The sequence below is a fragment of the Pteronotus mesoamericanus genome, unplaced genomic scaffold (genome assembly GCF_021234165.1).
Source record: "Pteronotus mesoamericanus isolate MK-2021 breed Mesoamerican mustached bat unplaced genomic scaffold, CSHL_Meso_final contig_53, whole genome shotgun sequence".
In the NCBI taxonomy this organism is placed as follows: domain Eukaryota; kingdom Metazoa; phylum Chordata; class Mammalia; order Chiroptera; family Mormoopidae; genus Pteronotus; species Pteronotus mesoamericanus.
In genome coordinates, this window is record NW_026555195.1 from 6,727,711 (window position 1) to 6,849,606 (window position 121,896).

At 44.8% G+C, this 121,896-nt stretch overlaps 1 protein-coding gene and 1 pseudogene across 2 annotated transcripts; one reads left to right on the forward strand and one right to left on the reverse strand.

Annotated features, from left to right (window-relative positions):
• Positions 1-32,160: 32,160 nt before the first annotated feature.
• LOC129075397 (TIP41-like protein) lies at positions 32,161-32,970 on the reverse strand (annotated as a pseudogene).
• Positions 32,971-41,250: 8,280 nt separating this feature from the next.
• JAM3 (junctional adhesion molecule 3) lies at positions 41,251-121,217 on the forward strand. 2 transcript variants are annotated; one of them, XM_054579473.1, is made up of 9 exons: positions 41,251-41,388; positions 110,313-110,378; positions 110,853-110,966; positions 114,553-114,705; positions 115,179-115,381; positions 116,257-116,356; positions 118,018-118,147; positions 118,240-118,294; positions 118,663-121,217. In XM_054579473.1, exons 1-9 carry the CDS (start codon positions 41,310-41,312, stop codon positions 118,696-118,698), a joined length of 936 nt encoding a protein of 311 aa, XP_054435448.1. In that variant the 5' UTR covers positions 41,251-41,309; the 3' UTR covers positions 118,699-121,217. The 2 variants fall into 2 exon arrangements, with proteins under 2 accessions (XP_054435448.1, XP_054435449.1); XM_054579474.1 differs by having other exon boundaries at positions 110,880-110,966.
• The last annotated feature ends 679 nt before the right edge of the window (positions 121,218-121,896 follow it).

The window sequence follows — 121,896 nt, forward strand, 5'->3', positions numbered from 1 at the left end:
GCTTAGGAGGAGGTGGTCGGGGGGGCAAGGAGAGGGAAGGGCATGAGAAAGACGGAAGAGAACTGGGCCAGAAGAAGGGCCAGGCCCTGAAGATGCAGGGAAGACAGGCAGGTGACTCTAAGGGGGAAGGGAAAAGAAGAAAGAGAGAAGGAACCCTGAGGCCAGATGATAAATGGCAGAAACAGGAGACAGAAACAACAGGGGCTGGGGGGCTAACTCATTAACATGTGAGGACAAGACGACACAGTGTCCCGTCCCCACCGGCTGCCACAGTGGTCGTGGTAAAACCAGCGGGCACCGAGGAGATGACAGACGACACGCCGGCCCAGCCGCACTCCCCTTCTTCCCTGTTCTCCCTCTGTCGTCTCAGTTTCTCACCCCCTTATCCTTTATCCACACACACCACAGCTTTCGGGTCCTTTCTGGGCAGATACCTGCCACCGCCAAGGGCTGGAAGTCCCAAAGCCGGGACTGACTCAAGCTCTGTCCCTTGAACGCCGGGTGGTGCTGGCGCAGTGACTTCCAGTTGGAACACCACAGTTTATTCATTAATGAACCTCCCATGAGAATTGTATGGGGATAATAGCAGATATAAAATAATTGTAAAGGCACCAAAGGATCAGATAGTATAAATCCTAAGTTATTTCCAGGACTGAACTTCTCAGATCCCTGGAGGGCCGACCCTTGCCCCAGTACGGGCCCCTGACCGAGGCACTGCGGCCGGTCTGGCTGCTCCTACGCGCCTTACAGCTGCTTTGTTCCAAATCTGAGGAGGGGACATTGCGGAGAGTGAGCCATGTTTGAGTGGGAGGGTCGGCGGGTTCACCAACATTTTCTAGACAATTAATCCAGACTGAGGTCAGAGACAGAGACCTGGAGCTAGAGACTAAGGAGTATTCCTGAAGCAGATCTAGGCTTTTAGCACAGGGATCGATCTAGGATTTTCAAGGAGCCACAGAATATGTGAATAGGGAGGAAAACAGCAGAGAAGCAAGAAGAAGGATGGACAGAGACAACAGGCGGAAGAAGACCTCAGGGCCTGCGGTGTGAATGCGGTTGGAGAGAGACAGGGAGAAAGGAAAGGGAGAAACGGAGAGCAGGAAGGAGGCCTGTGAGAGAAATAAAGAGGCCGGGAGAGCTGAGCCAGGATCTGGCGGAGCAGCAGATGGAGCAACAGAGACAGAGAGCGCAGCCCGGGCGAGCAGCACGCGGCAAGGCCTGGCCGCCAAGCCCCGCGGGTTTCCGTGGGAAGCAGATGCTTACAGGGAGCACGTGGAGCCTCGTTGACTCCAGGCCCAGCGCAACCTCCTGGGCAGCTAGCCTGAGCCTGGAGGGGCAAACCGGCCCAGAGAGGCAGGTGAAGGACAGCCGGCCCTGGAGGGCCCCAGTTCTCCTCGCCCGTCTTCCTCCTGGCCGCGCCAGCCTCCCCGGGTCCAAGGCTGCCCTAAGCTGCCGCATCACGCCGGGAAGGAAGGGGGCCGCCTGGAGGGGTGGCGTGAGCCCTGGCATGGGTGTGCGTGTGTGTGCACGGATGTGCCAGCTGGTGAGAGGGGCAGGAGGGGCAGAGCCATGACTCCGGTGCCGGCCGGCCCACATCCGTGCTGCCCTGAGGTGGGGCTGGCGCCTTGCAGAGCTCTGCTGGGGAAGGGGCGGGCCTCCCTTGCCCCCTCGGAGTGACTGCGAGCACCCTGCAGCTTCTTGCTGCCGCCACTCTCTGTGTCCAAGCCACCAGCCTGCCACACTGAGGTTCAGAGTCAGCAGAACCTCGGGGCCTTCCTGGCCTCTTTCGCTCCTGCTGCCACTCACAGGTCAATTTCCTGTCACTGCTGTGGACAGAGAGAAGCATCTACAAAACTCTGGTTTCTGGGTACCCCCCACCGACCCCCAGCCCAAGAATGCCCTCTGGGAGGAAGAACGCTCAGAAGGGCCTGAAGAGGAGGTGCTTTTTAGCAGGACCTGGCCCTCCGCCAGGTGCAAAGGCCCCGCCCATGCTGCCCTCCACCGCCCATGTCAGCCCCCCACTGGCATCCCCAGGACACCGAAGTGACCCCGATGCCAGGGTGCCCGGCGTGCCTAGGCAGTTCCACAGGCTGGAGGAGTCCCCCACTGCACACCCAGGGTCAAGGGCGCCTGCCAGTGGCCTCAGAGTGGACGAGAGCCCTGCCCTGGGAGGGGAAGTGGTCGAGGGAGGGGATCAGGCAGGAGCCCAGAGGCGGAGAGGAAGCGCAGTGCAAGAAAGGCAGGTACCGCGAGCCAGATGGGCCAAGCAGAAACAGAAGTTAAGTAGGAAGAGACGGATAAACAGCAGACACCAAGCAACCAGCCAAGCATATGCTCCGCAAGCAGGCAACACAAGCACCCAGTAGGGTTTTGGGTGGGGGCGGGGCTGTGGGCCCACAGAGGGGGCCTTGGCTTCCCTGTGGGCTGACTGCTGCTAAATCAGAGCAAGGACCTTGGCCTTGTCCGGGGAGCCTCAGAACAATCGAGTGCAGCTAGTGCTGGCAAGGAAAAGACACATCGGGGGCTGGGTGGCGGGTGGGGGGAGGCAGGCCGTGCTTGGTGTCTGGTGGAAGAACCAGAGTCCCAGACCTGGAAGCCTAAACAGCCAGCTGCCACCTCCCAGACCCCAAAGCAGGGAGCCTCTGGAGCTGAACGGGATTCAGGAAAGGAGCAGAGAACCGCCGCAGGGCAAACCCGGGAAGTCCTTGAACGCTGCGGGTGCCGGCTTTTCCGCTATTGAAGCCCATCCAGGCTGAAGCCTCAGTCTGGGTGATGTCATCCCTTTGAGCTCCTGGCTGGGAAGGGGTGGAGTCAGACCCGAGCTTTGCGGGGTTTACAGGCTCCACCCCCCGACCAGCTCTGCTTCTGGGCCCTGTCTGCCCATCCCCCTCCCAGCGACGGCTCCCCGCACAGCCTGCTGGAAGCCCGGGGCTGCTGCAGAGCGGAGGAGGGGGAAGGTCATGCAGAATCACCCCGTGCAGAAGCAGGGCCTGGGCAGCGGATGGGCTTACCTAGGGCCTTCACCTACCATATCCGTGTTCCTTCCCAATTTCGCTTAGAGGAGCCCTGAGCTACCGAAGGCCCTGAGCCAGCTGGCCGGACCCCAGTTCCCTGGGACCCCAGCCTCAGCCCCACAGCACGACCTGCGATGCTCTTCTCCCCACTGAACTTGCCTGTCTGAATACTACCCCAGGCAGGAGTCACTGAGGGCGAGGGTCACTACCCTGGGTTCGTGCAGAGCTAAGGAAATAAAGCTGTGAGCTGAATCTGTGACTGTTCCAAGCCCCAAAGCCAGATAGCCCTCCCACAGAGAGGTCCCACAGACGGGTCCCTTCACCCCTCGCATGCTCATGCTGGGCACAAGCCAGCTTGGTGCCAGCTGCTGGCACCCTCCCAAAGCTGGCCCGGGCCCCCGCATCCTGCCTCCCCGCCCCCAGGCTACCCCAGTGGAGCCACTGTGGCTGCAAGCACCGAGGTCCCTGGGCCAGGCAAAACTCTGCCCCCCCCCCACCTTACATGTCAAGGCGCTACTGGGGGTCCCCACAGGCAGCCACATACGTTGCTAGGGTGGCACAGATGCAAGAACCGCCCTGACCTGCTCTGTGAAACTCGCCACACCACAGGGACTGTGGTTGCAGACTCGGTGGCTTGGCACAGCCTCAGCGGCTTGGCACAGCCTCGGGGCCCAGGAGCAGACAGGAGCTGCCCAGGTGCAGGCCTGGGAGCCAGGCCCACGCACACCCACACGCCCGAGGCAGGTGCTTGGCTCGGTGCCGCAGCCCTCGCAGCCCTTACTGAGCCGATGGCTCTGTGGCCACGCAGTGTTGGGGACAGACAGAAGTGAGGATGAGGGTGAAACTCACAGGAAGAAAGGAGGGTCTGGGAGTGGAGTTTTCACTTTGACTCATGGAGCCCTGGACCAGGGGCCCCTGGAAAGACCAGCACGAGGACCAGCTCACACCAGGAAAGCGCTGCCCTTTCCTTGCCAGCCCTCGGACCTCACGCGTGAAACCAGTTGCCCCGGTGGCCCGCAGGATCATGCGTATTGCTCTCTTCGGGTGCTTTCTTGTACATCAGGCCTGGTTCCCACTGCGCTGCCATGACTGAAGATAAAGCATGTGGTGTTTTCACCCATTTTACCAACAAGGTTGAACTTGAGCCTGTATTTATTAAAGGCTTCACAAGACATGTGAGATTTTGAGCAAAACAACTTCTTACGACCCTGGCTGAGCAGAGAGCCCGGGCTGCCGGACTCCAAGGGGCACAATCCCTCCTCTGCATGGCACTGCTTGGAGTGTTCACCTCCAAAGAAGAGGTGCCTGGAGGGACTAGGGGAGGGAATTCTCACCCACCGCTAGTTGCGTGAGGAAGGCGTAAGGTACGGAGCACAGCGCAGGGGGTGTGCAGTGTGTGCCCATGAGATGTGCCGTCCTGTCTTTGGGTATGGGCACACCTTGTATGTTTTAAAGGCTGACTTAGCCTTGACCAGTGCAGCTCGCTTGGCTGGGCACTGTCCCACAAAGCGAAAGTTCTCTGGTTCGATTCCCGGTCAGGGCACATGCCTGGGTTGCAGGTTTGATCCCCAGTAGGGACATGTGCAAGAGACAACCAGCTGATGTCTCTCTCACACATGGATGTTTCTCTCCCTCTCTTTATCCTCCCTTCCCTTCTAAGAATAAATAATAAATAAAATCTTTAAAAAAAATAAAGGCTGAATTAGGAAACAGTATACCCTGAGCTTGAAATAACTCACATTATAGTTATTACAGTAGCAGATAAACTGATGGCAAACGCACGTGCAGAACGAGAAGAATGTGTTTATGTGGAGGTTATGTGGAGGTGTTGGCGTCTCTGGGCCTCACTGGAGGAAGAGCTGTCTTGGGCCACAGGTTAAATACACAAACAATAACAAAAACAAAAAAAAATCTCACAATATTTTAAGTCAATTTACGATTTTGGGTTGGGCCGCAGGAGGGAAACGCCCAGGCTGCAGCCCACAGTAACCTGAGCAGACAGGCTGCTCTGCTCTGCCCTTCTCTACCTTTCCAAGCAGGTGCCTCAAGCAGAGAAGGGCAGGGAGGGGCCTCCTCTGTGCAGGACGCCCCTTTCCAAAAGTGTGCAATGAGTCCCTTGAACAGAAAGCCCCCCCCCATCCACCTCTGGGCGTCGGGGCTGCGCTGAGCCATTCCCCACGGAACAGTGATTTATGAGGCTGTAGCCTCTGCCGCAAGAGGCAGCCTCCGTTTCACTCCAGGAACAGGTGCTAAATACCAAATGCCAAAGGCCACAGCAGCCACCTGGCAGTCAGCTAGCTGCAGGGGGAGCAAGGGGAGAGGTCACCAAGGAGGAGGGCCTGAGGTCTGGGGGTGCCCAGAAGCACAGCTCAGTCCAGCAGCTGAGAGCTGTTCTCTACTGGGTTCTGGTCCCAGCCCCTCTGAGAACTGTAGCATCAGGAGGCCCTTTGTCCCACTTTTCCCTAAAGAGGACCCCTGTGTGACACCATGACAGAGACCAAGGCACATCAGAGCTGGAAGGAACCTCAGCTGTACTGTAGTGTCCCAGCCCCCCTTCATTTCACCAACAAGAAAGCTGAGCCCCCCAAATATAGAAAAGGACTTGACCAGCATCCAAAAGCTCATGGCGACTGCACCAAGATGATAGCTCAGTCAGTTTTTGCAAACGGGCTTTTCTTTCCTTTTTTTATTTTTTAAGTATATTTTATTGATGATGCTATTACAGTTGTTCCGTTTTTTCTCCGCTTTATCCTCATCTGCCCTGCACCCCTCCTGCAACCAGCACCCCCGCTCCACCAGTTCATGTCCGTGAGTCCCACATATAAGTTCTTTGGCTTCTCCATTCCCTATACTGTTCTTAACCTCCCCTTGTCTACTTGGTGCCTACCAGTTTTGCTTCTTATTCCCTATACCTTTTTCCCCCCATTCTCTCCCTTTCCCCTCCCCACTGATAAACCTCCATGTGATCTCCATATCTGTGATTCTGTTCCTGTTCTAGTCATTTGCTTAGTTTTGGGGGGGTTTTTTGTTTTTGAGGTTCAATTGTTAATAGTTGTGAGTTTGGTGTCATTTCACTGTTCATAGTTTTGATCTTCTTCATTTTCTTAGATAAGTCCCTTTAACATTTCATATAATAAGGGCATGGTGATGATGCACTCCTTTAACTTGACTTTATCTGGGAAGCACTTTATCTGCCCTTCCATTCTAAATGACAGCTTTGCTGGGTAGAGTAATCTTGGATGTAGGTCCTGGCTTTTCATGACTTTGAATACTTCTTTCTAGTCTCTTCTTGCCTGTAAGGTTTCTTTTGAGAAATCAGTTGATAATCTTATGGGAACTCCTTTGTAGGTAACTCTCCTTTTTCCTTGCTGCTTCTAAGATTCTCTCCTTATCTTTAATCTTGGGTAACTTAATTATGATGTGTCTTGGTATGTTCCTCCTTGGGTCCAAGTTCTTTAGGACTCTCTGAGCCTCATGGACTTGCATGTCTCTTTCCTTCACCAGATGGGGGGAGTTTTCCTTCATATTTTTTCAAATAAGTTTTCAATTTCTTGCTCTTCTCTTCTCCTTCTGGCACCCTTATAATTCAGATATTGAAACACTTAAAGTTCTCCCAGATGTTCCTAATCATCTCATTTTTTTTAAATCCTTATTTCTTCATTCTGTTCTTGTTGAATGTTTATTTCCTTTTGTTGGACATCGTTGATTTGAGTCCCAGTTTCCTTCCCTTCACTGTTGGAATTTTTTCTTTATTTCACTTTGTATAGTCTTCACCTTTTCCTTTATTTTGTGGCCATACTCAGTCATTTCTGTAAGCATCCTGATTACCAGTATTTTGAAGTCTGCATCTGATAGGTTGGTTATCTCCTCATTGCTTAATTCTTTTCCTGGCGTTTTGATCTGTTCTTTCATTTGGGCCATATTTCTTTGTCTCAGTGCACCTGTTACATTGGAAGGCACAGAGCCTTAGGTATTCCCCTAAGGCGTGGCAGCCCACTTTGCTGCATTGTGGCGCTGTGTGTGGGGGAGGGGTCCAAGAGGGAATGATACTGTTTGCTGGGCTCTCCACCCACTTTCAGTCACTTCCCCTGTTACCCAGAAGCAGACTGTGCTCTTTCAGGTGTTGCTCTGTGTTGGTTCCCGGGTGAGAGGGCCTGTGTACATTCTAGGACTCATTGTCCCCTCCAAAGGACTCTCCTGTGAGGCTGGGAGTTTCTCCTGCAAACGCAACCCCCGCAGATTTTTACAGCCAGAGGTTTTGAGGTCTTAATTTCTCATGCTGGCACCCTGGGTTGTGCGGTCTGTCTCAATGTCTAGTTGTTCCTCCTGGTTTATCTGCACAAGAATGTGGGACCGCCTGGTCCTCTACCCACCACCTTGCGACGAGTTCTCTCCACTTCAGCTGTCCATCTCCGCCCCTCCTACAAGTCTGGATGAATGTTTCTTTAACTGCTTGGTTGTCGGACTTCCCTACAGTTCAATTTTCTGGCAGCTCTGGTTGTTTTTTTTTAATTGGTTGTTATCATTTTGGTTGTGAAAGGAAGTGAAGCATATCTACCTATGCCTCCATCTTGGCCAAAAGCCTGCAAATGGGTTTTTCTATAGTTTGGTAGACTTTGGGCATTTTTCAGAAGACCAGTCTGTCTGGGCCAGCATCACCGAATCCACACTGCTAGAGCTCTGTAGTTAAAATTCAGCTGCATTCTTCTTGCTGGGAAAGGCAGTGACGGAGACATCAGTTCAGGCCAAGCAGCTGCATCCCACTGTTAAAACAGTAGCTCTGAACTCAAGGTCCATGCATTCAGCTGCCTGGGCTCCTAAGCCCCTCAAATTGCAGGAGTATTTTTGAGCATCTGTGCACTGGACATTTTTCTGCAGAGAAGTTCACAGTGTTAACCAATTTATGAACAGATGCATGACATGGAAAAGGTTGAGAATCCTTGCCTTAAAAGCACCAGGAATCCAGAGCTCAGGAGAAATCAGATTTTAGCCATCATTTGCTAGGCACCTTAGCAGCATCCACAGACATAAAAGTGTTGGACTATTGTTCCCTGGATTTATGAGTATATATTTTGTACTATGAAAGAGTTTCTAAGCTCTAGAATGTAAGTTTTTCAAGGGTAATAAGGTACTTGTCTATTTGTTCATCTAGTTAAGGTTTCCTTAGTGCCTGGATCAGGACCTGAGGCAAATAAAAATCTAATTAACTTACTAATTTGTACAGTACTTCTCATCCCATGCCCGCTCTTACTTGGTCTCCAAAAATCACAAGAATTACAAACTAGGGGAATCCTGATGCAAAACCTGCAGGAATTGTTTTAAACTTTGATGTTGAATTTAAGGACCTCTTTTTTGTCCACTATTAAGAGTCTAATTGCTGGGGAAGTCAAGGCAGTACAACCAAATCCTGCGTCCAGATCCCCTGACACCTCTCGTGTTGTCCCACAACCACTGGGAACCGTGAGGGGAGCTCGCTCCGTCGGACACTGCAGAAGCGCTTCTGGGAGTGGGGGTGGCTGTGCGCCTGGCCTACGCGATCTGAGTTCTCAGGTGTAAAAGGAGAAGATTTCTAAATGTGGCCAGGATCAGGGCAGCCCTCGGCCTGAGGACACGGGCTCCACTCCTCCTTCCTTCCTACCTGGCAGCCTCCACAGCTTGGCTGCCAAGCCCCCAGGGGTTAGGATGCAGGCGGCCTCCCGAGGACAGAGGGGAAAGAGCCGGGTTCTCGGCGCTCCCCTTCCTCATCTCGCCCAGGCAGGCTGGACGCTCCTGGGGAGAGAGGAGCTTCGAGAGGTGGCTGCACAGCTGCTGCTTCTGTCTGGAGCTAAAAATAGCCTTCTCTCCATGCCTGTCCGGCCCAGGGCCAGGCAGAGCTGTGGAGAAAACTCACAGGTGGGGGACCCAGGGAGATGGAAGGAGGGGCAAGACACACATGCCCCAAAACAAGCACAGGCCTGGGAGACAGGGGCCAGGAGGACCGGTCCCAGGCCCTGCACCTTAGCTCTGGTTTCCTCTGTGCCCTGGAACCTCCCTTGGGAAAGAGAGAAGGTTCCTCACAACTGCGCTTCTGGAAGCAAACTGAGGTGAGGAGAGGCTGGGAAGGCTGACCAGGTCAGGCACCAGCACCTAATAATATTTATGGCAGACTTAGAAGGTGCCTGTTTTACTGCCTTTGGCACCATAGACATAAAAGGTCTCTCCAATGATGAAGGGGCCTTTTGTTATTATTATTCCCTTTAACAGTCGCAGGAGCAAAGACACAGAGGCAAACTCACCAAACTCACAGAGCCAGAAAGGGCCAGTGGGGAGCGGATTTCCCATCAGGCAGCCCCGGCACAGAGCCGAAGTCCCCAGCCACAGAGGGTCCCAGCCCACCCAAGGCGCAGAAGGTGGAGGGAGGGTGCACCCACCTTCTGAAGAGCTCATTATAATCCTAGACACGTGATGTGGTCCTCAGCTCACCACTCAGTAGCCACATCCTCAGAGTCTCTTTGAATTTTTAGGTAAACCTTCTCTCTCTAGCTGTCCCTATTTTTGGCTGTCCCTCACAGGCTGCCACTTCCCGATTTATGAAAAGGCGCAGGGACACGATGTCCAACTAGCTCCCAAGCAGCAGGGATCCCAGACTCTCGGAGGGACGAAGCCACAGATGGTGGACCCAGCTCCCTGCAACAGGCGGGAGGGGCAGCTGAGGACCTGTCCCTCCTGAGTTACTTAGATGCTTAGAATAAAGCAGATCTGAGTTTCACAGACAGGGATGAAGGTGGAGAGAGGATGGAGGGGAGGATGTAAAGGAGAAAAGAGGGGGGAGAAAGGAGAGGGAGACAGAGGAAGAGGAAGAAAGAAGAGAGGGGAGAGGCAAAGAGTGACAGGGGGCGGGGTCTCGAAGGCGGGCTGCCTGTCCACAACGGCTGCCTTCCCGGGAGGCAGGGCTGGTGCTGCCCAGCTGGGAACAGCAGCCGTGGAGAGGGAACCAAGGGTGGCAAAGGGGGCAATGGCAGCCACCAGCCCTCAGGAGGCTCGTAAACACCGCTTTAGTCCCGTCTCCTCTCCGGATGCCTCGGTAGGACTTGCCTTGTTTAAGGCCAAAGCCCACACTATCCTCCCGCAGAGCCACTAATGCAATTAACAAAACGCATTCATAAATCTTGCATGGCGCGCTGTTTCCTCTCCCCGAGCACACGAGACCCTGCACGGGCCTCTGACCAGCCCAGCGTCAGGGCCTCCGGGAGAAAGCAGAGGAAGCCTTAATAGGACATGAAGACCCGGGTCCCTGCAGGGACGCCATTACAAGGGGAGGGGGCAGGAAATACAGAGAGGCCGGAAGAAGCAGGAGGGGCAGGTGAAAGTGATGTGTGTTTGCTGGGAACTGGGGAAGCGGTTCTTGCCTTCCAAGCGTCACATATGCGCACCCCCAAAGCCCCACAGAAGCACTCTTTTGGGGGTGATTTTACTCCAGGGGACAGCACGTGAGAGGGTATGAGACAGGGCATCTGTGCGGGGACGTGTGCCTGCCTCGGCGGCACGTCCAGGTGTTTGTGTTTTTGGGGGGGGCGGGTGTGTGAGTGTGAGTGTGAGTGAGTGTGCTCCCAGGCTGGAAACTGGTGACTCACTAAAAAGGGAGCTTGCTTATCTGAAGAGCCTATTTTCAGCTATTTTTATTTCCTCTTGTTCTTGGCCCTTTTTCCCCCTTGTCGCTTTCAAAATAGAGGAATTTGAGGTTGTGAAGGTTGTGTGGCCCTGAGCCTGGGCAGAGAGGTGGGAACCCCTGGGAATGCAGACAAACACACGCGTGGGCTCTGTGGACACAGCGGGACACTAACACGCAGAACATCCCTCTCTGGGGCGTCTGCACACGGGCGCACAAGAAAGTGTGAGTGAAGCAGGAAAGGTTGCTGGGTGTTTCCACACCATCTGCCTGCACTCTCTGATGGGGTTGGAGTGTAACTCCATGTGCTCATATCATTACCACCCAGCCCAGCCCGCACCACTGCCCACCGGCCGGGTGGCCACGCCCCCGTGGTGCACTGCCCCACGCCCACCGCACACTAACTAGGTGGGCACATTCCCATGAACACTTGGCCACAGGCAGAGTCCTGGGCCCCTATATTGGGGTGTGAGTCTGGTCCCTGCATCTTCTTTCTTTTCTGCATAGTCATCCTCACCCCCAAATATTGACATCTTATCAGGAGGCCTTTCTCTGCTCTGTCAGCTGGGAACCAGAAGCACCAGCTGCTCCACTGGTTTCTTGAAACCTAGCCCCAGCCATCCAGCTATCTGGGGCCCGCTTGAGCCTGGGCTGGTGGGCCTGGCAGCTGCTTAAAGAAACTGTTTTCCTGCAGCTCCAGAAAGCGGGAGGGAAGGGGAGGGAAAGCCAGGCTGCTCTGCCTCAGGACGGGCTGCTGCAGAGAGAGGCCAGTGAGGCCTCTACAGAAGGCGTCCCAGAATGTCCTTCCCTCTCTCAAAGGGGTGAGGCAGGGAGCCGATTACATTCTTTGGCTTCTAGAATGCCTGCGTGTCCCTTGGCCTAGATTCCATGTTGATATGACCACACGTGCACACGTGTGCTAGCATCAGTACAAAAATGCACATATGCTCAAAGAACCAGGCACAGCATGTGACAAATGCTCTCAACATCACTATGCACAGGAACAGGCCCCACTGCCTGTCTTCTCACACAGGCGTGCACGTTGACACACGCACCCCTGGGTCACACGCTTGCATGCCTGCACCTAGTAACCCCCATGAGAGCCACTGTGGGGACTCTAGTATGTTGGCCTCTAGCCCTTCCCTAAGGTTTCAGTTCATGCACGGCTCCCAGGCCCCCAGCCCAGGGGCCCAAAATCCAGCTGTGTGTGTCTCCCGGAGCCGGGCACCCTGCTGAGCGGCTGAGTCATTCCAGAGGAGGGTGCCTCCTCTTTGTTCAGTGGGCACTGGGTGTGAGCTGTTGGAGGAGCTGGCCAGCCGCCTGCCCGCCCACTTCATCCGCTGTGCTGCAGGAGCCTGCGAGGAGCCCGTGCACTGTGCAGGTCATCGCCACAAGGAGGGCTGGCCATCCAGAGCGCCAGAGCCTCCTGCCTGGCAGGGAAGACAAAGGCCCGCCCAGCTCTCCTGAGCAGATGTGCCCCGAGGCTGGGTCTGTGCATAAACCGCACAGGTGGGAGTCACTATTCCTTCCTGCTGGGGCCTGGGGCCTTCACAGCGAAGGGGACGAAGGGGACGGGAGGGGGTGTCACCTGGCCCTGAGGGACGAATACATTTCACCAGGTGGAGGAGGAACTTAGGTAGGGGAACGGGCTAAATGACGGTATGGGGTTGGGGCGTGAAGACAGCGGCTAGGAAAGGTGCCCACGAGAGTGGCAGAGAAGGAACACATGGGAAAAGACCAGACATCCCCCGGGGCGGCCTGGGTTCCCATCCTGCATTGGCTGGTCTGTGGCTCTGTGGTCTTGTCTAAGGGAGAAGAGATTTTGGATTGTCTCCTTCTCTCCTTACCCCACATGGAAGGAAAAAGCCTCCCCTTTCTTGACAGATCTGGGTACCTTCTAAGTGGGTGTCTTATAAGAATCTACGAAATGGGGACACTAGTAGGTGATGTTCTGAACGTTAAGCGAGAGACCCCACGGACCGCTGTCAGCGCAGAGCTTTGCAGAATGTCCTAACTTACTAGCCTGCATTCCGGTGGTTCTCGATGGGCGTTTATCAGCATCCGGAGACATCCTTGGTTGTTAGGACCTGGGGCCGGGGCGATGCCCCTGCACCGAGCTGGCAAGGCCCGGCCGCCGCTCACCACCCTGCAGCGGGCAGGACGGCCTCCGCACCACGGAGCAGGCCATCCGAAATGCTCAGTGCAGAGGCGAGAAAGCCCGGGCTGAGCAGTCTGCCTTTCCCTGCGCACAATGAGGTGATAATGATTTTTCAGCAGAGGGTGACATAATGAAATCTAAGTTTTGGAAAGAAAATTCCAGCAAAGATGTGACATGACTAGAGAGCTCAATTAGGCGGCCCCTGCAGATCCACAGATAATCAAGAGGCCGTGAGAGGGACATGGAGTGGCAGTGAGACCAGGAGAAGGGCACAAATTCAGGGCGTAGGAAGGAGAGCGCTGAGAGAACGGGCCTGGCAGCGGGGGGGTGGGGGGGGACAGGCGGGGCGGTGTCAGGGGGGCCCCAGTGCTTTCAGCTTGTAGGACTAGGTGATGCCATCTTGCAACAGCTTCTGCAGAGAAGACCCTGTTTGGCCCCAGGAGTGCTGGCTGGCACTGAAAGCATCTCCAGCGACCATCAGCTGTGTCCCCTCCATGCTACCTGCTCCCACTCTCCCCCAACCCCATGTGCAATGGACTGCCCTTTAAGAGGCCGCTTTGCCATGCTCTTTGGGGCCCCAGAGAGGTTCCTTTTCCCTTTCAGCCCCCCACCCTACGGCTGCCACAGGACCCCCAGGGCCCCTCAGCAGACAAGCCAAAGATCGAAGATGACCGCTCTGGACCCGTGATGCCCAGGACCTGTCTTTAGCATTCAAGTGACTGGAGTGCCTGCGGCCCATGGAGGGCAGGGTGAGGGGACCCCGTGGCCAGGGCAGAGTTGATCAGCACTGAGACCGAGCCGCCTTGCGTCCCAGTTCCCCCTGGCCCTTTGAATGAGCTCTGCAGACCACTCAGGGGGCCTCGGTGTGGTGTAAGGAGCGCTGGGTAGGGATTAGACCAGTTCTGCCCTGCTGCCCTAAGGCCCGAGGCAGGTCCCTGCACCTCATCCCTGTAGATTACTCCCAATTGTCTGGATTACGCTCGACGGCAGCCCTTCTGTCTGCAGCTGTGTTGAGAAGGATTCTGAGGTAGCATTCCAACCCAGCAGAAGTGCTATCGTTAATCAGTGATGCCCAAGGTGAATGCTAAAGGCGGCTGTGGCAAAGATTGCTACTTATTAACCATGCCAGATTAAGAGCAGTGACTGGGGTCATGGGTAAGGACCCTTCCAGCTCTCGCATTCTGTAACTCCATGATTTAAACGGTACATTTCAAGGCACCAGCTGGAACTGCACCACATCAGAGGAGGGAGAGATCTGGGTGGCTTTGAACCATCAGGGAAGGCTTTGGAAAGGAGGCGGCACTCCAGGTAGGCCTCGAAGTGGGGTGGGGGTGAGCAGCTGCAGCGGGGGGAGACATTTCTGTGCCTGTAAAGGGGGCCAAGCAGGGGCTGTGCTTGGTACAGGAAGGGGGAGGCCAGCGAGCGAGAATGCGCTGTCTTTGTTTGGGGCAGATGAGAATATGTACGCAAGGCTGGCCACTCGTAGAAACAAGGGCCAGCTTCACTGAGAGCTTACTCCGTGGTGGGCCACAGAGCAAAGATGAATTTCCCTGTAGTGTCTCGTCCAATCCCTACACCACGCCCTCCGTGTTGTCCTAGTTGCTAGCCTTCTCTTAGAGATGTGGGCACACAATCAGAGACGTGACATGAGTAGCTCAGGGTCACGCAGCTAGTGGTAGTTGAGTGGGATCTTTAGCGCATGCAATGCGCGACTGATGTTTGCAGGCGTCGCCTCTGCTCTGTAGCCTCCCCTCCTCTTAAAAGCAGGGTCGTGAGGGCACAGTGCCGCTGAGACAGCACGGCTGATCGTCTGAGGTCCAGAAGAGGGCAAAGAGCACTGTGTCCACGGGAGGAGGACCTAGAAGGTAGATCACATGAACAAACTCAAGCCAAGAGCAAGGCAACGTGGATACAGGTCACAGCAACCCCTAATGCCGAGGGTCCAAGCTCCTAGAGACTTTCCCCAAGCCCCAGCTAATCAATTGGACGCAGTCCCAGCACGGGGCGGGGGGCGGGGCGGGGGGGCGGCGCGGGGGATGGGGATGACAGTTCAGGGATTTGGGGCTCAGCGTGTGAGGGTAGAAATAGATCCTACCCTGCTTTTAGCACAAGCTCAGAAACAGAAGGCAGCAGCCTGAACAGAGACCTCATTTCGGAGGTCTTAGCTCTACCCAGGGCTGCCGCCTCGCCAGCTCCGCTCTGTCCCTGCCTGGCACCTGGCGGTGGGCCAGGGAACTGCTGCTCCTTCACCCTGTGTGTCTAGCCCTCTCTGGTTCCTTCTTTCTTCTCCGGGTTCAGGGACAGCCCCAGCCCCTCCCCAGCTTGGCTCTTAGTTCAGGAGGACTCAGGAACGTCTTGCTGTGCCTCGCTTACAGGCTTGTGGACAGAGTAGGGGGCTCACATCTGCTTGTTTTCCCACCAGCGCTAGTACTGCTTCCCTCCGCCCGGCAGCGGCGCCTGTGCTGGTAGGCGCGGCTCAGGAATCTGGTGATCAGCGTGAAGCCAGCTCGGGAACTCCCCACCCTCTCCACAACCTTCCTCTCTGCCACCTGACCCTGGCTCTGTTCGTCAGCTGGTCTCATTCAGTCTCAGGACCCCCTTGACGTCCTTTCTTCTGGTTTCCCCCTCTGGCTTCAGCGAGGCCTCCAGCCCCCACGGAGCCTCCTGGCGTGGAAGAAGAGGCACAGCCGTGGCGGCAGGCTGGCGGCTCCCACAAGCCACCTGCCACTCCCACCTTGCCACCCTCTCAGCAAAGCTCTCGCGCCTGCTGGCCAAGACATGCTCATTGACTACCAGCCCGATTCCGTGACTCTTTCCAGAACCTTCCTTCTTCCCAGGCCACTGAGCCAGAGTGGCCACCCTCACTGTCAAGAAATTCCTTCTTATTTCCCAGCTTCATTTCTTGAACGTGCCCATTCTTCCTTGTTCTGGGGGTACAGGGCTTGCCGCTGCCCTGATGGGGCTCCATAGAGCCCACCCCGTAAAAAACCAGTTCCCTCGCTCAGCCTCTTCAAAGCTTGCAGCCCCAGTTCCCCGGCTCTGAGGCACAGGAAAGAAAGCTTTCCTCCCGGCAAGGAGCAAAGCAGGGCAAACCTGGGGCTCCCCTGCAGCCCCGTGGAGGGCTCCGCGAGCCTCCGCAGATCGCTGAGCTTTGCTCTTTCTTCCTGGTGGACCCAAAGGCCAGCGCTCTTTGGCCAGCCTAGTCATCAGCATCCAAACCTCTCTTCTTTCTTCCTTCCTTCCCTTTGAAGGTATCTCCCTCTGTTTGGGTACACAGTCCTTTCAAGCCTTATCTGGAGCTGCCTCTGACAGGACTCATGTTGTGATAGGCAAATTGGCTCCAGTGTCAGAGCCAGGAACCCGATGCTGCCTCTCGCTCTCGCTGGGCCTGGAGATAAGAGAGCAGCAACAGGGCTGCCAGCAGCACCAGGGGGAGCGGGGCGCCGAGTGCAGCCAGGGAGTGGCAGCCAGCGCCCTGGGGATCACCTGCTGCTCAAGTTCACACGGAGGCCAGAGTCCTCCCATGCTGCGGGCCCAGATTCATTCTCCCCACCCCCAGGTGATGCTGGACTAATAGGGAGGAACAGAACGCCCCCGGCAGGCGCTGCGGTATTCCCAAGGGGCTCGTGAACAGGACTACGCCTTTTTCCAGTGATAACATGGCCGAAAGCCCTCAAAGTGCTACTTCCTGAGGGGAGGGCATGTCACCTGGGCCCGGGATTAGGAGGGGCTGGAAGAGGTAAGCGGTGCTGCAGAAAGAGCAGCAGCCACTCTGACCCCGTCATAGTCTTTTTGTCTCTGAAATAAAGGCACAGTTACATAAAACTCCAGCTGACTTGGTACAAGCTATGACTAAGAAAAGTTTCCAAAGACAGTTGGTGGTCCTCCACCCCTCACTGACTGGTGAGAACGGCCCCCACGGAGGGAGCTGAGCAGAGATTAAGGTTCTGAGCTCCGTGGCCTGAGTCATCACGCACGCAAACACTCCCCGACGCTCTTTCCCAGAACGGCTCCCTCCCACCCCTCCACCCTCCCACCCAGGCTGGGTGACAAAAATGAATGCCCCAGAGATCTTGCCAAGTTCTGAGCCAGGCTGAGACAGGGAACATGAAATTCCCCAAAGAATGGGGGCTGTGGGGGAAGCCAGATACCCCACAGAAACAAATAATGTCCATTCAAAGGAAAAGTACTACATGAGTCTACCATGATCACTGTGTTATTCCCCAAATAGCTCGGACTACTCCCCCACCCCACCCCCTGCAAAAAAAGCTCAAAGCTCCGTAATCATAAAATATTAGAGCTCAAAGGAATCTGAAAAATCATCCTTAACCTGTGCTCTCCTTCCCTATTTTCATGCAGCTATCCATCCATGCTTTTATTTTTCAATTTTATTTACTGACTGATTTTAGAGAGAGAGGAAGGAAGAAAGAGAGAGAGAGAAACATTGACCAGCTGCCTTGGGCACACGCCCCAACCAGGGATGGAACCCGAAACCTAAGCATGTGTCCTGACCAGGAATCCAACCCACAACCTTTCAACTCATGGAGCAATGCTCCAACCAACTGAGCCACGCAGCCAAGACTGCATCTGTGCATTTATCTGTCTATTCGTTCATTAGTTATTGAGTTCCTGCTCTTTGCCATGTACAGTCCACGTAAGAGGGACCGAGCACAGTCTTTACTCCTGGAGCTTATCAAAGAGGCACACCATGGGGTAGGGTGGGGGTTGTTCATAGACTTTACTGGGAGAAGTGATACCTCAGTTGAGATATAAAATAAAAGGAAATTTCATTTCATTTGGTAACAGGTTTGTTCAACAATTTAAATGGCCAAAGCAGTGTTTGGCACACTACATAAAGAACTAATATAGTATCTGCAAATAGAGTGTGTCACCCGGTAAGGAACACCACATAAAGGTGCAAATGACTAGAATAGACTAGGAAGCACCGCCGAGAAGACCCCATGGAGCCCTAGGGAGAGTTTCAGAGGGGTGAAGGAAAATACCCAATTGGAAAGATCAGGAAAAGCTCCCTGGAAGAACTGGACTTTGAGTTTATCTTGGGGATGGATAGAAATTAGAGACACAGATGAAGTGGGGAGGGCTTGTCAAGCAAGAATAAAAATATCAGCAAAGTCTAAGAACCGAACCAACGATGGGCCCTGGGTGGCTCGGTTGGTCGCAGAGTCATCCTGCACACCAAAAGGTCGTGGGTTCGGTCCAGGGTGGGTGCCTACGGGAAGCAACCCACTGATGTTTCTCTCTCTCTCTCTCTCTCTCTCTCCCCCCCCCCTCCTCTTTCCTTTCTCTTTCAAATCAGTAAAAACATATTCTCAGGTGAGGGTTTAAAAAAATGTTTTTAAAGGACCAGTGACATCTGTCTAAGGGAAGGAGAATATATCAGTTTGACTAAACACACAGAGGAAGTAATGGTAATAGAAATGCAGGTCTTCTGAATGCAACTTCAGTGCCTCCTCTGCAGGTGCCCGGCAGGCGGCTTCTCTGGGGCGCTTCATCCTCACTCCCGGGTAGAGCACGGTGGCCCGCTTTCCCCTCCTTCCGCTAGGGGGAGGTCTCTCTGCAAAGCAAGCCGACCCCACGCTACCAATTCTGGTAGAAGGGAACTTATGCATTTTCCGGGAATATGTAAATACTATTAAAAGTGGCTAGGCAAATAATTCTAATAGCCTGGGTTAGAGTCTCACCTTGGCTCTGGCCCAGCCCAGTTTGAAATAACTTGGAATTCCGATAGCTAGTCTCCTTTCTCTTTCCTCACCCTTACAAATACACTGACCTGTGACCTTCAGTGTTAAGGCTTGTTTCTTGTGCATGCCCAAGTCTGTGCTCAGGTCCGTGTGGGTGTCTCTGTTTACGACTGCAAACGCTTGAAATACTGGGACATTAAATAGGGACACCTGTAATAGCGTCAACAATAAATACAAAGTTAAAGAGAATACTGAGGCACTGTTCACAGAACTCCCTTTGAACAATCAAGCAAAGAACGACAAAACCTAAGCATTTAAAGCCCGCGTATGGCATTAAAGCGCTGAGTAGATCGGGGCTAAGGAATTGTAATGGTAAGAACCGGCCCTAAGGTGGCGCCGTGAGGCTGGCGAAAGGGTTTTCCCAGGCTGGCGGCGGAAACTCCCCCCTGGGAGGGGTCTCAAGCTTTCTCCTAAGACGGCCACAAATCAGGCTTGGGCGGGATCCTGGAACGCGGAAGGAGACTTCTAGGCGCAGCGTTTGCGCTTTGCTCTTCTCCTTTCATAAACCATCTGGCACCAGGAGCAGAACCGGTGGTTGGGGGGTCGGGAAGCGGGAGATAGGGGGGTGGATCTCCGCTCCTGGATCCCTCTAGACAAGCCACCCCTCAGAAGGGAGGGGCAGCAGCGCTGAAGAGCCTGGAGAAGGGCTGGAGGCTCCCTCACCACGAGAGGAAGTGCGTGTGCGTGTGGTGTCCTTGAGGTTTGAAAGACTTGGGGGCAGGGTCAAAGATGCTTTTTTCTTAGTCTGATGAGTTTCTTGGAAACAAAGTCATTTCTTGGGAGGAAGCCAAACCCTGGATATTTGCTACCGCCCCAGAATTGGACGTTTTGAGGGAGAGGGTTTGGATACTTCTTAGAAGTACAGGAGAGCTTCCTTTCTCCAGAATTTATCCTGCACAGAGACCACACAAATAAAAAATGTCTCCCACCTCAGTTCACGGCTGCTCTTAAATATGTATTTCTACCAATGTCATTTTCCAAACATCCCTCAGAAACACGTCTCTGCACCCACAGGTGCACGCATACCCGTCTTCATCCCACGTCCGCCCTCCCCGTCTTTCCTCACGTGAGGTCTCGCTCAGAGAGTCATGTGCATATCTAGCTCACGTGCATTTCTCCGCACAGAAAGATAGATGCAGGTCTGCGCACACGCCTGCAGCATCGCGCCCCACCCCCACCCCGCATCACCCGCCTCCAGGGCAGTAGGCACAGTGTATGCAGAGACAAGAACAGCAATTCCCTTGTATGATTAAGGGCCAAACTCCCTTTGGCCTCGCAGTGGGAAGTTTGTTTCCATCTTGCACACACTGGTTCTGAGCTCTGCTGGGGCGGTGCAGGTGGAGATGGAGGAGGGAGGAAAGCTCATCAGAGTCTGAATGCAGCCTTGCCTCAGCCTTGCAGGCAAAAAATACAGGAGAAGGGGCCTTTGATGTGCAGTTTTCTGGGAGGTTAGCAAAGGGTGAGGCAGACACACCCAGTCTCAGTAAGAGCCAGAAAGGGTGGCCTCAGAACGTTGAACTTGGCCTTTGCAGGTCAACCGAGGGGTCAGGGTATTTGCTGATGCAAAGAGAAGTTATATGTGCGTGGGTCTCTGTGCCTAAAGGTGCGTTTGGAAAAACAGGAGAGAGCAAAGCAGGGTGGAGGAAAGGACGAAACCACAGGGGTAAAAGCAAGCAACTGGGAAAAAGTAAATTAGAAAGCAGAAGCAAATGAATATAAACAAGGAATGTTCATCCAGACAGGAAAGGAACTGAATCGGGGACGTGAACGGAGAGAAAGGGATCAGAGGAAGAAAGCTTGGAGGCAGAGGGAACCGGGGAGGGCGGAGCGGGCTCCTCCGCCTGAGAGGCTCGGCCTGTCTGAGCACCTGCGGGGCCTCATCTGCTACTTACAAGCACAGCTTCCCTCAATCCTGATTAACAGGAACTAAGCGGCATATGGCTAATTCTCGCTGCCACAGTCCTTAATGCTTTTCAGCCCCCGCACAGGAAACCTGCCCGCCCCTTTCTGCAGTCAGGAGGCCTCCCCAGCCTCAGACCGTGGCCCCAGGGACCCTGGCGGCAGGAGCGGCTCTGGCAGCAGATTATCCAGCCCAGAGGACAAGGGGAGGGTGCAGCGGCTGAACAGCGTTCTCCACCTCCTTCTTGGAGGGAAGACCCATCTCCACCCGTTAGCTATTTGCTTTTCCCGCTTCCAAAATGGGTTCCTATCGTCTCGTTTAAATCATCACAGAAAACCTATGAGGGACAGGAGATATAGAATTCTCATGAAAAAAGTTGGAAAGCAAATCTGAGAGACTTGAAAGGATATGTACTCTGGCCAAGTAGTTCGGTTGGTTAGCGCATCATCCCACCATGCCAAGATTGTGGTTTCGATCCCTGGTCAGGGCACGTACAAGGAGCAACCAATGAACACATCAATAAGTGGAACAACAAATCAATGTTTCTCTCTTCCTTCCTCTCTCTCCCTCAAATCAATAAATTTTTTTAAAAAATTCTTTTTTTTGGCCCTGGCTGGTGTGGCTCAGTGGACTGAGTGCTGGCCTGTGAACCAAAGAGTCACTGGTTCGATTCCCAGTCAGGGCACACGCCTGGGTTGCAGGCCAGGCTCCCAGTTGGGGGTGTGTGAGAGGCAACCACACATTGATATTTCTCTCCCTCTCTTTCTCCTTCCCTTCCCCTCTCTCTAAAAAAGAATACATGAAATCTTTTAAAAAAATAAATGTAAAAAAATTTTAAAGAAAGGATTTGTAACCACAGAACCACAGAATGGTCCTATCCTTTTTGACAAGGGGCTGAGCTGTTTTTTAGAGACATCAGACCAAAACCACAAGTCAAGTAGCCAACACTTGCACGAAGGAGAGAACTTTGACCTCCAGGTGCACCTGGAACCAAATCTGATCTTCACCTGTGGAACCAAAGGACCAGGACATAACCTGAGCTTGAACGCAGGAACCCTTCAGAAGCCAAGGGTCCGTTGTCCAGGAAGACCTGATGTTGACCCCCATTAGCACAAATAGCCAAGTTCCAAGTTCCTTCGATTAAAATTTGCCCCGCCAGCACCTCCGCACACCTGTTCCTCCTGACCTCTGAGAAAATCCTTAACCTCGTCCAGCGAACAAGATGGATTTGAGGTACCACTAAGTATCCCATTTTCTCAATGGATGACTTCTTGATCAATAAACCTTTCCTTATTTCGAGCTCTGACGTGAGTTTTGGCAAGTGGACTTTGGTCCAGCAACAGAGTGAACCAAGGACTACTTCATAGCTTAGGTAGGGTGTCCTCCCTCAGAGCCCAGCCCCAAATGTGGAAGACAGCGGCTGATTTGCTCCATACCTATGGAAGAAAGAAAAGAAAGGAAAAAGAAAAGCAGAAAGGGAGAGAAAGACAAATACCATGTGATCTCACCTATAAGCAGAACCTAATCAACAAAACAAACAAGCAAGAAAAATGTAACCAGCAACATTGAAAGGAAAAACAAACTGACCATAACGAGAGGGGAGGAGGGGGGTGGGTAACAGGGAAAAGAAGGGGAAAAGAAAAGCAGAAAGAGAAGGAAGAGAGGGGGTTGGAAAAGGAAAAGGGAGAGAAGTAGAAAGTGGAGTGGAGGGGAGAAAAGGAGAAAGAACAGGAAAAAGTGAATTTGTGACAGTCACCAAGACAGAGCCAGGTGTACTACAAGCCCCGACCGATGCTTTGTAATTGAGGGCTTGCTTGGCTCTGCCTTAGGTGAGGCAGGAAGCTGCCCTGAGACGAGGAATAGTGTGGGAAAAAGTGCCCCCAGGGGACACTGGCAGGGGTGTGTGGGGAAGCAGGTCAGGGAAAGGGAGAAGCCATGTACAGATGCATCTGCAGGGACAGTCTCAACTCAGCCTATTCTCAGAGGTTTCCAGTCCTCTGGGTTTGTCCCAACTGGATGCAAGGGAGCAGCAGAACCCCCTCCTACCCTCCACCCCCATATCAGCCCCCAACTCCACCCCAAGCCCCACACCCAGGGGCATTTACTCCCAGGCGCCCCAGGCCCCGAGCACAATGGGCGCGTGGGCCAGGAGCACCCCGGGGGGGGGGGCCGCAGAGAGAGGGAAAGGAAACAGGCCCTGGGGGAGAAACAGAGCACCTGTTGCTGACGGAAGGCCAGCTGGTTTCAGACCCGCGCCCCTTCCCTGAAAGATTCTCAGCTCAGATTTCTAAAACGTTTCTTCACTTTAGAAACATTTAGAAACTGTCGAGAATAAAGATAGTTTCTAAATTTACAACCCATAGAGATGGTATGGGAGCATACCATCTACACACATACTGTACACATATGTACATGAAAAATGATATAATAACCCTGGTCCTGTGGCTTGACTAATTTGGAGTATCATCCCATACACGAAAATGTTGCAGGTTCAATTCCCGTTCAGGGCACATACCTAGGCCGGGGGTTTGATCCCTGATCAGGATGCATACAAGAAGCAACTGATCAATGTTTCTCCCCCACATCTCTCTCTCTCTCTCTCTCTCTCTCTCTCAAATCAATAAAAGCGTATCCTCCGGTAAGAATTTTTTTAAAGAAAGAATGATATGGTAGATGCTATTTCAGAGATACCTCTGTGGACAAAAAAGGGGCCACATACTAAACCTGGCAAACTCAGGGGAGGCCAGCATGGCAGCCTTACAAACTCAGAGACTGAAAGTAACCACATAGGATGGTCTGAACATAAAAATTCCCTGCTAAAAGTGAGTCAGGCAGGCAGTCGCGTCCTGGGCCTATAGCTTCCATGACAGAAAGAGCTGTCTATTGTTTTTTTTTGCATCTAAGATAAGAGAGCCTTGAAATATCAGAGAAATTTCCTTTTCCAGACCCCTCAGGGCACACCCATTCCACCAAAGCCCAAGACCACAGAACTCTTCATTGTTATCTTATTGCCCCCATACCATCTCTACGGGGTGTAAATGTTAATTGAGAACTGTCCCGTACCCACCAATGTAAAAGCAGCGTGTGCCTCACCGGTTTACTTTTTACCCAATATCAGAGACTTCTCCCCTTTGCCTTTTCCTGCCTTTCTAATCTACCACCAATACATTTCATGTAGCCTCCTTACACCTCCTCCTTTGACTGAAATGTATAAAGTAAGCTGTAAAACTGCCATTCTTTGGAGGAGTTTTACAATTCATTGATATTTTGCTTCCCAGCAGTTGTTGTCAGTTTGGCTCAAATAAACTCATAAAAGTTCTCTACAGGTTTGGACATTCCTTACACTGACACCTCCAAAATATTCTGGAACACAGAGTAAGTGATCAATTATGCTGCCGAGGTGGGTCAGGGGAGTATAAGCGGGAGTTAGCTGTTAGAATGCTTCCGATAGTTCTCGTCTCCTATAGAATAATTAGAAATAGCTTGTCCTAAAATTCAAAGCCCTTTCCTAAATACCCACTCACCTACTCTACTCATTTGCAGGTTGTATATTTCACTTCTATCCTTTTAAGAGTTACACTTAAATGTTTAAACTGAATGCTTTAAAAGTATAAATTTAATTTAAACCTTTATCATCTTCCCCATGCTCTTTTTCAAACTCTAGTTTTTTTTAAAATATAGTATTATTGTCTAATATGTTTTTAAAACCTCACAGAATAGGTTATTATTATTATCAATTTTTAGAGTCAATGCTTACTTAAATATGCCCACCTACTTACCACAATTTTTGCTCATCATTGCTTCTTTTTTATTGCATTGTTTTCTTCTGGATTCTGTTTTTTTCCTTTCTTTTTATGCTTTCCTTTTAAAACATCCATTGATATTTTTTTCAACAAATAAACAGGAACTCTGGCTGGTGTGGCTCAGTGGACTGAGCAGCGGCCTGGGAACCAAAGGGTCCCTGGTTTGATTCCCAGTCAGGCCACATGCCTGGGTTGCAGGCCAGGTCCTCAGGAGTGGGAGCTTAAGAGACAACCACATTTGCATTGGTTGTTTCTCTCCCTCTCTTTCTCCCTCCTTTCCCCTCTCTCTAAAAATAAATAAATAAAATCTTACAAAAGAACGACAAATAAACCATAGATATACTCTCTCGAATACTTTGCCCTAAATTTTTTTTTTAAGGTTCACTTTATTCTCCTTCAAGAGAGAGACACATCCCTGTGAGAGAGAAACATTGATTGGTTGCTCCCATATGTGCCCAACTAGGGATCAAACCTGCGACCTAGGCATGTGCCCTGACCAAGGATCAGCCTGGCAACCGTTCAGCTATGGATGACACTCCAACCAATGAACCACACCAGCCAGGGCTATTTTTTAAAGTTATATTTTATATGTTTTGCCCTTATTCTTGAGCCATAATTTAGCTGGATAGAGACTCCCAGACCAACTTCTTATTTCCCTCATCTCTTTGAAGTAATTATTTCATTTTTTCCAGCCTCTACCATTACTGCTGTTCGTTTGTAAATAGCCCATCTTTTTAAACCAACTAACTTTGAGATTTTTCTTTTAGTTTTCAGTTCTAATATTGCACTCTGCTATGTCTAAGAATGACCCACATGCCCAGGAGGGACTAAACAAAATGAGACAGTTCCTCACCCTGGGATATTGTGTTTGGAGTAGCTTCTTTAAACTAACAATTCATGTGTTAAAGAACACAAATTGACCCTGACAGGTGTGGCTCAGTTATTTGGGTGTAGTCCTGCAAAGCGAAAGGTTGCTGGTTCAACCCCTGGTCCAGGCACACACCTGGGTTGCAGGTTCTGTCTGTGGTTGAGATGCACACAAGCAGCAACTAATCAATGTTTCTCTCCCTTTTTCCCTCCCTTCCCACCTCTCTAAAAATAAATAAATAAAACTGTTTATGAAAAAATATGTAATTCAAATTCACTTGATTGAATTTATTTCAATTATATATTGGCTTTATTAAGTGGTTCGTGAATTAGGCAGCATCCCAACTAGCAATGACAAGAGTACTCTGAGGGGTTGTACCAAAATGGGCAGTTTTTCTAGAAAGAACGATGGGGCAAGGCGTTTATTTAGCAAAAGAAAAGAAAGGATGTTTCAGTCCAGGCATCTTGACTGTTTAAAGGTCACATTCTTGGGAGAGGTTGAATAACGCAACCAAGTTCCCGTTCACTTGCAGAGGGGCAAATGACTACATTTTGGACCTGCTTTTCCTTTCTTTTAAACATATGTTGTTCATCAATTCTGGGAAATTCTGAGCCATCACCTCTTCAATCACTAGTCTTTTCCTTGTTCTTATTTTATTCCTCTATGACTCTTTTTTTTTAAAGAAGACTTTATCCATTCATATTTTTTTAGAGAGAGGGGAAAGAAGGGAGAAAGAGAGGGAGAGAAACATCAATGTGTGGTTGCCTCTCGCGCGCCCCCCATCAGGGACCTGGCCCGCAACCCAGGCACGTGCCCTGACTGGGAACCGAACCGGCGACCCCTCGATTCTCAGGCCGGTGCTCAATCCACTGAGCCACACCAGCCAGGGCTATTCCTCTCTGACTCTTGTTCTATATTGCTGCACATCTCCTACCATCTTCTTTCACATTTTAGGGTGTGGATTCTTTTGTTACATATGCCAGCTCTGCCTTGTGGCAAGGCATTAGCTGGTCTTCATCAGGAATCGTTTTGTTCTGTGGGGCCCTTTACGTTCTCAGGACATGCCAGGAAGAGTTATCCGATTGCTTCTACTGGTTGCTAGGCGACCACAGTGTGAGAACAGGTTTTACATTCATCTAGGGGCTTGGGGAGTTAGCATGAGTTCACACCGCACAGGGGAACGTGATGCAGGCCTGAAAGTTTGAGCTTCTTACAGGAAACTTTTTTCCCCAGAGACCCAGGCAGAAACTGATGGGGGAGATTTTTCCTGCTCATCTTCTCCGGAGGGAGGCGGGGGCTTCAGCTTCAAAGTCCTGCAGCAGACGGTGGGTTGTGAGGTCGCTCCCTGGCACACGCGGGTGTTAAACTGCTCCTGGGACTCCCTCCTCTTCCTCTTCACATTACCATGCCTCCAGTGTGCAGGCCGACTGTTTGGCTTTAAATTTCTTCCTTGTTTCTGTTCCTTGGGGATTTCCTCCTTATTTCAAGCCCAATCTGCATTTAATTTTTCTGTTATGCTTTATTCAGAATTTTCCCGTGTGGTGCTGTAGAGCAGGGACCATCCACATGAGCTCATTCTGTGAGTTACTTGGTCCCAATGGTGTAATTATTTTTACCCCCCGTCCCTCCCACTGGTCCGTGGGCTTCTGGAAGATTGAAACTGGTCTCTTGCTCGGTACCAGACAAAAACACAATATAATGTTTGCTAGGTGGGTACTTAAATATTGGTGATTATCAAAGCTTATACAGGCATTTCTACATCTCTAGGAAGAAGACTTCCTCAGTCATTCTAAGCACAAAGATATTCTGAGAAATGGTTATAGGAGATTCTGTAACATGACATTATGACACCTATGTGAGTGCGTTTTTCTTAACATTGAGTAACCACTATGTAGTGGTGGACCCCAAGAAGAAAGATCCATTTGGTGGGAACCCTGAGAAGAAATTTACCTGCTGAGGTGCACTCCCCACGATCAACCCACGGTCCAAACTTCCTGGCTAGTCTGAGAAGAACCTCAGACTAAATGGTAGCCTCCCACACTATTGCCCTGCTCTTTTTATGCCGTCTGAGTCAACCACTGCAGGTAAGCCCTGGGTTCACCTTTCCACCAACACACAGAAGCCTCCTGTGTCCAATCAGGACCACACTAATTGGCCCTGGCTGGATAGTTCAGTTGGTTAGAGCATTGTCCCAATAGGCCAAGGTTGAGGGTTTGATCCCCAGTCAGAGCACATACAGCAAGCAACCAATGGATGCTTCAATAAGTGGAACAAGAAATTGATGTTCCTCTCTCTCTCTTTCTCAAATAAATAAATAAAATTAATTAAAAAAAAGAACTACACAAATTGTATCCTTGTTTGCCTGTACACGAACCAATCAGAATTTTGTTATTTGGCCCAATCAGAACTGCACCATTTGGAAACCTCATCTGCGTACAATTGTGAAATGAGCAGAAACTTTCTTTATGAAAGATGGCCTCCTTTTTGTCTTGAACCCAATTGAGGTTGCTGGCTGAATTTGCTTCTCTTGGGCTGCAGCCCCTTTTGCTCAGATAAATGCTTTTCATTCTTCATTACAGCCAAAAAAATAATTTTGGCCTACCTAAAAGAATACATGCGGAAGAGCATTTGCAGAGACACACAGCTGCACAAGCAAGGCCCACACGCAGGGTCCTTGTGTTGGAGGAGGGGAGACACGGAGCACAGCTCTCACACGATGCAGCAGAGGCTATTGTGCGTGCCATGGTTCCATTCACGGAGAGGTCTGCGTTTGTTTGGGAGAAAATGTTTAACAGGCCTGTGTAGGAGAGCAGCTACGTCTCCAGGGAACTTGAGAATGGAAGAAGCTGCTCTGAGTCAGGCAAGGGTAGCATTTTTGTAGTGGAGCCAGAGGGAGAAACAGGGAGAGGAGGGGACTGGAGGCAATGAGGGGGTAAGAGCCACGTGTGCGCTTCACGGTGTCACCAGAGCGGGAACGATGCTCCTGCACCTGTATGCCACGTAGTGAAAAATGAAAAGCATATTGACAGAATTATAATGCAATAAGGAGAAATGCTTAATCACAGTGTGATATTTAACAAAACTGTTCCAGAAACTGACAACATTAGTAACAAAGAAGCACAATACATATACTTAACTAATGGATATCTATTTAGAGTCCTATATCCAATCATCAGAGAATGAACTTCTCTATGATGAATGCTCAGGTAGAAATCATAAAAGAAATTAGAAAGTACTTGGAAGCAAGTGCCAATGAAGACAATATATATGACAACATGTGGGATGCACCCAATGGAGTGCTCGGAAAGGAAGTGTAGTCTCGGGGGCTCTTACTGGAAAAGAAGGAAGGTCAAAAACAGTATTAAACTCTTGAAGCCTGGAAAAAACTACAGAGAAAGCAAGGCATTGCAATACAATGAGATAAAGTGTAAGATGGAGGCATTTATAATGCGGTGCATTATGGGAAGCACAGAGGAAGGCCACTAAATCATCTTGGAAGGAACACTGGGGTCCGAAGATCCTTCCATGAGGAGGACGTGCTAGGAGATTTCAGTGGCTTCCAGCAGACACGCTAAGGTTAGAAAACTGGCTGGGTTCAAAGGAGACGGCAATGCAGGCAAAGGGGACCACACAGGGAACTTCGGAGGCTCGAAAGAACAATGGCAAGTTTTAGGAAGTTCAAGTAGCTGTGCAACTAGATTCATCGGCATAGAGGAGGACGTAATAATGAGATGTTACATTGTGATGCTTGTGACCAAAAGGCTTGTGTTTTTGCAGCCATGACTTTTTCAGTCATATACAGGAATTGAACTGTATTCTGAAGGTAATACGGAGGCACTTAAGGATTTTAAGCAGAAGAGCATGAGCTGATGTTAGTTCTGCAGGACACAGGAGTCTGACACTCGTTCATTCCACAGGTATTTAGTGAGCACCTACTATTGTTCTCTACCCTGTACTGTTCACAATTTTGAAAAGAAAGGTCAAGAAACCATCTGCGGTTCCTGGAAACCAAGTTAACAATACAGAGGAGAAAATGATAAGCTTATACTGAGCTGGTGGCAGTGGGGCGGACACCCATGGGTGCGCGAGGAGTCTTTACTGCATAGCGGGGCTCCCTGTCCCTTCCATGGTCCCTCCCGGGCAGGGGCTAGCGGTAGGCCTGGGGCACACGGGACAGCGCAATTCGAGAGGGCGCTGACTGGCCCGACAACAAAACACAGCCTGGGGAAAGTGACGGCAGTAAGGCGAGACGTCAGAGTACAAAGGGCGCGGAGTCGCAGAGCGTTCAGCGGGTGGTGGTTCAAGGCCCCGTCCTCTGCAGGGCTGAGCGTGGCCGCCCCGCTGGGTAAGGCTGCTGTGCTCTTGCGTGCTCTGGGAATCAGACATCGTCCCGGAGGACCAAACACAGCCGCTCCTCCCAGTCCTAAATCTTGTGGGAATACATTCCATGGGATTAAAGAGCAATTTGAGAGTCTTACCTAGCTTTGCTTAAGAGGCATGATATTGAATAATCTCTGGGGGGAAGAAAAGCCTCTTGTGGTATATTCCTAATCATGTTCGACATCTGGGAAATGGAATCGATGCCCCTGTTTTCCAGTCCTAGAGCAGGATATCCAGAAGCTCTGCTGTGGAGGCCAAAACAACAGCCGCCCGCTGCGAAGGAGCGGGCAGAGCCTGTGGCCACACCGGCCCCTGGGCCCCAAGTCCTCGGGAAGAACTTCCCCCCAAATCCTGAGGCAGGGGCTCGCTGGGGGAAGCGACTCTGGGGGGCAGGGGCGGCGGGGTGGGGGTGAACAAGGCCCTGGCCTCCCGCTGGTGCCACCAGGAAGCACACACTGGCTGGTAAAATGTATGTAAAGAGAAAATTACCTCTGATTGGAGGGTTGGGATAAAAATATCTCCAATCTGTAAACAAAGTAGTTGTGTTGCCAGTGGAAGTGGGGCTCTTTCATGGGACTGAGAAAAAAGCGTTTCATCGACCCACGCTTGGGAGATGGCAGTGTGGCACGAATTATTCGGGGGGAGGGCTGCCCCTGTGTCCCATCTCCTTCTGTCCCACCAGGGGAAAAGTCTGTGTCTTCCGCAAGGCCCAAACTAGTGCCAGTGTCCAGCGTTCCTGTGCCATGATAAAGCTTGGTCCAGTCCAGCCTTTCTCATGACCTAGCTAGCTCAGCTTATGCTCCTGGCTGCTGTCTGTTGCTTTGCTGTGGTATCCAGGCTCCCGCCAGGAGCCTGCATTTGGAGCCTGCATTTGGATCTGCAAGGCCATTGGCCACGTGGCTGCTAGGACCACACGGTGATGGAGAAAGAGCCTGCGAGTGCATGGGGTGGGTGTGGGTCACCGACAAAGAGACCTCTTCTTTGCTTCCTGGGACTTGGGAAGGCCCAAGAGCTTTCTCAAAATAACCAATCAACTTCCCGAGCTTTGTAAGCTTCCGATGGGTCCAACCCCTGGCCAATCGATCCCTTTCCCAGGTTAGACTAACAGGCCCCTGTGGTCAAGCATCTTCCCTGCACCACTGTGACTTCTGCTGAGCATATACTCACCTCCCCCAGCTCCTCCCAAGAATCTGGCACTAGAGGGCGAAGGGAGGGGGGTTAATCCTTTGCAGGGCAATGCTGTGATGCCCCGGAGGGAGTGAAGCTGTAGCTTTCCGGGAAAGCAAACAGGCTTATGCTCCCTGGGTGAGTATGCTCATCAATGTCCAGTTCCCTTTGCTTCCTTCCTTGTTAATAATTACCTGCCTACAGTAACAGCTGGAGTGTCCCGGAGGCACAGAGCTGGGGGGGGGGGCATCCCAGCGCTGCAGGTACCTCTCTGCCCATGGTTAGGGCCCCTCACTCCCAATCTTCTCATCCTTGGCCACACAGAGCAGCGGTTGCTCCTGGGCTTGGCTTTAAGACAGTTCAGGTGGCAGGGATGTCCTGATGCTCATCTGTGCCCCCAGCCCGGAAGCACAGATTAGGAAGAGCTCCTCACCTTCTCCCCAGGCCAGTGGAAATATCAGGTGGGGGGGGGGGGGAATAAGTCCTGGTCTGTTTTATCTCACCGCAGGAGTCCTTGCTGCAGGGGTCTGTGGAGTGTTGTTTACTAGCTGTCCCTGACACCTGTCCCCGGGTGCCTGTGGGGGGCACTCAGCCAAGCCCTGCTTCTCCACCCCCTCGGAGAAAGAACTGCAGCAGACAGAGGAGGCTGGGATTCAAGGTTCCTGCGGCCTCAACCTGAAGGAAGCGAATGCTGTGTCAGCCTTGCACTGTGGGCAGGTTATTGTCCATCCACTGTTGTGGTTGTGGCTGTGTTTTGTTGTGTTGCGTTTTCAGGTGCGCTGGGGAGTAAAGAGACCCTGGCTGACAGTGAAGCAAAGGGACATTTTAACTTCTCCCCCAGCAAAGGCAAGGGATGCTTGCTTTCACTTTTGGTCTGCATGACATGTTTACTACACACACACACACACACACACACAGTCTAGGACATGAACACGCACCCTCCCTTTGCCGAAACCTGAAAAGTCAGCTAAATTGCTTATTAGAAAGACCTTTCCCTAGGACAGCAGCCCCCGGCCTTTTTGGCACCAGGGACTGGGTTTGTGGAAGACAGTCCTTCCATGGACCGGGGTGGGGGTAGGGATGGTGTGGGGATGATTCAAGCACATTACATTTATTGGGCACTTTATTTCTGTTACTATTACAGTGTAATATATAATGAAGTAATTATAGCATTCACCATAATGCAGAGTCAGTGGGAACCCTGAGCTTGTTTTCCTGCAACTAGGTGGTCCCACCTGGGGAGACAGTGACACCCCCAAGCATTGTTTCTGTCCAGTCTACTCCGTAATCCCTGCAACAATCTTATTTTATTTTTTGCCTTTAAGGTTACTGAAAATCTGCACATAGACAAGGCAATTAATTCTCATAATAAAAATACCCCCATCCACATGGCCAAGGTCTCCATCAGAGTCCACGGTGAGCGTGTGGTACGTTACGTTCTATTCCACAGGTGCATTTTCTTATGAGTCTGCAGGGTTACGAACAATTCTTTCTGGAAATATTAGCTTCTCACAAACTGCCTCCTAGATTGATAAATATTGGGCTACTTCACTGGGCTCTGTGACAAAAGGAGGCAGAACATGTGTTAAATGAGTAGTTTTGCTCTCTCGTGATGTATATTATCGTGACATATAGGTCTTGTCAACCTCTGGTAAAGTCTCATGTCATTCATTCTGATAAACACTCCATCAGTTCTCAAAAAGAAAAAGAAAAAACTGCAACAGCAGGAAAAAGCTGGAAGGCATTACTCTAATTTTTACCCATTAGGCTTGAAACTCTATGATCATGAAGTTCATCCTCAAATAAGAGAACTTCTTCAAAAAACTTAGCCTGTTCTCTGGCTTTTGATTTCTCTGTGTTTATATGGCCTGTTGTAGGTACAACCTTTAACTTCAGTGATTCTCCAAGGAATGTTCCCTTAGAGTCTGTTGTATAGGTCCCATCCTACGGTTTAATAACTCCTTGTAGTGTTTGCCTGCCACCCTGCTTCCCTGCTGCTCTTCCGCAGAGGCTGCTTCGAGCATTCCTGGATGGTTGTTTCCACATCTTAAAGAATCTGTAGCAATGAACTCAATTCCAGAGCCAGGACAGTGCTGGATTCTTAAAATGTTGTCTCAGCCCTGGCTGGTGTGGCTCAGTGGATTGAGTGCCAACCTGTGAACCAAAAGGTCACAGGTTCGATCCACAGTCAGGGCACATGCCTGGGTTACAGGCCAGGTCCCTGGTTGGGGGTATGTGGCAAGCAACCAACTGATGTTACTCTCATCCATCGGTGTTTCTTTCTCTTTCTCCCTCCCTTCCCCTCTCTCTAAAAGTAAATGAATAAAAATTAAAAAGATTAAATTAAAGAAATACTTTCAAGGGAGAGATCAGAGGATGATAGTTGGGATAACATGGGAGAGAATGGAGTTGGAAATACTGCAAGGAGGTAAGACTTAAAGGGAGAGGACAGGAAGCAGCAGAACCTGTTGAGCCCTGAAGAGAAATGCTTTAAGGCGCCTGTTGTGGGTCAGAGAATCTCCTCAGTCAGTGGATCTCCCTTGTCTCATGCTGTGAGGGTGGACTTCAGGTGTATAATGGCAGTGAGAGCACAGAAGCCATCGTTGTGTTAACTTTTAAAGAATCCAGTCACACAAAGAAAATAAACACACACTGATGTAAATTTCTTCTGTGTTTCTCATTCCCTCTGACACATTTGCAGGCTGAATGTCCTTTTTTTTTTTAAATTAAGACTTTCCAGGAATATTGTAACCATTTTGCCTGAACTGAACTAAAATAGTAGGAAAAGGAAGGGGCACAGGCAATTGTCAACATGAGAAACATCCAAGCTGTAAAAATTTTTATGAGTTTATTTGAGCCAAACTGATGACAATTGCTGGAAAGCAAAATCTCAAGGGATTGTGAAAATGCTCCAGAAAATGGAAGTTTTACCACTCATTTTATGCATCAGAATCAGAGGGAAAGGCGTAAGAGGGTTACATGGAATCTACTGGTGATAGATTAGGGAGGCGAGGGAAAGCAAAGCGGGAAATCCCCGGGATTGGATAAAAAGTAAAATGATAGACACGAACTCCTTTTCCATAGGTGGGTAAAGGATAGTTAACAGTTAACAATGGACATGATAACAATAACAATGGGGGGATTGTGGTAGTTGAGCTTTGAGGGGTGGGGATGGGGGAAAATTACCCCGATATTCCAAAGGTATGTCATCAGGTGATGTTATCTTAGATGCAGAAGACAACAGGCAGGCTCAGTTTAGGTGAAGACTGACCTTTGTCAGGGAAAAACACCACACTAGGACATGACTGCCTTGCCTGAACAGTTTTTAGTTAGGAAGTTTTCATCTCAGACCATCCTGTGTGGTTACTTTGGTCTCTGAGTTTGTGAGGCTGCCACACAGGCCTCCCCGAGCTTGTCAGGTTTCCTGTGTGGCCTCCTTTTTGTCCACATAATAAATATATATTGAGCACCTAGTATGTTCCATGCCTTTACCTCACATGATTCTCACAATGACCATTTTAGGGAGGTATTGTTATCCCTGTTTTACAGACAAGGAATCCAAGGCTTAGAGAAGGTAAGTAACTTCCCCAAATTTATAACAACTGAGCATTTGAATCATGGTCCTGTTGCAGGTGGGCACAGGTAACCAGGTTCTTGGTGATTGTGGACAAAAAAATTGAACCAAACACAGAGTGTATAGCAGAAAGCGAGAGAAAGCAGATTTATTAAACCGCACAGAACATGGGAGCAGGCTGACTCTGAGCAGAGTGGAGCAGAGCAGAGCAGAGCCTAACAGCAGCCGCCGGGAACTCCGGGGCTAGAGGGCTTCTATTCCTCAGGGTGTGTCTCCCACGATTTCCTTGATTGGCTACTGGGAAGGGGGTCCCACAGTGCTAATTTATTATAATGCCATTATAATGAAGCGGGGGTCAGGTAGCATCTTCTGCGCAGGTGCATTCCTGATTCACTAGGATTCAGTGCTTTTCCAGATGCAGAAACTACCAAGTCCTAGAACAGGGTCTCCGCCCTTTATCCACGTTCTTTATCTCAGCCCTGGGGCACCTGGAGTTTCCTGCTTCCTGACTATCTCCTGCCTCAGCCCTGTTGACGGAAGAGATCTGGTTCTTCTTGCTGATGTATGTAAAGAATTACACATCCGCAAATCGTCCTTCAGAAGAAAACAAGTCTGGAGCTCGGCTAGGCAGGCATCTTGTGGATCCCAGCATCATCAGCTGTGTCGTCGCGATTTCCGGCTCTTAATCTGAATCCACACGGCACCTTCTTGTGACCCACTCACAGAGTCCTTTCTCCCCTTTCCTTCCCACGTGGTCTTCGCATGTTTCCCCCATGGCATGGGCGAGCCATCTGGGAGCTCTCGTGCACACGCGCTGTAACCGGGGGAGCAGCCTCCATGGCTGCTATGTCCTGCTTTCCTGCTTCTCAGAACCACGTGGTCAAATGGCTGCCGCGTCTGGGTCCAAACCCTGACAGGAATCCTCCCCTGCAACCCCATCTCGGACTCCTTCAGCAGGAAGCTGCTAGCCCAGCCACAGCCTGGGTTAAACTTATGTAAACTTCCCTGTTTAGCCTTGCTGATATACAAAATAATTATCTTTGCGTATGAGGAATGAAGCTACCCTTCTGTTATTAACATGCAAAATCCCTGCTCCCTGTCTCCCATCCCCCACAGCTGCACGCCTGGGGGGTGGTTGAGACTATTCTATATATCTCTTGGACACCCCAATTTATAGACCCCATTACAGTCCGCCAGACTTCAGAGCGCACGTTTCCCTTCCTGTGACTGCCGCTTCTGGGACTTCCCCTGTGTTCCGAGGCTAGTCTCATGGGGAAAACCTCGCTCTTCCTTTACCACTTGATTTCAACTTTATGCTGGTATTGGAAAATATTGCAAATGCCTATGTTCAAGTTTAGCACAAGGCTGTGTAGTTCACAGAGCTCTTTTAAGAAATGCATCTCTCCTTAGTAAGCCATGCATTAGAAATAAGCACGTTCAGCCCTGCCAGGGAGCTCAGATGGTTAGAGCACCATCCCCTTACACCAGGGGTGTGGGCTCAATCTCCAGTTAGGGTACATACAAGAAGCAACCAGTGAATGCATAAATGAGTGGAAAACAAATCAGTATTTCTCTCTCTCTAAAAATCAATTGATAAAATTTTTTAAAACAGAAGTAAGCATATTCAGGTGAGTAATGGCGATGACAGAAGCACAGACTCCACAGCCCCGCTCACCGAATGCTTCCAGGGCTCTGGTTCGCTTCTGAGCAGGGCCAGCGCTCTCCTGGGAACAGTGAGATCGTAAGGAGGAGGAGGTCACTGCACCGCCCAATGCATCCTACCCAGCCCTGGTGCATTATTGCTAGTTGGCCTCCATGCCAGGAGCATGTCTCTCAGCTGGCAGACTCCCTATGTAGAAGATTATCAGTGTTTTCAATGAAGTCCCTGCATCCATTCTCCTAGGAACCTCTCCTCCTTATAGGATATTCATGGAGCCGCTTTGTGATCTCGTTTTGACTTTTGAAAGATTTCCTAGCAGAGAAGAAGTTTAACAGACAGAATCATTTCACAGTGCAAGCAGAGGAAATCCAGCAGGAGGAAAGGGGCACTAATTTCTGAAAACTGTACTCTGTCCACAGTCAGATACCATCTTACATTCCTCAGGTAACCAAAATGGTTCCTTCAGTTAGGCAAATACCACTGGCTGCATAACCAGGAGCTAAAGAAAATAATAAAGGAAAGAGAGAGCAGAAGGAAAAACAGCCAGCGGGCCTAAAAAGAATGTTTCTCTTTTAATTTCTTTGTTATGTGTTTGATGAAAGGAGAGAGACTGCCACCATAAAATAATTTTTACATGCTTTTACTTGTGACTTTGAATTTATGAGAAACTGAAACTGAAAGAAGCTTTAGAAAATGAAAGACAAGCCCTGGCTGGTGTGGCTCAGTGGATTGAGTGCTGGCCTTTGAACCAAATAGTCGCTGGTTCTATTCCCAGTCAGGGCACGTGCCTGGGTTGCAGGCCAGCTGCCCAGTAGGGGGCATGTGAGAGGCAACCACACATGGATGTTTCTCTCCCTCTCTTTCTCCCTCCCTTCCTCTCTCTCTAAAAATAAATAAATGAAATCTTTATTAGAAAATAAAATGAAAGACAAATGGAATGATGATAGGTGACTGAGCTGTTTTTAAGTTTTTATATTATTTTTATGAGAATTTGGGGAATGTAATTAACTCATACTTGCAAAGGTTCGAGCAGTTACAAAGACTTAGAGACCCTTGACAGATCAAGACGGTGACATAGGTGAACACAGCTTGCCTATTGCACAACCACATTGTAACGGGGCCCATCCGGGACCCCCCAGAGGGTATTTGTGATGTGGTCCAGAGATTGGGGTGTTCAAGAAAAATATATTCTCTCCACCCCAGGGCCGGCCGCCTTGGGGGATGGGAGCCTTGAGCAGGGCCATTGAGAGTCATTTCGCATGTCAATAACAGGATAGCTTCATTCCTCATATGCAAAGAGGGTTATTTTGCATATCACCAAGTCAAATCAGGAAGGTTTGAAAGACTTAATACAGAATGTAACTGGGAGAGGAAGAGGAGAGACGGAGGCCTGCAGGAGAGACAAAGGGACACGGAGTCTGGGGAACAGTGTGAAGACCACGTGGGAAGAAAGAACGGAGAAAGGACTCTTGCTAGTGGGCCATGAGAAGGTGCCACATGGTTATGGATTAAGAGCTGGAGATTGTGGCGACGCAGCGGATGGTGCTGAGACCCGCAAGAGGCCTGCCTAGCTGAGCCCCGGACTTCTGTTCTTTTCCTTCTGAAGGACGGTACCCCTGACTGGCCTGACTGGCCCAACTGGGCAAAGCGGGGAAGGCAGGACTGTGTGTGTGCTGGTGATTGTTTTAAAGGGATTTTGAGGTTTAAGGGCGACATTTAGCCATTAATCAAGTCTGTATAACTTTTGAATAAATAGTCCCTTTCCACCAAACTCTGCCATTCAGAGCCATAATTCCAAGGGCGGCGGGCAAAGGACCCACAACCGAGGGACCCCAGGGAAGTGGGGGGTTGTTTCAGTAATAGCATCTGGGCAACCCCCCCCTCCCCGGGTTCATTTTTTCAGTAACAACATCAAAATTTCAGCTGGGATATAGAACCACCGTCATTCAGAACGATCAGAAATTGAGCTGAATGGAAGTCCTACAACTATGGAATTAAAGAAGAAACCACCTCATGGCTGGTAGAAGGAGCAGAGACATGGAATGGGCTGGTCCACGCCCACCTGTTGCAGATAAAAATCAGGAGGGCTATCTCAGGAGTGAGGAGCTCCATCCCTCCTACTTAGGGTTCCAGTGCCAGGAAGATGTCTTCATAACTTCTGGCTGCAAAAGCCAGTGAGGATTGTGGCTGAGTGAGACAGAGGGCTGCTGGAGTGTCAGGCAGTTCCTCTTAATGGGCCCATGCACAGATTTACTCAGGCTCACTCTCTCTGAGCTCTGGCACTGAGGCAGCGGATTGAAAGGCATCAGAGACATCCGGGACGGAACTTAATTGTCCGGCATCAGGGCAAGAGCTGAGGGGCAGCTTTCAGATGGAAGTGCTGGCAGAGGCCATTTTTCCTTTTCTGAGCCCTCTCCCCAGACAGCCACAGAGCATATTTGAGACTCCATCAACCTGGCTCACATTCTTTGCACCACACGGGTGATTCCCTACCCACCCAAGTTGTGTGTCCACCCACAATGTTTCCAGAGGTTTTTCCATATGAATGGCTTGTCTTGGCCCATGCTTCATCTTTTCCTAAATTGTCTCAAACAAGCAGTATCTGGCTTCAGAGAGCCCCATACCTCTTCCTAAGTTGTCCCCGCCCAGCACTAGCAGTAGTCAGCCTTGGTTCACGACTTGGCCTTACCTAGGCACTTCCAAGCCCAGCACAAGTAGCAGCTATCTGCAGGTCCCTTTGCAGCTTATGCAGTGTGATCCCAGACAGAACACAGTTAGTGGCTGCCCTTGGATGTGCCAACAGCAGTCAAGGCTCAGTTGCAACAGGAGGGTTTACACAACCCACACAGTAGGCGCGCCTTGAGTACCCAGCTTGGAGAAGAGGGGAGGCTGTGTCACTGGACCCTATAGGACACCTATTACATTAGACCGCTCTGCCAAGCTTGGGAAATATAGTAGCTCTACCTAACACATAAAAACAAACACAGGGAGGCTGGCAGAATGAGGAGACAAAGAAACATGGCCCATATGTAAGAATAGAGCAAAACTCCAGAAAAAGAACTAAACAAAATGGAGAGAAACAATCTATCAGATGCAGAGTTTAAAACACTAGTTATAATGATGCTCAGGGAACTTAGTGAGGACTTCAACAGCATCAAAAAAATCCAGTCAGAAACAAAGGATACACTAATTGAAATAAAGAACAATTTACAGGGAATCAACAGTAGAGTGGATGAAGCCAAGAATCAAATCAGAACACAAGGAAGCAAAAACCAACCAATGAGAAGAGCAAGAAGAAATAGAATCCAAAAAAAATGAGGACAGTGTAAGGAGCCTCTGGGACAATTTCAGATGCATCAACATTTGTATCATAGGGGTACTGGAAGGAGAAGTGCAAGAGCAAGAAATTGGAAACCTATTTGAAAATAATGAAAGAAAACTTCCCTAACTAGGTGGAGGAAATAGACATACAAGTCCAGGAAGAACAGAGAGTCCCAAACAAGTAGACCCAAAGAGAACCTCTCCAAGACACATCATAAGTAAAATGTCAAAGGTTAAAGACAAAGAGAGACTCTTAAAAGAAGGGAAAAGCAGTAGTTCCCTACAAGGGAGCTCCTATAAGACTGTCAGCTGATTTCTCTAAAGAATCATTGCCCACTATAAGGGACTGGCAAGAAATATTCAAAGTGACGAAAAGCAAGGACCTACAACCAAAATTATTCCTCAAAGCTATCATTTAGAATCAAAGGACAGATAAAGTGCTTCCCAGACAAGAAAAAGGTAATGGAGTTTATCATCACCAAACCATTATTATATGAAGTGTTAAAATGATCTTTGAGAAGAAGATCTAAAATATGAACAATAAAATGGCAATAAATACATATCTATCAGCAATTGAATCTAAAAAACAAAATAAACAAGGAGAACAAAAACAGAATCATAGATACAGAGAACACTTTGATTGTTGCCAGATCGGAGAAGCATTGGGGGTACAGGCAAAAAAGTGAAGGGATTAAGAAGTACAAATTGGTAATTACAGAATAGTCATAGGGCTGTAAAGTACAGCATAGGGAAAAGAGTAGCCAAAAAACATACATGCAGTATCCATGGACATGGACAATGGTGTGGTGATTGCCTGAGGGAGTGGTGGGTGCTGGTGGAGAGAGACAAAGGGGGAAAATTTGGGACAGCTGTAATAGCATAAACAATAAAATATAATTAAAATAAATAAAAGCTATCCTTATTAACTGAATAAAACGACTTATAAAGAAGATTATATAATGATTGCATTTGAAACATGAATTTGGCAACAACCTCAATCTATTAGATGTTTCTTGATATTTGTATGTATTATAAATTAAAATATATAATTTAGTATATATGTAAATTATACACACACTGTCCTACTTTGTAAAAACCAAAAACACTAAAAGAAATTTAGGGTGACTGTATGAAAAATTAAAGTCCATTAGTTATACATTAAAATATATAGTTGTTGTAAATTAACACATGTTACTAATCATTATATTCAAATTCTGTTTTTATTCTTATTTCTTGGAACAATAGAAATGTACTTTCTATATTAGATATAATACAAGCTATTTTGAAATTTTCCATAGTATTAAATGACACTAAAAACCACCTGCATCCTAAAGTCCAATTTGCAGTACATTTTATCCTTCTCTTCATCTTGTCTTCTTGACCTCCTAAGATTCTGCTGCAGTTTTTCTCCCTAGCCTTATCGTTTTCCTATATTTAGAAACCAGGTAACCAAAATGGTTCCTTCAGTTAGGCAAATAATTAGGCTGGCTTTCTGCAGAAGAAACTACTAAGTATATCATCAATTTTGATCTACCATAGAAACGAATCACGCTTGTTTTAGAAAGATGTCACTTTTATGTACTGTAAAATGAATGTGTTGGCTATGTTTTATATTGATTTCAGAGCTTTTTTCTTTTATCACATTTGGAATTGGGGCCTCAAAAAAAGTGCAGGCAGTAATGCTTCCAAGATAGCTGGGCTGCATCCTTATTGGTAAAATGAGAAACACTTCTTTTTACAGTTTTTGAGTGTTCCTTCTCTGATCTGTAATGATGTATTCATTCTAAAGCTATGGAAATTTACCCCACCCCACTCTTGAACATCCTCCTCCCACTCAATTCATTGAAACAGACATTGTGGGCCCAGGTCCAGGGCATCCCTGCATCGAGTATAACTAGATTTCAGCTTCCTTTGTCACCATGGTGACGGCTCTGCCGGGCCAGGTGGTCGCTATGGTAACAAGGGGCGGATAGCAGGGTCTCCGCCGGCTGGGCGCATGCGCGCGGGGAAGCCTAGCTGCGCCGCAAGCCCGCGGCCCCTGAGCTTTCCAAGACATGGCGTTGAGGCTGCGGCGGCGGGGATTCCAGCTCTGCGCCCGGCTGCCTGACTTCTTCCTGATGCTGCTTTTCAAGGGTGAGTGTGAGTGTCCGCCTTTGGGAGAAAGGGGTCTGGGGATGATGGGAGCGGAGCGGGCCCGCAGCGGCTGGATCCCGTCCAGGGTGGAATAGCGGTCCCAGCGCCCGAGGCTCCGGGGGCTCCGAGGCTCCGCGGCTTCGGTGCTCAGAGGCTCCGGGGCTCCGGGGCTCCGGGGCTCTGGGGCTCTGGGGCTCCGGGGCTCCGGGGCTCCGGGTTCTCTGTCGTGGGAGCGCTCGGTTCTCCGGAGAGGATTCGGATCCGGGCCTGGAGGCGGGGTCCGGGCGGGTAGGCGTGGGGTGCGGGGCCCGGGCAGCTCGTTGCGGGCGGTGGGCTCTACCCGGGCAGTTGGCAGGGCCTCTGGAAAGACAGTGGCCGTTTGGGCGTAGGCGCGGGAACTTGCTAGAAGAGACACTGGAGCAAGCGGCGTGCTTGGAAGTGGGTAGTGAACGGCTTTCTGAAGGGTCAGCGGATGCACAACTCTGTCGCCTGCCTGGCTTCTTAGTCACGCTCTCTGGGGATCACTTGTCCCTTGCTGTAAACAAAGGGACTCGATTTGGCAAACCCAACTTTCATGTAAATAAAATGCCACAGATCTCAGTCAAGTACTTTTTGTTGGCCTCCAGTTCGACCAGGAGACCCCACAGAGCCTTACCCTGGGCCTTAGCATCTGGACCATTTTGATCAGGACACACCGATAAATTTGGGCGTTTTGATTTGTCTTTTCCACTGTCTGAAACTGCCCTTAGCTTCGTGTGTCCCGGGACGACTGGACAGAAGGACTGAAATAGCTTCTGATTAGTGAGCACGCACTGTATACTGGGTACTCTGAATTAGTATCTTATTTAGACTTTACAGCAACTTTGCGAGGTGGGTTTCACTAATCCATTTTCACGTAAGACAACGAAGACCTAAGCCAAGTCTCTTTTCAAAGGCTGCGTTCCAAGTAGGAGCGAAGACTCAAACCTGCGTCGATCTAAAAGCAGGATACCACACTTTTTCTTTCCTTATGGCGGTGCAGTTCCTAGGTCATTTTATCGTTTGGCTTCTTCGCCATTGCCGTCCCATGATGTTTTCCAGAATATACAAATTAAAACACGAAGTGACGTTGGGGAGTGGGGGTGGAAGAACAAGGGGAACAAAGCGCTCCTGTGTTTGATGGCCATTCCTGTGGGGTGTTCTTAATGATGGCGGTCAGAAGTGAGGCTCCAGGACAGGCGCTGTGAACACAGGGCTCTGTGACGAAAGGTAAGTTTCAGGGTATAAATACTGACCATATACTTTGCCTGAAAGTGATTTCCAAAAACACATGTGGTTGAGTGATATAAGTGGTCAAAGGCTAGCCAGGGGACAAGGGTGTCAGGAATGTCCAGCCCCCGGCTTTGCTGACACTGTCCTATTCACAGACTGGAACAACTCCCTATTGTTGCAGAGGTCTATTCACATGAAAGTTTGCAGTTTTTATTTAAGGAACATTTGGTGATTTATTTCAGGAATGAGTCTCTGTTGTGCTTCGTGGTTTGTTAATAAAACGAGAAGATGCTGAGGACCTCACACACCCTTCTATTTAGCTGCCCCGAAGGAGCTTGTCCTGTGGCTTTCTTGATGTTAAGGGCTGAGGTTTACCTGGAGAGCACAGGAGAAAGAATCTAATTTTGCAAAATAGGACCGATGACAAAGAGTCAAGGTGGTAGGATTATCAATTCATTCTGAAGGGACATGGTTATCTTTTTTAAGCAGGGAGCTCTTTTTTCATTTTTTTGTTTAGACTCTAAATATACTTGTAATAGTTTGAAACTATTCTTCCACAGCTCATGACAGCAGTATGTTTTTTTATTTTTATGACTATTTTTTTAAAAAGATTTTAAATTTATTTTTATTTTGTTTATTTTTTTAAAAAGATTTTATTTATTTTAGAGAGAGGAGAAGGAAGGGAGAAAGAGAGGGAGAGAAACACCTATGTGAGAGAGAAACCTCAGTCGGTTGCCTCTAGTATGCGCCCCAGTTGGGAACCGAACTCACAACTCAGGCATGTGCCCTAACTGGGAATTGAAGCAGCTGGGGACTGTACCCACAACTCAGGCAGTGCCCTGACAGTGCCTGACCAACTGAGCCACACTGGTCAGGGCACTGGTCATTTAACAAATGTTGGTTCCCAATATAATACAAACATTCTTTGTTAGTTACCCTTTGCCAGGCTCTATTATAAGAATTTAACATGTATTCATTTAATACTGATAATCTTAGAGGATGCTATTACTATTTTCCCCAATTTGTAAATGAAGAAATAAGTACAGAGAGATTCAGTAACTTGCTAAGGGTGATTTAATTTGGAAATCTTCAACCATTTGTGTTAATGCAATTTTTGGAATTTGTATTATTCCATTTGACAGTGAAGTTCTTCCTATGGATCAGTTTACTAAATTATCAAATGTTCAAATATATGTGGTTTATATCCGAAATACTCTTTTGTTGAATTGGTGACCGGTGCAATTCAGGTTTACAAATGTTATGTCCCATGATATTTTTAAAAAGATTTTATTTATTTATTTTTAGGGAGAGGGGAAGGAAAGGAAGAAGAGGGAGAGGAACATCAGTGTGTGATTGCCTCGCACACGTGCCCCAGCTGGGGGTCTGGCCCGCTGTGCCCTGACTGGGGACCAAACCTGTGACTTTTTGGGGCGCAGGCCTGCACTTAGTCCACTAGCCACACCAGCCAGAGCCCATGTCATTTTTAAATGATTATTACTGTTGGGCTTCTGAATCTTTTGATGTCCTAGAGAGAAGTGCCTCATTTAGAGTTAAAACAATAAGTAACAGTTTGTATTCTTGGGATAAAACAGTGTGCTAAAGCCTCACAAAGTCTGAAAATCACAGTTACCAGGACATTTTTTGGAAAAACAAAATTCTCAGTTTTCTATTTGTATTTGTCTGGACTTTTGAAACTTTTTTGTTTTAAACCCTATTCTTTTATGTTGTTTTAATTCTTCTAAATTATCTGACACATATAGTCATGACTGGAATGTACACGTGTTTTCAGAAGAGCGAGGAACACCTGCCTGATGCATGCAGTGCCTTAGATCAGCTGTTCACTCCCAGACAACTTGTTGACTGGCATTTGTTCTTCAGTGCTTTAGGCTGGGGAGACTGAATGGAGAGCTATTAGAAACACTTAGTCAGAAGAGATTGCTGGATTACATCCTGGTAGAACTATCATACACCCAACTTCCAAGCTCCCTGCAACTTGCTCTTAAGGCAGTCCAATAGGATAGGCTTAAATCGAAACTAGATTCGTTTTAAGCACACTTTCTGAAATGGCCAAATAACGTAACTGAAGAAGCTATGGATTTAGTACATCCAACTAGCAGCTGTTAGAGATGTGATAGTAGCAAATTCCTTCTCTCTAAATTCTTTGAATTTTTTCAAAGCACAAGTGGAATAAAAGAAAGGAAAATATGTGTGGGAATGAAGTTAGGATGTATGGAGTCTGCTGAATAATATACCCTAGTTCAGGAAGTTGGATTCTCTCTCTTAAAAAGATTTTATTTATTTACTTTTAAAGAGAGGAGAAGGGAGGGGGAAAGAGAGGGAGAGGAACATCAGTGTGTGAGAGATATTGATCGGCTGCTTCTCCCATGTTCCCAACCAGGGACCTGGCCTGCAACCCAGGCGTGTGCCTGGACTGGGAATCAAATCAGTGACCTTTAGCTTTGCAGGCCGGCGCTCTGGCCTCTGAACCACACCAGGCCGGGCACATTCTCTTTTTTTTAAGATATGTTTGTAATCAGGTGGTGTGAATATGATGCTGTTGGGGCTGAATGCAGATTCCAAATCTTCTGTAACCACCCTCTAAATGCTAACATTATATATATATGCGCAAATAGCTTCACTGAGTGTAGAGATCTGAAAGAAAGTTTAGGTAAACACACTCTTTTTCACCTTGCTTAGCAAGGACGGCATCCACGACGGAACTCTGCATTGATATCTAAAGTCTTAATTTACTGCTTCTGCCGCTTGTCATCTTTTCACACAGAAAGCTTCCTGAGAATGAGTGCTTGTTTGTGATGTCGAGGAATGTAGTGTTCTGTGCTGGTGTGTTTTCTTTGTTTTTAAGTTGTGTCTATAATGTGTTACAGGTTCCTCATGAGTAGTTAATATGTACAACAGGGGTTTCAATGCTGGTTGTGCAGAAACAGCAAAGTTTTTAATAAATTAGGACTATGTAAACATTTTTTTCTCACACCGCCTTTCATTTTCAGAGTATCCCAGGGCTTCTGTGGTTCAGCTTCCTTTCTCCAAATTATTGCCAGAATCAAAGTCTGCCATGTCCACGCTCTCTGGTTTGCCTAATTTAACCTCAACTCACAGTGACCTTCCCCTCTATAAATAAGCACAGCTCTTAGCCCGTAGGTCAGCTCAGTGCAGCGGGTGCTTCTGAGCATCTCTAACGTGCCAGGCAGCGTTGTGCGTGCTGGGGGTGCAAAATGAACAAAGCGCCTCCAGCCCTCGGAGAGCCAGGACGAGCGTGTTCTGAATTCCGTTGGGCCTCCGTTGTGGGGTGTAAATGCATTTTATCTTCTCGGTGACATTAAAAATGTGTTGGGAACAGAGGGTGAATTTAATTTCCATTGTATCTTTTCAGAGGTGATTATAGTCCATATTCTCTTTGTCACTTGAAACTCAGTTAACATTTCTTAAACGCTGCCTATGTGTCTAGACATGTTTAATGTATCTTATCTTAGTTACTGTGGCCCAGAAACTTGGAAAGTCCTAGTTTTTAACTACATTGGTTTTAGTGGAAGAAAAATAACGGGAAGCATTTCTTGACTTGGTTTAATTACAAATCTTTCTACCACCCACCCTGTGCAGTGATACAAGGTTAAGCAGAAGAAGAACATGGGGAACTGCTGATGATGTGACTTCAGTGGCACAGGCTCCAGATACGATGAGCGTGTACCAAACAGCCACAGTTACACAAAACATCTAATGCTTAGGGGCGAAAACCTGGAAAAAATGAATCACAATGTTGATAGGAGCTATTTTTGAGTGATGTGTCTTAGGGCTGATGGTTTTCTACTTTTTTCTGTCTTTCTGACGGATTTCTTTGTCTTTTTTTTGTTGTTGTTGAAGTTTTCTTTAATGAAGATTTTTTATATAATGAAAGTAAATGCATTTTGTTTTGGCCTGCAACAGATAGTGGATTTTTATCTGTTTATTTAAAGATTTTATTAATTTTCAGAGAGAGGGGAAGAGAGGGAGAGGAACATGGATGCCAGAGGGAAACATCAGCTGGCTGCCTCTCACATGCCCCCAACCTGGGATCTGGCCTGCAGTGCAGGCCTGTGCCCTGACTGGGAATTGAACCAGTGGCCTTTCGGTTTGCAGCCTCATGCTCAATCCACTGAGCCACACCAGCCAGGGCAGATAGTGGATTTTTAAATTTGATACTAGTTAAGGATTTTCTTTTAAAGTGGGAAAACTTTGTTTAGTTTAATGCGATAGCATGTGGATTGTGCCTTTTTCTAGCTCTTTAATGCCCATCACAGTGGGTGAAGAAGGGGCTGACTTGAAGTTCAGTAATTTCATTATACAAGCTTAGTGACCCCTTTGAGAGATTAGCGGCCATTGGTTTTGAGTCGGGGAGCCAGCTATGGCATCCTCAGCAAGTGGTTACCTGGAAAACTAAAAGGGCCGATGAGAGTATCTGCCTCCCCTAGCCCATCACGCCCCCCATCCCTTCAACAGACACACACATTTTTTTTTGAACAAATAACCTGCGTAGTGGCTTTGGTCTACCTGTTTAGAGCCAACCGGCATTTACTAAACGCCTGCTTTGTGCCAGCCGGGCAACTCCCGGAGGGCCTGTTCTTAGTTTCAGATGAGAGGAATACCAGACCAAACAGACTTCCTTGGAAAGGAGAGGCTGAGAAATGTGTCCTGAATTGAGCCGTCCGCTGATGCACCCTCTTCGCTTCTTCCTGCCCACCACACACTTCTTTTTGGATCCGTTTCTTTAAGGAAAATATTCAGTGTCTTCAGAATGAAGTACAGCTCTGTGCGGGATTATAAAACAAGAATGCAGCGAATCCTAAAACAGCTGCCCTTCCTTCCTTCCTTCGTTGCTTCCTTCCTTCCTGTCCTTTTTGCGATGTGTTTTCCTCTAAGGTATCTCTGTCAGGGTGTTGGAACTTACTCGGTGAATCCCTACTTATTTGGCAATCTCCATTTTCATGTCAATAAAGCTTCTTGCGGGCAAAATAGGGAAATATATTTTTTCATACCAGAAGGAACATACAATTTAAAACATTAACGAACAGGGCATTTAGGGTAAATGTTTTCTGTATTTAGAAGAGAGAGGACTTGCTCTGGGCTGGCCTGGGGGAGGAGAGTTCAAGAAGGAGTGGAGTTTTAGGGGTAATTTTGATTTATGTAGTGTAGATTTGGGGAATGGAGGTGTTGCGGGTCAATTAAGCAGAGGGAATAATATGAGCAAAGGTGTTGAGTTGGGAATATATATGGTGTATTTTGGGACCAATGAGTAATTATACTGATACAAATATTTACAGCTACCAATTATTGAAATCCATGTGTCAGGCATTGTGCTGATAGGTTTACTTGGTCGTCTTCATTGATCTCATTGATACCGACCGTCTGTTCAGACCGCAGGGAGCTGGCTGAGGCCGAGAACAGGAGGGGCCGCTGGGGAAGATAGAAGTAGGCCATGCGAATGGGACTTGGGAGCCACTTGTGCCCTGAGCTACGCTCCTCGGGGGCAAGGTCGGAGGTTTGAGCGCTGAGGACAGGACGAGCAGCCGGTTAAAGAATGCCTGTGCAAACCGCCTGGGGCCACGGTGAGGACTTTGAGCTTCCCAGGGCAGTGCCAGGTCCTGCACGCAGGAGGCCGCGATTGCCAGGTAACCAGGGTCTTGCGCGGTGGACATCCTACCCGGTGCCGAGAGGTCCTGCTCTTGGCTGCAGACGCCCCGCGCCTTCCACCGAGGCCGCCCTCTGCTCTCCATGAGAGGCCGTGCAGGCTCCAGCGTCCCTTTACGCAGGACTTCGGTTCCTCTGTTGCTTGTGGGCCCCGAGTGTGGGCGGCTCGCTGCAGGCGCGGACTAGGGTGGGGCGCGCCGCTGACTACGCGCCAGGGTTGTTCCCTCCAACAGGAGGAGGTTTTTACACCGAGCACACAGGGTTAGCAAAATAATTGGATAGAGGAAAAAGGCCCCCTACCCTCTTTCAGTACCACCTTAAGGGTGGGACCACCGAAGGTGGGCACACTGGCCATAGAAGTCAAAATGGCAGCTGTGGGAGGTGCTGGACCAAAGAGGCCTGTCAGTCTAGCCTGGGGAAGGAAGGGATTGGTTTGGGAGGTAGACCCACCTAAAGCAGCAAAAGTTTGGGAAGTTAAATGGTCATTCTGAGAAAGCACCTGCTCATTCCACACCCAAAACAAATACACTCCCAGGGGAACAAAGAAACGCTCCTCTTGGCTTGGATCCTGTTTCTCATCGCTGGCCACTGGGACCTGCACTCAGAACTGGGACATGATGGTGCTTTGGCCCATCCTCTCCGTGGGCCACGTGACCTTCGCAGTCTCGTGGTCCATGGCTCCAGTAGGGCATCCTTCTCTCTCTCTCTTCTCCCCCCACCCAGTGAATGCCCCGGTTCGTGCGTTTGTGCAGCCTGGTGTCCTTAGCAGCCACATGGCCTTGAGCGTGCTGGCTCCACACGCAGCCCCCAGGAAGGAGCCTGAAGCAGCTGGGAATAAGCTAGGCTACCAGGGTGGCTGCTCGAGCTGCCTCGGGCTCCAAAGAATGGTACTTTAAAGTGGAGCAGGAACTCCGTGCCCTTTTGGTTGTCCTTGCTGAGGACCGTGGGGTTTTGTGGCGGTTTTGTGGAGGAGATGAACTTTGAGACCGGGAGTCCCCCATTCTCCCAGATCATTCAGCAACCGAATAAGAGCCTCTTTTCTTTCTCACCTGCCTCTGCCTTGCGAGGTAGCCTTGTGTGGCGGCAGGCAGTTGAACACCTTGTTTTGTTTGATAACATCAGCAGTCAGTTTTTATAGGCTTCGTTTTGCAGCTGATGAATCTGAGGCTCAGATAGGTTAATTACCTAGCCCACGGTCATAGCTAATAAATTGAGGAGTCAAATTGTGCATTGAAAAGATCATTAGAGAGTAACTAGATTGTAAAGCACCTTCAATGCCAGGCTAAGAAATTGGGACCTTATTATGTAGGTTCTAGAAATTTAATTGGCAGTTTGAAGCAGGAAAGTGTTCTGATCAAAAGGATTTTAGAAGTATTAATCTGATATTCAAGAAGATCGGGGAGGGAAGGTCAGTTAGCTACTAGAATAGTTCAAGGTCACCTCCTTTAGGATAGGTCTCTTGATGTTGAATTCATTTTTATTTATATTTGAAAATATATTTGTTTTAATCTAGTTCTTGATACGTAATTTTAAGTTGACAGTTATTTTGTCTTACAGCCTGGGCTGTGTGACACTGACGCTTCCCGGTTTCCGTCATTCCTGTTGCGGAGTCTTGCAGTCTTGCCTCAGGCATAGCATCCGCCTTCTCTGGGTTGCCTGTCTTCTCTCCAGCTACTTCAAAGATCTTTTCTTTGTCTTTGGTGTCCTGAAACGTTACAGCAATCTGACGAGGTTGGATTTCTTTTTAATGATGTACTTGTTAATATGTCATTCTTGTGCATGTGTGAGTTTATGTCTTTCCTGAGAATCCTCAAGTACTATAGTTCAGATACTGCCTAGCTTATGTTCTCTTAATTCTTTTCTTCCGGGAGTCTGCTAAGATCTATTCAGCCGTTCTGTTCTTCCAAGGCTATTAAACCTTCTGTCATAATTTTGTATTCCTTTCTGTTTGTGTTGTTCTGGGTTATTTATCCAATATTTAGCTTTGCGTTATAGTTATTTCTTTATCCAGTTGTATTTAATCTGTCACTTAACCACTGCATAGAGCTTTTAACCAATTGCATTGTTCATTTCTAAAAAGTTTTACCTGGTTCTTTCTATAATTTGGTCTCTTTTGCTTGCTCATTTCTTTTACTCCTTTATTTTTTAAACACTTCATGTACAAATGTTTTATATTATGCATCTGATTCTTCAAATATCTGAAGTTCTTGAGGATCTAAATCTAATGTTTGTTGTTCCTTAGGACTCTTACTTATGGTGGTTTGTTTTTTTTTACTTGCAAGCTGATATTTGGTTGATCTCAATCTGTGCAAATGTGAGCCTGAGCCCAGGAAGCTTTTTGTGGGAGAGTGTGCTTCTGCTGGGTGGCCGCCACCTGGGATGGCTTCGCCCTTTTCAGGGACCCTGGTGTTATTTGAAAATCTCAGATTCAGCTTCTCTGCCTAACTGCTGGCCAAGGGCGCAGTCTCCGCGCTGAAGTATTGACCTCAGGGTCACACCCCACGCATCTTATTACTTTCTGGCTTCAGCCCACACCTATTTCATTTTTTTTTTTTAAGATTTCTCTCACTTCCTGTGAGCCCAGAGATACATTGAAAACTATGATGTACGAAGAATCTTGTTGTTGGAGCATAAAGGCCTTTCAGAGTATCAAATCCACTCCACTGCTGGAAACAGGAAATTCAGCTTTACTTAACCTTTTCACCTTTTTGATTAACATAAGAGTCTCATACTTTTCTTTGCCTTTTTTTCTTTTTAAATTACACTTGGCGTACAGTATTAATTTATATTAGCCTCAAGTGTACAGCATGATGGTCACACGTATAACTGACAAGGTGATCCTCCTGGTAAGTCTCGTGCCCACCTGGCACCGTGCATAGTTATTACAGTATTACTGACTGTACTCCCTGTGTGGTGCTTTATGTCCCATGACTGTTTTGTAACTACCGATCTGCACTTCTTAACCCTTTTACCTTTTTTTCACCCCCAAGCCTCCCTCCCATCTGGCAACGATCAATTTGTTCTCTGTATCTGTGAATCTGTTTCTGTTTTGTTTGTTCATTTATTTTTTTCTTTAGAGTCCACATATAAGTGAAGTTATATGTTATTTATCTTTCTCTGGCTGACGTATTTCACTTAGCATAATATTCTCTAGGTCCATCATGTTGTTGCCCATGGCAAGATTTCATTCTTTTTTTATGGCCGAGAAATATTCCATTGTATTGAATATACGAGGTCTGTCCAGAAGGTTCCATCCATGTAGTATGAAAAGTAGAGACATTTATTGAAGGAGACACAAAATACAAGAAACATTGTACACAGGACAATGACGACTCAGTCCCCTTCAAAGTAGGCACCTTGGGACTTCACACAGTTCTCCCAGTTGCCATCAGGTGCCCTCTCATATTTTCCTGAATCTCATCAATGCTCTGAAATTTCTTCCCTTTCAAAGGTGATTTTAGTTTTGGGAAAAGCCAGAAGCCTCAGGATGCGAAATCTGGGCTGTGGAGGGGGCTGAGTCAACCTGAGTGATTTGATGTTTTGTCAAAAAAACTGCATGAGATGCGATGTGTGAACGGGTGTTGTGATGAAGCTGCCAATCACCCGTTGCCCATAGCTGTGGTCTTCTGAATCATCCAAAAAGTTTCCACAGAGGAATTTTCAAGCTTAAGGCAAAATTTGATGGAAATTCATCGCTATACTCACTCAGTTGTTTTGAATGTGATGGCCACACAAGTACACATACTCCCTTAATGGCTTCTACTGCCCCCACAGACTAGGACAGTGGGGTCATCATTGTTCATGCATGTGCATTCCAGTCCCCTCTCCTTGGCTGCCAGGTTACATCAATGTTGCATAAACCGTTCTTGTTATAGTAACAATGGCTAGACTTTTTCTGGATAGACCTTGTATATGTAACACATCATGTTTGTCTGATCTTTTCTATAGATGGCCACTTAGATTTCTTCCGTATCTTGGCTATTGCAAAAATGCGTCAGTGAACACGGGGCTGTATATACCTTTTTGAATTAGCGTTTCAGATTTCTTCAGATAGAATCCCAAAACTCTAGTTGCTGGGTCATAAGGTAGTTCTACTTTTGATATTTTGAGGAAACTCCATACTCTTTTCCACAGTAGCTGCACCAGTCTGCATTCCAACCAACAATGCACAAGGGCTCCCTTTTTTCCACATTCTTGCCAACACATCCTTGGTAACACTTTTTTGTTGATTTATTGTTGACAGCTATTTGACAGGTGTGAAGTGATTAAATCATTATGAGTTAATTTACATTTCTCTGATGATGAATGATGTTGAATATCTTTAAAAAAAATTTTTTTTAGATTTTATTTATTTTTAGAGAGAGTGGAAGGGAAGAAGAGAGGGAGAGAAACATTGATGTGTGAGAAATACAATGATTGGTTGCCTCTCACATACCCCCAACTGAGGACCCACCCCTCAGCCCAAGCATGTGCCCTGACTGGGAATCGAACTGGTGACTTTTAGGTTTGCAGGCCGGCACTCAATCCAGTGAGCTACACCAGCCAGGGCTGAATATCTTTTCATATGTCTATTGGCCACCTGTATGCCCTTTTTGGTTCTCTGCCCATATTAAAAAAAATTGATTTTAGAGAGGGAGGAAGGGTGGGGGGTGGCAAGTGAGAGAGATCTATTTTTTATTCCTTGGTAAATTCTTGTATATCCCCTGACCGGGAATCGAACCTGCAATCTTGGCACATCAGGATGATAATCTAACCTACTAAGCTAATTGGCCAGGGCTGCCCATTTGTTTGTGGGGTTTTTTGGTGTTAAGTTTTATGAGTGCTTTGTAAATTGTTGATATTATCCCCTTATCATGTATGTATCAATGGTTATCTGTGGTGAATATCTTCTCACAGTTGGTAGGTTGTCTTTTCATTTTGTTGATAGTTTCCTTTTGTGCAAAAACTGTTGGATGTAGACCCATTTTAAAATTTTTTTGTTTTGTTTCCCTTGCCCTAAAAGAATCATCAGAAAAAAAATAGTACTAACAGTAATGTCAGAGAGCTTACTACCTATATTTTCTTCTAGGAGGTTTATGATTTTGCGTCTTACATTTACATCTTTAATTCATTTTTAGTTTATTGTTGTATATGGTGTAAGAAGGTGGTCTAGTTTAATTTTTTTGTATGTATCTGTCCAGTTTTCCCAGTACCACATTTGAATAAGACTCTCTTTACCACATTGCATATTTTTGCCTCTTTTGTCATAAATTAATTAATCATATAGACATGGGTTTATTTCTGGGCTCTGTATTCTGTTCCATTAATCTATGTATCTGTGTGTCTTTTTTTAAAAATTCCATTGCCATTCTGTTTTGACTACTATAGCTTTGTAGTATAGTTTGATATGAGGTAGTGCGATAACTTCCATTTTGTTTTTCCTCAAGATTGCTGTGGCTGCTTGTGGTTTTTGGTGTTTCCATATAAATTTTTGGATTATTTGTTCTACTTCTGTGGAAGATGCCATTGGTATTTTGATAGGGATTGCACTGAATCAATAGATTTTGGGGGATATTATGGACATTTTAATTATGTTAATTCTTCCTCTCCTTGAGCAAGGTATATGCTTCCATATATTTGATTTTTCTTCAACTTCTTTCTCCAGTGTCTTATATATTTTGAGTATAATTCTTTCACCACTTGGCTAAATTTATTTTAGGTATTTTTTTGATGCAATCGTAAGTGGGATTTTCTTAGTTTTTTTCCTGATAGTTTATTATTGACCTATCAAAAAGCAGCCAGTTTCTGAATTTATTTTGTACCTGCCACAGTACTGAATTTACTTATCAGTTTTATTTAATTTTTTGGTGGAATCTTTAGGGTTTTATATATAGTATTATGTCATCTGCAAATAATGACACTTTTACTACTTTCATTACAATTTGGATGCTTTTTATTTCTTTCTCATGTCTGATTGCTTTGGCGAGGACTTCCAATACTATGTTGAATAAAAGTGGTGAAGTGGGCATTCTTGTCTTGTTCCTGATGTTAAGGAAAATGTTCTAGTTTTTCCCCATTGAGCATGATGTTAGCTGTGGTTTTGTTATATGTGGCCCTTATTATGTTGACGTATATGCCCTGTACTCCCACTTTGCTGGTGGTTTTTAATCATAAATGGATGTGGGATTTTATCAAATACATTTTTCTACATTTATTGATATGATATAATTTTTTATTTTAATTTTGTCTATGTGATGTATCACATTCATTGATTTGAGGTTGTTAAACCAACCTTGCATCCCAGGAAAAAACTCACACTTGATCATGGTGTATACTCTTTTAAAAGATTTTATTTATTATTTTTAGAGAGAGAGGAAGGGAAGGAGAAAGAGAGGAAGAGAAACATCAGTGTGCAAGAGAAACATTGATTGGTTGCCTCTTGTACACCCCCAACTGGGGACCCAGGCATGTGCCTGGGAATTGAACTGGCAACTTGCGTTTTGCAAGGCAACGCCAACCAACTTAGCCACACCAGTCAGGCCCCTGGTGTATTCTCTTTTAATGCATTGCTGAATTCAGTTTGCTATTACTTTGTTGAGGATTTTTGCATTTGTGTTCATCAGAGATTTTGGTCTATAATTTTGTTTTTTGATGGTGTCTTTGTCTGGTTTTGGAATCAGGGTAATGCTGAACTAGTAAAATGAGCTTAGGGGCCTTTCCTCCTCTTGAAATTTTTGGAATATTTTGATAAGGTTAGTTAATTCTTCTCTGAATATTTCCTAAAAGTCACCTGTGAAACTATCTGGTCTCAGACTTTTGTTTCGTGGGAATTTTTTGATGAAGTCAATTTTCTTTATGCAGTGACCCTTTAAGAGAATTCCTGGGGTTCCAGTAGCTTTCTCTCTCACACAGGTGGACAGAATCCTTGCTAAGTTGGGTTCTAGTTTTGGCTCCACTGCTTAATATTTACGCGATGCAAAGCTGGTTCCTGAACTTTTCCAGGCCTTGGCTGTTTGTTCTTGAATAATCTTTGACAACAGTGGTTCTCAGCTGGGGGAGGGGGATACGCCCACACGGGGCGTTTGGAAAGGTCCAGAGTTGTTTTTGGTTTTCATAGCTCAGGGTGCTGCTGGCATCTGGAGGCCAGGACACTGCAGAACATCCTGCAGAGCATAGCATAGCCCCTCATGAAAAAAGATTATATAGCCCGAAATGTCCAGGCAGAGAAACCCTGTCTTACAGCACCTTTCAGTTCTAAAATTTGATACACCTGTATGAGCTAAGAGGCGTAAATATTGCCTTTACGAGTAGAAAACTTAACACAAAAGGATTAAATGGCTTGCTAAGATTATATTGTAAATCAATGGTAAAACCCTTTTTTTCTGATAATCAGTCCAGCTATTGAAAAAGTAGATTTGGCTTATAAGATAGTGCCTTCTTCCAGAGAAGTCCAACATGAACAGCCTTTAAAAGAAGAAGAAAAACTTTTAAAGGTCTCTTAACTAGCTGTGGTGTAACGAGAGGTTCCAAGCTTTTGTTCTCCAGTGGGAGTCTCTAACTTTTGAACAATGATTAATGCTCCCAGACTCTCAAGATTTCAACTAACACTTTGAAATGAGTATGAAAATAATCTATGAGAGAGAAAGTTGGGAGGCCAGAGTTTAATGTCCACCATATGCTCTTCTTCTTTAGTGTCCAACATTTGGCTTGTTTCTGCATTTTTTAAAAAATACTCTTCGTTCTTACACAGAGGTATTTTATTTGTTGAGTTCAGAGTGTTTTCCTTTTCTTTCATACTCTTCCCCTTCTTTCTCCTTATATGCAAAAGAAAACATGTTCTTCATCTGAAGGGCTTCTAACACCATTACATGACACACTGACCCCAGCATATGAAATGCCTGTTGCTTCATTCCAGCAAGTGTTTGGGGGAAAAGTGATAAACTCTCAAGTGGAAACACCAGCGGAACTCGGAGACCTCTTTATTCATATGGTACTTTGTTTTCCTGGACTCATCCCTTCTTCATAGCTATTCTTCTACTGAGACATTTATTTTTAGTGTAAACGCACCGATTTATATTGGCAGCTCCTTCACTTAAAGATATGCTGGAATTTCCACTGAAACTTTTTATTATTCAAAGTTTTCTGGTTCAAGAACAAAAATTTCCCTCAGGTTTAAGATGTCTAATCTCTTCTACAAATATCACTGAGCCGCTATTTAATCCAAGAATGTCAAAGAGAAATTTTTCTTTACTCTTGAAACTTAAAACCTGATTTTTTTTTTTTTTGAAAAATTCTGGACACTGGTACTTTGGATAAGATATCTTTCCCACATACTAAAAAATGGAAAACTTGCCATCTCATCAAAATAAACCATGAAGGAAGCTTTAATATGAGAAAGTTCCTCTCTTTTTGGATTACAACCTAAGGTTTTGGAGAGCCAGGAGACTAATGAAATTCTGGAACCCACAGGGAATAAAGCAATGTACAGAATGACAACATTTTATGTTTCAAAGCATTTTATAATTTACAGTAGCACTTTCACACATGATCTCATTTGACACAACAGTTCTATAAAGTAGGTATTATAATCTCATCTCATAGTTTTAAAGAAAAGGGTTCAGACAACTACAACCTCAAAACTCAAAAGCATCAGAGGTCAAAGTGGAAACCATGTCTTTTGACTTTAAATTATTTTAATATCAAAATTAAGAAACATACAAATTAGACCATAGTTCCTCATCTGTCAAGGCTGTGATATGTTTGAAGAGAAATACTGGTCAGCCCCCACCTAATGCAGTTAGCGAGTGAGGCGCCTGCTCCTTCCAAATCACAATGAAAGACAAATCCTGGTGCACTGAGCTCTCAGCGGTGAGTGTCTGCATCGCTCTTCTGGCCCTGACGTTCAGCTGGCATAAGGCAAGGTTTCTGCCCTTCAAGCCACAAACCATTTGAAGAGTCAAGACACACACATAGGAAAAACATTGCCATTAATATTTTAAGTTAGTAGGTGCATATAACATCAGAGAATACGATTCAAGAAGAAAGATTGTGATTGGTGTGAATCTAAGTTTTGTGGAGCCTGAACCTTTGCAATATTCAGACCTCATTAAGAAGACAAATATAAAATTAGGAACAAAGTGAACATATATTAAGAACGAGAACAGAAATAACCAAAATGTAGTAGATTTAAAAAGCTGGCAACACAAATACCACAAAATCTAGAAAAATAACAATATTTTTATTAACCCCTTACTACTCTATAATGTTTCTTACATGTTTTAGTATTTTTGATCACCTCATCATATGCCAGTGATTTTGAAATACTGTCTGTGGAAATAACAGAATCATTAAGACTTTCCTTTGGCATGGTTAATAAAAAATTTTATATTAATAGTTTAGGAAAGTTTCTCTTCACTTCATATTGTATTATTCATTATCTGTAATGTCACAGGGAAATGAAATATTCATTATTACTGGAAAATTATGCAAAGTGTTAAGGATTGTTGTTAAATTTGGGCAAAGCTCTATCTAAGATTTTCTTCACATTTAAGCTGTAGGATTTCAGGGCATTTCAAGTTTTCTTGTAGAGAGACTACTCTTATACTTTAACACGCAAAAATCCCTCTCATTGCTCACTGCCCCCATCCTCATGTTAGTAGCATTATAGAGGCTTAAAAGTGACATTCACAGTGGGGCCTACACATCATGGCACAATCCTCGTAAGTCAGACAGCACGGCAGAACGTTCCTGGAAGCCATTCCAACACCAGGATGGCTAGGAACAACTACTGCTGTACGCAGCAGTTTCTGGGGGCCGCATGAACATCCCACTGAACGAGACCTGGATGTGTTCACAGATCACCTTCCGGAGGCCAGAATAAACATCTGTGGCCATGACGGCGGTACCCAACATAAGGAGAGGTGTGACAGAGGGGAAGGCAGAGTAGGACAAAAGAACAGTTGGGACTGATTAGCTAAGGCATCTAACAACTGTGAAATTTGAGGGTACATTGATAGAATGAGACCAAAGGCTTTGGAAGGGGTCCCCTTGTAAATGAGAAGTCCAAAAACTTCAGCTTGATCGGCTTCACTTTAAACTTGCCTCTGAAATACAGATCGAATGAGTTGTAGTCAAGCACTAATAGAAGTAGCAGCAGCAGCAGCAATAAAGAGTAACAGTAAATCTCTACCACTTACTAATGAAAAATAAAGCCAACACTGAGACCTTATTATTATGCCAGGTCCTCTGCTATGTACGTTATATGAATTATGCAATTAATTTTAATTGTATTAGTGTTATTTTTCTTACCATTTTCTTAAATACTTTTATAGGAGCTTTATGTATAGTCACTAGTTCACAAAACAACCCCATAAAGTTATATATTATTACTACACTGTGGATAAGGAAATTGGCTTTGACAAGTCACATAGCAGAGTTTAGGTTCAAACCCCAGTCTATCTTATGCCCCTCTGATTAGTAGGAATTTAGTTGAGGAAGAGAGCACTCCAGGCTAGAGATTTTAAAAAGGCTTTACAGAGAATTGCTTCAGGCTGGATATTAGGGAATGAGCAGGAATGAACAGGAAGAGGATGCTTTTTATTTGGGGTGTATGGGCCATAAAAATAAGAAGGTAATGGCAATAAACAATTATACAGAAGTCAGTGATGAAGCAATTTTTCAGAGCCAAAACCATGCTCCAAATCTTGGTTTCTTAATAAAATGTGAATCAATTAAAGTCTTATGATTAATTTTAACCTTAGTGTAGGTATAATGTTGTAAAGGATAAAGCAACATTTGTCTGGAATCCACCCCCTATGGTGGATGTGGACATGCAAAGAAATGCCTCATCTCTGCAATCCGGCAACGCAAACAGTGGCTTTTACCCTTTGAAGACAGGATGGCTGTTTCTACTGTAAACAATGGCTTTACACCAAGTACATCACATTATTCATCCACTGTAGTGGAGGTATAGAGGAGGATAAGATATGAGGCTTATAACTGAAGCCTCTAAAACCCAGCTAAATATTCTTCCTCAAGGTTTCTTAGAAGTAGCTTTTAAAAATGTGAGCTAAAAGGTGCTGCCCACACATAAGAATAGAAGCAATGAAAGTTGTAACAGATTTTATTCCCTCTACACGTAGAAAATGTACCTGACTAGAGGGGCACAGAAAGTAAAGCCTGTGAGCTTATGAGAACCAAACACAAAAATATACTTCCCCTTGAAAAAGTTACCTAGAGTTAACAGGATGATGTGCTCTCTTCAGGGTGGTTATTTCAAAGGTGTGTTAACATAGATGCACTGAAACAATAGACAGGGCTCGCTTAAGGCAAAGATAAATCCTTTATTAAAAAGTTACATGACATCAAAATTACAACTAAACAACAGAACAGCCATCATTTAGAACCATCAGAAACCGAGCTGAGTGAAGTCCTACAGCTACGGAATTAAAGATGAAGCCATACTGTGACTGGTAGGAGAGGTGGAGACATGGAATGGCCTGCTCCCAGGTGGTGGATAAAAATCAGGAGGGGTATCGCAGGAGCAAGGGGTCCCAGCCCCGCACTGGGCCCCTGAGCCCGGGTTTCAATTCCCAGAAAGAGAAGTCTCTATAACTTCTGGGTGTAAAAACCAGAGGGGATTGAGGCTGTGGAAGACAGAAAGTGCTGGACTCCCTGGTAGTTCCTCTTAAAGGGCTGGTGCACAGATTTACTTGGCCTCACTCCCTCTGAGCTCCAGCATGGGGTTAGCAGATTGAAAGGCATCAGATGTATGGGAGAAACTGAATTGTCCAGGATGGGGGACAGCTTTCGCCCAGATAGAGGTCCTGGCAGAGGCAGTTATCTCATTTCTGAGTCCTCCCCACGCAGAGCCGCAGAGCCAGCAGGTGGGCACTATATCTGAGACTCCATCAACTTGGCTCACAAAGTTAGCCCCACACTGATGATTCCCTGAGGCCAAACCCACCCAACTTTCAGGCCAACCCAAGCTGTTTCCAGAGGCTTTTCCATATGAATCTCTTGTTTTGGCCCATGCTTCAGATTTTCCTAAATTCTTTCAAACAAGAAGCATCCAGCTTCAGTGAGTCCCCTACTTCTTGCTAAGTTGCCCCAGGCCTGGTACTAGTAGCAGCCAGCCTTGATTCATAGCTTGGGTTTGCCTGGGCATCTCCAAGCCTAGCAAATGTGCAGATTGCTTTGTAGCTTATGCTGTATAACCATGGTTTGGATACAGGCCATGGCTGACCTGGACGTGCCAACAGCAGTCAAAGCTTAACTACAACAGGAGGGTGTATACAGCCCACACACTGAGCGTACTTTCAGTATCCAGCTTGGGTAAGGGGGGAGACTGAGTCACCTGCTCTTATAGGACACCTGCTACATTGAGCCACTCTATGAAGCCTGGGAGATATAGTAGCTCTACCTAACACATATGGAGAAATACAGGGAGGCTGCCAAAATCAGGAGTCAAAGAAATATGGTGCAAATGTAAGAACAGATCAAAACTCCAGAAAAATAATGAAACAAAATGGAGGTAAGCAATATATTAGATGCAGAGAATCTCCTCCCATAAGACTGTCGTCAGATTTCTCAATACAAAGGACTGGCACACAATTTACAAAGTGATGGAAAGAGTACCAATAACCAAGACTACTCTATATAGCAAACTCTCATTTAAAACTGAAGGAGATATAAAAAGCTTCCCAGACAAGAAAAGGATATGAAGGAATTCATCACCACAAAACCTGTATTACAAGAAATGTCAAAGAGAGTTTTTAAAGAAAAGAAAGAACATAAATACGAATAATAAAATGGCAATAACTCCACATGTATTAATAATCACTTTAAATGTAAATAGATTAAATGCTCCAATCAAAAGACTGAATGGTGGCTGAATGGATGCCAAAATAAGATTCTTAAATAAGATATCTGCAAGAGACCAACTTCAGATAGAAAGACACACATCAACTGAAAGTAAAGGGATGGGAAAAGATATTTCATGCAGATATCAATGAGAAAAAAAGATGAGTGGCAATACTTACATCAGACAAAGTAGACTTTAAAATGTATGCTATAATAATAAACAAAGAAGGATATTTCAGAATGACAAAAGGATGAATCCAACAAGGAGATATTATAACCTTTGATAACATTTATGCATTCAGCATGGAGCACATAAACATATAAAGCAAATATTAATGGACATCAAGGGAGAGATCGACAAAAGTAGTCATAGTATGGGATTTTAACACTCCATTGATATCAGTGGATAAGTCTTTCCAGCAGAAGGTCCACAGGGAAACATCGGCCTTAAAGGACACATTAAACCACATGGATTTAATTGACATGTTTAGAGCACTTCATCCCAAAGCAGCAGAGCATACATTCCTTTCAAGTGTACAAGGAACATGACCACATACTCGGAAACAAAACAAGTCTCCATAAATTGAAGATTGAAATCACACCAAGCATGTTCTCTGACCACAATGGTATGAAACTAGAAATCAATTACAAGGGAATAAACCCTGAAAACACAAAAACCCATGGAGGCTAAATGACATGCTAAACAATTAATAGGTTAACAATGAGATCAAGGAAGAAAGCAAAAGATATCTTGAGACAAATGAAAATGAAAACACAATGCCACAAAATCTATGTGAACTACATAATGAAAGTAGTTCTGAGAGGAAAATTCATAGCATTGCAGTCCTACTTCAGGAAACAGAAATAGCTCAAATGAACAATCTAACCTTATACCTAAAGGACTGATGAAAGAACAGACAAAGCCCAAAGTGAGGAGAAGGAAGGATATAATAAAGATCAGAGTGGAAATAAATAAAATAGAGTCTAAGAACACAATACAAAAAATCAATAAAACTAAGAACTGGTTCTTTGAAAAGATGAACAAGATTGATAAACTTTAATCTGACTCATCAAGAAAAAAAGGAGAGCGGACTCAAATAAATAACATCAGACATGAAAGAAAAGTAACAATTGACACCACAGAAACACAGTGGATTATAAGAAAATATTATGAACAACTTATGCTAACAAATTGGACAATCTGGAAGAAATGGATAAATTCCTAGAACCGTACAGTCTTCCAATGCTGAATCAAGGTAATTCAAAATCTGAACAGACCCATCATAACCAAAAATTGAAACAATTAGGAAAAAAAAAACCTAACAAAGAAATGTTTTGGACCAGAAGGCTTCCAAGGTAAATTTTACTAAACATTCAAGGAGAAATTAACAGCTATTATTCTCAAATTCTTCCAAAAAATTCAAAAGGGAAAAAGGCCCCCAAGCTCATTTTGCAAGACGAGCATTACCCTGATTCTAAAAAACCAGACAAAGACATTACAGAAAAAATGATATGCCAATATCCCTGAGGAATATAGACATAAAAATCCTCAACAATATTAGCAACCAAACTCAGCAATACATTGAAAAGATCATACACCATGATCAAGTGGGATTTATTCCTGGGACACAAGCTTGGTTCATTATCTGCAAATCAATTAACGTAAGACACCACATAAACAAAAGGAAAATAAAAATTATATGATCATATTAATTGATGAGAAAAAAAGAACATGACAAAATCCAGCACCCATTTAAGATGAAAACTCTCAGCAAAGTGGGAGGGAACATACCTCAACATAATAAGGGCCATATATGACAGACCTACAGCTAACATCATACTCAAAGAAACCCAGAACACTAATTCAAAAAGATACATGTATCACTATGTTCATTGCAGCATTATTTACACTAGCCTATATAATGAAGCAACCCAAGTGCCTGTTGATAGACGAGGGGCTAAGGAAAATGTGGTACATATATACAATGGAATATTACCGGTCCATAAAAAAAGAATGAAATTTTACCATTGTGACAGCATGGACCAAGCAGGTCTTATGCTAAGTGAAATTAGTCAGACAGAGAAAGACAAATACCAAATGATTTCACTTATATGTGGAATCTAAATAGCAAAATAATTGAACAAAGCAGAAACAGACTTTATAGATGCGTAGTCCAAATTAAGGGTTACTAGATGCAGGGGATGGGGGAGAGGTTGATAGAAAGGGTGAGGGGATTAAGGAGTACAAATTGGTTGTTTCAAAATAGTCATGGGGATGTGGAGTAGAGCATGGGATAGATAGTTACAGTATTGTAATAGCTTTGGTAACAGTATGGGGCAAAAAGGAGTTTTAGCAAAGCAGACTAAGTCTGGAGTTAAGATGTATCCTGCACATAAAAGCGTGTATTGAGCTTCCGATCAGGATGGTGGAATAGGTACATGCTTGCTCGCCTCCTCTTACAACCACATCAGAATTACAACTAAACTACAGAACAACCATTGAGAACTTCCTGAAGTGTAGCTGCTGTGTAATTAAGGATATTTAGAAGCTACGTTGAGATAAATAGGAGGGGCAGAAACTCTTAAATGGGTGGGTCCCCTGTCCACATGTGGCAGTTAAAAATCAGGAGGGATATGTTGGCTGGAGGTCCCCCCCTTAGGAGTGAGGGGTCCAAATCCTATACCAGGCTCCCTACACCAGGTTTCCAGTGCTGGGAAGAGAAGTCCCTATAACTTCTGGCTGTGAAAATCAGTGGGGATGGTGGCTGAGTGAGGTGGAGGGCTCCAGGAGTCCCAGGCAGTTCCTCTAGTGAGCCCAAGTGTGGACTGACTTGCTGATGGACTCCACTCAGTCTGAGCCCCAGCACTGGGGCAGCTCCAAAAGTGCCAGGGATATGTGTGTGTTGGCGGGCGGGGGCGTGGGCGGGCACTGAATTGTCCGTCTTTAGGACAAGAGCCTGAGGGGAAACTTTGTGCAGACAGAAGTGCAGGCAAAAGCCTTTATTACTTTGTTGAGCCCTCTCCACACCAGCCTGCAGGTGCAGACAGGTGTCATATATGTCTCTTCATGAACCTGGCTAACACCATTTGCCCCAGCCTTGTGATTCCTTGAGACTCTGCCCCCCACCACCTTTGGGGCCCACCCAAACCACTTTCAGTTACTTTTCCATACAAACAGTCTGTCTTGGTACATGCTTTGGAATTTCCTAAATTTTTTCAGAAGTTCACAAACCTCAAACAAGAAGCATCTGGCATTGGGGTGCCACATACTTCTTGCAAGGCATCCCCAAACCAGGCACTAGCAGCAGCAGAGCCTCTCCCAGGCACCTCCAAGCCCAACACAAGTGGTAGCCATCTTCAGATCATTTTATAGCTCATACCCAGTGGCCCCAGGCAGGGCAAATGCAGCAGCTTACCTGAGTCTGCACCAGAGTCCCTCCCCAGAGGCCTCAGAAGAAACACAGTAGGTGGCCAGCTTCAGACCACACCAGAGTACCATCGCCACCTCCACCAATGACATACCCAAATGGCATCCTTGGTTGGTACTAGGGTCCTGCTAAAGCAAATGCAGCTCCCTAGCGTCAGCCCCCGCGCAGCAGCTCCTCCCTGGTAGTCATGGTAGTCATGGCTGGTCCTCACAACCAACCAGCCTGAAGGTCAGTCCGTCTCATTGATATTCCAACAGCCATCAAGGCTCAACTATGACAGGAGGGGACACACAGCCTACACAAGGGGCACACCAGGAACACCTGGCCCAGGTGGCCAGGGAGACTGCCACTGGGGCCCATAGAACACCTAGTTCATAAGACCACCCAACCGAGACTGAGAGATGTTGAAAATCTACCTAACACATAGAAACAAACATAGGGAGGCAACCAGAATGAGGAGGTTAAGAAACATGTCACAAATGAAAGAACAGAACAAAATTCCAGTAAAATGGAGACAAGCAATCTATCAGATTCAGAGTCCAAAACACTAGTTACAAGGATGCTCAGTGAACTTAGAGGAAGAATAGATGATCTCAGTGAGGAGTTAAAGAGATAGTAAGCATAAAAAAGGACATGGAAAACATAAGAAGAACCAGTCAGAAATGAAGAATACAATATCTGAAATGAGGAATACACTAGAAGAAAGCAACAGATGAGATGAAACAAAGGATTGAATCAGTGATTTGGAAGACAAGGTAGCATAAAACATCCAGTCAGAAGAGCAAAAAGGAAAAAAAAATTTTTTTTAAAGGATAGTTTAAGGGACCTTTGGGAGGTTCAGTGAACTAACATCTGCATTATAAGGGCACCAGAAAGAGAGGAGAGTACGGAATTGAGAACCTATTTGAGGAACTAATGATGGAAAACTTTCCTAACCTGGAGAGGGAAATAGACACAGAAGTCCAGGAAGTGCAGAGAGTCCAAATAAGATGAACCCAGGGGCCAAAAAGACACATCATAATTAAAATGCCAAAGGTTAAAGATAAAGAGAATCTTAAGAGCAGCAAGATAAAAGCAGTCAGTGACCTACAAGGGAGCTCCCATAAGACTGTCTTCTGGTTTTTGAACAGAAACTTTGCAGGCCAGAAGGAATTGTGAAATGTTCAGAGTGTTGAAAAGCAAGGACCTCTAACCAAGACTACTCTCCCCAGCAAGGCTATCATTTTAAATTGATGGAGAGATAAAGAGCCTTCCAGACAAGAAAAAGCTGAAGGAATTCATCACTACCAGTCCAATGTTATAAGAAATATTAAAGGGACTTCTTTAAGAAGAAAAAAAAGTTGGATCAAAAAAGTTATGGTACATATACACAATGGAGTACTACACAGCAGAAAGAAAAAAAGAACTACTGAACTTCGCGACAAATGGATGGAACTGGAGAGCATTATGCTAAGCAAAATAAGCCAGGGGGCGAAAGACAAATACCATATGATCTCACCTATAAGTGGAACCTAACCAACAATACAAAGATGCAAGGAAAATAAGACCCGCAACACTGAAAGGAAAAGAAATCAACAGAGACAAGAGGGAAGGAGGGAGGGGGGGGGCGGGGAAAAGGAAGGGAAGGAGAAAGTCAAGGAACATATAGCAAGGACTCATGGACAAAACCAAAGGGGAAGAGCTGAGGGAGGGAAGGAGGGAGGGGACAAGGGAAAGTGATGGGGGGTAGGCAGAGACAAATGTATTTGAAAAAATAAATTAAAATAAAATTAAAAAAAGAAGAAAAATTAAAAAAATTGAATAATAAAATGGCAGTAACTACATACCTATCAGCAATGACTTTAAATGTAAATGGATTAAATGCTACAATCAAAAGACGTGGGGTAGCTGAATGGATAAGAAACCCAGACTTATGTATAGATTGCCTACAAGAGACAGATGCACAGCAGATCAAAAGATACACATACTGAAAGTAAAGGGATAGAATAAGATATTTCATGAAAATGGAAATGTAAGGGAAAAGAAGTAGGGCTAGCAATACCTTTATTACAAAAAAATAAACTAAAACGAAGAAAGACCCAGCAATTCCACTTTTTGGTATTTACCTGAAGAAACCCAGCAGGCTAATTTGAAAATTCATGTGTATCTCTTTGTTCATTGCAACATTATTTACAATAGCCAAGATTTGGAAGCAGCCCAAGTGTCCATCAATAGATGAGTGGTTAAAACAGCTATGGTACATTTACACAATGGAATACTTTGTGGCCATAAAAAGGAAGAAAATTTTACCCTTTGCAACACCACGGATGGACCTGAAGCACATTATGCTAAGTGAAATAAACAGAACATTTTGATGGTTTTCAGATGGGAGGGTTTTAGGGAGGTGGATAAAAAGGGGCAAGGGATTAAGAAGTACAAAATGGTAGTTATAAAAAGTCACAGGGCTGTAAAGTACAGCACAGGGAATATAGTCAATAACATTGTAACTGCTATACATAGTTTCAGATGGGTACTAGACTTATCTGACTGACTACTTTGTAAGTTATTAAACCTTTATCACTTTGTTGTCTATCTGAAAATAATATAACGTATGTCTACTCTAATTGAAAATTTAAATAATTAATTTAAAAATGTGTTTAAGGATGGAAAGGTTGCATGAGGCCAGGGGAAGAGAGCTGCTACCATGGTGTGTTTGCAGATGTGGCTTTTTCTAAACTGTAAGAATAAGTTATTGATAGTATACATTTGTTAAGTTTAAAAAGTATACAAAAGACAAGAATTAATCATATCAAAACAAGATTACATTAAAACATTTAGCACTGCAAGTAAAATTTAACATTTTCATATATTTACTTGTCAGTTTTCTGTACATTTTTAGAAACAATCGAGTTCATATTGAGTTCAGTACACTTTCGCTTTGTGCTTTTTTTCATTGCCTTGCTTACAAATTTTCAGGGGCTTCCCATTTCTCTTGGTATTAAACGGAAAGCCTTGCTCTTTTCCTCTCTGGTTTTCTCTCTCATCAGTCGCCTGTTTGTTCGCTGTAGCCCAGTGTCCTTGGCTTTCTTTCATTTTTTCACACATGCTCAGAGACATTACACATTCTTCTCGGGGCATGTAATTTGCTCGTTGGCCACCTTTTTTGCAGGATTGACCCTACTTACTCATCGGATTCAATCCTAAATGTCACTTCCTTAGAAAAGCTTCTCCTAATCTCTTAGGTTCGTACCTCCTATTATATGCTTTCATAGCCCCTATACTTTTCTTTGTACCATTTATTACAATTGCATTAACTGTAAGGTGTAGAATTAGGATGCTGTTTATGTGTACATGGTTGGAATGCTTTTCCAGCGTGAGGTCTGTGAGAGGAGCTCTTCTTTGCTGTAGCTCTAGCTCCCGGTACAGTATGTGGTGGGTCCTTATTAACATTCAGTGTATGTTGAAAAAAAAAATGAGTCAATAAATGAATGAGCAGGTATTATAGGCAGCAGTCTCCTTCCTTCCTTTATACATGACACATTTGTTAAAGTAGATGCTTGGTATTGAATGTCTGAAAGCCTAATCATGGATTTTCCCCAAGGAGCTAGTAAGTTTATTTAAATCCCTACGTGTTCTTCCTAGAGGCGCTGCTGTTCTTGACCCCGGCAGTGGGTTCGGGGTCAGCCTCATCAGACATGAGGGGTGGGAAGGCACCACAGGACAGTGCTCGTCAGCTGCTCCATGCTGCTTTGCGTATTGGTAAGGCGAGCCAGGAGCCTCCTCCACAGGCTCACCACGCCCTTCCCTGAGCCTTACAGTCTGTGTTCACAGTCAGGCAACCTGCTGCATTGGAACTTTTGCCCCGGGTTGTTCTCGGTAGCATCCTGAGGGGCAGGAGCGGGGAGCACGTTAGCAGGACCTGTGTGGAACTTCAACCAGCTGTCCGCACTCCCGAATCATGATCATCCAGGTGGGGCTCTTCACTTGGGACTCCCTGCAGGGAATGCCTAAGGTAACAGAAGAGGCAGATTTAGTGAGGTGAAGTTCCAGGCCCCAGGGGCCCCTGAACATGGAAGGACTGACTTCACTGAATCACTGAATTGGGGGAGGAAGAAATAGGGGCATCATCACTGCCAAAATATTTTCCAGCAGATACCACCCCTAGCTGCAGCAGTGCGTGGTAGCAGTGCTATGTTTTAACCCTAATTAATCGTTAGAAAATGTGATTTAGGGCCTTGCCGCTGAATGTGCGGTTTATGGACCAGCAGCTCATAAAGAAGTAAATCAGAATCTTCATTTCACCGAGTGCTGGGTGGTTAGCACACACAGGAACATGTGAGGCACATGCTGGGTTAAGTTGTTGTAGAATGTGTGGACGGAGTGGTTGCAAGTTTTATTCAATTTGCCTGATTATGTATTAGCACAGACCTTTTAAAATAGTCTTGTACCAATGGAAGAAAACAGCAGTTTTTCTTATTTTGTGTATGCTGAGATATTTAGAAGATACTCCAAACAGGTGCATTTTCTCATTAGATTTATTTTGTTACAAAACCTATTTTTAGCAAGTGGGAAAACAAGGTTGGTTTATTTTCTCTTTCCCTTGAACTTCTTGCCTGTCACATTTGTTCAACATAAATCTACAATTTAACACGTAGCAAATGAGTCATCTTTCTGTTGCTGCACTTAATAAGACCATTAACATTGTCTGGCCTTTAGAAGCCCTTTATACATGGGGAGGCTGTCACTGGGGTGAGCTCTGAATTGAGCATAAATAGGTCAGGGCCTTGTATTCTCTGACCTTGGGCGCTCAGTTCTACTTAGAACTTCTGTTTCTGCTGAAGAAATAGTACAGCAGCTTTGTATGTGAGGACAGACATTAAGGCAGGCGCTTTTACCTTCTTTATTTCACGTCAAACTTTAGTCAGATACTGCATTGTTGGGGAGCTTCCTCTATTTTAAGATTCTTCCCAAATCCAGGGACCAGCTGTGTGGGCGGACGTTTACTTGGAACTAACCACCTGCCCCTCCACTCAAGGGCCGGCGTGTCTTTGAAGCCCTAGGTCCATTACCCAGAAGCTGGTTCTGCATTTTCCTGCCCCTGGCCTTCCAGTGAAGGCTGGTTCTGTTTGCGTATTTCCTGCCGCCCTCTGCTTTGACCCGCTGTCCTCGGGGTGCTGGGTGCTAGGTTATCAGCAGTGAACACATTTGGATTCTTTCCTCTGGTAGATGCTGTGGCCAGAGGTCCTCCCCGCCTGTGCTGGCGCGCAGTCCGGAAAGGCTTCCTTGGTTTGTGGTTCCTCAGCACTCACCCAAGTTAGTCTGTTTAATTTAGTTTATTATCATTAAATGCTGGCTGTATGCTCACACTGGACACTTCCAGGACTCTTTGGGGATGACTGAGAAAGTGTGTCTCTGTGTCTCGGGGCTGAGGAGGAGGGCTGGAGTGGAGCCTTGTCCTTGACTCGTCCCTTTGTAGTGTGCGATGTAGAAAAGCCTTCTTCATGGGCCCGGCAGGTCCTCTGCTGCCCAGGCAGAGCTTGCTGGGGTGAGCAGAGACACCGAAAGAGAAGAGGTGATGTTCTACATTTCAGAGCACTTTTGCTTACTGCACTGAGTCTTAGCTGGTCACTTTGCTCTGTACGTCCTGCACACACAGCAACAGGGTACATCAGTGACACCTGTGTTTTCATCTTAGCGAGAATCTCAACAATACCTCTGGAATCTTTGGATGAACCTCTGGAACATTACTGACAAACTAATGTCTTTTGCAGAGACATCTCTTTTTCCATCTGATTAGTCTGGCTTTGAGGAGCGGGATGAATTCTGGTTGTATTGTCACCTCTAGATTCTTTTTTTCCCTACTAGTGGAGAAAGAAGGCATTTATAGGGAGTGGAAAAATTCAAATGGCAAAGAATTAAAAACAGGTTAAAACTTTATTTTACTTTAAATAACTTTTGTTGTATTTCTGACCATGTAATGTTTACCTCTGGTTAATTTCTCTTGATTTTTTTTTTAATATTACAAGATGCCACTTTGTAAATCCCCCAAATCATGGAAAGCAGTTTTAAGGAGTGATTTTCAGGGTTTTGTTTTTCTTTAATTGAAAAATCTGTTCTTAATTTTCCCACTCCCTTTATCTACTTCTCTCGGCATTGTAATAGTTACGTTGCATTCATTAAGGGCTCCAGCCCTTGAGTTCTTGAAAATTTAGTGCTTACACAGTTGTGAGGACCATATCAGTTTTTCCCCACTCATTTCCAGCCTGCGTGTTATGGAACACAGAGGAAACACCTCTCTGGGCCTGTTCTATTTCATTCCCCTGGGATCTGGATGAGACCCGTCCCCTGGCTCTAGTCTGTACTTGGCGTGCCTGCTGTGCGCACCAGGCACTTGGCTGACGTCTGAGCAAGGCTCTGCCCTCCGAGCAAGGCTCTGCCCTCCAGGAGAAGCGCTGTAGCCGAGAGGAGAGCAGTGGAGAGGAGGAGATGGAGCTGGTCTTTCCCTTTGTTGCATCCACACTGTGCAAGACTATAGCCTCATGCATATGCAGAGCCTTCAGTAGCAGATGGGCTGCTTTTTAAGGAGAGAGTGACAGCTTCACAGAGGATAACTAAGCAAGTCTAAATTAACTGAAGTCTTTTGTTTTGAAAGAGGTCTGTTAATGAAATGAAGCTTGTACTTACAGAAAGCACAATAACCAAAATTAGATAAAACCCATTAGATGGTTTATGTGAGATATTAGGGATTTGCAAAATTAGCCCTCATGAGTTGGGAGAAATAGTAACCTATTTCTGTCTGGGCAAGATTTTGCTGCTTCTGTGTATCTGAAGTCAGAATCATAGTCCCTGAGGCTGAAATGCCTCCTCACAGGCGGGGCAAGTCAAGTGTGCAGGTGAGCGTCCTCTTTATAGTTGGGTCAACTAGCCTGTTCTGGTACCTCTGACAAAATGGCTAAAGTGGCTGAGGAAACTTTGTTGCATCATAGCAAAGGCATTGTCGAAGTGCACCGTACTGTAAATGAGATGAATAGCAACGTTTTTGTTTTACTTTTCTGAGCCTGATTTTAGGGTGCCCTGAGCTTCCATACTGGGTTCAGAGCCAGCTCGAACCTCGGCAAGGCAGAGCGTCACTTGCTGACGTTTGTGAAGGATGGCTCAGTAAGCGCTCTCCCAGGATGGCCTCCCCGCTGACTTCACCATTGGAGACATACCTTCGGGCTGAGCTGGTGTCCACTGAGTGTGTGTTTAAACACATCTCTGCAGGGTGGAGGCGAGCCCTCCTGGGCTGCTGTCACTGGTGGCTCAGAGGCTCAGCTGGCCAGTGGGCCAGCTCAGTGGGGTGGCCTCCAGGATGGGAGATAGCGTGTCACCTTTTGGGGGAAGCCAGCAACTGTTCCCATGAGTCAGACCCAAGAAACAATTTCTGATAATTGTGATTTTATCAAAAACATCTTGTTCTTACTGTACAATGGCACAAAAGCTTTTCCATGACATGTTGACCACAAACTGTTGGAACTGGACATGCTTAAATACGGAAGCCAGTTTCAAGACATCTTACAAAATGACTGGTGAAAAAAACCACGCCAAGAATATTTGTCAGTGGAGCTTTTATAAGAGGTGCAACCGACACTCATAGGCCACGCCAAAAAGGCAATTGCTTCTACTGGGTCATCGGTGTTTAAAAAAAGTAACAAGAATTTTTGTGATAGTACAATATCAGTCATTTACAGTGATGATGCCTGATAATGCATTTTGAATGTTTGAGGACATTTAAATATGTGAGTTACCTTAGTGAAAAAGTTGTAAAAGTGATGACCCATAAACGCTGTGGAAGCCACAGAACAAATCAGCGCATCCACGCTGCAGGAAGGGGGGAAGGATGAGATCAGGGTGCGGTGCAGGCGCCCTGGGCCGGCTTCCGGTCACAGCGGCCCTGATGCTCAGGTCTGCGTCCATTTGCTAGATCTTCTTTCTCCCACCTGGTCCCCACTACTTAGAAGGGGACTCGCAGGTACACACGTCATGAGTCCGTTAGCTCCTTCTGTCACTCTCTCCCCTGTGGTAGTGTTGGAGGAGGAGACAGTATAGTCATTTGTAATATAATGTAACTGATTACATAAACGTACCAAATGTATACATCTGGCTAGAAGAGTACTTTGCGGTAAATCCCCTCTTATGGTATTTTTTAGTTTCTTTTTCTGGATCTTCAAGGAAATAACTCCATTTTTCTGATCCAGGCCAGTTTCTGTGACTCTGTTCTGTAGGGTCCTCACGTCCTCTGCAAACTGATCACTTTCTGCAAAACGCCTCATGTTCTTTGCTGCCGTCCACCCACTGAACCCTTCTTGCTGAGGAGGAGGAGGTGTGATGTGGGAAAACCAGGAGTGCTTTTCTCACCCGTTTGATTGACAGCGCAGATGGTGAGGAAAATCCCTTGAGGAACTAAAAATGGAGTGAGTGGTAGCAGAACCACTTTAGGACCACTGTAGGGTTCCCACCCTTTTATTTAGGCGCCAGAGTTCTGCTTCCCAGCTGAGAGTGAGCTCCGTGGAGGCGGCCTTGGCTTGCACACCACCGGCACCCTAGACAGTGGTTCTTTAAAATGATAACAGCAAAGGCCAACAGTGAGTGCTTCCTGTGTGCCAGGTACTGTGCTAAGCACTTTAAATATGCTATCATACTTAATTCGTGTAGTCTTAACAGGGGAATATTGTGATCGCCGTGTTTTATGGATGAGAAAACAGGTTGAGTAAAGACTCCAGTTTCGAGTACCCGGTGTGCAGGGGAGGTGGAATTCAAGCATCAGCTTGCTAGTGTGTGAGCTCTCAACCCACGATGTCATACTACCTCTTTGTCACATACTCAGTTTCTAAAGGAATATTTGCTGAGCAAAAGAATGAGTGTCCGAACTCAAATTAATTCTCTGAAACCACATGGGCACGTTTTATGTCCTCTTAGAATAAACTGCTCTTCATGTCAGGGGTCATCCAGGGTGCAGGGTGCGGGGCTTGGTACTGCTCAGGATTCGGGGAGAGGTGTTGCCCTGGTTATAAACACCCAACCTGGGATACCAGTGTGAACAGCGTAACAGTTTCTTCTCTTTCTGTAGCCTTTTCCAAACAAAACAGTCAGGCACAATTCAACAGGGAGACTTGACTTATAAACGTAACATATATTGCTTAATGGTAATGACAAGTTAATGTGATGTTACTTATAGAATGGCACTGTCATTTAAGTACAAATTAAAATGTAGGTTTTCGTCCCGGCTCTGTATGTAGTAAGCGGAATGTGCTGGGAACCACAGAGCCCTGTCGAGGGGGACAGCCACTTCACTAGAAGCACAAAACATTTGATTTACTGAAAATAATACTAGAGTATTTGTTCAAAGAGGGGTAGCAAGGAAGTGACTTGGGTGAGGGTACTACTTTCTGGAGGAGAGAACATTGGACTGTGAGTCAGAAAATCTACACTTTAATCTAGTTCTTCATTTTAAATTTCTATTGCCTTTAGCGAAGGCATTCCTGCTGTTAATACTTTAATGCGTATTTCTAACTACACAGGAAAATACAGCAACCTCCTTTGTGCCTTTATAATGATACACTGTTATTTTGGTAGAATTTTCTGGCTTCCACCACTACTGACTTTATCTTCTTAAAAAGCAGATCTAATCACATTACTCTTCATTTTTTCTTTTCCTCACTCCAATTTTTATCGAGTGCTTACTGTGTGCCAGGAAATGTTATGTCCGTTATATATAGACTCTCACTGAATTACGTCAGTCACATTGTGAGGTGGGCACTGGTAGCCAGTGTCACCGCTGAGAAGACTGAGACACGGGAGAACTCGGAGTGACAGAGGAGGCGACGGGCTGTTAGCTGTTAGCAAACGCAGACGGTCCGGGGCTGGAACCCGCACTGTCAACTAGTGCTTTGCTGCCTGTCAGGGCAACGGTTTTTTTCCCCCTCGAAAATCACTGAACAAGATATTAATGAGCCATTAATGCATGTCAGTTACTGTGCCAGGACCTTGGGTTCCGACAGTCTCTCTGCGAGGGCGCCTCGGACCGGAGTGCTCCCCTGATAGGCGTCGGGGCGCGTACTCACGGGCTCGGGGCCGCGCCCGCGCCGCCCCCTTACCCGGAAGGCGGCGTAGTAAACCGTCTCAGACCAGTCTGCGGCTTGGGGCCCCAAAGGCAACAAGGTTTTCGGCCTTCACCGTTCCCGGTTCGTGTTGGAAGATGCCAGTAATGTAAGCCGCCTCTTACACCGCACGGCGTCAGGCCGCGCGCACAGCAGCGAGGGCGGGGGCGCACGTCTGGAGCCACCACGTGGGTCACCTCCCCCTGCGCGCAGCAGGGCGCGGTGCTCTGGGAGTCACTCTCCTCATCTCTGATGGGGAAGGTCGGTCGGTCCCTTCCTCACAGGACCGCTGGCTGGAACAGGAAGGCCCAGCGCGTGTAAGGACTGTGGTGCTCGGCCCAGGGGAAATACTCCTGCCGGGGGGTGTGGGTGTGTGTGTGTGTGTGTGTGTGAGACACACACGGTACATAGTCAGGTATATCTGTGTGGAAATACATCATTTATGTATCATATATATGTATATGTATATATATAGTATTCTTGTTTAGGTTACGATTATAGTTTGATTTGAAACGTGCACTTCCATTTCTGACCCTGAGTTTACAGGTCAGTGTACATTATTCTCCTGGGATATGAATGTCGCCCTATGAGCTGTGGCCCGCGGGGCTCAGCTGCTTGGGCGTCGCGCACACCGGAAGGTCAGCGGTTCCGTTCCCGTCGGCACGTGCCTGGGCTGCGGCTCTGCGCGCGGCCCCCTCGCGGCGCTTGCGGAAGGCGGTCCGCGTTTCTCTCTCACCCTCTCTCCCTCCCTTCTACGCTCTGTCTTTAAAAAAGAAAAAAGAAAAAGAAAAAGGTTGCTATATGAGGCAGATCGTTTTCACATAGAAGCTATTTTTCTAGTTTTAGAGATCCACTCTCCCCCCTGGTTCTAAAAGTGTAATTCGTGTCGTTATGCGGGCTGTGGTAGGAGCGAGAGTAAGGGTTTCAGCCCCGAGTTGTTTGGATGCCCTGAGAACGTTGGGTTTCCATCGTAACCGTGAGAAATTTGGTTTGTGGTTTTCCTATTCATTTATGGATCTATAGAAGCTGAAAATGAGATCTTTCTCCATTGAGATGAATTATCTGAAAAGACTATGGCAATGCCTTTTTTATTTTTTATCTGGAATGAGAACAACACTTTTTCCGCCCTAAGCTTCTCTCGTCTTTTAACATGCAATTTTGGCCATTATCCCACTTTCCCATTCTCTTCCTTATTCCTTGTTACATTGTAGGATCTCATTTTAAAGTTCAAAAGCAGGACCAAAGGCTTAATTCTCGGATGTTTGGGGAAGATCATACATAGTATGAGAAAAATTGAGTTCCTTCCTTTGTAATACTATGATTTTTATTGACACCTTCGCCTCCCTCTTAGGATCATGCATAAGACAGAAAAGAAATTCCTTAAATTTTCATTGTGCCTCTCTGTAGTTGAACTGAACGGTGAGTGTGTGTTGGGTGGAGTGCTAGCATGTGGCATGGGCGTAGGAAGGATATTATAAGAACAAAATCATCATTAAGAAATGAATGAGTCCTGTATTTTTATACCCTGAGCGTCTCAGAGAAGGAAAAGGCTGGACACCTGCATTTCGGTGCCCAGTTTTGGGAGAGAGGGTATCTGGTTTAAAGCTACTGCATTCTTATTTAGCAGATCACTTTGTCAAAGGGCCACACATCAGAGGCCTGTTTTTCAATTTTGGACATTTTAGTAGATAAGATATAGTTGGCATATGATAGACTGCACGCATTTAAAGTTTATAGTTTGATAAGTTGGGCGTATATGGAAACTCTGTGAACTGCCCCCACAATCAGAATATGGAACACCCCCCCCCCCCCCCCCGAAAGGGTGTCTGCGCTCCCTGGCAGCCCCCCCCCCCCCCGCCCCGTGCCCCCCATCCTTCCCTGCCTGCTGGCAGCCACTCGCCTGTTTTCTCTCATAATATGCTCGTTTGGACTTTATAGAGTTTTAGATAAATAGAATCATACCGTTTGCACCCTTTCTTTTGATATTTGTCCACATTGCAGCATGTACCTGTAATTCTTTTTTTTTTTTTAATTGTGAATAGTAGTATTCCATTGTATGGAAATAACACGGTTTATTTATCTATTCGCTCTTCATAGGTATTTGGGTTGTTTCCAGTTCAGTGTTACAATGAAGTTGCTATCAATATTTGTGTACAAGTATTTGTATGCACATATGAGTGCATTCTCTTTTGTAAATATCTGGGAATAGAAAGGTTGAATCAAATGATAGGTATGTTTAAGTTTTTAAGAAATTGCCAACCTGCTTTCCAAAGTGGTTGTACAGTTTTACATTCCTACCTGTGGTGGATGAGAGATCCAGTTTTTGACCTAGTCATCAACACTTGAGCTGATCAGTCTTTTGAGTTTTAGCTATTCTAATAGGCACATAGTGTGGTATCTTATTAATTTACATTTCACTCACAGCTACTGATGTTGAGCATCTTTTCATGTGTTTATTTACCTTCCATAAGGTCTCTGTTGCAGTTACTCAACTACCATTTTAGGGTGAAAGCACCTGTACACAATATGTAAATGAATGGGTGTGGGTGTGTAGTTCATTGAAGTTTTATCTACCAAGACAACAAACAACAAAAAAACGGAGCGTAGGATGTATATGGCCTTCAGATTGTAGTTTGCTGACTCCTGACATAGATGATCATGTTGTCTGCTGAAAAAGACAGATTTACTTCTTGGATACTTAAAAAAAAATGTTTTTTTCATGCCTAATTGCTCTGGCTAAAACCTCTGATACAATGTTGACTAGAAATGGTGAGAGTGCCTATCCTTGTCTTACTTCTGACCTTCGGAGGAAAGCATTTAGTTCATTATTAATTAATTAATCCTGCTATTAATATTAATATTAATCCTGAATTAAGCTATACTTAATAATTTTTCATTATTAATTATAATCTTAGCTGTAGGTTTGTCATGGGTACTGTTTATCAAGTTTAAGAAATGTTCTCAATTCCTAATTTTGAGTTTAATTGAATGAGCTTTTTAGTTTACTAATTTTCTTCAATTTTTTTTCTGTTGTCTCTGTCAAGAAGTTTCTTTCTACTCCCCAGTTTATTAAAAACCAGGAATGAATGTTAGATTTGGTCAAATGACTTTTATACCTTTATTGAGAATGTCATACAGTTTTTCTTTGTTAGTATGATAAATTACATTGATTGGTTTTCAAATGATAAGCCAACCTTGCATTCCTGGGGTGAACCTCAGTTGGTATTTTTAAAATGTATTTTTGGATTTGATTTGCTAAGATTTTATTTGGAATTTTTACATCTATGTTTATGAGATATATTGGTCTATAGTTTTGTCATAATACTTTTTTCTGGTTTGGATATTAGGGTAATGCTGGCCACATACTATGGATAAGGTGGGAATATTTCCTTCTCTTTTCTGAAAGAGTTTGTTCAGAATTTGTATTATTATTATTGTTTGAAATATTTGGTAGAATTCACCAGTGAAGCTGTCTGGACATGAAGTTTTCTTGTGGGGAAGATCTTACCTTAATAAAAAAAATAGACATAAATATATATTCAAGTTACTTTGTGAGTGAGCTTGGTAGTTTGGATCTTTCAAGGAATTTATTCCCTCTAAATTGTAAGTTTAGAAGCATAAACTTACTCATAACATTGTCCGACGTTCTGTTACTACATGGACAATTGTAGGGCTGTCACCTCTCGTTCCTGATACTGTTTATATGTATCTTCTGTCTGTTTTCCCTGATCAGTCTAGGTAGAGGTTTATTAATTTTACTGATCTTTTCATAGGATCAGCTTTTAGTTTTACTGGTTCTCTATTTTTCTTTTGGTTTTACTGGTTCTCATCATCATGAGAATTCTTTCTCATGATTTCTGCTTTGATCTTTATTATTTCCTTTCTTCTGCCCACTTTGGATATAATTTTCCCCCCTCCAATTTCATAATATAGAAAGCTGAGGTCATTTATGTGAGACCTTTTTTCTTTTCTAATATAAGCCTTTAGGGCTATAAATTTCATTCTTAATTACTGATGTAGTAGCTTACCACAAATTCTGACCTGCCATGTTTTCATTTTCATTCAGTTAAAAATACTTTCTAATTTCCCTCTTGATTTCTTCTTTGATCTATGGGTTATTGAAAAGCATGTTATTTAGTTTCCAAATATTAGGGATTTTTCAGATACCTTTCTGTTACTGATTTCTGTCATTGTGGTTAAAAACAGACTGTGTGTGATTTGAATCTTTTAAAACTTAATGTGATATGTTTTATGGCCCAGAATATGGTCTATTTCTCATGTGCACTTGAAGAGAATGATTTAAAATCTAGAACCATACTGATTTTCTGTTTACTTGTTCTATTATCAAGAGAAGTATATTTAAATCTGCAACAATAACTGCATTTCTGTAGCTTTATTATTAGGTGCATCATTGTTTGGGTTTGTTATGGATGACCTTTTTTTTTTTTAATCCTCACCTGATGATATGCTTATTGATTTGAGAGTGCGGGGGGTGGGGGAGAGAGAGAGAAACATCGATGTGAGAAACATCCCATACGTGCCCGAATGGGGTATTGAACCCGCCACCTAGGTATGTGTCCTGCCCCAGGATTGAACCTGCAGCCTTTTGGTGTACAGATGACGCTCCAACCGCCTGAGCCATGTGGCTAGGGCTGGGTGACCTTTTTTATTCCTGGTTATATTTGCTCTTAAGTCTACTTTGATATTAACATAGCCACCCCACTTTTTTGACTAGTGTTAGTATAGTAAATCCTTTTATTTCTAACCTATTTATATCTTTACATTTAAACATGCTGTGCTTTAAAAAATATTGGATTGGACAAGCTCTGCCTTTTAATTGGAATGTTTAGACCATTCACATTTAATGTGGTTATTTATATAGTTAGGTTTAAGTTTATTCTGTTGCTGTTTGTTTTATATTTGTTTCATCTATTTTGTTCCCCTTTTCCTGTTTGTTTCTTTTTCCCTTCTTTCAAATTAGTATTTCTTCTTCTATTTTATTTCTTTTGTTAGTTCATTAGCCGTAATTTGTTACCTTGAAACATTTAAAAAAGTAGTGGTTAGTATTTGGTAGAGTGCTCCTTAACTGGAGTTTGTTTGATGTTTGCTCATAATTAGACTTGGGTTATAGGTTTGGGGTGTGGTGGGGTGGGTATGGGAATACCACTGACATGCAGTACCCTGCTCATCATACATATCCAAGGGCCCATAAAATCATCATGACATGTTACTGATAATGTTACTTTGATCTCCAGTTTTAGGTGGTGTCTTCCAGGTTTCTCCACGGTAAAGTTACTGTTTTTCCCTTTTTGAACTCTATTTGTTTGAATTCCAGCCTACAAGGAGAGAGAAATTAGACTTCACCTTCTGGAGGAGGAGTATCAAATCATTTGCAGACATATGATAAAACCACCACAATCGCTAATAGATACTTCGGAGGATAAGATGTTCGGCAGCCACCAGAGTATCCGCTTCTCCTCAAGCTTTTCCGGTCACGGTGGTGCCCATCAGGGGGCGTGGCCCGCAGCGCCCATTGCTCAGGTGTGCTGCAGGTGATTTCCTATTTCCCTCATGTCCCCTACACTTACTAACTGGAGTTCTTCCATGAAGAAAATTTGCCCTCTCATTCCCATTTATTTGCTTACTCATTCACTTAGTTATATTATTATGGACTTGTGGATATTTCATTCTTTGTGTTACAGTCCAGTATCATCTTATTTTATTTATTTATTTATTTACTTTGCTGAGATCTTCCAGCTTTTGCCACTGGAAGCCTTTTCAGTTTGGCTCCTGGTCTTTTTGTTGTTGTTCGTGTTAGCATTTCTTCACTTTCTGGTACTACAAGTTGCTCCAGGCTCCTCTTGTATTTTTCCCTGCCCTAGCCCTAGAACCAGCCGTTCTCCAAGGAGCCTTAGTTCTCTGTATCAGAGAATGGTACTTACACACCAAGATCTGGCCCTGGCTGGTGTGGCTCAGTGGATTGAACCAAAGGGTCACCGGTTCCATTCCCAGTCAGGCCACATGTCTGGGTTGTAGGCCAGATTCCCAGTGGGGGGCACTCGAGAGGCAACCACACATTGATGTTTCCTTCTCTTTCTCCCTCCCTTCCCCTCTGTCTAAAACTAGATAAATAAAATCTTAAAAAAAAAAAAAAAACCAACGTCTGGGCACTGACTGTACTTGGTGTTACTGAGGTGTCAGTACTTCTCGGGTCTCTTTGTAGACAGGGTTAGGGGTTATATGTATCTACACTAACCTATGTATATAAACAGGTCTATATTTACTCCTCTATTTGTTTATATATTAAAATACACATTTGTTTACACACTGGTATCTCTGACTAACCCAGCACTACAGAATTAACTCTAGCCTTTCCCTTTTGCATATTTATAATTTCTTTCTTTGTCAGTGATAAACTTTTCTCTCATTACCTATGGGATATTTATAATTCTTATTTGTTTAATCCTATTATGCAGATAAAGTATTTTCAGAGTTGCTAACGCAAACACTTTTGAGAAACAAATTTATCAGCTAGAATACAGTGTTTGCGTGAAATTCTTCTGTTCGTAGCCTTATAATATCTAGTCAAAACACTGTTTTCCGAAGTTATTTATGTCAACTCCTTTCTGCCCCACCCCCTTAAGTGAGGTTGTGTTATTTGTAATACAGTTAATTTCATTTATCAGAGTCTGCATTCCATCCTGATTCTCTGGACATCCTGGATGATATATTTATACTTATATTTTTCCATTTGTATACGGTAAAATTCTGTCTTCGTGCTGTATAGTTTTAAAGAGTCTGACGAATGCTTAGCCACGTATTCCCCGTGACAGCACTGCACCCAAACAACACCATGATGCAGCCCATTGTAGTCAGCCCAGCCCCTTACCCCTTTCTTTTAAAAAAAAGTTACTTCTTGAAATAAATTATTTCATACATCCTTAGAGTGTATTTTGTTACTACAATAAACCATAGGATGCGAAAATTTTTTTTCAGACTAAATTTTGACATGAAAAATTATGCAGGTTTTCCAGGGCTAGCTCGAGTCATTAAGTCCTGTTAGGCTGAGGTCAGCAGTAGGGAAAGCCAGCTAAGAAGACTGTTGCTTTGTCTTCTTTTTGTTCTAGAGTGATGAAAAATCTTTGATGTGGCTTCTCAGAGAATACTTTCCTCTCTAAGTAAAAGAAAATTTTCCTATCTCTAGTAAAGCAATTGAAGATCAATGAATGTTAGTCAGCCACTTTAAAAACAAAGTCACCTGTTAGTGACAACTGTCTAAAGCCTACCAGTATTAATACTTAAGAAATCTCTCAGTGTAATGACATAGCCTCGCTGACTGTGCCTGTATTCCATTTTATTTCCTCTCTCCTTCTTTACACTTTGCACTCTTTCCCTTTTTCTGTGTTCACTTATATATGCATTTATTCAGTAAACTGTATATATTTAGTCCTGACTACATGTATCACTATATTGGCCTGTTTTTGTTCTGTGTCCTTAGAATGAGCTTTAATATAAAATTATGTGTTTTTTTAATTGGTTATATTTATTAAATATATATTCTGGTCTGAATTTAAAATATAAGCAGACTTTTATTTTTTGTTGAGATAAGAAAAAGCAAATTAAATTGCTCTTTATAGGATTTGTTTAGTCTGTATATGAATCAGGGATCATCAGTAGAAAAAGTGTGTTCCTGACTGTAGTAAAGAAGAAATATTTGGTAGTTTGCAGTCCTTTCTTCTGCCTCAGGTGGGACTGCACTAAAATTAATGTGAGCATATGAGGGTTTCACTTCTTGTAAAGACCACTCCCTGCCCCTCCCCTGTTCTCCAACATCTCAGTCCCCATTGGAATATTTCATGGCATTTAAAAAAACATATTAAAACTAAAGCCCATGTGTTGTAGTTTGAATATTTTTCCTCTTGTGGATGTCAGTGGAATAAAACAAAACAAAAACAAAATGAATAACTAGTCCTTGTCTTTTACATAGTGGTTCTTGGCTGGTGCGATTACCCTCCCTGGTCAAGCCTAGGGCCCTGCGGTGCTCACCGTTCAGGCTCTCAAGTCAGCGCCCCCGTGCCCTGCCGGCTCCCCCACAGCCAGCGAGGCTGTCTCCCTGCGCTTCTGACCGGTGCCAAGATGGGGGGGCTGGGGGGCGGGGGTCTGGGAGCGAGCTCTAGAGAGGACACTCTGGAGGGGAGTCTGCCGTGTCTGCAGTTGAGATGCAGATGTCATTTTGAATTATTTCTCTACAGCGTAGGAGAGCGGGCCTTCTCACAGAATTTTCTGATCCTGGAATCTGTAATCACACGTGAGCTTGTATTGCAGGGCAGGGCTCACAGAGAACAGCTTTCGGCTGCGGTCCTATTCTCAGGGCAGTTGTTGGGGATGATTTATTTCCAGATGAAGTATTCACAGAATGAGAAAGCGCCTCGACACATGTTCTTTGTTTAGTCAAACATATTTGTCATGCCTCAGTACCTCTGAGATGGGTCTCACTGCAGCCGACAGAGGATTTTATGTGCTCATCTGTGCTTCAGCGCTGCGGATACTTCACAGTTGCTCTAATTGGGCTGCAATTAGAAAAAGTGATAGTGCCAGGCTCGTGTGAAGATAGGGACCCCTTCCACCCAGCCGTTGTATCACTCTGGTTGGTTCCTCACTGCGGGAGAACACTGCAGGTTGATCTCCGCTGCATAGACTTGTGAACCATAGAGAAAACGGAGAAATCCCTGCACTATTCCAGTAGAAATGGTGTCATTATTCTGGATGATTCTTTCCCTCTCCTTCTCTTCCACTTTGCCTCCCCTTTACCTGTTCCCCTACCTCACTCCTCTCTACGCTCTCCCCCTTCATTTCCCTTCTCCCCTTTTCCCAGCTCCTGGTGTAGGTTGTTTTATTCGTATTTTTACCTGGTGGTTCGAGGCTGAAAGGACGTATAAGACCTAGCCCTTCTTTTCTTCTTTTGGCATTCTGCTGTGGCTTCGATTACTATGACAGTAATTTCTTTGCACGATAATTCTGGACTTTCTGCTTAAACTGTATAAACCTAAGTATTAGAGACGGATGGGGGCTGAGGAAAAGTCCTTCCAAAGTAGTTGTTTCCTCAAACACTCCTAGCCAAGATGGCTGCTAGGTGAGTTTTACTCGGGTGTTATCCGACTTGGTTAGTCAGACTCGGTGTCAGGAAACACTCAGTGGCTTTGGTTTGGAGATAGAATTAAATAGAAACAAGATCATTTCAAATCAGTGGCATCTCAGCTGATGTCTTCCTGCTAGCAGAACATTGGACTATGACATGCTAGTGCTCCAACTCTGCGTTTAGGGTTGCCACTGAAAGCTGCTTTGGGGAGTGAGAATACATGCAGCGAGATAATGTAGGCTTTTCTTCTAAAGGGAAGATTCAAAAGAAGAAGTGCCATACCCATTGTATTAGTGAGGGTTCTCCAGAGAAACAGAACCATAGGGTGAATACAATAGGATAGAATGTATTTACTCTAGGAATATATGGAGTATATGTATAAAGAGATTCACGATAAGAACTGGCTCCTGTGATTAGGGAGGCTGGCGAGGTAGACCTGCGGGTGGGCCAGCCGCCTGGAGACCCCGGGGAGCAGAAGGGGAGCGGAAGGCGCAGGCGAGGCCCGCGGGCGGCCTGTCTGCGGGAGGAAGCTCTCTCGTGCGGGGAGGCCGGTCTTTTTGCTGCAGTCATGCCTTTCGACTGGTTGGATGAGGCCTGTCCACATTATGGAGGGCAGTGTGCTTGCTCAAAAGGTCACCAATCTGAATGTTAATTTTATCCAAAAACACCTTCTAAGTTGACACATAAAGTGAACCATCACAGCCAGATGTAGTTGGAGTTCCATGAAGTTTGCTTGGGTCGTTTTATGCTTTAGTTTTAAGGGTCTCTTTGTATAACCGTTTTGTTTAGCCAGAGTAATAATGGGCAATCTGCTCCTGTCAAAACTTATCTTTAATTGATTTACTACGTATTCTTTGCTGTGTGTATGGATGACTGGGCCTGGAAAATATTATTGACTCATACTTTCTCTCCTTGCTCTTAAATTCCTTAAAAAATTGGTTACGGAACTGAGACATAGTTGAAAAGATGCTGTCTTAATGGGACATTTTCTTCTCTAAGCTGGATTCCACTAAGCAAGCGCGCAGAAGAATAAAGATGTAAGTATTCTCCACTGGAACGCCTGCAGAGCCATTTTATATATAGACTCGCGCCCCAGAAGACCAGCGAGGTCCCCCAGTGAGCCCTGCTGACGTGCGACCGCGCTGCTCCAGCCCTGGTCAGAGAACGTTTCTTTTGAGCAGGAGACGAACTGGACAGAATGCCAGAAGGCTAAAAATAGCTCTTGAGCGAGCCAGACATACATAAACGATTTCTTAGTGAGCAGCACATCTGACTCAAAGTGAAAACATTTTCTAAAAGAACTTCTTTCCCCTCTTGCTTTACAGTAGTAAGTATAAACCCAAATAAATTTAATTTTTCATGGAGAGGGAGACGGCCATTGACTTCTCTCTCTCAGCTCTCCCTGCAGTTAAATGATCATAGCCATTATTAAAGATAGAAGGAAGCCCCTTTATCGCCCAGCATCCCATTCCTGAGCCAGCCAGCCTGTTATGCTGTTAAGATCAGCTTTGCTTTCATAAGAGAAAAGGACAGGTAGTTTTCACAGTGAGACCTTGACCTGTCTGGATGTGCATCACGTGGCCAACTTTGGAATTCAGTTTTCCAGGGAGTCTCCTTGCCTCAGGGTGCTTGCCCGGGGCAGTCAGGCTGAGGCTGCTGGGAGAATACGTCCACGTCAGCCAGCCTCTCCTGAATCGGAGTTTGGGGGCTGAGACTAACATTGCCGCGACGTCTTACGGCTTTCATGTGTGGTCTGTTAGGATAGTTTATGCTGTCATTAGGTTCTTGAGTTCTGCCGAACAGTAAGGAAAGCAGACCTCATCCCCATGCCCAGCGACAGGGCTGCGCTTTGGTGGACACAGGTGTAGACTTTGGGCCGGGTCTGACATGTGAACGATTCAGTCCCGTTTCCCAAATGGGGCTGTACATAAAAACCACCGGGGATGCTTGGAAAAAAATACAGAGCCAGGCCTTTTCCAGCCCGCTGAATTAGAATTCGTGGGGAGTGCACGCCAGCGGCTGAGGAGGTGGGTTAGGAAATGACATTTTAAATGACCGGTCAGGCATCGGATCCCTAGACGCTGGCAGGATAGCTGAAAGGTCTCTCATACTGGAATAGGAATCTGCAGTTGTTGACCACAGCTGCTGAATTGTTCCAGGTTATGAAAGGGAAGGGCAAACAAAGAAACAGACGTTCCAGAGAACAATCTGAGGAGCCCGCGGAACTAGGGAGGCCACTGTGAGAGTGAGCATTTCCTCTCCTGCCTTATCACCCCGATCTGCCTGCTCCCTCCGCTGCCTGCTGCCTCCGCTTAACTGTTTCCCCAGCTTCCCGGGAAGGAAGGGACGGCTGTGTGGAAGATGCCCTGCCATCTGGTTATCATCCCAGGGGCTTTTAAAAGAGGGAACTTCCTTTGCAAACTCATCTAAGAAAGGGTCTCAGTAGAACAATGGGATATAAGTTTAGGCTTAAGGTTCTGAGTCATGTTTCCCTTTTCATTCCAGACCCTCTGTCTTTTTTAGTTCTGGATAGATTGTAATGATATGTTTCTTACAAGATTATGAAATCGGGCAGGGAAGGAGGGAACAGGGGTCAGAACTGGCTTTCGGTCTGTACTTTGAGCTTGTGGACACTGGCCTCCGGGCCCTGACCGCCGCCTGGGAAACGGGTGCAGCCGTTCTCGCCTCCCTCGGCGGGGAGGGCTGCTGGGGGGCTTCCTGCTGGCTGTTCGGGATGTGCTGGGAGACAGCCCAAACAGTACCCAGGACACTGTAGAGTTCTTTCCGTTTCCAGCATCCTATGTGCTTACCCTTTAGTTTCCTCCTGCTTTGTTAATCATCAAAGTGTTGGTGGGAGAAGTAGAGCGTCTGCTTTGTTCTTAGGCATCGGCCCTGTAGGCTGGGCTGACTGTCGGGTTCAGAGAAAAGTACCTTCACGGTTCACGTCTCCTTTTTAGCAGGACTGTAAACTGAACGACAGGAAGCAGCTTACCCATGGCATGTACTACGTGTCAAGATAATGCTCTCTGTGAGCGGCAGGTCTCACCTCTCTCTGTCTGCCTGCCCTGAGCACTGCTGATCGGCCCCTTGTCTGTGCACCCATGTGACCCATCCCCAGCCCACCCTTCTCTTCTCAGGAAAAGCATATGTTTTCCTTCTAGACCATTGTCCAGAGGAGGTGAGATACTTGTCATTCTTGAGCCCACCTGCTTGATCAGTTGATACTGGAACGTAGAAAGTGACCCCCAGGTCCTCTGGCTCTCTGACCCAACGAGGCAAAGGCTGATATCAGAGGCGGCGGCGCGGAAGCAGAGGAATGGCCACAGCGGGCTCCATTCCCGTGCCATCTCTCCCCCTGCCCTCTCCTTTTCAGCCCGTGGTGCAGTTCTCTGCAAGTGCTTTTTCCACGCCCCACTCTGTCATCTGTTTCTGGGAGCAGAGCGGCAACCTCCTGACTGGTGACGGGGCGTCCCTGGTCTGCGTCCTCAGGGCAGGAATCCCAGCAGGGTGACTCCTCTCCATGGGAGCACCTCGCTGCTCAGGCTCTTTCCTCTTGTGGCTTAGAGAGAGGCACACATATCCCAGGCAGGGCACTTGGCTGGATCGGCCTGGGGACCATGCAGACCGTTTATGGCAAAGCGCATGTGTTTGGAAGTAAGTCTGTCCCATGTGTAATATTCTTGAATCCTGGTTTTGCCTCTCCCTTCCCAAGCCCTGCTGATTATACTTAGCTGTTGGGCCTTAAGGATATCAATAACTTCTTTCTCTCTGATCACGTGATGTGGTTAACATCAATGTATTGCAGATAACTTGGCCCTGATGCCTTGTAGAATAACCTTGCCTTTGGACCATTAGTGTCATTTGACATTTGGGAAATAAGTGTTTATGATTGTAGAGGAAGGAGGAAATCTCAAACTTTAAAAAAAAATCATCTCTTACCACATTTCTTGTCAACCACGCACACATAAAAAACCAAACAAATGATAGTTAATTTTCTTCATGGTGTCACGGGGGAAAGAAGGAATTGCAGACAATACAGTGTAATGGAAAGAGTATTGGACTTGCCCCCGCTGGTGTGGCTCACTGGGTTGGACCTCGTCCTGTAAACTGAAAGGTCGCCGATTTGATTCAAGTCAAGGGCACAGGCCTGGGTTATGGGCCAGGTCCCTGGCTGGGGTGTGTGCTAGAGGCAACTGATCGATGTTTCTCTTGTGCATCAATGTTTCTGTCTCTCTCTTTTTCCCTCCCTTCCCCTCTCTTGAAAAATAAATAAAATCTTGGAAAAAAAAAAAGGAAAGATTATTGGATTTGGAGTCAGAGGACACAGCTTAAGTATTAGCTTTATCACTTAGCTGTGGACTAGGGGCTAGTCACTTAGCCACTTCATTTCTAAATTGAAAATGACACTACTTGCCCTCACTATCTTGAAGGGTGTTTTGAGGAATGAATTGGAATTTACTTCACTTCCTTCCCTACCCTGGGACGGTGATATCTCTGACAGCCTTGGTTTCAAGAATAAGAAACAAAGCCATTCTAAAGCTTGATGGCTCTGGGGGGTGCAGGGGGGGATTGGGACAACTGTAATACCATAATCAATAAAACATAATTTTTAAAAAAGCTTGATGCCTCTGGAAATAGAGAATTAGTTTAATATTTTTCAAACAAGTAGGCCCAATGGAAAATGGAGTGACAACTGATGCTTCTAGAATAACACTAAGAAAGACACCGAGGAGAAGAAACAGGGGGAGAGCGATGTGAGGCGCCCCGGGTTGCGCCGGCTTTCCCGCCGCGGCAGGGCCCCTTCATCTCCCTCTGGGCAAAAGGGCTGCTGCCTTGGGGGCGAGGTGCCTCCAGGCAGAAAGCACACATTGACTGTCACACTAAACCAAACAATGGTATGTTTTGCTTGTTAAAATAAAACCAGAGAGGCTTTGGGGTGTTGCTTACAGGGAGGAGGGAAAAAAAAAAAAGGAAGGGAGAGAAGAGGCTTTCTTCCAGGGTTTCATTCAGCCTTGTCTTGACACTGAACTAATTCTGTAATTGTTATCAGCTTGGGAGCACCCCAGCCTGAGGTTGAGCCTTTTCCTTAAAATGCCTGGAAATGTCATTCTGTGTGGTTTTCTAAACCCTTCATCATCTCGGCTCGCCTGTAGAGACAGCCCCCCAGGCATGAACCCCGCTGCCTAAATCCTCAGAACTCCCTGGCCTTGTAACTGGGATTAGATACCACTGAACCAGAAGACCATCAGCCTTTGCTAGCTCTGAATTCTGGCATCTTTTGATGCTAACAATTTAGAATTTCTGGATTTCTTGTAAAGTCAGGAATCATCATTTTTATGTTTTCATTTATTTTTATGCTTTTTCTTGATGCCTTTCAGTTTTCTCCTTTTCAATTCTTCTTGCTTCCCTTCTTTGCTCTGTCCTTCCTTCCCTTTTCTCTTTTAGCCTACCTTTCCTTTACTTGCCCTAAAACTCATGCTGAATTTTCTTGGGATTCTCATTTGTATTCTTTCACTCATAGTATTCAGGGTTAGTATATTTTCTGGTCTCAGGCCTAAAGCCATTAAGTTAGAAACTTACTGCCACTACTATCCTATTCCAAAACCAGAGAAAGACATTACAAAGAAAATTATAGGCCAGTATCCCTGATGAACACAGATGCAAAAATCCTCAACAAAATATTAGCAAGACAAATTTAACAATACATTAAAAAGATCATACACCACAATCAAGAGGGATTCATTTCTGGTACACAAGGTTGATTCAACATTTGCAAATCGATGAACATGATACACCACAGAAACAAAATGAAGAATAAAAATCATATGATCAGCCCTGGCTGCTCTGGCTTAGCGGATTGAGTGCTGGCCTGTGAACCAAATGGTTGCCAGTTCAATTCCCATCCCAATCAGGGCACATGCCTGGATTGCAGGCCAGGTCCCCAGTTTGGGATGTGGAAGAGGTAACCACACATTGATGTTTCTCTCCCTCTCTTCCCCTCTCCCTGGAAGTAAATAAAATCTTTTTAAAAAAGTCTTATGATCATATTAAGAGATGCAGAAAAAGCATTGGACAAAATCAAGCACCCATTTGTAATAAAAACTCTCAGCAAAATGGGAATAGAGGGAATATACCACAGCATAATAAAGGAACATAGCTGAGACACCCACAGCTAAAATTATACTCATGACAAAAAGCTAAAAGCATTTTCTTTAAGATCAAGAAATGTTTGGTCACTTTTACCACTTTTATTCAACATAGTATTGGAAGTCCTAGCCACAGCAATCAGAAAAGAAAAAGAAATAAAAGACATCCAAATTGGAAAGAAAGCAGTAAAACTGCCATTATTTGCAGAAGACATGATAACTATACAGAGAGAGAACCCTAAAGATTCCACTGAGAAGCTTCCAGAACTGATAAACAAATTCAGTAAAGTAGCAGGATACAAAATAAACATTCAGAAATTGGTTTCATCTTTATACACTAATAATGAATGATCAGAAAGAGAAATTAAGAGAATAATTTCATTTATAATTGCATCAAAAAACCCAAAATACCTAGGGATAAATTAAACTAAGGGGGGAAAGGACTGTACTTGGAAATACAAGACATTGAAGAAAGAAATTGATGGAGATATAAATAAAGATAAAGATATAGTATATGGACGCATATGCTGTGCTCCTGGATAAGAAGAGTTATCATCGTTAAAATGTCCATACTCCCCAGAGCAATGTATAGATTCTCTGCAGTTCCCATCAAAATACCATTGGTTTTTCTCACAGAACTAGAAGAAATAATCCACTACTTTATATGGAACCTCAAAAGATGTCGAATAGCCACAGCAATCTTGAGAAAGAAGAACAAAGTGAGAGGTATCATGCTACCTGGTATCAAACTGTACTGCAAATCTATAGTAATCAAAACAGCATGTTACTTTCATAAAAATAGACACCCAGATTAGTAGAACAGAAGAGAGTGCCCAGAAATAAACCCATGCCTGTAAGGTTAATGAATATATGACAAAGGAAGCAAGAACATACAATGGGGTAAAGACAGTCTCTTCAATAAATAGTGTTGGAAAATTGGGCAGATACATGCAAAAAAAAATGAAACTAGATCACCTTCTTATCCCATATACAGACTTAAATGTAAGATTCGAAACCATAAAACTCCTAGAAGAAAACACAGGCAGCAAACTCTCTGACATTTCTCTTAGCATTTATTTTCTGATATTTCTCTTAAGGAAGGGAAACAAAATAAAAATAAACAAATGGGACTACATCAAACTAAAAAGTTTTTGCACAGCAAAGGAAACCATCAACAAAATGAAAACACAACATACTGAATGGAAAAAGATATTTGCCAATGACACATACCATAGCGGTTAATATCCAAATTCATAAGGAACTCATAAAACTTAACACCAAAAAGACAAACAATCCAATTAAAAAATAGGCAGAGGATCTGAATAGGCACTTCTTCAAAGAGGACATACAGGCAGCAATGAAGATTAGAAAAGATTCTCAACTTTGGTAATCATAAGAGAAATGCAAATTAAAACCACAATGAGATATCACCTCACTCCTGTCAAAAGGGCTATCAGTAAATCAACAAACAGCAAGTGTTGGCAAGGATGTGGAGAAAAGAGAACGCTAGTGCACTATTGGTGGGGATGCACATTGGTGCAGCCATGTGTTTCCACAGTATGGAGGTTCATCAAAACATTAAAAATGAAACTGCCTTATAACCAAGCGGTTTCACTGCTGGGGATATATCTGAGGAAACTGAAAACACTAATTTGTAACTATATATGCATCCTATGACCACTGTAGCATTATTTACAGAAACCAAGATAAGGAAGCAACCCAAGTGCCCATCAATACATGAGTGGATAAAAAAGTACTGATACATATATACAATGAAATACTACTCGATCATAAAAAGGAGTGAGATCTTACCAATTGCAACTGCTTGTTTGGACCTACAGGGTATTATGCTAAATGAATTAAGTCAGAGAAAGACAAATATTATATTTCACTTATATGCATAATTTAAAGAACAAAATAAATGAACCAACGAAAGAGAAACAGACTCTTAGATGCAGAGAACAGCTGAGGGTTTCCAGAGGGGTGGGGGTTTCCAGAGGAGAGGGAGTTTCCAGAGGGGAGGGGTATAGGAGCTGGGTGGAAAAGGAGAAGGGATTAAGAAGTACAAATTGGTATTTACAAAATAATCATGGGGACATAAAGTACAAAGTAGGGAATATAGTAATATTTTAATAACTAAGTGTGGTGCCACTTGGATGTTTGCAGTACCAGGGAGATCCCTTTTTAAATTATATTATTGTCTAACCATTATGCTATATACCTGAAATTTATTTAAAATATTGAATGTCAGTTGTAATTGAAAAAATAAAATTAAAAAATTTTAAAACTTACACTTCCTTGGGCCACTAGAAGGACTTTGATTCCTATATAGGACATATAATAAAAATAAAAGGGTAAAAAATGTTTATCTTTAAGTGTTAGTGAAAGAAGGGTAAAGAGTTTCTAATAATTTACATTTGGAAAATTAAGGGCTACAAAATCACACAAAGTCAATATGAAAATTAAAAAGAGGACTCAGATTTCTTGATAGTAGTACATAGTTTTGGCATATAGAAAGAACTTTGAAAATGGAGTTAACAATACAACACTGAATTGTTACTTCTGTTTTGGATTGGGCCACCTACTCCTTTTATGTTGAAAACACATTTTTCAGTTCTACTTGAAGCAGTTAAGTCCTGGGTAATCATGGAAGAAGCCAAAAATGCCACTTACCCAATTTACAACAAGAGCTACATTTTCAGAAGAAACACTGAAAGAACAAAGACAGTGAGTCAGACAGCCCTGGGTTTGAATTGTGACTCTGGCCAGGTGTGTCATACACTCAGTAGATTTCTGGCATGCCTTTTTTATATCATATTGAACTTTTGTTACTTGTTTCCTCTTACAATCGATACCGCTTCCAAAAACTCTTGCATCTTAAGCATGATGTTTAGGAATTGGAGGTGCAAAGATGATTAAGAGTAGCTGAAATAAAAAATGAAAGAAAAGTAGGAGCAACAATGCTGGCTTGGATTTACATCATCAAGAGGCAGAATAGGAATTTGCCAAGCTCTTGTTCCCCCATAGAAACTTTGGAAAAACAAACAATAGCTGAGCCAGCTTTGTCGGGATTCTAAAAACAGTCAGAGGTTTATTGCAACCATGCAAATGCCCAGTCAAGAAGAAACAATCTTCAGAATGGTAGGAAAGTTTTATGACAATTATGCTTACCATGCCCCACCCTCTGCTGAGCACAGGGTTTCCCCACAGCCCTCCAAATTGGAGGGAGCAGAGCAAACCTTTTTTTCAAATTATTGTGGACATCGGTAGGGGGATACCTGAAGGACTTACATGAGGCACTTAATCTTTGTCTCATATAACTTGGAACGCAGGTGGGAGAAGGAGCAGCCAAGGTGAGTACAAATTCTCCATTGCCTGAAGAAATTCCAGGAAGGGATAGACCATAAACAATAGGTCAATAGGTCATCTAAGACTCAGAAGATAAGCTGTGGTGAGGCTGGGGAATTTGGACTTTCACAAGCATCCATGTAACACCTCAGGGTGACCCCTGCGCTCAGAGCAAGCCGAGCGAAAGGGCGAGGGAGGGCCCCTGCACAGAGCCCATCTGCGGAGACTTGGAATAGGCGGCTGCTCTCTCTTCTCTGTTTTATTTATTCCTTTTTTGTTGTTGTATGTGTTTGTTTTAGCTTTTGGTGTTCAAAGAAATCTTTATCAAAACAGGAAATTTCACTTATATATGTATCTAAAGCTTAAAAGGGAATAGTGGTTGAGGAAAAAAATCTTAGAAGTGTCAAAACAGACTACTACACCCTTCAACATTAGTTATTTTAAACACGCATATACACAGAGAGAGCAGCCCCTGGCGAAGGAGAATCTGTTTTCTAGAGTAACCACTTTTTAATAGTCAGATGCCCAATTTTCAACAACAACAACAACACAATCACAAAGCATAAAAATAACCACGAAGACATGTCTCATTCAGAGAAACACAATGAATGAACAGAAACTGTCCCAGAGGAAGCCCAGATGTCAGGCTTACTAGATGGAGACTAGATGGTTTAAATTATTTTTCTTAAATATACTCAAAGAGCTAAGAGAAGATGTTGAAAAGAAACCAGGAAAACATTATTTGAGCAACAAAGTATCAATAAAGTGATAGAAATTATAAAAAAATTCTGGAGCTCAAAAGTTCAAAATTGAAATGAAAAGTGTACTGGAAGGGATAAATAGAATATGTGGGCAGGCAAAAGAAAGAATCAATTAACTAGAAGATAAGGGAAATTTAAATGATCAACTCTGAGAAGGAGATAAAAAGAAGGAAGCATGAACAGAGGCTTTATTAGTTTGTTAGGCTTCCATATCAAAATACTACTGACCGAGCAACTTAAACAACAGAAATTATTTTCTCACAGTTATGAAGAGTAGAAGTCCAAATCAAGGTGTTGGCAGGTTTGGTTTCTTCTGTGGCTTCCCCTTGACTTGCAGATGGCTGCCTTCTTGCTCTGTCCTCACATGGTCTTTCCTCTGTACATAAACATCATTTCTGTGTCCTAATCTAGTTTTATGACAACATTAGTAAGATTGGATTAGGGCCCCTCATGGTCTTATTTTAATTTATCATCTCTTTTAGGGCCCATTCTCCACATATAGTCCCATTCTGAGTATCAGGGGCTTTTTTTGTGTGTGTTGTAGGGTGGGGTCGGGGAAGGGGGAAGCACAGTTGAGCCCATAACAAAGCCTAAAGGAATTGTGAGACACTCTCAGGGTGTCCAACGTATGCTTTATGGGAGTCCCAAGAGGAGAAGAGAGAACGAAGGAGGCAGAAAGATTATTTGCAGTAACTTCCCCAATTTCCTTTATGTCATGGATCTAAAGTCTAAGAAACTCAGTGAACTCCAAGTAGAATAAACCTAAAAGGACCCACCCTAAAACACATAATCAAATTATCAAAAGCCAGAGACAAAGAAAGAATCTTGAAAGCGGTAAAAGAGAAGTGAATCATCACATACAAGGAATCCTTAATAAAAGATAAGCAGCTAATTTCTCATCAGAAACATTGGAGGTCATAAGAAAGTGGGATGGTATATTTAATTCATTGAAAGAAAAAAGACTCTAAGTGGAAAATTTTGTATCTGGCAAAACTGACCTTCAAAAATGAGGGAGAAATTGAGACATTCTAAGTTAAACAAAAGATCAGGAAGTTAATTACCACTAGACCCACTCTACAAAAAACAAACAAAGCACTATAGGAACGCATTCAGGTTGACATAAAAGAACACTAGACAGTAACTCAAAGCTGTGAAGATAAGATCTTCAATAGAGGTAATTACGCAGACAAATATAAAAGCTAATCTTATTATAATTTTTGTTTTTAACTGCAATTTTTCTTTTCTACAGAATTTAAAAGACAAATGCATAAAAGTTATTATGAATCTATGTTGATAAGGCATCCCATGTGTAAAAATGTAGTTTGTGTCATCAATAGCATAAAGGGGAAAACTGAATAGAATTTGTTTTTGTATACAACTGAAGTTACATTGGCATCAATTCAAATTTGTTATAACTTAAGGATATTACAATAATCCTCATGATAACCACAAAGAAAATATATAGAGAGGAGACATTAAAGGAAATGAGACACTACAAAAAAAAAAAAAAAGCAAAAAACACAAAAAAGGCAGTCATGGAGGAAGTGAGAAACAAAAAATAATACATATATAGAAGCAGCAAAATACCAGTAAAGAATTTTTGATCAGTTAAAAACTTTAAGTGTAGATGGATTGAATTCTCTAGTCAAAAGTCAGAGATTAGCAGAATTGAGACAACACCACGATCCAACTACATGTTGTCTACAAGGCATTTCCTATGGCACTAAACAAAAAAGGTTGGGGGCGTGAAAGGATGGAAGAAGATATCCTGTGCAAGTGTAATAGTAACTGAAAGCTGAAGGGCTATATTAATAATACCAGACAAACTAGGTTAGTCAAAAACTTATAAGAGACAGCCTTGTCTGGTGTGGCTCTTGGCTGGTGTGGATTGAGTGCCAGCCTGTGAATCAAAGGGTTGCCAGTGAGTTCATTTCCCAGTCAGGGCATGTGGCTGGATTGCGGGCTGGGTTCCCCATGGGGGGTGTGCAAGAGGCAACCACACATTGACGTTTCTCCTTCTCCCTCCCTTACCCTTTCTTTAAAAATAAATAAAATCTTAAAAAAAAAATAAGATAAAAAGAATGACTATATATTGATAAAAGGGTTAATTTGCCAAGAAGACATATCAATTATAAACATACCCATCAAACCCGAGCTCAGTAATATATGAAACAAAAATTGACAGCATTGAAGGGAGATACAGGAAGTTTTTCAAAAATAACTGGAGATATCAATGCCCCACTTTCAGTAAGAAATAGATGAAGGTAAAAGATCAGTCAGTGAGAGAATATAGGGCTTGAAATGTGGACCAGTTAGACCTAAGAGATTCTATACCTAACAACAGCAGAATACACACTTTTCACAAATGCATATGGAACATTATCTAGGATAAATCAAACCTTAAATTAAAAAAACCATATAAAGTATCTTTTCTAATTACAATGCACTGAAACTAGGAACAAATAACTTAAGGAAACTAGAAAATTCACAAATATGTAGAAAAACAACAGAATCCTAACCAGTGGGTTAGAGAAGGTACAAAGGAAATTAGAAAATACCTTGAGATAAATGAAAATGAAAACACAATCTACCAAAACTTATGGAATTCAACAAAAACAACACTAAGAACTAAAACACTTAAATTAAAAAAAAAAATCTCAAACAAACATTACCTTAGGTAACTGGCAGAAAAACAAACTAAATCCAAAATTAGCAGAAGGAAGGAAATAAGTATTAGAGCTGAGAGTAATAAAAAAGAGACTAGAAAAACAATAGAAAAAAATCAATGAAAACAAAAGTTACTTCTTTGAAAAAATCAACAAAATTGACCAACATTTAACTAGATTGATTAAGGAAAACAAGACTTGAATTACTAAAATCAGAAAAGAAAGTGGGGACGTATCTACTGATTTTAAAGAAATAGGATTATAAGGGAATGCTATGAACAAGTGTACATCAGCAAATTGGATAACCTAATGAAATGAACAAATTCCTAGAAACATGCAGTCTACCAGAACTTAGTCATTAAGAAACAGAAAATCTGTATAGCCAGTCCTATAGCTAGTAAGGAAATTGAGTCAGTAATCAAAGGCAGAAAATTTTGAACCACATGGCTTCACTGGTGAATTGTACCAAACATTGAAAAAAATTAACACCAGTCCTTCTCAAACTCTTCCAGATAATTGAAGAGGAGGAAATACTTCCTAACTCATTCCATAAGGCCAGCGTTACCTTCATATTAAGAGCAGACAGAGACACTACAAGAAGAGAAAACTAGAACAATACTTATTGATGCAAAAACATTAAAAAAATACTAGCAAACTGAATTCCATTGTGTATTAAAAAGATTATACACCATGAATAAATGGGATTTGTTCCCAGAATACAAGTATAGTTTAACATGTTAAAATCAAGGTAATATGGCACATTAATAGCATGATGGAAAGGAACCACATGACCTCAGTTGATGTGGAGAAAGCATTTGACAAAATCAATATCATCGTCATAAAAATGCTCAGTAAACTAGAACAAGAAGAGAACTTTATTAACATGATGAAAGCCATGTTGAAAACCCACAGCTACAGTCATGTCCTACATAATGGTCCACATATATGATGGCGATTCCTTAAGATTACAATGGAGCTGAAAAATTCTTATTGCCTAGTGCTGTTGCAGCAGTCATAACTTCATAGCATAATCCTCAAGTGTTTGTTGGGATACAGGTGTAAGTAAACCTGTTGTGCTGCCAGTCAAATAAAAGTAGCACACGCAATTATGTACAGTACCTATTAACTCATAATAAATAAAAAGGACAGCATTTACTGTTCTGTGCATTTTTGTTACTTTAGAGTGTATTCTTGTAAAACAGTATGCCATGTTATGCCACCAGCAGCCTCATACATGTGTGTTTACTCTGTCCCCGATCGCATCATTTGTCTTGTGCTTGATTTAATCTGTTATTTTATAAATTGAGTGTAGCCTCACTGTGCAGTGTTTATAAAGTCTACAGGAGGGGGCAGCAATGGCTTAGGACTCTACATTTATTCAGAACTCACTCACTGACTCACCCAGAGCAACTTCTAGTCAGGCAGGCTCTGTTCATGGTAAATGCCCTATACAGATGTACTGTTTTTTACCTTTTACACTCTGTCTTTACTGTACCTTTTTTATGTTTAGATACACAAAGCATATCTGTGTTTAGATATACTTATCATTGTGTTGCAATTGCCTACAGTATTCAGTGCAGCAACATGCTGTGCAGGTTTGTAGAGTAGGAGCAAGAGGCACAGGTTAGGTGTATAGTAGGCTGTACCATCTAGGTTGATACAAGTACACTCCATGATGTTTTTACAACAATGAAATTGTCTAATGATTAGTTTCTCAGAACATATCCCCATCATTAAACTGTGCACAACTATAATGTCATTTATTAATAATGAGAGATTGAAAAGTTTCCCCCTAAGACCAGGAACAAGACAAGGACGTCCACATTCACCACTTCTATTCTACATAGTATTAGTATTTCTAGCCAGAGCAAGTAATCAACAAAAAGAAATAAAATCTATCCAAATCGGAAAGGAGAAAGTAAAATTATCCCTATTCTTAGACAACATGATGTGGAAAACCCTAAAGATTACACCAAAAACAACAACAAAAGCTGTTAGAGCTAATAATGGGAAAACAAAACAGGAAAACAGAAAACCAAAACCAACAGACAAAAATCAATTGCATTTCTACATACTGACAATAAACAATCAGTAAAGGAAATTAGGAAAGGAATCCCATTTACAATAGCATTGAAAACAATAACATACTTAGGAATACATTTAATCAAGGAAGTGAAAGACTTGTATGCTGAAAACTACAAAAGAATGGTGAAGGAAATTAGAGAAGATACAACTAAATGAAAGATACCCCATGTTTATGGATTAGGAAATTTAATATTGGTAATGCTACAAATAAAGCAGGTTTAATACATTCTCTTTCAAAATCCCGATGGTATTTTTTTTTATCAGAAATAGAAAATCACACCATAAAATTTATATGGAATTTTAAGGGACCCCAAGTAGCCAATGTCAACTTGAAAAAGAACAAAATTGGAAGACTCACATTTCCTGACTGCAAAACTTACTGTAAAGCTACAGTAACCAAACAGTGTGGTACTGGCATAAAGACAGACAAATAGACCAATGGACAGAACAGAGAGTCTTGGAATAAATAAACCCTTGTGTACATGATCAGATAATTTTTGACATGGGTGCTAAGACCATTGAATGGATCAAAGACCTAAACATGAGATCTAAAAGTATACAGTTTTTGGAAGAAAACAGAGGGCAAAATCTTCATGGCATTGGATTTGGCAATGATTTCTTGGATGGGACACCAAAAGCACAGGCAACAAAAGAAAAAATAGATACATTGGGACTTCATAAAAATTAAAACTTTGGTACAATAAAGGACACTATTAAGGGAGTGAAAATATAGCTCACAGAATGGGAGTTTACTCTTGTGTTATTATTAATTAAATAATCTATTATTTTCCATATAAACAACTGTAAACCTACTTTTGCCCCACCTTGTGTATGGGGTAATATCCAGAATATATAAAGAATTCCTACAACTTAACAACAAAAAAGCAAACAACCCAATTGAAAAAGGGCAGAGGACATGAATAAACATCTTTCCATAGATTTACAAATGGCCAGTAAGCACATGAAAAGATGTGCAACATCACTAACCTTTAGGGAAATGCAAATCAAAACCACAGTGAGATACTAACGACTTCACACCATTGGGATGACTTTTTTTTTTTTTAAGGAAACTTACAAATGTTGGTGAGGATATAGAAAAATTACGCATTGCTGATGGGATTGCAAATGATGCAGCCACTGTGGGAAAGTGTGGCAGGTCCTCAAGCAGTTGCACAGACAGTTAGCATATGATCCAGGAATCAAATTCCTAGGTACACACCCCAAAGAGTTGAAAGCAGTGATCAAACAGATACTTGTACGTCATTGTTCACAGCAGCATTATTCACAACAGACAAAAGGTAGAAGCAACCCAATGTTCGTCATCAGATGAATGGACAAACAAAATGTGATATGTGATACACACACACACACACACACACACACACACATACATACACACATACATACATACATACATACAGTGGAATATTATTCAGCCTTACAAAAGAATGAAATTTGGATACATGTTACATGGGTATGCCCTGAAAACATTTTGCTATGTGAAATAAGCCAGACATAAGAGGAGAAATCCTGTATGATTCCACTTGTATGAGGTACCTGTAATAGGCAGATCCGTAGAGGTGAAGTAGAATAGAGGTCATCAGAGGGCTCTTGATTGAAGGAAATGGGGCGTTACTGTTTAATGGCTGCAGAGTCTCTGGGATGATGAAGGACTTGTGGAGATGGATGGTGATGGTGGATGCACAACCCTGAAGGCATGTACTGTACACTTAAAAATGCTTATAATGGTAAATTTTATGCATATTTTTCTAGAATAAAACAATTTTTTTACATGGTAATGATGTGAGAATGTGGAAAAAGTAGATCACACATATAAATTACACATAGAAAACACAATAAAGATACAAGTGAAGGGAAAATCCCAGAGAAAAGGGAACTTTTATTCCTACAGAAACCTGTCCACAAATGTTCACAAGTGTCTTACCAAGATAAAAATATCACATTCGGTAAAGAGAACATCTTTCTGTCGCCCTGACTCCCTGATCTTCCCTATTCACTTCTTTTCATTTGAATGGGAACAGCAGACTCTTCATCTGCTGTTTAGAAAGCCCAAAAGCAAAAACGTCAAAACATTAATACTTAATGGAATGGTGGAAGCACAGACTACTGCAAAATCACTCATGACCCCGTAAGTATTCTCATGGTATACTTTGATTATGACTGCAGTTAAGCCAGTTGACTCTCTCTCTCTCTTTCTCTTTTATTTTAGGGAGAGGGGAAGGAAGGGAGAGAAACATTGGTTGTCTTCTGCCTTCTGCAAGCACCCCAATTGGGGACAGAGCACAGAGCTTACAACCCAGGCATGTACCTGACCAGGAATGAAACCTGCAAACTTTAGGTTTGCAGGATAATGCCCAACCAACTGAACTACACTGGCCAGGGCAAGCCAGTTGACCTTTTAAACTTAGGTATTCACTAAAAGAACTTGGGAGAACTTATATGAATTTTTAAATATAAGTTTAAATAGTTTTATAAGTACATAATGTTGGTATATTGTAAATATTGGCACTTTAAATTAAAACTGTGAATTTTCTACTGTATCCAATGAATTCCAAATGCCATAGTGATTTTTTTCAGATTTTTGAAATTTTTAATTGATATTTTGGTCTTTACAAGTGATTATTTAAAAAAATATATTTTATTTTTACATATATTTAGAGAGGGAGGGACACATCAATGTGTGGTTGCACTTCATGCATCCTCACTGGGGACCTGGCCCAGCCAGGCATGTGCCCTACACCGGGAATTGAACCAGTAACCCTTTCGCTCGCAGGCCAGTGCACAATCCACTGAGCCACACCAGCCAGGGCTACAAATGATCGTTTTTAAATTGACTTTGCTGTATGAATGTTGTGATTTGACATGCACCATCATCATTTTAGAAATACAAAAGGGTTTTGTAAAGTGTTAAAATAATTATAGATTCACAGAGAGTTGCAAAGGTAGTACAGAGTGGTCCAGTATACCATTCTAAGTAAAGAAAACTTTCCCGAAATGGAATCTTGGTACAGCCCTGGAAAATTTTGTCAGTACTTCAAAAAATCCAACCATGCAGCAACATACAGCTGAGCTTTTGCACTCCTGGGCATTTATCCCAGAGAAAAGGGAACTTTTATTCATACAGAAACCTGTCCACAAATATTCACAACAGTCTTATTGATAATAGCCTCAAACTAGAACAACCTAGATGTTTTTAAGTGGGTGAATGGTAAAACAAACTATGGTACATGTTTACCATGAAATACTAAACAGCAACAGAAAGGGATGAAATGTCATTATACACGAGTTGGATGGATCTAAAGGGCATTATGTTAAATGAAAAAAGTCAATCTTGAACTTCCTAGTCAAGATGGCAGCGTAGGCAGATATGTTTCGCCTCTTCGCACAACCACAGCTGGCTTCATTGAGCCCTAGCGGCAGCCAGATTAGAATCACAGTGTGGCTTCACCTGGGAATCTCCAAGCCCAGCACAAGTAGCCACCATCTCAGATTGCTTTATAGCTCAGGCAGGGTGCTCCTGGGTAAAACAGAGGTGGGGGCTGACCTTGGCCTGCACTACCTGGGAAACCCCAGGGGCCTGCCCACCCAGTGGACAGCTACAGACCACGTCTGGAGCACCACCACCCTGCCCCTGCACAGCTGATCCTCCATGGAGGGCAGAGGTTGGTGGTCAGTGGTCACAGCCAGTCCTTGCAGCTGACTGGCCTGACTAAATCCCTCCCATTGATCTGCCAACAGCAACCAAGGCTCAAACTACAAGAGAAAGGTATACTCAGCCCACCCAAAGGACACACCTTAAGTATGCAGCTTGGGTGATAGGGGAGGCTATGTCCCTGGACTCTACAGGACACCTACTAGAGTAGGCCACACTACCATGACATGGAGTCAAAGTAGCTCTACCTAATACATAAAAACAAACACATAGAGCGGCCAAAAAGAGGAGACCAAGACACATGGCCCAAATGAAAGGACAGATCAAAACTCTAGGAAAAAAAAACTAAACAAAGTGGAGATAAGCAATCTGTCAGATGCAGAGTTCAAAACACTGGTTATATGGATGCTCAAGGAACTCAGGACCTCAGCAGCATAAAAAAGACCCAGTCAGAAATGAAGGTTACACTACTTGAAATAAAGAACAATTTACAGGGAAACAACAATAGAGTGGATGAAGGCAAGAATCAGTTCAGCGATTTGGAACATAAGGAAGCAAAAAACAAAACAAAAAAACACCAATGAGAACAGCAAGAAAAATAGAACCCCCTAAAAATGAGGGTAGTGTAAGGAGCCTTAAAGACAGCTTCCCAATGTGTCAACACTCACATCATAATCTGCTGGAAGGAGAAGTGAAAGAGCAAGGAATTGGAAATCTATCTGAAAGAACACTGAAAGAAAATTTCCCTAATTTGGTGAAGGAAATAGACATGCCAGTTCAGGAAGCCCAGAGAGTCCCAATTATGATGGATGCAAAGAGGCCCACTTCAAGACACATAATTAAAAGGTCAAAGGTTAGAGATAAAGAGGGAGACTTAAAAAGCATAAGAAGTTGGTTAGCAGATGGTTGCCAGAAGGAAGAGGTATAGGGGGAGAATGGGTGAAGAGGTGAGGGGATTAAGAAGTACAAATAGGTAGTTACAGAACAGCCATGGGGATGTAAAGTACAGTACAGGAAATGGAGCAAAGAACTTGATACACATGACCCATGGACATGAACAGTGGTGGGGGGATTGCCTGGGGGAGTAGGGGGCACTAGGTGGAAGGGGGCAAAATGGGATATATCAGGACAACTGTAATAACAATCAATAGAATATGATTTTAAAAAATGAAAAAAAGTCAATCTCAAAAAGTCACCTGTTTATTTTCATTTATGTAACATTCTCAAGTGGCAAAAATTATTTTGAAATGGGATCCTGAGTTATTGGGGATGGGCATAGTTAGGCATTAGAGGCATACCTTGTTTTATTGTTTCACAGATACTGTGTTGTTTTTTTGTGTGTGTCTGTGTCCAGGAAATCTATTGGTGCTCTTCCCAATAGCATTTGCTCACTTTGTATCTCTGTGTAACAAATTCTGCTAATTTTCATGCTATTTCAAACATTGTCCTTATTATTATATATGTTATGGTAACCTATGATCGGTGATCTTTGGTGTTAATATTGTAATTGTTTTGGTGTGCCTTGCACTGAACCCACATAAGATGACAAACTTAATTGATAAATGTGTGTGTTCTGACTGCTGCACCAGCTGGACCTTCTTGTCTCCCTTCCTCTCTTTGGGCCTCACTGTTCTCTGAACCATGACAATATTAATATTAGACCAGTTAATAACCCTACAGTGGACTCTTAAGTGGTTCAAGTGAAAGGAAGAGTTGCATGTCTCTCACTTTAAATCAAAAGCTGGAAGTGATTAAGCTTAGTGAGGAAGCCGAGATAAGTTGAAAGCTAGTTTCTTATACCAAACAGCATGGTTGTGAACGCAAAGGTAAAGTTCTCGAAGGAAATAAGAAGTGCTAATTCCACGAAGGCTGAGAGAGGTGAGGAAGCTACAGGAGATAAGTTTGAAAGAAGCAGAAGTTGGTTCGTGAGATTTAAGGAAAGAAGGCATGTCCATAACACAGGGCAGCATGAAGCAGCAAGTTCTCCAGAAGACGTGGCTGAGACAGTGCATGAAGGCAGCTACACTAAACAGCAGATTCTCGGTGTAGATGCAACAGTCTTAGATTGAAGAAGATGCCACCTAGGACTTCCATAACTGGAGAGGAGAGGCCAGTGCCCATCTTCAGAGCTTCAAAGGATGGGCTGACTCTCTTGCTGGGGCTCTTGCCGCTGCAGCTGAGGACTCGAATTGAAGCCAGTAGTCAACTGCTGATCTAAATGTCCCAGGGCACTTCAGAATGTTGCCAGACCTACCCTGCCTGTGCTCCCTAAATGGAGCAACAAAGCTGAATGACAGTCGATGTACTTACAGTGTGGTTTCCTGAATATCTTAAGCCTGCTGTTGAGACCTGCTGTTCAGAAAGTAAGATTCCTTTCAAAATTGTTCTGCTCGTTGGCAGTGCACATGGTCACCCCCGAGCTCCGGGGGGCGGGGGGGTGTGCAATGGGAGTGATGTTTTCTTGCCTGCTGATACAACACCCGTGCTGCAGCCTGTGGACCAAGGGGTACCTCCGACATCCAAGTCTTACTGTGTTTGAGAACCACATTGTTCCAGGCTGCAGCTGTGGTCGACAGTGAGCTCTCTGACAGACCTGAGGAAGGTGAATTGAAAGCCTCTGGGAAAGAGTCACGATTCTAGATGCCACTAAGGACATTCATGATTCATAGGAAGAGGTCAAAGTATCAGCCCCCATGGATGACTCTAAGGGGCTCAGGACTGCAGCTGAGGAAGTCACTGCGTATGTGGGGGGAAGAGCAAGAGAAGTAGAAGTAGAGCTGGAGCCTGAGGAGGGGGCTGAACGGCCGCAACCTTGTGATCAGACTTGAACCATGAGGACTTGCTGCTTATGGCTGAGCAGAAACAGTGGTTTCTTGGGATGGAATCTCCTGGTGAAGAGGCTGTGAAGAGTGTTGAAATGATGACAAAAGATTTATGTAGAATATTACCTAAACTTAGTTGATGAAGCAGCAACAAGGTTGGAGAGGGTTGACTCCACAGAAAGTTCTGTGGGTAACATACTCTCCAACAGGGCCACATTTTTCATGAAAGGAAGAGTCCGCGTGGCCAACCTCACTGTTGTCTGGCTTTAAGGAATCGCCACAGCCTTCCACTGCCACCACCCTGATTGGTTGGCAGCCGTGCGCACTGAGGCCCTCCGCCAGCAAAAAGATGACAGCTGGCTGAAGGCTCAGGCGATGGTAGCAGTCTTTAGCAATAAAGTATTTGTTAATTAAGATTTGTATATTTTTTAAATATAATGCTGTGCACGCCTAATAGACTACAGTATAGTGTAAACATGACTTTGATATGCATTGGGAAGCTACAGAATTCATGCGATTCGCTCTCTTGCAATATTGGCTTTATTGTGGTGGTCGGGAACGGAACCTGCAGTATCTCTGAGGTGTGTTTGTATAGAAGATTTGTAAATTGAAGAATTGTTTAGAAAAGGAATGAGAATTCCAAGGAAGGACTCTTAGCTTGGGACCCATCAGACGGACAGCCCAGCTGTTGTAAATAATCACGTAAACAAGAACCTCACTTGCTTGTTGTGGACCTCTGTTCTTGAATCTTTTGGGGCCATATTGTCTTCTAAGACCAGCGCGAGCAGGTGCCTGTGACACTTGTCTCGGGGAGCTGGGCAGGAAGGAGGTTAAGGCAAGCATTCTTTTTTTTAAAAAAATATATTTTATTGATTGTTATTCCATTTTTTTTCTTGCCTTTATTCCCCCAACCCGACACCACCCCACCCCCTCAGCATTCCTTGCCCCTTAGTTCATGTCCTTGGGTCGTACATATAAGTTGTTTGGCTTCTCCATTTCCTATACTATTCTTAACCTTCCCCTGCCTATTTTGTACCTATTTATGCTGCTTATTCCCTGTACCTTTTCCCCCATTCTTCCCCTCCCTGTCCCCTCTGTTTTCTTGTTCATAGTTTTTTATCTTCTTTTTCTTAGATAAGTCCCTTTCACATTTCATATAATAAGGGCTTGGTGATGATGAACTCTTTTAACTTGACCTTATCTGGGAAGCACTTTATCTGCCCTTCCATTCTAAATGATAGCTTTGCTGGAGAGAGTATCTTGGATGAAGGTCCTTGCTTTTCGTGACTTTGAAAACTTCCGGCCAGTGCCTTCTTGCCTGCAAGGTTTCTTTTGAGAAATCAGCTAATAGTCTCTTGGGAACTCCTTTGTAGGTAACTGTCTCCTTTTTTCTTGCTGTTTTTAAGATTCTCACCTTATCTTTAATCTTGAGTAATGTAATGATGATGTGCCTTGGTGTGTGCTTTCCTTGGATCCAACTTCTTTGGGACTCCGTGAGCTTCCTTGATCTCTTGGAAGTCTATTTCCTTGGCCAGAGAGGGGAAGTTCTCCTTCATTATTTTTTCAAATAAGTTTTCAATGTCTTGCTCTTCCTCTTCTCCTTCTGGCACCCCTATGATTCTGATGTTGGGATGTTTAACGTTGTCCCAGAGGTTCCTAAGCCTCTCCTCATTTTTTTGAATTCTTGTTCTTCATTCTGTTCTAGTTGAATATTTATTTCTTCCTTCTGCTTCAAATCGTTGATTTGAGTCCCAGTTTCCTTTCCTTTCCTGTTGGTTCCCTGTACATTTTTCTTTATTTCACTTTGCGTAGCCTTCACTTTTTCATCCATTTTTCAACCGTATTCAACTAATTCAGTGACCATCCAGATTACCAGTGTTTTGAATTGTGCACCTGATAGGTTGGCTATCAGTTCATTGCTTAGTTCTATTTTTGGAACTTTGACCTGTTCTTTCATTTGGGCCATATTTCTTTGTGTTGGCATACCTTGGAAATCATTGGGAGGGGCAGAGCCTTAGGTATTCGCCAGGGCAGGGCAACCCAGGTCACTGTGCTGTGATGCAGTGTGTGGGGGAGGGGTCCGAGAGAGAACAGTGCTGCTTGCTTGGCTCTCAGCCAGCTTTCAGTCATTTCCCCCGCTACTCACAAGCAAATTGGGCCCTTCTGTGCTGATTCCCAGGTGGGTGGGTGGACTTGTGTATATTCTAGGACACCGTGGGACTCTCCGACAGACTCTCCTGTGAGGCTGGGAGTTTCTGCTGCTGCTGCAACCCGCATAGGTTTTTACCTCCTGAGGTTTTGAGGCTTTCTTTTCCTGCGCTGGAACCCTGGGTTGTGGCGTCTGTCTCGCTCCCCAGCTTTGGGACCGCCTGGTCTGTCAGCCACCGCCGTCACACATGTCCTCTCTGCCCCAGCTGCCCATCTCTGTCCCTCCTACCGGTCTGGAAGAATGGTTCTTCTTTAACTCCTTGGTTGTTGGACTTCTGTATAGTTCGATGTTCTGGCAGTTCTGGTTATTTTTTGTTTTTAAATTTATCTTTCTTCTGTTCTTCTTTTGGTTGTGCGAAAAGGCAAAGTGTATCTACTTACACCTCCATCTTGGCCGGAAGTCCCAAACATTCTTTAAGAAGCATAGAGCATTCCCCTCTGCTGCAGAGTAGAGGGAAGAGAGGGATGATCATCTCCACTATCGGGGACTGTGTTACCTTGACTGTGTATTAGTTGTGAGAAACAAAATCGCTCAGTGTACCTGAGAGATTTATTGTTTAAAAATCTATCTCAGTTGGCTTGATGGAAATGTGGCATTGCTGCAGACGCTCCAGTGACTTTAGTGTTATCTTTTTCATTCTCTGGTTCATGTTACCAGCTCTACTGTTTGTACCATTTGGATGAGTCAGCCTATCTCTTTTTACTCTAACTCTGCTTCTCTGTTGACTACATAAACTCTCTAATTCATTTGCTTACTTCTCTTAGTTTCACACTTCTTAAAAGAAAGGATCAGATTGGGTGGTCCGGTTGGGCAGAGTTCTCAGATGTTACACTAAGACCCCTTTGATAGCCTTTGGGTCCGAAGCTGATCCCTGGTCATGGTCATTTGTAGCCAGAGCTTCGGGGTCTCATGATCATACTGTAAATGGCTGTGGTCACTTTCCTCAGAAGGAACTCGTGTGGCCTTGGTAGATAGTCAGAGCATCATAGACTATTCTCTATTCATGGGTCACTGGGAACTTTCAGATTGAGAAGGAAATAGTACTATACATGCTCATGGTTAACCCAAACAAAATAATACTAATTTATGCTATTCTACAACCTTTTGGAGAATGGAGTGTTTTATTTATTTATTTTTATAGAGAGGGGAAGAGAGGGAGAAAGAGGAAAAGAAACACTGACCGTGTGAGAGAGCCGTTAATTGGTTGCCTCTTACATGCCCCCAACCAGGGACTGAACCCGCAGCTCAGGCATGGGCCCTGACTGGGAATAGAACTGGTGACTTTGGAGCTTGCACGATGACGCCCAGCCCACTGAACCACACCAGTCAGGGCAAGAAGGGAGTGTTTTAGAAACCAACAGCAACTGAGGTACATTATACTACTGATTTTTATCCCTTTAAAAGAAAAGTTCTTTGAGGTTTTTGTTATAATTATTGAAATCTTAGTAAGAAAGGATTAAAATGTATATTGGAATGTACACATGCAGCCGCACCATTAAATATGATTTAAAAAAGGAAAGAATGGATTGCTGTGACCATAATGTAAACGGAGTTAGCACCTTAGGGCCGTGATTTTTGATTGCTGCGCCGCGCGGATTTTTAGAACATGCAGCACCTGACTGTTTCGTCAGGGACACCGAACTCTTCCCTTAGATTGTCCAAAAATTGACAACAGCCAATGCAATAGCCGCCTGATGTGAATGATCAAAATTATACTAATTTTTTTTGTCAGATCAGTAAAAAAATATATTTTTTTGGTGTGCCAAAGAATTTTAGTAATTAGTTTATGTGTGCCATGAGATGAAAAAGGTTGAAAATGTTGCCTTAGAGTATAAGTTTCTGTGCCTTTTATTTATCTGATATGGTCAGTGAAGATCCACTGACCTTTTTAAGAGTTTTATGTATGAAGGCCTTCCTTGGGGATAGTGTGTTTTCTGAGGGACCAGATAACTGAAAAATGACATTTTGTGGGTGATCGTTGTACCTACTTGATTTTCTCTCCAAGAAAATTGCTTGAGACATTTCGAGACCATGAGGAATGGTTTCTAATGTTTGTTGAAACACAGAGAGTCCAGGGTGAGTTTTGACAGGATTATTTTGCAAATAGCACATCTTGATTTCGTCAGTAGCTTCATTTAGCTTAGCTTTCTGATACTTCCATACTTCCCCCTTTACTAAAAGGCTGGTGAAAACGTCTTAATGGATAGGACTTGCTGGGCTGGGTACGTGTCTAACACAGGAAGTGGTCTCTGAGGTGGTTGGTGACTGTAAGCAGAGAGGGTTGACGCCAAGTAGCAGGCCCAGGGTTTGGACTGTGTCGGATCTGCCAAGAGTGCGCCTGCCAGATTTGAAGCCTAGAGGAGGGGGAGAGGCAGGAGGGAGGGGGTGACAAGAAGGTGGCCCGTTTGGGTCTGGGTGAGAGATGTTGTAACAATTAACGATGATTCTAAGCAAGAAGCAAACTTTTAGAGGAAAAGGTCTTTGAAGTTCTAGGGGGCTTTGTGCTGGGACTGAGAAGGAAAGAGAATTCTTGGAATTCTTCACTTTTTCTTCGTTTCTTCCAGTGAAGGTCAGGCTGAGATACACTTGCTGTATCTATCCAGGAGTCTTTGTTTTGGAATGTAGTATTTTTCCATCCTTTGTCATTAGTGATTAAAGCCTACATAGAAGGAAAAATCCGACCTCAGTCTGAGGGTTCTTTGCTGTTTTAGAGTCACATTGTCTATGATTTTACCTATTTTTTTTTCCCCCTTCAGGCTGCTTGATAGGAGCCGTGAATCTCAAATCCAGCAATCGAAACCCAGTGGTACCAGAATTTGAAAGTAAGTACCAGGGAAACTATGTATGAGGAGAATGGGCACCATCTAATGGACATTCCACAGTCTTGCAGCCACCTCAGGGCAAACACGCACATACATGTAGTGCCAGAGGGGTGTTCTGGTGGGTGGCGGCTCACCTGTGCGTTTGCTGCGCGGGCGCAGCGGGGAGGCCCGGCTTCGGCGGCCCCGGGGAACTCCGCAGCAGTTGGAGTACGAGCACAACAGGACTTTCTTACGCACGGGTGGAGCACGACGGGGAATGTCCACTCTCTTTAGTAAGTGTTCTTGCTAATCAAGCCTGTTCCTTTTCTGGCTCTAATCTTTTCTTAAAGCCTTTTGGAGCCAGGAGATAGTTGGGTTTTTAATCTGCAGAGAAGGCCTCTCTAAATCCAGACATAAGTCGCACGGTCTGGGCTACAAGGAACCGGACATCGATCCACTTTCCCTGAGAATTCTCTTTTTTTCTTTGCTCGTCAGGTGTGGAGCTGTCTTGTATCATTACAGAGTCACAGACACATAACCCCAGGATCGAATGGAAGAAAATTCAAGATGCCCAAACCACATATGTGTTTTTTGACAACAAAATTCAGGGTAAGAGCCTGTAGTCCTCTCCTTTGTCTGTAAGGCCCAGATGTACCCTTGTGGCTGGAGACGTTCTTTCCTCTGACTGATCCTGCTTCTGTAGCTGGGACTAATTTTTTTGTTTTGTTTGCTTTACTTAGGGAAAATTCAAACACATACATGTGTTGAGAGGAGCATGTGGACCCTTCCTGACCCTGTCACCCAGCTCCTTAGGATTTTAATCTCTCTGCAGAATATCTCTGAAGTATCAGTGAACATTTTCCTAGGCCATCTTTTTACCATGATCCATGACGTTAGTGATGTGAGCTCATCAGAAGGATCACTTGGAACAGCCAGGAGACAAGTAGTAGTATTTGGCAAGCATTTCCTGGGTGCAGGCGTAGCGCCCCGAGAAGGCACTTGCAGACCACTTGGCAGGATGGTATCCTGTATTAGAACAGAGGTACGCACAGGGCACTCCCGGTTACAGGAAGTAGGGGCAGGGCAGGTGATCGTGAAAGGCTTCCCAGAACAGACCTTCAGGCAGACACGCTAGGAAAGGCTAGTGGGGCTGGCCAGGTGGTAAGGCGTGGGGTAAAGAAATGGGTCGGGCAGGGAAGAAGGCTGAGTATGAAGATGAGGCAGCAAATGGCAGCCTGGCTTGATGGAGACACCGCTCGGCTCCACCACAGCCCGGGCTTAGACAGGGAGGGGGCACAGGGCCCCAGGCGGAGCTCAGAGGGGGGCCAGGGCCAGACAGCAAGCCGTGCCCGCCCAGTGAGGAGGGACAGGCTTCTGAGGGTGCACGGACAGATTTGAAGAGGGAAGTGACATGATTCCATTTATGCCCTAGAATGACCGAATCAGCCAGTCTGTAGAGAAGAGACTGGAGGCGGGCAAACCTCAGAGCAGGGCAACAATTCAGAATTCTTTTGCGGAATCCAGGAGGGAGCTGCTGGTGGCCTGAGCCAAGGTCAGGGCTGTGGAGAGCGAGATGAAAGCAGAGGGTGTTGCTGGGAGTTAGCTGTCATGAGGGAGGGGGATGAGGAGTCACACGAGATCGGAAGTGGGACAGGCCCTCCACTCTGGCAGGTGGAGGGAGCGAACGGGAGGCACACGTGCAGGTGAGTTATAAGCGGGGTGGCTTCAGGGTTCTCAGAGAAGTTGATAGTTGCAGTTTGAAGATGGGAAAGGGGTTTTGTGGAAACACCCTGAACTCATGGTCTTTCTGCTCTGGGTCCTCAGTATCATCTGGAGTTACAGGCTCATAAAAATGGTTTTGCTTTTCCACCAACATCCTCCCTCATCCCTTATTTTTGAAGAGAGAAATATTATTCTCAGAAAACAAATCCGTTTTCTCTGGCAACTTAGGCTGCTCCTGACACGCCCTGTTCATACAGTTTTGATCATCTGAGAAGCCAAATGGGCATTTGCCCAAAACACTTTCTGTTTCTGGGAATTAAACACCTTACTCTTAGCCCTCAAGGATGGGGAGACTATTCACCACACAAAGTTTGGGGGCTGGAGGGAAACTTCAGACTGTTTGGTCTTTTCATTGCCTCAATACAGATACCACAAGCCTCCTGATAGGTTCTCGTTCACCATTGTCTTACATGGCGTGAGTTCCAGTCCTCCACTAATGACCACTGGATAGCAGACCTTCCTATTAGAAAATGCCTTTGCAAGTGTTTGTCCTCTAGCATAAGAGTTTGCTGTTTTTATCATATTATGGTAAATTCTTCTTTTCACTAAACAGCGGGTTTAGTAATAATTACTTTCTACTTCTTTGTGTCATTTTTTACCCCCTAATTTCTCCCTTATTTGTCATTCCTAAGGTTCGTCATGCTTCTTTGAAAGAGGAACTATGTCTTTTTATGCTTTAAACATTTTTTAAAACTGGGATATTCATATAGCATAAAACTCACTTTTTAAAAGTGTATATTCAACAAAGACGTGTAACTGTCATTACCATCAAATTCTGGAACACTTTTACTTGTCCCCAAGGGAAACCCTACACCCACCAGGGGTCAGTCACTCCCCAGTTTCTCTACTGCTCCGCCCGCTGCCCCAGCCCTGTCCTGCCCCCCACCCTCCCTGCAACCACTAATCCACTCTTTCTTGATGGGGTTGCCTCTTCCGGACGCCTCATGGAAATGAAATCACACACTGTGTGGTCCTTTGTGACTGACTTCTACTGAGCATGTTGTTTTCAAGGCTCATCTGTGTTGTAGAATATGTCGGTACTTCATTTTATACAATATGGATCAATAATATTTTATTTTTTCATCAGTTCATGCACATTTGAGTTATTTTCCCTTTTTGGCCATTATCAATAATACATTTATATACAGGTTTTTGTATAGACATCATTTCTTGGGGATAAATGACCAAGAGAACAATTGCTAGGTCATATAGTAGTTGCATGTATAGTTTTGTTTTGTTTTTTAAAGAAACTGCCAAACTCAACGTTGTAAATTTTGCACAGTTGCTATACCATTTCATATTCCTTCAGCAATTTATTTCCCTACATCCTCACAAAAACTTGTAATTGTCCATCATGTTGATTCTAGCCATCCTAGTGGGTGTGAAGTGGTATCTCATTGTGGCTTTGATTTGCATTTCCCTCATGAATAAAGATGTTGAGTGTCTTTTCATGTGCTTATTGGCCATTTGCAGGTCCTCTGAAAAATGTCTGTTCAAATCCTTTGTCCACTTTAATTAGGTTATTTGTCTACTTATTGTTGACTTGCAAATTCTTTATATACGGACTTAGTTTTATTGCTCTTCACCTTATTGTGCTTTACAGATGTTGGGTTTTTTTTTAACAAATTGAAGGCAAGACCCTCTACCAACAAAAAGATTAAAACTTGCTTTTTTTGTGTTACTTGCTTTATTGTGATGGTCTTCAAGGTAGGCCTGTGCACAGGATACTAGTCCTTTGTTAGATCCATCATTTGTAAATATTTTCTCCCATTCAGTAAATTATGTTTTCACTTGCTTGTGTCCTATGAAGCACAAGTCTCTATTTTTATGAAAGTCCAGTGGAAGCAAATGTAACTGTGTGTGTATGTGTTTGTGTGTGTGTGTGTGAGAGAGAGAGAGGGAATTGTGTGTTCCTTTGGTGTCATGTCTAAGAAATCATTGCTGATCCAAGGTCATGACAATTTATGTCTATGTTTTTTCCTCCGAGTTTCATAGGTTTAGCTTTTCAGTAAGGTCTTTGGTGTATATGGTGTGAGGTAGGATTCCATCTTCATTCCTTTGCGTGTGGAGATCCCGTTGTCCCAGCACCATTTGTGGCACGCTGGGGGTTTATTTAATGGCGTTTGTTTGATTTTTTTCCTTTTGGTGGGAACCCCTGCTGAAAATGATGAGAAGGAAACAAGGTCCATGCTTTCAAAACAGACACATGTAAAGAGCCCTCTTACACACCAGGCACTGTTTTGGTGCCCGGTGTCTTCAGAGAGTTCACCTCTGTTACAAAGGAACAGAGAGAGAATCCAGTCCGCAGTCTTCCTACTGAGGCATCAAACACTGGCCCTAGAAACCAGCTCCTTCAAGTTGGAAAATGTATCTTTAAAGAGTCTTCAAGTGTCCTGTGTCTTCTTTTCTATAGGTGACTTGGCAGGTCGTGCAGAACTATTTGGGCAAACGTCTCTAAAGATCTGGAACGTGACCCGAACAGACTCAGCTCTTTATCGCTGTGAGGTGGTTGCTCGAAATGACCGCAAAGAAATGGATGAGATTGTCATTGAATTAACTGTGCAAGGTAGGGACTCATGTGAAGTTAAAATAGGCTCCCCTTTCAGGCTTCATGAATCTGTATATAGAAGAAAAAAAAAAGATCAACTCTTAACTTTCTTTCCCTCTATAACCACATCCCTGAGGGCATCACACGACTTAGGGAGGGAGAGCTTGGGGACCTAAGAGTGCTGGAGTTGGGTGGAGGACGAGATGAGAGTGGAGTTCCTCCCACTTCCCTCTGCTAGCTGTAGGAGGCGCTGCTCGGGTGGCGGAGGCCTTGGGAGCAGCCGTGGGTTACACCAAGCATCGGGGCTGAGCTGCAGGGGCACATTCCAGGCAGCACATCACATGTCATCTGAAGGCTCACGTGACCATGGGGGTGGCAGTGGTGCAGATCCCATGGCTGCCTTTCTTGTCTTGGGAGTGGACTTATTGCGGCTCCAATGAGAATACAGCTGTGTTGCTGATTTTAAACACCAACCTGCATTTCTCCTGCAGTGAAGCCAGTACCTCCGGTGTGCAGAGTACCAAAGGCCGTGCCTGTGGGCAAGGCGGCCACGCTGTACTGCCAGGAGCGGGAGGGCCACCCCCCACCTCATTACAGCTGGTACCGCAATGACTTACCCCTGCCGAAGGATTCCAGAACCAACCCCAGATTTAAAAATTCCTCTTTTCTTATGAACTCTGAAACAGGCACTCTGGTAAGATGTCTTCTGAGAGGCGAGGGCGGAAACGTCTTTGCTGGGGGTAGGGAAATCTCTTGTCGAAAGAATGGTTATTAGGAGAGAGAATGAAACTTTTTAAGACATGAGCTAAGAACCCATGTCAGAAATTCTGCAGGAAAAGGTCCTGATGTGAATATCCAACTGTAAAACTTGTGAGACAACGAGAGACGTTGGATAACAGGTTGGATGATTGAGATTAAGGAATTGTTTGTTGCTTTAGGCATGACAACGATATTGTAGTTACGATGAAAAAATTCTCGTCTTCTAGGGACACTTATTGAAATATTTGTGGATAAAATGTGTCTGGAATTTGCTTCAGAAGAACCCAGGAGCCTTGGTGGGAAGGGGTGGGTGGCGGGAAGAGGTGAAATCAGATTGGTTGTGCCCAGGGGACAGACCACCTGGGAGCGTATGGCATCAGGCTCCCGCGACACCTAGGACCACTGGTCTGCGGTGCACCTCAGTGTGGAGCGGGAGCTCTCCGGGCTATAGAATACGATCCTCTGTGCATGTATTGCCAAGGTGTTGCTTGAGGAACAATCATTATCAGAGTCCCTTCTCCTGAATAAAAGCCAGACTCCACATCTCATTGTGGGCAGTGCTAGGTTTTGCTGTCTCCATATGCCAAGGGGTGCCTGTTGTTCAGAGCGCCCAGGCAGGTGTCAAAAAAGAATATCAGGATGGACCCCAGACAGTGACCCAGCAGCCAAAGGGGAACAGGAGCCGATGAGCAGGCACTTTACCATGTTCTGGGCTTAGCGTGTAGGTGGGCAGGGTAGCATCTTCTTCCCCACCCCTCGGGCATCTGCCCTGCTGATTGGTCTTACTGTTCCCTTGGGTTCCCGGTGCAGGTTTTCAGCGTGGTTCACAAGGAGGACTCCGGGAGGTATTACTGCATCGCTTCCAACGACGCGGGCTCCGCCAAGTGTGAGGAGCAGGAGATGGAAGTCTGTGAGTTTCTCTTTGAAAATATTTCCTCTGAAGACTGGCAGGTGGCTAGAGCATGTTAAATTTAGCCTTAGACCATCCATTCGAACAGCTCGTCTGCTTTCTTCTGTAGACGACTGGATCCACCCAAATACACTTGGGCTCACTGAAAGATGAGAAAGTTCTGAGGAACAGCTAAATGACTAATAAGTGGTCCTTACAATATGTTTATCTCCTCAAAATAGACTTAATAGAGCCTTTTGGTGTTGAAAACATGGCTAATTATGTAGCTTTTAATGGCATTTAATCAACTCCATTACTTCGTGATTGATAAAAACAAGGTTTTGTAAAGTCCTCAGAAATTTACCCAGTTGTAACCATTTTGCAGTAAGCTGGAGCAGAGTTTGGCCCCTGTTCTGCGACGATGCTGGGATGTGTCGAGCCAGGATGGGGGCAGGTGGGGCACATCAGAAACACCTGGGGACTCGCTGAGTCCCTCCCTCCTCTCCATGTGCAGCCACCCTCTGAGCTGTGTCAAACTTTCCTGATCCTCAGATTCATTTGGGGCCACCGTTTCACATTCAGATTCCAGGCGCCCTCCCCGCCCCAACACAGATCCATGTGCAGGGAAAGTTGGGAAGTGTCTGTGTGTGAGACGGTGTTCTGGTGATCCTCCTCTCTGTCGAATGAGGAGGAAGCGTCCTGGCTTTGCTCCAGACCTGTTGAATCTCTAGGGATGGAGCTTGGAAACTGAGATTTTAAAATAAAAATTTCAAGTTGAGTTTTAAATGTCCCCTCATATTTGAGACCTGCTCTACTGGGGTCAGGGAGAATTTTAACAACTCCCTTATGTTGCTATGTCCCCTACATGTTTTTCATTGTGGGTTTGTTTTTTTTTTAACATTTTATTTTTAGAGAAGGGAAGGGAGAGCAAAGGGAGGGAAACATCAATGTGTGGTTGCCTCTCAAGCACCCCCTACTGGGGGCCTGGCCCGCAACCCAGGCATGTGCCCTGACTGGCAATCGAACCAGCGACTCTTTGGTTCACAGGCCAGTGCTCAATCCGCTGAGCCACACCAGCCAGGGCTCACTGCATTTTTATTTGCATGAAGGAAACAGTCCTTAGTGCTCCCGCACTGAACATGACCGAGTCCCTTTGCCCATGATCCAGAAATGAGAAGACAGTCAGGTTTCTGCCCAGGGTGCCCATGGATGAAGGTCTTGTTCTCACCTCATATTTATTTCTGCTGGAAACTAGCTGTCTTCCCCAAACTAATCACAGCCAAGGGAAGCCCTGAAGATTAGGGATTTTTCTTTCATAAGACTCCTCGCTAATTCTGTCCTTATAGTGTATCTATTTTTCCCTTTAATAATACTTTCAGGGATTTAGCCAGAGGATTTTTGACTCCGTCATACAATGCCAGGCCCCATTTACTACAGTAGTAAATATAATGGCATTTGAACTGTAGAGGGCTCAGTACTCTCCACAAGTGAGATAGGGGTTACAATGTCCTGTGTATGGGAAAGAAAGGAGTCTTGCGTGTCTCCACTTTGTTCTGGCTGCAGGGTCTGGGGGGCAGAGGGGGCAGGGAGGGAGAGAGAAAGGGGGGAAGCGCGGCGGGCCTGCGTCTTGTTGAGAGCAGGCAGCATGTGTCCTCCCTTCCGGCAACCTTTCTTTAACCCAGATGACCTGAACATTGGCGGGATTATTGGCGGGGTCCTGGTGGTCCTTGCTGTCCTGACACTGATGACAGTGGGCATCTGCTGCGCATACAGACGTGGCTACTTCATCAACAACAAACAGAGTGAGGAAAGGTGAGCCTGTCTTTTGAGGAAAAACAAAGTTCAATTTGGCATTGATACGGGAGTGAGTACTCACTGAACTACCCTCTTCTTTTATTTCACAGTTACAAGAATCCAGGGAAGCCGGACGGAGTTAACTACATCCGGACAGATGAGGAGGTACGGTGGAGGGGCAGAGCAGGGATCATGTAGGAGGCTTACAAATCGAGGTGTTCCCAGCAGGGACAGTGACATTCCTCCTCAGAAACCAAATTGGGTCCCCTATGAAAATAGATTTCCAAATTATATTCCAGACCCTGGACTCTCTAGCCTTCACAATTACATGTCTGTGCTAATGGCACTTCTAGTTGTAAGCTTTTGATGCTACTTGTTCAGAATGATTCATTTGATTTGTTTTGCCAGTTTCTCCCTTCGGGAATGGTGCACTGGCCTTGACCACCATTCTCCCTTCCCTCGTCCCGGCAGCCCCCCGCCCTGCCCCCTGACTGGTAGAGGAAGGCTGTGTTCTAACTCTGTTGGCTTTGCAGGGTGACTTCAGACACAAGTCGTCATTTGTGATCTGAAAGCTGACGGTGTGGCTGAGAGCACACGCAATACCTCTACTAGAAACGTCTGTATAGATCAGCTCGGAGTGAAGTGCACTTGGACAGAGCTAGACACTCGTGCAAAAGCTTTTTGTTTTGGCCAAAGTTGACCGCTACTCCTTTCTTACTTTTTAACAAGCCACATAAATAAAAGTTTTCCTCAAGATGGCCACAGTCTTCACAAGGAAAAGAAACTGAGGTTGTCTCCGGCCTGGCTGCCCGCTGAGTGTGAGGGTGGTTGTGAAGCGCTTGCTTGCAGACTGCTGGGCACTCTGGGCCCGGGAGGCCGGCTTAGTTGCCACTTGGTGTCATCAGCCAGGGTGAGCACCGTGTGAGGGGTGACAAGCGGGCTACATCACGCCAGCAGTGTACAGCTTGGCAGTGTGAATCCCGGCATGAAGGCCCGCGGCTGCAGAGCGAATCAGCGAACCCGAAGAGGCTTTTTCTGCAATGAACTTGCCTCACCATGGCCCACAGGCAGTCCGGCACTGTCTCTTGTTAAAGGCCTCGTTGATCAGTGTCACGGTGTCCACCTTGGAGAATCTTCCTGGGTCAGCATCTTACAAATAAACCAACCTAAATCGGAAAGGAGAGCTGCCTGTTGGAAGAAGGGCCTTCTTCCATGGACAGCCCTGCATGTCCATGGAGGTTTCGGTGTTTAAGGAGAGCCTCCACCTCAGCCTCAATGTGAAATGGTACTAAGATAACGTCCTGCTTTTCTATGGGTGTTTATTTTATAGAATTTTATATTCTAAATTTTTGCTAAACATGTATTTTGGTTATTGAAAAGAAAATTTCTATTTAAACTGTAAATATGTTGTCAGTATTAAATAACCTATTTTTTTTTTAAAAGAAAAAGTTCAACCTACAGTAGTAGTTCCAAGCTACTCATGTTAAATTGGGAAATGTCAATATTAAGAAGTATCTTAACCCAAGGACTCCTCTCAAGGAGGCTTACCGGAACATTCCTTTTCCCACATGTGCTTTAGCATTTTTCACAAGAACTTGCGCCATGTATACATCAGACCATTGTTGCTTAGGCACCCTTTAAAAATTCCACTTAAGTAATGTCAGAATCTGTTTGACATCTCTCAAACAAAATAAAACAAAACATAAGGAACTCTTAGACATAAATGTGCAAACCACATCCGTCAACTCCCAGGCCGAGTCATCTGCTGTCTTGAATGGGTATTGGCCACTAACTCCTAAGGCTAGCCAGCATGTCCCCCTCCCATCTCTAATGCCCCGACTATGGCTCTGTGTGCCGTTTGGCTTTAATATGTTGTTCATGTCCCACAGGCACTTGGCTCAGCCCAGGACAGTTCTAAGGTGTCACTTCAGGAATGATGGATCTTTTCCATGTGGCATCCCAGCCTTTGGGTTCCCTGGGCCACAGCCCTTTTGGATTGTGAATGGCTCATGAAACAGAAGCTACTACTATTTGGCTTTTTAAATTCACTTAACTTACTTGTGTAGTTCATAAGACTGTCCAGCGCCAAAGGCAGTTTTGAATCAAATCTGTCAACTATAATAATATTTAAAAAAAAAAATGAATTCCTCTTTGCCACAATGAAAGCCCCAAGGCACCACAGGTTCTGTCTCACTTCACAGTGAGCTGTTGCGTGGTGGCCACTGGGCCGGCCTCATAGACTATGAGGTTGAGTGGCTGGAGCCAGAGGCCGAGGGTGAGGAGAGTGAAGTTCTTCAGTCAAAGGCAGCTTTCTAACTCTACCCACAACACCGCGCACTTTGTGGGGGACGTCCGATGCGTTCAGAAGCCTTTACTCTTTAAGAGCAGATGTTCTTAGCCTCAGATACGATGCTGTGTTAACTCATAATGTGAAGGGATTTGAAGGAGCTTGTTAAAGGAATGTCTTGGATTCTACTGTGTGCTTAGAGGATAGTTTTTATATAAGAACATAGTCATCTTAGGGATTAAACTTTGTCTTAATTTTTTATACTTTGAGGTTTTTAAAACTCAAGACTTTAGACCTACATTGACTTTTCTAAGTTATGTGAAATACTTTGCCGTGGGATGGTGGGCAGAAGCAGTGGGAAGCTCTTCATAATTGCTCAGTGGTACCCACTACCTTTTGCATTTGTCTCGAATGCTTACAATTAGGGCTCTCCCTTCATTTTTACCCCTTCGTGGTAGGGATAGCTTCCCCCTTTTCCAGCTGGGGATCTTGGTTGTCACAGTGATAGGGCAGCCTTTTTATGCCCTAAAACCTCCTACCCTGGTACCCTGTGGACTGGGTCTGACGGGAGAGTAGTGAATTGTGGAGTCTGGGAGGTAGTTGCCTGTTATTGTAAAAGTGTGGACATCAAAGGAACACTTGTATGTTTTCAAACATGAATGTGACTGAAGACTCGAGGCCAGAGCGAGGCTGTTGTGGCCTCTGGTGTGGCTCCTGTGTACATAGATGTGGCAGCCTTGTACTAACACACCTGTAAGTTGATATTTGTTAAATCTCACTTATAAAAGCTTTAAAAAAAAATCAGTGTTGCCTCATTATTTCTATTATTTCCTCTTGTGTTGGTTTATGCCTTCTTCCTAGCATTTTGTTTAGGTAAGTATACTCAGAGATAACTGCCATCGCCGTTGACATGAGTTGGAAATGAGTGTGTTCCCTCAAAGCAGCTCTGTAAGTTCCTCTACCAGTGACGTGGCCACATGCCACAGCTCACATATGGGAGGGCTGTGGGGAGACAGTGATATTCCACCCCTCAAAGCCAACCACCACGTTTATATTGAAAACACAGTGGCCTTTACTTTTGCTTCTGTAGTACAGGGATTAAAAAAATGAACCTACTGAATTTCTTCCTGGTCATTCTTGGAGAAAACACGACTTACATATTTTCAGGTTGCCTGGTGGTACGAACAGAAGAGACTAAAGTCATGCTCTTAATGGGAGCAGTCCTTAGCAAACTAGACTATCAACACAAATTAGTGGTAGTGCCACTCAGGGTAAGAGACATGAAGCAGTGTTTCCAGAAGCAGGACTATGTTTACACATTGACAGGGATGTGTGTTGTCAGGAGGCAGCAGTAGCAGTGTTGGGACAGATGAACTGAACCTTAAAGACAGTAACTGTTTCTCCCTAACAGGGAAGATTTGGTTTTATTATTAATTTTTTAAAATCCTCACCTGAGGATGTTTATTGGTTTTTATAAGAA

What these genes read in the sequence shown, in the direction of transcription:
- JAM3 (XM_054579473.1), top strand. Translation starts at nt 41,310, where the DNA reads ATGGCGTTGAGGCTGCGGCGGCGGGGATTCCAGCTCTGCGCCCGGCTG. An exon ending in TTTTGACAACAAAATTCAGG is followed by an intron (nt 110,967 to 114,552) that starts GTAAGAGCCTGT and finishes TCTTTTCTATAG; the next exon opens with GTGACTTGGCAGGTCGTGCA. An exon ending in ACTCTGAAACAGGCACTCTG is followed by an intron (nt 115,382 to 116,256) that starts GTAAGATGTCTT and finishes TTCCCGGTGCAG; the next exon opens with GTTTTCAGCGTGGTTCACAA.